Raw genomic sequence first — 144,179 nt, 5'->3', positions numbered from 1 at the left:
GGGTGGTGGAGGGGGACAGTTCGGTAGACCAGGGGACTCGTGGGTGGCAGGGAGCAAGGAAGCACGGATTCCTTCGCCTTGTCTGTGTCGGGAATGGAGCGATAGCCAGACACCTAGTCCCTTGGGTAGGAGGGGAACTCATTCCTCTGCTCCAGCGACTCCCCCACGGACACGCGTGTGAAGGAGCGCTCTCAGACCCAGCGCAGCCCCCACCCCACGCTGGGACCCCAGCCTTCCCCTACCTCGGCGAGTCCAGGACTCACGTGGGGAGCGGCGGCAGCAGAGGTCTGTCCCGGCTGAGTTTGGAGTGTGAAGAGTAGGGGGACACGGGCTAGCTGAGGTATTTGGGCTCAGGATGGAGCAAGGGGTGCTTACGGGAATTGGAGGGGATGCGGTGTCTTATCCACCCCCGGATTTCTGGGCTTCGGCTCTCACGAGTCCCTCCAGTCCGGAGGGGCCGTGGATGATATGCGTCTGGGCCGTCCCCTCCACTTGCCCCCCATCCCCCCAGGCCGCCGCCGCGTCCCCTTTAAATACCGGGGAGCCGGAGCCGGAGCCGCGGCTGGCGCTGCGGCTGCCGCAGCACCGGAGCCCACCGCAGTCTCCGCACGTCACAAGCGGTTGTCCAATCACAGCGGCGTCGGAGCACATCAAAGGGGCGGGCCGCCGGTAGGCCACGCCTCCCGGCTGCTCCACAGGCTCCCGGAGCGCGAGCGAAGGTGGGATTGGGTGCCGCCGGGAAGGGTAGGAGGGTGAAGATGTAGCGCATCCCTTCAGAGGAGCGTGGGTGGGGGGCACCCTCATTAGAGCTGCTGCTGGGCTCTACGTAAGTCCCGCCGACACACCTGGAGGTGCCAGGGCAATGGACTTTCTCCACCCCCGCCTCCAGAGCTCAGATCCCTGGGACTTGCAAAAATGCACCACCACCTCCAGCCCTCATTCTGTTCTGCGCTCCTAAGCCCGAGGGCAGGCTTCGGTTGACCCCGCCCAAGGAAAAGCAGTTCCTCTCCCGTGTGCGCAAAGCTGGGCTGGCTGGGTGCCCTCAGCCCTCCAGGCGCAGTCGCTTCGCCCCGCTACTTGGGACCCTTGCCCCGGTTACAGGTTACAGACTTTCCCGCTCTCCTATCCTGTATACACTGAGTTGGGGACCAGACTCTCTGCCCCTTTGCAAGTAGTGTTGTAAATAAAAACCCCGACTCTCTCCTCGCTTCCTGAGTCCTTTCCCAGCCACACCCGCTCCACCCTCATCCCCTCCCACCCTGGTGGTGAGGAGTAGAGATCATGTTTAGAGAGAAAAGAAATTTACTGAGAACACACTATGAACCCGGTATAGTACTAGGTCGCAGCACTTAACGTTTGAATGTTGACGGCAGGAGAAACTGAGTTCAAACCCCCGCACAGCTAACTCAAACGGGGTCACAAAGGGACTGAGTTAGCTAGGAAGAAGGTGGGCACCCCGTGCCTGGGTCTAACTTCAGTCCTCCCTAGTCTCCCTGGCTCCATTCCTAGAAGAAGAGAAGGAGCAAATGCAAAGGGCCTGAGTCATCTGGGAGCTGGTAGGGCTGGAAACCAAAGGTAGCAGGGTCAGTCAGGGAGTACCCTAATCTCTGTGCCAGGGGTTATGGGTTCATCGATGAACAGGACAAATGTGTGCCATGCTTCCATATATACAAAAGGAAACAGACGCTTTAAAGCTGCAAACCTGACCCTTGATACTCTTACCAGTAACTCCCAGTGTCCCAGCTCCTTCAACTGATTGGCTGCTTCACTTATCTCACACCCCTGTCTTCACACCTCACCTTTTTCTCTAGCTCTCCTGTTGGGGCCCTCTCCCCCTCAAGACCACGTCCACCCCATTTGCTGAAGGAGCTCAGCCTGGACATCATCTCTTGCCCTGTTGTGCATCCTGCAGCCCCTTTTATTATACTGGCCACGTGTACTAACAGAGAACATAGTAGGTGCCAGAAGTGTAAGCACACAGGGTAGAAGGGCCCCAGAGAAGGAGATCAGGCATGGCCTTCTTGACCTGAGAGGCCTTTTTTTTTTTTTTTGAGAGGCTATTTTTTCCTAAGCCATTTTGTGATCTTAGCCTGGCCACAATGATTATCATTAATAGGTCTCAGTAATTAACGAGCTTAAGGAAAGAACACAGGAAAAGCAGTCAAGAAAAAATAGTTCAGTGATAAAACAGAGTCCAAGTTCCTCCTCAAGGGATACATAGCAATCTGATACATATCTTTGAGTTCTGCAGGAACTCTGGCCGCAACCCAGGTGGAGGATGGAATGATGGTGTTGACCCTTCCGACTTCAATCAAGTAAAGCTTGAACTCTGCTGACCTTTGCCCCAACTCTATGCTGAATCTCCTCTGCTCAAGCCCCTTCATGAATATTCATATACCAGACAAACCCCTTCAAGAACGCATGTACCCTTAGCTTAAAACTTCTCCAGTTTTGCTGATCAGAGAGACACTGCTTTGGGAAAGATCTCCTTGCTTGCTCTAATTAATAAATCTTTCCTTCTTCCTCTCTTTGGCTTGGTTGTGTCTAGTGGCTCCACACCCACCAAGAGATTTCAGGTAACGTAAGTATTTTTCCATGTGTCAATTAATGGAATCGTTACCACCCTATGAAGTGGGCGCATGGCTTACTTTACTGTTGGGAAGTCAAGGCACAAAGAGTTTAGCTAGTCCAGGGCCACCCAGCTAGTGAATGGTGGCGCTGGGCCTCCAACCTAGTTGCCTTAATCATCACCCCACACTATCCCTTCTCATTTAGAGTCTGCCACCCTACTTCTCCTACAGGAGACATGAGGAGACCAAGTTCAGCTTATTTATTAATGTCCCCTAGTCTCTAGAATATCGGAGAAGGCAATGGTACCCCACTCCTGTACTCTTGCCTGGAAAATCCCGTGGACCTCTGGAGGAGCCTGGTAGGCTGCAGTCCACGGGGTTGCTAAGAGTCGGACATGACTGAGCGAGTTCACTTTCACTTTTCACTTTCATGCATTGGAGAAGGAAATGGCAACCCACTCCAGTGCTCTTGCCTGGAGAATCCCAGGGGCTGGGGAGCCTTGTGGGCTGCCATCTATGGGGTTGCACAGAGTCAGACACGACTGAAGCGGCTTAGCAGTCCCTAGAATATAGACCCTGGCACCATAGGCCTTGGATATTTGTTATTGGATGAAACAAATCCCCTGCTGTGTTCTTGTCTCAATGTTAGTGCTCCATTTGTGTTCCTTCCTTAACTCTTCACACCAGGGTCCCTTCAGATTTATTTCCACTTTACAACAGGAAATTGAGATCAAATGACTTGTCCAGGGTCACATGCTCCCAGGAGGCTCTTAATGCAATTAGCCCTTTTAATCTTGTTTCCAGATTCACCCCTGGGGCTGGGGGAGGGATGGGCAGAGAACTTACTCTGTCAAGAAAGTAGAGAGAACTCAGTACTCTCTGTAGTGAGTAGCTGGGAATACCAAAGCTCTTGAGGGCTTCCTGCAAAGTGCCTTTGTGGAATAAATGTGGAAATTGCTAGTTCTCCCTACACTAAAAATTTCAGGACACAAATCTATTTCTCTTTAAACTTTCTCCTCTCATCATGCCAATGAGACAGCAAGTTGGATGATCAGTCATGTGTCTAAAGATGGGGACAGAAGGAATGGGAATTCCTACTTGCTGCCCCACCCTATCCCTGCTCCCAGCAGGTTGAGGCCTCTGCCCAGCGTTTGGGCTGCTGAACTTCCTCCCCCACTATGGGGTTCACCTTAGAATTCAGGCTAGTCCATCTGGCAGAGAATTTGTGGGGACAGGAGTCATCTGAGGTGACAGTGACAGGAGTCCCTGATGAACTCTGACTCAGGCAGCCAGGGAGGGAGCTTTCCAGCTCGTCCTCACAAAGAGGGTGTGATTCTTGCTGCAGGCTTCCGTGGTGAGCTGGGGTGGTCAGAAGGCCAGGAATGTGGCCTCTGACTCTCTGGTCAGCTTGGTGGGCAGGAGGGCCACAGACCAGAGAGAAGAGCGGATCACCGCCGGGAGACTTGCATTTCAGACACCAGGCACCAACTGGTGCCAGGCACATAATCCCCACATCAATCCTGGCAGATGGGTTTTAGCATTTCCATCTTACAAATAAGAAAGCAGAAGCACATTAAGAAAGCACCTTGCCCAAGGACACTGTGTAGCAACCCCAATCGTGGTCAACCCCAATGTTCAGGTCAGCATTTCTCTGTCTGCAAAAGGCACAGGGCCCTTGGGGATCTGGCAACTGATGCAAGTGGGCTCAGTGGAAGAAGCCATTGGGAGTAACCCCATTCAGGCATTGCAGGTGCTCAGTATCTAAGGCATTGTGCTGGGGCTTAGGGATCAGGGCTGGATAGATTCCTTTCCAGGTGTCTCATTTCCTTCCTAGAGAACAATTGCTGACATTGATGGAGCGCACTGTGTGCCAAGCAAGTGTTCCAAAAGCCTCAGCTTTCTTCATTCTCACATCAAGCCTATGATCTATTAGTTCTCCCTATGATCTATTAGTTTTTACAGATGAGAAAAATGAGGCACAGAGTGGTATGTAATTCGTCCTATGTCAATAGAGCTAGGAAGAGGCAGAAACAGGACTTGAACCCAGGCAGTCAGCTGCCGGTCTCTATTCTTAATCAGAACATTACATGACTTGCATTAAAAGTCTCTTGGGTTTTGAGTTGCCCTTTTATAGATTCTTCCCCCATCCTTGGAAGAATCTGGTCATAACATAGATCAAGGCTGAGATCTTCAGTAAGGTCAGTAGCTGCCGGCTGACTCCTGCTCTCCAAATCACCACTACAATAAAGGATTCCTGTGTTTGTGCTTTCATTCATTCAACAAATATCTGCATCCGGTACTGGGAGATATGACATTGAATAAGACAGAGACCCTGCCATCCAGGAGTTATAAGTTACAGAGAAGACCCAGACAAGCAAATAGTTCTTTCCAAAAGGGTGTGAGAGGGAATTCCCTGGCAGTCTAGTGGTTAGGACACCGTCCTTCCACTGCAGGGGGCATGAGTTTCATTCCTGGTCAGGGAACCAAGATCCCGCAGGCCATGTGTATTATGTGGCCTGGCCAAAAATAAAGAAAAAAAAAAAAAAAGGAACGTCAGAAAGAGTGTCAGAGAACAACCAGCAGATCTGTTCTATTTGTGACTGTCAAGGCATTCTGTCTTGTCCTTCAGCAGGTAAGGCAACTGGAACTTGAGGTGCCTCCAGGAAAAAGAAGAGACTCAGAATCCAGGGCTAGGATCCCCCAGAGATGCCCCATCCTGGCCACTCTCCTTCCCTGGCCCACCCCAATTCCTATTCTTGGCTACTGCTGGCTGTCCCCTTCCCTCTCTTTTCTGCCTTCCCTGAACAGCCTGGAGATACCCTAGAACATCTCTCTACCCCTGCATCTTTCTGTGAGCGGATAGGTAGGGAGTCCTTGGAGAAAGAGAATCAAACCTGTCTTTCTTGACATCAGAGAGGCCATTTTTGACCTTAGACCATTTTGTGATCTAAGCCTGGTCACAATGCATGCTCTTAAACAGGTCTCAGTCATTGAGATTAAGGGCAGAAACAAAGGAACAAGGATAACAAGAAATAATAGCTCAGAGATAAAAGAGACCCAATTCCTTCTTAAGGAGTATACATAACAATCTGATCCATGTCTTTGAGTTCTGCAGTAACTAAGGCCTCCACCCAGGTGAAGAATGATAACTACATGCTGAGTTCAAAAGGAGTGATGGTGTTGATCTTTTCTGACCTCTATCAACTAAAGCTTGAACTGTGTCCACCTTTGCTGAATTCTATGCTGAATCTCCTCTGCTCAAGCCCCTTCCAGAATGTGCATATACTGCCCAAGCCCCTTCAAGAATATGCATTTACCATTAGCTTAAAAATTCACCGCTTTGGGAAAGGTCCCTAGTGTTCTCCTTACTGGTTGTAAATAATTAACCCTTCTTTCTCCTGCTCTTTGGCTTGGTTACGTCTTTGGCTTCTCACCAGCCAAGAGGCGAAATCAGCTTTTCAGGTAACATTTACCCTACTTCCTTCCCCAGCCCCTGTCCCTTCTCCATACAACAGGCTCACCCTGACTGAGCTGTCCTCTTTCACTTAGCAGGAAGGATGGGGAGTAAGGTGGCAGGGGCAACAGGGCAGAGCAGAACATGAGCAAACACTCTCCTATGTGGCAGACCCCTGTAGTGGGGACAAAGTAATCCCGCAGGGCCTCCTCTGGGCCACAAAGTCCATGCTGTCTGACTCAGATCCCACTTGCTGGGTATTTCCTCTCATTTCACTTCTCAGACTCTCCTGTGAAACAGCTTCAGAAACTTGAAATGTGTCACTCCCGTCTCTTCGTTTTTGCACAATGTCACATTAAAGAGAACAAAGTGATTTAGTCTCTGCTGCCTCATGTCCGTGGTTGGTTCTTGTACCCCTCTCCTCCTCACACTGGGCTTCCCTGGTGATTCAGATGGTAAAGACTCTGCCTGCAATGCAGGAGTCACGGGATCAATGTCTGGGTTGGGAAGATCCCCTGGACAAGGAAATGGCAACTCACTTCAGTATTCATGCCTGGAGAATTCCATGGACAGAGGAGCCTGGTGAACTGCACAGTCCATGGGGTCATAAAGAGTCAGACACAACTGAGCAACTAACAGACACACCTCCTCACACTGAGCCTTAGTTCAGAGCCCCTTTCCACCCCAGCCATGGTCTTTCAGTGAGTTCAGAGCTCAGCTCACATGTCACTTCTAAAACAAAATTTGTTATGCCCACGGTCCCTTGATGTCAGGACCTCCCATTCTACATCTCTACAGCACCCTGAGCTTGTCCTGGGTGATTAATATCTGCCTCCCACCAGACTGTCAGCTCCACAAGGATAGGGCCATGATGTGTTTGCTCCCGCAGTATCCCCAGAACCTGGAACAGGCCTAGGTCTACAGCAGCTGCGCAATAAATACTTGTTACCTGAAGGGCTGCCGAGTCTCCCTCTAATCTACTTGTGTGACCTGAGGCCTGGAATAGACCAAAGCAAGCTGCCTCAGTTGTGTTGCAACCTGGCCAGCTGACTGTGAATTTGCTAACAAAGCACAGGGTTGGCAGCTCAGCCTGTTTTTACACCTTCCTCTGAGCAAACTGCCCCACCCTGAAATCTCCCGGTCCCCAAGGCAAGCCTGTGCTGATGGGAGTCGGAGGCCTTGAGGGCAGATTGATAGGAACTTTTTTTTGGTTCCTTTTGCCTAAATCCAACCAGGAGATACAACCAGTCCATCCTAAAGGAAATCAGTCCAGAATATTTACTGGAGGACTGATGCTGAAGCTGAAACTGCAAAACTTTGGCCACCTGATGTGAAGAACTGACTCATTGGAAAAGACCCTGATGCTGGGAAAGATTGAAGGCAGGAGGAGAAGGGAACGACAGAGGATGAGATGGTTGGATGGCATCACTGACTTAATGGACATGAGTCTGAGTAAGCTCCGGGAGTTGTTGATGGACAGGGAAGCCTGGCATGCTGCAAATCCATAGGGTCGCAAAGAATCGGACATGACTGAGCAACTGAACTGAACTGAACTGCCTAAATCCAGGTGCACCCAAAATAAGAATTCCTCATATTTTCAGTGGGCTTTGGAGCTTTAAAACACTCTCTGGGAAATTTCTTGGTGGTCCAGTGATGATGACTTGCGTTTCCACTGCAGGGGGCATGGGTTTGATCCCTGGTTGGGGAACTAAGATCCCACAAGCCACACAGTGTGACCAAAATATAAATAATTTTTTTTAATTTAAAATAAAAACGACTCTCTGTAATTCACATTATTTTCCTGATGAGGAAAATGTGGCTGAGAGAGGTTAGGTGGCAAGTCCAAGGTCATACAGTCAGTGGGGTGGATAAGGCAAAACTTGAACCCAGATCTTTTGAAGCCAACCAGTTGTCCTGAGGCGATTATACCAAGGGGGATGATGTGCTGCTAACCAGCAAAGATTCCAAGATTCCCACCTTGGGGCAGTTCACACATTTTTTTTGTTGTTGTTCATTCATGCATTCATTCCTTTGATCAGGAGACACAAGGTTCGCATTGCCTTCAAGAAGACCACAGTCCAGTGCTAGCATTTTGAATCTGTGGTCCATCGGTGATTGGCCTGAGTATATTACCTACATTTTCTGTGTGTTTATGTACCACAGTGCATTTTTAATGTAAATTTCTCAAAAGTTTCCTGACACCATCTGCCCTGCTTTCCCCTTCCTGTAAAGGGGTTAACACCTCTGGTATTAACACACGCTACTTAGTGTAAGGGCTTCCCTCATGGTTCAGGTGTTAAAGAATCCCTTGGCAATTCGGGAGACCTGGGTTCAGTGTTGGGAAGATCCCTGGGAGAAGGGTACAGCCACCCCTCCAGTATTCTGGCCTGGAGCATTCCATGGACTGTGTAGTCTGTGGGGTCACAAAGAGTTGGACACGACTGAGCAACTTTCACTTCGTGTAAATGGACAGCAGCCCATGTACTCAGCAGTCTGTCCTGCTTGTTTGGGTGACTAAGGCTCCATCACGTGACCATCTCTGGCCCAAGAGATAAACCCGGTATCTGGACCACATGACATCCTCGGCACTGAGACCCTGGACAGCTCCGTTCAGCCACTTCTCCTGGAAGAGTAAACATATAGAAACACACATACACATCCAGTTCTTCAACTGCTCCTGACGTCAGGGAGATACTTTGGTTCCCCCCTCAACCCCACCACTGGTATTAGTAACACACAGTGCTGCCCACGATGGCTACATTTCTTGAGGACTGTGTGAGTCAGACGCTACTATGCTTAAACACGCCTCTCTTTTCATCTCCCAATAGGCCTGTGAGTTTAGGAGCCTGCCCAGGGTCACGTGGCTGGGAAGAGGTGCAATTGGATTGTAAGAGGGCATCATGAGGACAGAGTCGGGGGCTGAGGGAAGCTGAATGTGGTCCAGATCCTTCAGCAATGGGGCAGTGGTCACAGCTCTTAGCTCCTCATGAGAACGGATATCTGCTGAAATCATTCCTACCTTCATTCTTTCACTCTACAATGCTTTTGAGCATCTTCTCTGTGTTGAGGATGTGTTGGAGATTGGCAGCCAGCTTCCAAGATGGCCTCAGTGATGCTGGCTTCCTGGTGGCCACACCCAGGGATGGCTTGAGTGACCTACGGTATTGGGCAGAACCAAAGGGACGTCTCTTCCAATATAGGCTATAAGACTGTGGCTTCCCTCCTGGGAGCTCTCTCACTCTCTTGCTCTTCCTCTTTTTGTATCACTTGCTCTTGTGGTAGCAAGGCGCCAAGTCACGGGCAGTCCTATAGGGAGGCCCACAGGGCAAGGAACTGAAGTCTCTGGCCAGCAGCCAGTGCACACGGGGCCTGTCAGCAATCACACAAGTCAGTCTGAATGCAAACCCTCTGCCTTGGTCAGGCCTTGTGCTAAGTCGCTTCAGTCGTGTTCGACTCTTTGCAATTCTATGAACTGTGGCCCGCCAGGCTTCTCTGTCCACAGGATTTTCCAGGCAAGAATACTGGAGTGGGTTGCCATTTCCTTCTCCAGGGGATCTTCCCAACCCAGGGATAGAACCTGTGTCTCTTAGGCCTCCTGCATTGGCATTGGCAGGCAGGTTCTTTACCACTAGTGCCGCCTGGGAAGCCTTGAGGTGACTGCAATTTTGTGAGGGTTCCTGGTTCCCAGAAACTGTGGGAGATAATAAACACTAGTTTTAAGCTGCTAAAAATTTAGGGTCATCTGTTACATGGCCATAGAGAACTCAATAGATAGAGATGTATCTGTACATGTGTTTCTTACATTCTGTAGAAAGGAGACAGACAGTGGAAGGAAGAAAAGGAGGGAGGGAGGGAGGGAGGGAGGGAGGAAAGGAAGCTGTATGTTAGATAAGCAGCAGTGCTATGGAGTGGAGAAGGAAATGACAGCCCAATCCAGTATCCTTGCCTGGAGAATCCCACGGACAGCGGATCCTGGCGGGCTACAGTCCATGGGCTTGCAAAGAGTCAGACACAACTGAGCGACTAAGCGCAACGCAGCACAGTGCTATGGAGAAAAATAAAGGGGAAATGGGGTGGGAGTGAGGGAGGTTCATTTTTTAAATTTTTATTTTATTTTTTTTGCCCCATTGTGTGGCATGTGAAACTTCCCTGACCAGAGGTACCAGGGGTTGAACCTGTGCCCCCTGTAATGGAAGAGTGGAATCTTAACCGTTGTACTGCCAGGAAAGTCCAGGACTTTCCATTTAGTTTATTTATTTATTACTTAATTATTTTTAAAAAATTTATTTTCGGCTGCATGTGGGCTTTCTCTTGTTGTGGTGAGTAGGCTCTAGAACTCAGGCTCAGTAGTTGTAGCACATGGGATTAGCTCACCTTGGAACTAAGTTGCATATGGAATCTTCCTGGACCAGGGATTGAACTGGTATCCCCTGCATTGGCAGGTAGATTCTTAACCACTGCACCACCAGGGAACTACAAGGACATTCCTTTTAAATAGGGTGACCAGAGAAGGTCTAAGTGCGAAGGGGTCAGCTAAACAAAGACCCAGAAAAATGTGAGGGGAAGAGCATCAGGCAGAGGAAACGACAAGTGTAGAGGCCCTGAGGTGGGCTCATGTCTGGATATGGACCTACCAGAGTTCATGCTCTATTTTTCACCACTAGATTGATTATCCTTACCAGGCCTGGCTTTGGCCACTCATCATGCAGCCTCCAGGAGCAGGGAGGCGGTGTGCATAGCTGCCACCATTGTCCTTCTAAAAGGCCTGGGCCCTAGACCTTGGCTTTATGGCTGTACACCTGGAAATGGGTCTCAGGCTCTCAGGAGGTAGAAGCAGCTGCAAGGCCCATATTTCCCCAGCCTCCTAGGCTGGTGGTCTGGGACAAGTTTGAGTGAAACTTCAGGGTGAGAGAAATGATGGAAGAGATACAATTTGGATGCAGAAAGACTCCAATTTCAAAGATCCTGCAATAATTAATGGGGGTTAATATGTAGAATAATCTGACTCCGGCCTCACTGCTATAGTTGTAGGCTATTCTTTGCAGTGTCTGTCTTTGGAGCAAGCAAAGTGCAAAGTGTGCGACTGGAAGAGTGAAAGTGAAAGTTGCTCAGTGTCTGACTCTGCAATCCCATGGAATTCCAGTCCATGGAATTCTCTAGGTCAGAATATTGGAGTGGGTAGCTGTTCGCTTCTCCAGGGGAATCTTCCCAACCCAGGGATCCAACCCAGGTCTCCTGCACTGCAGGCAGATTCTTTACCAGCTGGGCCACCAGGGAAGCCCGTGATTGGAGGAATCACAGCACAAAGTGCCAAAATAAGAACCCACTCTGCCCATTTGGCCAGCACAGCCTCCCTGCCTCTTAGTAACAGAACTGTTGCTTGTAAGTGACCCATGGCCTGTGGACTCCTTCCTTTTGTCCCTTCCTCCCTCTCACCTGAAGGATGTCTCTCTTATCCCGCAGTGCATCTTCATGGTCCCTCGGGGCTCCCCTCTGGCAGGCCCAAGGCCATAGCAATTGTATTTTCCAGATCAGAACAGACAGACAGTGCAGCAAGCCTGAAGGTATACTTAGAGGACAAAGGGACAGACCACTGAAGAAGGGACTTTCTGGGAAAATGAAGGGCCCAAAGTAGCAAATACCCCTGCCCCCAAGAGACCCACTCATCTTGGAGGGCAGATGTGCCATCCCTTTACTCATCAGTGAGTTCTTTCAACAAACTTTTCTTGAACCCCTACTATACAGCAGAACTGGCCCGGGTGCTAGAAACAATCTGAGCAAGTCAGACTTCCTGCCCTGGGAGCGTTACGGCCAGCAAGGGAGAGAAACAGACCAGGGAGGGACTCTCATCTGAGTCCAAGGGGAGGACCTAGGAGGAGCGTGTACATGTGGTGATATCAGGGGAAAGTGCCATGGGAAGTGACCTCTAAGCCGAGATCAGCAATATGAGTAGGAACTAGATGAAGAGAAGAACTAGGCAGGGGAAGAGCTAGTGCAGAACTCCTGAGGTGAGAGAGGTGGTAGAAAGGGCAGACAGTCTTGAGAGTTTCATCTCTAAGACCCACCGGGCATTTTATTTTTTTGTTTGTTTGTTTACATTTGCATTTTAGAAACATCACTTCTGCTACTGTATTGACTGCTCCCCACCCACTGCCCGCCCCTTCCTGGCCCTGTGGCTGGGCATGAGCTGAGGCAGGAGCCTCTGGGGAGACTTCAGCCCAGGCTGACCCAGTCTCCCCACGGTGTTGGGGGTGTAATGACAGGCTCTCCTCTTCTCTGCACCCCACCCACCCAGCAGACCACGGGGTCAGTTCTGAGGGCCGCTATATTGGGCTCTGGTGGGTGAGGGTTCCGTCCCTCCTCTGCCCGCAAGGCCGGGTTCCCCCCCGGGATTGAGGGGTCATTTATATTTCCAGGGTGGCAGGGCCTCCTCCCCAGAGCCACGGGCGCCTGAGATAACAGGGCAGCCCAGGCGCTGTTTATGAAAAGGCAGTCTAGTGGCAGTGGGCAGGGCCTGAGGGAATGGTGACTGCTGCCACAGATAGCAACTGGGGCGGGGAAGGTTGTCTAAATTACAGCTCCCAGAATAGAGGGACCCGGAGGGAGTGGTGGGGCATCCTACCAAGAAAGCACTGGCTGCCTGCCAGGCACGTCTGGGCTCCGGGCCCTGCTGCAGGCAGAGGCGGGGTGACCACACGCCAGCCAGGCCCTGGGGGATACCATTCATCCCTAGCCAAGGCAGCGGGCAGCTCTGGGGTGGGCTGGGCAGTGGCAGGGAGGCTTCTGGGGCTTGGGAGAGAATCAGCCCGGTGTGACCTTCTCAAGGGGTGAGAGCACGAGACGAGGGAAAACCCGGGAATGGGGGTGGGGGGCACTGACATCTTGCTCGCCCCTGGAGGAGACTCCATCACACGTCTCTCTGGATATTTCACATAAGAAGTGTGAGATACTGTGAAAATAACAAGAATGACAGGCATAAAAATAGCAGCTACGTGTCGGGCATGGCTCTAAGCAATGACATACATCACTTGAGTTCACCCTCATAGCTTAAGTGATGTGGGTATTATCACCCCCATTTTACAGCCGAGAAAGCCGAGGCCCACAGAGGTCGAGTAGGTGCTAAGTAAAGCCAGTGAGTGGGAAACCTTATTTGACACCAAAGCCTGGGCTCAGTCAGGAGTCTGGTTGGAGCCTTTACCCACTGGGTTTGGGTTTTTTCTTCTTTTATGTGGATCACAGCTTCCTGCTTTGTATCAGCCTCCCAGAACTATTGTAGGAATCACATGCAGACAGCATGCTGGGCTGGAAAGATCTTCAACTCTGAAAACCTGGCCAAACTGTATGGCTTACCCACTGTAGGCCTCTCTGTTCTCATCTGTAAAATGGGGATTTCCTAGGGCCCTCTGATAATCAGATGAGAATATATATGTGGAAAAGTATTCAGAGCTTTGAAGGCAGGTTATAAAGAGAATGCCACATTTCAAATGATTATTATTGGGAAGTTGAATTGTCATAAAGGTGACAATTCCAGTTCACTAGGGGAGCTCACCCACGCACACCATCCCCAAGGAGCATCCTTCTTTTTTCTTTAAAAAATTATTTACTAATGGCTGCACACAGGCTTTCTCTAGTTGCAACTAGCAGGGCCTATTCTCTAGTTGCAGTATGTGGGCTTCTTATTACGCTAGCTTCCCTTATTAGAGCATGGGCTCCAGAGCACTGGGCTTCAGTAGCTGCTGCTCAAGGGTAGATTCTTAATCACTGGACCACCAGGGAAGTCCAAGAGTCCTTCAATATGGACTTGCCCCTTGGTTTATCCTTGGTAGCGATTTAGTTTTCCTGTAAGTGGTGGCTTAAAGCAAGGCACACTCACATCCATTTTCCATGAGGATTTGCTGCTCTGAAACTGCATTTCTTCAACTGCTTCTCCTCCAGTGCTGATTTTCAGCTGAGATGGGGGTCCCTCCCCACCCCTGAGTTCTCAGCACCAGCTGTGTTTGGGGCTGGGCTCTCCATACGGAGACCCAGACTTGGCCCCGGGTGACCCTTGTCCCCAGGCTCCTGTCGGCTTCCTGAGCCTTCTACCCTGCCCTCCCAGGTGTGTTACTTAATGTTGTGCAAGATCCTCCAGTCCAGCCCCAGGGGGAAGTGGGGCAACAAGCCCCAGAAGCTGGAACTTGCTGACTCATCCAGGAGTCAAGGGCAGGTGAAGGAGGAATAAGCAGGGACACCTGGCCACCAGCCTCACCGAGCTCCCTGCACACATGACTGCCTCCTCTCCCTTGGTCTCTGGCTCAGGGTCTTTGGTGACCTAGCTTTACCCCTGTTTCTCCCAAGCCCAGTGGTAGTCTTTCCCAAGGCCAGGTCTTCCTCCTCCCCCCAGGATCCTTGTCATTCACTGTGAGGAACTGGTTCAACTGGGCTCCTACACCTTCTGCTGAGATTTATGTCGCACTCTCAATGACCTCAGAGGGGGCAACGTTTAGTTTCGGAGAAGGCAATGGCACCCCACTCCAGTACTCTTGCTTGGAAAATCCCATGGACGGAGGAGCCTGTTAGGGCTGCCGTCTATGGGGTCGCACAGAGTTGGAAACGACTGAAGTGACTTAGCTTAGCTCAATGACTACTCCTGGTGAAACTGCCCCTGCTGCTGCTGCTGGCAGCCCACCAGGCTCCCCTGTCCCTGGGGTTCTCCAGGCAACAACACTGGAGTGGGTTGCCATTTCCTTCTCCAATGCATGGAAGTGAATAGTGAAAGTGAAGTCGCTCAGTCGTGTCTGACTCTGTGCGACCCTATAGACAGCAGCCCACCAGGCTCCTCCGTCCATGGGATTTTCCAGGCAAGAGTACTGGAGTGGGGTGCCATTGCCTTCTCCAAAACTGCCCCAGGACCTATTAATGTGAGCAGCTCTCTCCATCCTAGGGAGGATTCTATGGAGAATCCTTAAGGGGAAACCATTCACCATCATTCACCAGCTCATCCATTCAACGAATGCTTATTGCCTACTTACTGTGTCTATGGTGCTATTCTGGTCACCAGGGACACAAAACATTTTGCCCTCATGGAGCTCACATCTAATGCAAGAGGCAACTGATACCTAAGTATACAGAATGCTAGCCAGCTAGATACGCCATGGAGAACACAAAGCAGGGAAGGGTATTGAGAGTGGGGGGAAGGGTGATATTTATTCAAAGACAGCTTACCAGCTGGAAGAAACCCAGCTGGTAAGGTGTGGGGCAGGATGAGGGAGCCAGCTGTGCAGATGTTTGGGGACAAGCCTTCAGGCAGAGGGAACAAGCAGCAGGAGGCCAGAGCTTGTGAGAGAGTCCAGAGAGTCATTGCGGCGTGGTGGGGGCCGGCGGGGGGGGCGGGGCACTGGAAGAATAGAGTTGTTGTTTAAGGAGAAGCAGGTTTGAAAGATGGACATTTTGGCTGTAAAGCCCTAAACTCTAACCCAAGTCCCTCAAGCCAATTAGTTTAAATCAGCTGGGGTTAAGGGTTCACGTCCTGATTGCCGCTTCCTCGACTCTGACCGTGTCTGCAGGGAAAGTGATCTAGCTCCCCTGTCTGGCAGAGTATCCTGCTGTCTCTCCCACCTCCACCCCATGCCTCCTCCAGCTCCCCCAGATCCACAGAGGAGATGACTTACCTGCCTGCTCACCTTCCTTAAGTCCCGACCTGGCACATACCTGCTTAATGTCATCACTTCTATTTATGTCTTTTCTCTCCAGCTACATTGAAAACAATGGGAGGGCAAGAACTAGTTTTAAACAGCTTGGAATTTATTGCGCTGGACTTAACAGAGATGTCTCTATAAATATACTTGAATTGATCAAGATGTAGATGCTCAAAGGAGGCTATCTCTCATCTTGGGGACAATGGGGCTCCAAGCAGCCTTCTCTCTAAACTGCCTTCATGGGTTTGAGGGATGTGAGGAAGCCTGGTGGGGTTTACCAGACACCAGGGGTTTCCAGGGTTCTCCCACCTTGGATCTAAACATCTAAACACCAAGTTCTTGTCACCTCTAGGATGTCACCTAAGATGAGACTGTGGTCTCTCAATCCTTGGGCTCCAAGAAGGTGCTGTAGGGGTTGCAATAAGGCAGAGGAAGCTCGCTAAACACCCCCTACCCACCCCACTTCGCCAGGAGGAGGAGCTCTGCTTTTCTTTACATATATGCTTCCAGGTATGATTTCTTTTTGAAAAAAGATTTGCTTCTAATCACACACACACACTCAGAGTCTGTAAAACACTGGTGTAGCTGAAAGTGTTGGAAACTCTGGTTCTAGATCTTATATGAAGCTGACCAGGTTTGGCCACAGTCTCCTCATTTAGAAATACTAACATATGGAAATACCTTTCCAACCACAGGATGATAAATGTCAAATTCTTCAAATCAATGTTCTCCAGCTCTAATGATTGTGGCCCAAGGAGCAGACACTCTGAGATTCTGACTCAGGTGATCTATAGAGCATGTCTTGACAAACACGGCTTTGAAAAATTCCTAAATGGGTAGGAGAGATAATTAGGATTAACATATACATACTCAGTTCAGTTCAGTTCAGTCACTCAGTCGTGTCTGACTCTTTGCGACTCCATGAATCACAGCACACCAGGCCTCCCTGTCCATCACCATATCCCGGAGTTCACTCACACTCACATCCATCGAGTCGGTGATGCCATCCAGCCATCTCATCCTCTGTCGTCCCCTTCTCCTCCTGCCCCCAATCCCTTCCAGCATCAGAGTCTTTTCCAATGAGTCAACTCTTCGCATGAGGTGGCCAAAGTATTGGAGTTTCAGCTTTAGCATCAGTCCTTCCAAAGAACACCCAGGACTGATCTCCTTTAGGATGGACTGGTTGGATCTCCTTGCAGTCCAAGGGACTCTCAAGAGTCTTCTCCAACACCACAGTTCAAAAGCATCAATTCTACCGCACTCAGCTTTCTTCACAGTCCAACTCTCACATCCATACATGACCACAGGAAAAACCATAGCCCTTGACTAGACGGACCTTTGTTGGCAAAGTAATGTCTCTGCTTTTGAATGTGCTATCTAGGTTGGTCATAACTTTCCTTCCAAGGAGTAAGCGTCTTTTAATTTCATGGCTGCAGTCACCATCTGCAGTGATTTTGGAGCCCAAAAAATAAAGTCTGACACTGTTTCCACTGTTTCCCCATCTATTTCCCGGGAAGTGATGGCACCAGATGCCACGATCTTAGTTTTCTGAATGTTGAGCTTTAAGCCAGCTTTTTCACTCTCCTCTTTCACTTTCATCAAGAGGCTTTTTAGTTCCTCTTCACTTTCTGCCATAAGGGTGGTGTCATCTGCATATCTGAAGTTATTGATATTTCTCCCGGCAATCTTGATTCCAGCCTGTGCTTCTTCCAGTCCAGCGTTTCTCATGATGTACTCTGCATAGAAGTTAAATAAGCAGGGTGACAATAGACAGCCTTGATGTACTCCTTTTCCTATTTGGAACCAGTCTGTTGTTCCATGTCCAGTTCTAATTGTTGCTTCCTGACCTGCATATAGGTTTCTCAAGAGGCAGGTCAGGTGGCCTGGTATTCTCATCTCTTTCATAATTTTCCACAGTTTATTGTGATCCACACAGTCAAAGGCTTTGGCATAGTCAATAAAGCAGAAATAGATGTTTTTCTGGAACTTTCTTGCTTTCTCCATGATCCAGTGGATGTTGGCAATTTAATCTAAGGTTCCTCTGCCTTTTCTAAAACCAGCTTGAACATCAGGAAGTTCACGGTACACGTATTGCTGAAGCCTGGCTTGGAGAATTTTGAGCATTACTTTACTAGTATGTGAGACGAGTGCAATTGTGTGGTAGTTTGAGCATTCTTTGGCATTGCCTTTCTTTGGGATTGGAATGAAAACTGACCTTTTCCAGTCCTGTGGCCACTGCTGAGTTTTCCAAATTTGCTGGCATATTGAGTGCAGCACTTTCACAGCATCATCTTCCAGGATTTGAAATAGCTCAACTGGAATTCCATCACCTACACTAGCTTTGTTCATAGTGATGCTTTCTAAGGCTCACTTGACTTCACATTCCAGGATGTCTGGCTCTAGGTGAGTGATCACACCATCGTGATTATCTTGATCATGAAGATCTTTTTTGTACAGTTCTTCTGTGTATTCTTGTCACCTCTTCTTAATATCTTTTGCTTCAGTTAGGTCCATACCATTTCTGTCCTTTATCGAGCCCATCTTTGCATGAAATGTTCCCTTGGTATCTCTAATTTTCTTGAAGAGATCTCTAGTCTTTCCCATTCTGTTGTTTTCCTCTATATCTTTGCATTGATCACTGGGGAAGGCTTTCTTATCTCTCCCTGATATTCTTTGAAACTCTGCATTCAGATGCTTATATCTTTCCTTTTCTCCTTTGCTTTTCACGTCTCTTCTTTTCACAGCTATTTGTAAGGCCTCTCCAGACAGCCATTTTGCTTTCTTGCATTTCTTTTCCATGAGGATGGTCTTGATCCCTGTCTCCTGTACAGTGTCACGAACCTCCGTCCATAGATCATTAGGCACTCTATCAGATCTAGTCCCTTAAACTATTTCTCACTTCCACTGTATAATCATAAGGGATTTGATTTAGGTCATACCTGAATGGTCTAGTGGTTTTCCCTACTTTCTTCAATTTAAATCTGAATTTATTAAGTCTGTATTAATTAAGTCTGTGTGTGTGTGTGTGTGTGTGTATATATATATATATATATATATATATACACATACTACTATATGAAAAATGGGGCTTCCCTGTTGGCTCAGTGGTGAAGAATCTGCCTGGAATGCAGGAGACATGGGTTCGATCCCTGATCTAGGAAGATCTCACATCCCACAGAGCAACTAAGCTTGTGGGCCAAGATTATGGAACCTGCGCTCTCGAGCCCAGGACCCATGAACTACTGCAGCCCTGGAGTCCTAGAGCCTGTGCTCTGCAGCAAAAGAAGTCACCACAATGAGAAGTCTGTGTACAGCTAGAGAGTAGGACCCATTCCCCGAAACTAGAAAAAAGCCTGTGCAGCAATGAAGACCCAGCACAACCAAAATACATAAATAAATACAAATTTTAAAGATGTACCTTTATACGTAAAAAAAGATGTATGTAGTTTTTCATTTCCGTGTGGGCTTTTCTCTAGTTGTGGTGAGTGGGGGCTATTCTCCAGTGGCGGTGCATGGGCTTCTCATTGTGGTGGCTTCTCTTCTTGTGAAGTATGGGCTTTAGGGTGTGTGGGCTTCAGTGGTTGTGGCACATGGGCTCAGGAGTTAGCTCCCAGGCTCTAGAGCCTGGTGTATGGCCTTAGTTGCTCCAGGGCACGTGGGACCTCCATCAGGGATCAAACCCCCGTCTCCTGCATTGACAGGCAGATTCTTTTACCAATGAGCCCCCAAGGAAGCCTCCCTTTATACTTATTTATAGGCTTTTATTGAGTGCTACTATGTGCACGGGTGCTAGGGAGATAAGTATAATTATGATGTGGAGAAAAGGGAGAAAATTTAACTCTTTACATCAGAGAAAGTATGTGAATTAGAATCTTGGAATATTAGTCCTGCAAAATTTCTTAGGGGTTTATATAATCCTTCTTATATGGGTGGGAAAACTGAGGTTCATGATGGAGAAGGAGCTTACCCTAAGTACCACGAGTTAGAATGCTTATGTGGTCTTTAATCAGATTTATTAATGAGAAAATAGGAGTGGTCCTTAGCCTCCCACCCTGATGGAGTGAAGCCAGGAAAGGTGGAGACAAGAGGGGGAAAGTGGAGTCATCCTGTAAAAGGAAGCCAGGGAACATAAAGCAAGGTCCAGGACCTAGGTCCTCCCTCCCTCCCAGCTTAGATCCTTGAAGCCTGCCATCACCTCAACAGGGGATGCAGGCAGGAAACGAGGGAGATTGGCCTGTTCGATTCTGAGCCCTGCTAAGGAGGGTTTTCCAGAACTTCACTCCAGAGACTGACAATGGAGGGATAGGAATTCTTTCTTTTCTGTTAGTTGTATCTCGCAATGCGTTTTTGGCCAAGTGGCTTCGCTCCTCAGTTTTGCCATCTGTTAAAGGGAGTTATGGTCCCCACCAAGTCGCAGACGCAGATGGCAAGAGAATCAAAAGAGACCAGAGGCAAGGTTATTTGTACCCGGCTTTTCCTGAAAACAGATTCCGCCCCCCTCCCCCAGGACCTGTCCCAAAGAGGCGTCTGGAAATTCAACAGAGCCAGCCAGTCTGGGAGTTAAACAATCGGCAGCCGACGCGGGGATCTGCAGAGACAGAACTGCTATTCAGACGGCGGGGGCGGTGAGCGGGGGCCGCGCAGTGACACGTGGAGGGAGCAGTGTTGCACACGCGTCCCCTCCCGGCCCCACCCGTTGCCATGGCCGACCCCACCCCACCTCGCCGGGCGTCCCCGGCTTTTCCCGGTTCGCGGTCGCTGGAGAGCGCAGCGTGTCACGTCCAGGAAGGACGAGTTGGCCCGCGACGGGGCCGGCATCAGGCTCCGGCTGGCAGCGGCCCTTTGGCTCCGGCCACGCCTCCGGCGGCGCCACATTCTGGGTCGGGTGCGGCCGCCAGGAGAGTCGCTTCTCGGGCCGGGGTGCCCGCGCGCCTCCCAGCCACACGTGGCGCTCCTGGGGCGCCGGGCGGCAGCTCGCGGTTGCAGGGCGCACGTCCGTCACTGGCCGCTTTGTCAGCGCCGGACACTTGCTCAACTTGAGTTGGCCTCTTGGGGGCCGAAACCAAAGGGGAAGGGGCTCAAAGGACTTCCGCTGGGCCCCCCGCCTCTGCTGCCCCGGGTGGGGTTCCCGAGCAGAAGCAGTTGCTTCGCGCTTGTGTGACACTCCGCCTGCCCCAAGGGTAACACTTTGCCTGCTCAGATGGACCAATCGTAGAACTGACTGCAGGATAGCGTTGCCTGGTGGAGCACGGTGGAGAGAGCCTAAGGGCACACCTGTGTGTTTTACTGCTGGGGAAACAGAGGCCCACCCGGGCACACCTGTGTGTTTTACTGCTGGGGAAACAGAGGCCCACCCAGAGAAGGGGGTTGATTTGTTCAAGGTCAAGGTCCCAAGGTAAGTTACTACCCAGCCGGAATTGGGACCTCTGTTTTCTATGCCTAGCCCAGGGCTCTTTCTCCAACACTCTCCTACCTACATTAAATTAAATCACACCCACCCTGGGGCTAAGGACAGTCAGACTTTTTGCCAAGAGTGGCTTGGGTAAATTAGTGAAATGCTAGAAAAATGGAAGGTTTCTAATAAAAGCTGTCTCCAGGGGCCCAGAGTGTTAGAAGGTCTCACCCACTGACTCCACAAATCACCTGCACAGCCTTGCTGGATGTTTGCCACCTGGCAACAGCAGACAGTCCAACACCTCCCTCCCAACCCCCTCCCCTGCTCCGGACTCACAGACACAATAGCATTTTCTTCTCTGGCACTTGGAAGGAGTGGAGATGTCCAGAGACCTGATTTGACCTCTTACTGCCTGTTTTTTCTCTAACTTTAAAAAATCCTAGAACTGGGAAAGTGGGAGTGGGGGGGTGGGTTTGATTTTTCTCCTATCTTGTACCTCTTGATGGGGTTTTTGCATTCTACCCACGGGCAGTTCTCAAACTGTGTCCCAGAGTTATATTTAGATGTCCCTTCATTCCCAGTCTTTATGAAGGGCTAATTTAGCTATTATCCAAGCACACCATGGCAGCGTTTCAAACCGCATCAAGGAGGACCTTTTGTATGTGAGTCCCACATCAAAAGTATTGAGTAGCTCTCCCTAGGTCCCTGCCCTGCCCCCAAAGAGTTCAGAGAGGAAATGGCCAGCTGTGTCTGCTGCAGTAGATTGAAACCTTAACCTGGTCAAGATTTTCTTTGGTCAGGAAAACCCAGAGTAGAAATTGAGAGTGTCAGCTGAGCATCTGGATCACCCCTCAACATGTGTGTGGCTCAGCACATCACTCAACTCCTCTAGATTCTCCTCCTTCCATCCCCCTGGGGAAATGCTCCATCTTCTCACCTATTAAAGAAACACCATCTCATCTCACACTGTGATGACAGACCTCAAAATGCTTTCAGATGACTAACCTATGCCCACAGCGGGGGTGAGGGGAGCGGGAAGAGGCATGTCTAATCTCCAGATCTCTGTCATGCCGGTGTACATGATATATACATGTATTTTCCCAGACTGCTGCATCGGTGTCCCAGAGGTGACTTCTGGGGTTACCTCTCAGAGAGGTAACTTGTCGGAGACCAGCTGGGTTGGAGCACTTGGATCGAGCGTGCTTGCTCTGAGGGTTTAAGGATCCTGGATCTTCCACCTCTCTGTGCCTCTCAGGCATTGGGGCCCAACCTCTGAAGTGAGGTTGGGGTCATCATAGACTCTGACAATAAGGAAGCTATCTTCAAGATTACATTGGGGCAATTCCATAATTATTTATTTGTTATCGAGTACCTAGAAAGATGAGATGATCAAGACAATTCTCTTCCTTCAAAAGCTCACAGTAGGCCCATGCACAGAGGAAGTGGTGCTTGAGCTGGGTTTTGAAGGATGGACAGTTGGCCCAGAAAGGCAGGTTGTGATAGAGGCTGGAGTTAGGACCTGTTTTCTAGGCTGGCGCTCTTTATATATATGGTCACTGCTTCTGTCATCATTTAAACAAATTATTTAAAAATATTTTAATTGATTTATTTCATTATTTATTTGGCTGCACTGAGTCTTAGCTGAGGCATGCAGGATTTTCTATCTTTGTTGCAGCATATGGGATCTTCTTTTATTCGTAATTTTTATTTATTCATTTAGTTATTAGTTTGGGCGGCACTGGGTCTTCGTTGCTGCACACGGGCTTTCTCTAGTTGCAGCGAGGGGGGCCACTCTTCATTGCGGTGCATGGGCTTCTCGTTGCCCTGGCTTCTCTTGTTGTGGCTCAGAGGCGCTAGGCCTACAGGCTTCAGTGGTTGTAGTGTGCAGGCTCACTAGCTGCGGCTCGTGGGCTCTAGTTGTGGTGCATGGGCTTAATTGTCCCATGGCTGTGGAATCTTCCCAGACCAGGAACTAAGCCAGTGTGCCCTGCACTGGCAGGTAGAATCTGAACCACTGGACCACCATGAAGGTTCTTCTTTTCTTTTAGTTGCAGCATGTGGAATCTTTAGTTGCAGTATTCGAACTCTTAGTTGTGGCCTGTGGGATCTAGTTCCCAGAAGGCCTCCTGCAATGAGAGTGTGGAGTCTTAGCTATTGGGCCATCAGGGAAGTCTTTGTTTCTATCATCTTGAGATGACTTGCTAGGGAAGCTGGAGACCTCAATTCCTAGCAGCCTGAAAAGGGACACCGATGCAGTAGTCTGGGAAAGGCCCTTCTTATGTTCAGCCTTGATCCAGTATCCATCAGAAGACCAGAGGTGTCTGGGCAGTAGAGGGAGGAAATAAGAGACAGCCTCACAGATTCACTGTGCTAGGCAGCAGCAGTGGAGATTTGAAGCCTTCAAAACCTTGGCATCTCCTAGAGGGAAACCATGGTCAGGTTGTTCCATTTTTCCTAGGCAAAGAAAGGAGAGGTAGTTTCCATTTCTCTTTCCACTCATAGGCACCACAAGGATAACCTGCTGAATCTGAGCATTTGATTCTTGATTATCTGACTGTGGCTTATCCACTAGTAAAGAAGCTATTTCCTAGACCCCTGGGTCCCTGCCTTCTGGCATGGGTGTTCAAAGGATGCAAATATCTTAGCATAAGACAAACCCAACTCAGAATGGCAACATGCCTCATTAAACACATGCTTATAGAATGAATATCTAGTAAAAATGAAGTTGGAACCTGTTGCTGTTTTGGATTAGTCTCTATATTCCTTCCTCTCCTTTAAAATATGAATGAATTAGAATTTTCATATTATTTTGAAAAACTGAAATGAGAGAAATACCAAGGTAACAGAGCACGGTGCATGCAGGCCATAGCTCACAGCCATTCCTGAGCATCATCACTCACCCTGTTACTAGGCAACTGGTCCTGCTCAGTCATTGGTCAGTGCCTCAAATGGGCCCCACCCACTGGCAATCAACAGTCAAGAAATGACAGGAGATTCAGATAACAGTAGAGTGGTGGTTGTGAGGTGGAAAGTAAAGTAAGAGGCAGATCCCGGCCTTCTCCCAAGGCCCTCCTGCTCACCTGGGCCAGTGGCTGAGCTGGGGGGCCCAGAGAACAAGCTTGGGACTGTGTCCTACAGGGACACAGGGCTCTGTGTCCAGAGCCCTCACCAAGGCCACCCACTAGCCTTGGCCCAGGCCTTGAGGCAGCAGTGAACCTCTCCCCCATCCTTGTCTCTGCAACCTAATAGCAGTGGCAGTCTGCCTGGGTTGCAGTCTGTGGGACCTTGTCTCCCCGCCTTTGGGCGGCATGAGGAGCCTGAGGGCCAGTTGGGTTGGGCGCCTGCCTCCTTCAGCAATGACAACTGGGTAGGGTCTGGGGATCTGGCCCCGAGGAAGCTGCCAGCTGAGAGCTGCCTCCTCTTAACCAGGATGGGGACCTCGGAGGGTAAAAGTTATGCCTTGGGACCTGGCCCTTTCTTGTCAGCACAGAGAATAATATTCATTTGGTAGAGATTTACAGGTACTTGATTTGGTAGAGATTTACATCATTATTTGACCATGACCTGACTTCAGGAACAAAGGATCTGATACCAAGAAATTTGCAACAATTAATTACACCCCTCCCTCACTTTTTGCTTTTAAAAGGGCTATGATGAAAGCTTTCAATAACTTTGGGGTTGTTAAGGCATGAGCCACCCATCTCCTTGCATGGCCCTATAATAAACCTTTCTGTGATCCAAACTCCAACATTTTAGCATTATTTGGCCTTACTGTGCATTGGGCACACTCACCTGCATTGTTTGGTAACATCAACATGCAAGTGGAAGGATGAGAAAGGAGTGCTCCATTGTGGTTCTGGAACTGACCTTCCAAGGATCAGTTCTGCCATGAACTTGCAATGTGGCCTTGATTGGTCACTTCTCTCCAGAAGTCAGTTTCCTCACCTATAGAATGGGGGCAGATACTCCAGGGACTATGAAACATGGAGTTTAGTCCTAGAAAGCTCAGACTCCTGAAACTGAAACCTGTCTGACTTTATCCCCCATCACATGGAAATGTCTCCTGGTGACTGTCCTGCGCATCAGTCTAGAACACAAGAGTAAAAGTGGAGGGTGAGAGTCTGAGTCTGGGGCCCAGGCCTGGGTGAGCACACAGCAGGGGAGCTCAGGGCCAGGCAGAGGGGCCCATGTGACCGTAAGAGGGCTGGTCTGAAGGGAGGTAGAGGTGGAGGCAGAGGGGCTGGAGATGGTTCGGCCCCTTGCTTGTTAGGTGGCCTTGATGGATCCTGCTCTCCTGTCATTCTCACAACACGTGATTCAACTGATGGGGCAGCTCTCAGGATTCTCTAGAATGGGTCCTCGAATATGGTGGAGTTTTCAGATGCTCCACCGTTGGTCTCCTGAGCTGAAGTCCCCAGCTCTCTCCTTGACCCTTCTGTGGGGTCTGGTAACTTGGATCATAAAGAGATGGAAAAAAACAAATCCTTTGACAAGGGCTCTGTTCTTTCACTGAAGACAGCCAGTATGGTCTTCATAGGCCCAACCCAAACATGTCACATCACCCCCAAGGACATCATTCTATTCATTCTGCTTGTGGTGCAGACCTGGGCAGAAAGATGTGGCTCCCTGAGGGCGAGGAAGGTAAATAAAAGGGTCTTAATTTGGTAACTAGCTAATGTCTGAAGTTCTAACTTTATAGCTTTCCAGGGTGAGCACTATTTTGTGGTCTGAGATTGTCTGGAATATTATTTGCTAACCCAAGCCACCGTCATTTGCCTAAGCCTGCATGCATTCCTGTTCTTTAAAAGTTCTGCTGCTCCATGCCCGCATTGGGCTGGCGTTTTCCCAGTGAGTTCCCTGATTTTAACCCTCCACTGGGTTGGCCTACGGTAATGAATGTCCTTTCATGGGCCCAGCATGAGACGAAGACAAACCCAGTTGTGAAATCAGAGCATCAGTCAAGGCAGATCAGTGGCTTCCTAAACTGATTTTTACAAAGTCACAATCGGAAAGCAAGAAAAGTAATTTTCAAATGCTGAATCCTGACTGTTCTCATTTTTTGGTTCAATATTCCTGACTCCAGAGGAGCATCTCTCATTACTCTGACTGGTCAACTTCTCATTCCTCTGCTTCTGACCCCTTTCAGGGCTTGATCTGGTCACTTCACACATGAGGGGCTGTGGGGGGTCATGCATTCATCCTGCGGGGTCACCTGTCTTCACCCCAACTTCAGCACCTGCCCATTTCCTCAAGGGGGAGACTTTTCAATGAAAGTCTTCTTTGGATGAATGTGCCTGCACCCCCTCAGACTGGCCACACTCTCTGGTTACCGTTTCTATCATCCATTGATAACATTGCCAAATGCGATTTGCCACCATCTGTGATTATTAGCCTGGAGAGTTATGATCCTGAATAGTTTTCTTCTTCCTTGGTCTTGTCTTTAACATCAAATCTGTATTAATGGATACCACAGCAGGTGCTTGGGACAGGTGAGCTGTGGACTTTTGAGTTCCCTGGAAACTGGTGATTTGGGAGCCAGATGCTTTCTGTCCACTCGCATGCTTTTTTTTTTTTTTAAGTAAGCCCTCAGATAGTGATGCTGGTACAGGCCTTAAATCAGCCAGGGCTCTACCAGAGAGACAGAACCAGTAGGAGATATATCTGTGTCTACCTATGGCTTTAGAGACTTATTGCAAGGAACTGGCTTATACAATTGTGGGGCTAGCTAGACATGTCCATGATTTATTAGACAGATCAGCAGTCTAGAACTCTTAGGCAGGGGCTGATGCTGCAGTCCACAACGGAATATCTTCTTCCTTAGGGAAACCTCACTGTTGCTCTTAAGGCATGGTAGTGGTTTAGTCGCTAAGCTGTGTCTGACTCTTGTGACCCCATGGACTGTAGCCCTCTGTCCATGGGATTTCCCAGGCAAGAATACTGGAGTGGGTTGCCTTTCCTTTCTCCAGGTGACCTTTCTGAACCAGGGATCGAACCTGGGTCTCCTGCAGTGCAGGCAGATTCTTTACTGACTGAGTCATCAAGGAAGCCTTGATTAGATGCTACTGCTACTGCTACTGCTACTGCTAAGTCACTTCAGTCGTGTTTGACTCTGTGCGACCCCAGAGATGGCAGCCCACCAGGCTCCTCTGTCCATGGGATTTTCCAGGCAAGAGTACTGGAGTGGGGTGCCATTGCCTTCTCCGTGATTAGATGAGGCCCATTCAAATTATTGAAAAGACTCTCCCTAGAGTCAATAGATGTTAACTATCATAACAGCAAAACCTAGATTGAATTGGTATTTCACTGAATAAGGGTGCAATAGCCTAGTCTAGTTGATGCAGTCCCTGTTAACTTCCCTGTGGCAGGAAAGGCAAACACATAACCAGAATATGTGTTGATTCCAGTCAAGATTAATTGCTGCTGCATCCAGAGTAGAAGGGATCCAGGGTGGTCAACCTGTTATCAAACGGCTAGTTGATTTCTTTGAGGAATGGCAGTGCTGGATCTGTACCACGGCACTGGCCTCTTAGAAGTAGGTTGGTTGGCAGTAACCAGAAGAATCTTGGTGAGTGGGAGTCCATGCTAGTTGGACCAGTTACAATTTCTATTCCCTGCTCTCATGGATCTCCATTCATATACCCACTGGGTGAGCACTGGATTGATCAGTGTTAATGGTTAATGTCAACTGGCCCAACCATTCGTTCTACTTGGCATGTAGAGTGTAGACATGGTGGATGTCTGGGATAGTCCTTAATGTGTATTGTGAAGATGTTCACACTTCCCACCCATTCTCTTAGGTCCATCTGCATATCTCTTTACCATGCTTCTTTGTTCCTGATCATCCAAACTTTATTTCTCAAGCCCCTGAACAACTAGTCAGACCATTTGCGCCTATGCGTGTCTCTGGCATATTCTTACCGCAGGCTGCTCCTTTTTCCACATGCAATGGATGTTGGCATGCGTGGCCAAAGCTCTGCCCATGGAGGATTCTCCTTCATTGCTCTTCCTCAGGATGACCCAGAGAGGGTGGCAATGTAACAGTAATCTATCCCAGAGTGTGTCCAGCAAGCCAAACCCCCTGTGAACCAAGCTTTTCCTTCAGATGATCCTAGAGGGCCCTCACCCCCCACTCCGTGTATCCACCACACATAGATAACCGGAGGAGAAGCGCCCATGTGGTGGGAGACATGGGGGTTTGGGCCGAGCTTGTGTGGCTTATTGGTGTGTTTTACTTGTGCCCTCTGTCTTTGCTCAAGTTCAACCCTGAATATATTCCTTACATCTTACAGTGCTGCTCAGCCCGCTGACCTTGTGCGCTGGTGAACCTGACAGACTCGAGCTCATGATGGGAAGTTCTGGCTGCACGAACATTGATAGCTGAGCCCAGCTGTTCTGTGTATACCAGGGTTCAGTGGCATTCCAGGTAGCTGTTTTGCAAAAAATGTTTAATGACCTGATGCAAATAGATCTGCTCCAGATCCCATAAGCAAAGTGTTAGTCATTCAGTTGTGTCCAACTCTTTGCGACCTCATGGACTGTAGCCCGCCAGGCTTCTCTGTCCATGGGATTTTTCCAGGCAAGAAGACCCCATGTCTATGTAATTCTCCTATTTGGGCTTGCTATAAACGCCACATAATTTCACAGATACCTCTAGCGCCACAGTTGTATGGCCCTAAGGTGTGAAGTGGTAGGCCCGCTTGCACCATGGCCTGGACCTGCTGAAGAACTCTTTTAAACTCTGGACCCCACTCAAGTTGGCATCCTTCTGTGCCACCATTTATATGAATTGAAGCCAAGTATGGAAAGATGCCTTCAGAACCCATTGAAGCCTACCAGGCATTATACTTCTTTAAGTTGGAAGGTGCAGGATGAAACGATTTGTCCTTTATTATGGATGCCCTAGGGGGCTTCCCAAGTGGTGCTAGTGATAAAGAACCCACCTGCCAATGGAGGAGACGTAAGAGACACAGGTTTGATCCTTGGGTCAGGGAAGATCCCCTGGAGGGGGGGCATGGCAACCCACTCCAGTATCTTTGCCTGGAGAATCCCATGGACAGAGGAGCCTGATGGGCTATAGTCCATGGGGTCGCAAAGAGTCAGACACGACTGAAGCTACTTAGCATGCACGCATGAATGACCTAGATCACTGGACCCCTAAACATTTCACTGATGTGGCAGGCCCTGGAATTTTAAGGATAATTTTCTACTCTCTAGAGCACACGTGTCTTAGCAAAGCCTACAAAATACTTGCCACTTCTTGGCCCTGCAGTCTGATTAATAATGTCATCAATGTAATGTATCAATGTGATGCTTTTCAGGATGTCCAGTTGTGTCCCTTTGGACTATATTATATCAGAGGCAGGAGAGAGGACACAGATGGAGGGTAGAAGGAATAAGGCTATAAAATATACTTTTATCCATCTAAAGTGGATGTAAATTTTTTTCTGCTTCTCTTTGACCGGCATAGCCATTCACTAGGTCAATGGCCATAAACCATGTATTAACACTTGAGGCTGTATTAATTACCTTTAGGAAAGATACCAAGTCTGGCACAGCAGTTTCAATGGAGCTACCATTTGTTGAGTTTGCAGTGAAGCCTGTTTTAATCCCTGAAGCCCAGTCTGTTTTTTTGCAAAGGCCAGACTGGTGAATTTAGCGAGGATATAATGGAGATTGTCATTCCTGCCATGTTCTATTAATCATCTCTGTAACTCTTTGCAGATCAGCTACCCTGCCCCCCAAATCTGACATGGCCACTCATTATAATTGAATCCACCTTGCCTCTGATGTTTAAGTGCTACCATCTGCTTCCATTATGTAAGGATCCTAGCATCCCCATTGCTATTAGGAAGTCTAGTTCTGCACCATCAGCTCTAGTCAGCAGAGGACAGACACATGGAGCTTCTCAGCCATGGTCTCCCTCTCACCAGAGATTTCTAATTCCTCTGGTAAAAGGCATGAGCTCCAGGTCCTCCTGTGGAATACAGTTATCTGTTGAATGTTCTAGCTCTTCATTGTATGTTCCACTCAAGCATGCCTACTTCTTTGAGCCTCCCACAGCAATTTCAGCTTATCTACTTCTCTCGGTGTAGGCCGTTTTCTCTCCGCATTTCCAACAGCCATCCTAGCAGCAGTATATTAGCACCATCTCCTGTGGAATCTTTGCTAGGGTCCATTTGCAGAATGCTCCCATATCAATAAACTGTCATTTATTCAACCTTACACCACTCTATATCTCTTGATCTTGATCATAATACTGTCCTGGGTTCTGTCAGTACATGCTGGCTAGGTCCTACAACTTCTGAATATAGAGTCTAAATCAGTCAGAGTCCAATCAGGAGTCAGAAACCACATTGTAATTTGGACATGGAAACTTTAATATGTAGAATAATGAAGTATAATATGGAACAGGAATGATAAATGATTGGCTAGTAAAAAAAACAAAGAGAACTGAGAAGAGTATAAAGCAGCAAACTTTATATGTTGCTGTTGGGATGGAGCAGTCAGGAAGAGGCCAGCCCAGGGCTGAGATCCAGATCTTGTTTAGAGGATATAGTCATGACTCTCAGGATGGCAGAGAAGTCACTGTGGTGCTGAGCAAGTGGAGCAGGAAATTGGCCCTGCAAACTCACCAAATCCATCCTCCAGGCTGCCTGGCTCAGTCCACTATGAAACTGTCTGATGGGAGTGTGGGAAAGGCTGCTGGCTGCTGGGTGCTGCTGACTGTCCTGCACCAAGACTGGACATGGAAGCTGCCCATGCTGCAGAAGCTGGGAGCTGGAGAAGCTGCAGGAACCTGCCAGGAGTGGCACACGAGACCTAGGAAGGAAAGCCCCTTGCTCCTGCAAAGGTTCTCCATAGCCCTCTAGTGCTGAAGCTTAGCATCATGCCAGCTGCCAAAGAAGAAACATTTAAAGGGCTCAGATCCACTCCTACAGAGCAGGCAGTGAAGGGTATTTCCGGAACTAAGAGGCAAAAATTGACAACTGGCACAACTCTTCTCTTCCTTTGGCAAGGCCAGCATTTCCCTGGTTAGGTTATGTTGTGACTTGATCCTAGTTATTGGTCTGGTAGCCAGGAGGAGAGATGGAATAGACCCAGAGAGGTGTGCATTATAGCAAGGCAGAGGTCTCTGCATCCTTTTTAAGCAAGAGGGGGATATTAGTTTCTTCCAGGAAGGGATGAGGTGTTTCTGCAGTGCTAGAGGGTTCAGGGAGACCTGGGATTCCTCGGCCCAGATGTCCCCATTACATCTCTTCCCAACCAGACCCCTGGACTTGTCATAGTAGACAATGGATGAGAATTCATTGGATGAGAATGCAATGGATGAGAATTCAACTTCACCTGGAATTCTGCTACTCTTACATTTACAAACTGGACCTGATCATCAGCTCTTCTCCTTTCTGACTGCAGAAGATGAGGATCTGTCCTTATATGCTGCCAAGGCAGTTAGTTTTCTATTGCTGTGTAACAGAAGACTGCAAAGAGTTGCTTTAAAAAACATCCACTTAGTGTCATGCAGTTATGTGGTTTAGGCGTCTGGGCAGACTGGACTAGGTTCTGCTCAGGGTGTCAGGTCAGCTGTGCCATAGTATATAACATAAATATGGGGGTAGAATCTCATCATATTAACAGGTTCCAAGGATTAGGGCATAGAATCTTGGGAGGCCATTTTTAGAATTCTGCCTTCTATAGTCTATCCTGTGGTCCCCAAAGATTCACATTCCTCCTAAATGCAAAATATACTCAACTCCTTCCAAAGTTCCCAAGGGTCTCATCCTATTACAGCATCAATTCAAAGTCTAAAATCTCATCTAAATATCATCATCTCAAAAGTACAAAGTTTTATCATCTAAATCAGGTGCAGATGAATCTACTGAGTGTAACCCACTAAGTACAGCTCCTGGGCACAATTCTCCATCTATTGACCCATGAAACTAAAGAAATAACAGGCTCTGGTTCGAAAAGCAGGAAATGTCATCAGTCCAAAGCAGTCATTAAATCTAATCAAGCAAGCTCTTAGATTTCAAGGTTTGGAACAACTGGCTCTTGACTCTGCCGTTGGGGCTCTTGGATCCCCTATTCTTCATTTTTCATGAAAGATAGCACATGTTTTCAGCTGAGATGTTTTATCAGCCTGCTTCTTGCCAGTGAAATTTGGGGGACCCAAAAACCTTCTTTCATTTTCCACTCTCTTTCCCTGTGGGTATAAATTTCTTGAGAACCTTGTGGGCTATGCATTGATTGCACAGGGATTAACCAAACATCTAATGAGACAAAAGTCTCTCCCATACATCTTTCTGGAATAATCCCTTCTCTACATTTGGCTTCTGCTGAGAAGGCTAAGGAGCAATAACCCCTAAGCTTCCTACAGGACCCCTGGTTTGCTTGAGATCTATGACAATGACAGAGACTGAACTGTGTCCTCCCAAAACTCATCCTTGAAATCCTACCTCCCAGTACCTTAGAATGTGATTTTATCTGGAAATAGGGTTACTGCCGAGGTAATTAGTTAAGATGAGGTCAACCTGGAATAGGTGGACCCTTAATCCAATATGACTGGTATCCTTATAAAAAGGGGAAATACACACACACACACACACACACACACACACACACACACACGGAGATGCAATGAGAAGATGGAAGCAGAGATCAGGATGATGCTTCTACAAGCCATGAACTCCAGAGATTGCTAGCAACCTCCGAGAAGCTAGAGAGAGGCATAGAACAGACGGTCAGTCTTCAGAAGGAACCAACCCTGCTGATACCTCAATCTCAGAAACTGTGAGACAATACATTATTGTTATTTAAGCTACCAAGTTTGTGGTACTTCACTGCAGCACCCCAGCAATCTAGTACAACCCCTGATCTCTGGTGACTGGCTCGTGAATCTTTCTGAAGTTTCAGCAAAAAGTTTTACAGCCACATACCAGGGCTTTTCTTTAGGCCAGTTTTTGGCAGCCATTTGGCTTCCTCGGTGGCTCAGATGGTAAAGAATCTGCCTGCAATGTGGGAGACCTGGGTTCCATCCCTGGGTTGGGAAGACCCCCTGGAGAAGGGAAAAGTTACCGACTCCAGTATTCTGGCCTGGAGAATTCCATGGACTGTATAGTCCATGGGGTCCCAAAGAGTTGGACACGACTGAGCAACTTTCACTTTCACTTTCTGTATTTTACTATCTTTTGCAATCTCGATAGGCTGAGAATTTGCCAAATCATTGTCTCCATTCTCTTTCAACAATTCTTCCCTTAATTTCTTTCTCTCCTCTTGTATTTTACTATCATTAGCAAAAAGAAACCAGGCTTTGCCTAGAGAATTTTGGCTATGTATCTACATTCCTTGCTTGTAAGTTCTGTTTTCCACATAACTGCCGGACACAGTTCTGCTAAGTTTTCTGCCACTACATAACAAGAATTATCCTCTCTCCAGTTCCAATAACATATTCCTCACTTCTGTCTGTGCCCTGCCAGCATCTTGTTTATGTTTCTATTAATGATTTGTTCATGGAGATTGAGGCTTTCTCTAAGGCAGTTTAGGATCTCTAAATTTTCCTCATGTTCTTTTGACCTGCAGCATCTTGAATGTACATATTTCTACTAAGAGTGGGTTCAAGGCAATCTAGGTCTTTTCTGTCATGTCCCTCAAAATTCTCCTGGCCTCTACCCGCTGCCCAGTTCCAAAGCCATTTCTACCTTTTTAGGTATTTGTTTTGGTACCCTGCTTCCAGGTACCACATGTTTTAACCTTCTATTGCTGAATATCACAAACTGGGGTGGGGGGTGGTGCTTGAAACAACACAAGGCCCTCGGCTTTCACACTTGTCTTCAGTTGGTCATTAAGCACCCTCAGCCATTCATTATCTTACTCCAGTGCGTCAATGGCATTCTCCAGTAGCCTTCAGATTCCCGTCTTTACAGTCAGTACTTATTCCGCCTCTCAAAAGCCTGTGCCATCAACAACCGTATCCCTCAACCGCCATGCCCAGTGCATCCCCTTCTGCAGGGTCATCACTAGTGACAGTTTGAACAGTTGTCCCACCTATCACTAGTGATCGTGTCTTCATTACCAGCTGCCCAGCAAGGGGCCAAAATCCCATTTTTGACTCTGCTTCCCTGAGCCAATCCTAGTACCAACTGTATTAGGTCAGGTCCCGATAAAACTTGGAAAGTCTTCAAGGAAGAAGGACTGGACAGAGGTCAAGTTGGGCAGAGTTGAACTGTGATGCATTCACTGCAAAGACCTCAGCTGATCTCACAGGAGGTCAGGAGAGGGCAGCTCTTTAAAACTCCTGCCCCCTGAGGCAGTAAGTCTGGGTCTTTATACCTCTGCACCAACCAGTCACTGGAAGTAGGCTGCCCTTGGGGAAGGGAGGAGGTGTGACTTTGGGGGAGGTGGCTGTCTTCAGCTGAGAGCAATACTGGAGAGAGACTCAGAAGCTGAGGCACAAAGGCTTTGGAGTGACTGCGAGAATGAGTGCCTGGACCTTGAAGCGGTGGCAGTAGGGTGGCAGGGAGTGCTTCGGGGGTAGAATTTGGAAAAGCACACCACAACATCTACTGCAATTATTGTTTTCTGTATCTGCTAATAGGTAACATTTATACTTTGTATTAATTCTTTATTGTTGCACAAATTACTCCCAAACTTAAAACAACAAACATATCATTTCATCGTTTCTTGGTCATGAATCTGAGCTCAGCCTAGACAGGTGTCTCTGGCTCAGGATCACCAAGCTACTGGCCTGGGCTAAGTCAATTCCAGACTGTACTGTGCTGGACAGCCCACTTCCAAGCTCACTGATGTGGCTGTTGGCAGGCCTCAGAAGATCACTTCCAAGTTCACTCACGTGGTTGTTGGCAGGCTTCCGTTCCTGGGCAAGTCATCCATAGGCTGCCTTAAGCGTTTTCACGACACAGCAGCTGGTGATTAAAGAGGGAGAGACTACGACCAGGAGTCTTTTTTCTTTGCTCCCAAGTCTTCTTGTAACTAATCTTGGAAGTGAAGCTGCATCACTTCTGTCATATTCAATTCCTTAGAAGCAAGTTTCTGAATCCAGCCCAACTAAAGGGGAGAGGATTGCATGGGGTGGAAATATCAGGAGGTGGGGGTCATTGGGGCCGCCTGGCACAAATACTGCCTGGCAAACACTGAGCGAGCATTTTACCTGCCTGGTTTTATTTAATCCTCACAGTGAACTTAAGGGAGCTGCTATTAATATCTTCCTTTGCAGATGTGGAAATAGGCACAGAGTGGTTAGATAACTTGCCCAAAGCCATACAAGGGACTGTCAGAGGAGAGAAAAAAGAGTCCAGTTTTGCAGACACACACAAGTCTATGTGTTTCTAATTCTTATAGTCTCCATTAATAACAACTCAGGAAAGTCAAAATTGTCGCAAAGATCAAAGCTAGATTGGGGGCTACCAGCTTTAGGTACAGGGGCTGGGAGTGAGAGGTACCAATCAGAGGGGTCTAAACCCAGGCAATTCCTAACTCAGGAAGCTCAGGAAAAAGGCTGAGGACACAGGAGGCAGGCCAGAAGTCTGGGTAGAGGGGAATTTTGAACTGGTTATGTTCTTGATGAAATCAGCTATGGACATGAGGAAATCCTTCCTTCCTTTGCAAGTTTATAGTTGCTGAGTAGGGACTAGAAATAGAAGTAGCAGGGTTACAAGTGAGCTACAACTATCACTCAGTCATGCCCCCCAGAGTTCTTACATAATGGACTGTGCAAAGTTATAAGCTTTTAATTGTTAGACTTAAGTTTTAACTGTTAGACTTAAATCTTAGGGCTTTTCCAAGTTATCTTATTGCTGTATAACAAACCACCCCGAATCTTAGTGGTTTCTAACAAAAATAATTTCTAGTGATTCTCTGAGTGGGCTGGGCAGTTATTCTGCTGGCATCACCTGGGCTCTTAAGCAGGTGTTTAGTTAGTGTTAGCTGAACTGAAGGGTCTGTGATGCCCTCACCCACAGGCCTGGAATCTTGACAGGGACACCTGGGACGTCTGTCTCCAGCAGTTCCTGTCAGTCAGTGGTCTTACCTGAGTTACTTCAGTCACGTCCCAAGAAACAAAGGCGGCGGCTGCACTAGGCTCCAGAACCACAATATCACTTCCTCACGTTCTATTGCTCAAAGAAGTCATGAGACCAGCCCAGGTTCAAGGCAGTTGAGAATGGCCACTAAGCTCCTACTGGGAGCTTGGTGGAGAGAGGGGCAAGGCCAAGACTACAGAAGGGTATGGACACAGGAGGCATGGCTCATCAAGGATCACTAGTATTACCATTTACCATGGAGACCTTGACACTGCAATAAAGTAGTTCTAGCTACCTGGGTACAGGCAGCAGGTTAGAGGCCCCATAAGATAGGACCGCAGTGTGCCCAAGACTGACCTGTCTTCACTGCAGGGCACTGGAATAAGCAATGGCTAATCTGTGCCAGGAGCTTCAGAGTCTGGACCCGATCAGAAATAGAAACATGTTAAGGCTTAAGATGTTGGAAGACCCAGTTAAAATAACCAGATTCTACATGACATTGAATTCGGGCTGCTGTTGGGATAAAATAATACACATACACATAAACCCTGTTTTAGGATTCTTCAAACTGCAGGCAGAACTTAGTGGGTCTTAAAATTAATTTTGTAGTTCAAGGTCAGCATTTAAAAAATAGAAAATATCAAAGTGGATACTTTTCTTGAATTTTTAATTCACTTATACAAACAAACTCATCAATATATATATTGATGAGAAATAGCCAACTAATGAGAGAATACATTTCTTACTATGGGCCACAGCCAAAGTTTGAAAGTCACTGATTTAGTATATACTGGGGTCAGGGGCTATCTACTTTATATTCATGAAAAAAGTATGTTAACATCAGTATTTAGAGTTACAAAATGATAGAAAATAAGAATGTCAATTCTCTGATTTCGGCAGTTATGTTCCATTCTAAAAGGTTTTAAACAAAAGGAACATTGAACAAGGTTTCCTTTCTGTATGGTTAACTCCCTCAGTGGAATTCTTAATCTGAATCAAACAGGGTGCATCCTGAGCTGAAAGGCTCCTGGCAGAAAATGGTTGCTCCTCCAGTGGCTACAGTAACAGCTCATGTGTTGGAGAATTATTTACTTGCTTGTTGTCGGGTTTCCTCCACTGGAACACAGGCTCCACGAGAGCAGAGACTGTCTTGTTTACGGTGGAACCCCCAGTGGGCAGATCAGTGCCCAATACGTGTTGAGCACTCCATAAACATTTGTGGAGCAGACAAACAAGTGCATGAATGAATGGCGAAGTACCTCATCCAAGTACCACATTTATAATCATTGCTTTTCACTGAATGTGCTTTGTAAGCGCTTTCCATCTGGCTTCTTTTTCTTCAGACTGATCAGAACCCAATCATGAACCCTTTTTTCAAACACTGTTTTCTAGGACAGGTTCAGATTATTGCTCAGTAGACAGAGTAGTGTTACTGAAACCAATCAGCACTGAGCCAGGCAGCAGAGAAAAGAGAGAACTAATCACTCTAACTTTGGCCAGCAGCCGTGAAAACATGCTACTTTTCATACAGAGGTCAGCAGGATTCGTGGGCTGCCAGAGTGTTACGAAGACTGTCAACTGAGCATACGGAAGAAATGAACTGAAGGAAGACACACAGTGGATATGGCTACTTTTTTTTTTTTTACTGTGAACATTAGCATTAAATTGGTTACCGTACACATCCAAAGGCCCAGCATCTTGGAAATATCATGAAATGGCACATCTTGTACCAGAGTCTCACAAGAATAAAATAGACAATGCTACATCAAGTGGTTAAAAATACACAAAAAAGTAGTTTTAACAGTCTATAAATTTTTATACTTAAAATCATGATTGAGTTGAAATAAAAAAAAAAAGTGCATTTCAATTGCTAAAAAAATAATATTGGTACAGTTAACACAAGGGGGATAATCAGTACATTGAGGGATCTGACAGGATGCTGGAATACAGAGGACTCCGGGAAGCTGGGCACGTTTGGAGATGCGGGAGGGAAGCGTGGCTCCCCCTCACCATGGTTCCCTGGGGCCGAGCAGCTCTCCCTCCCCAGTGTCTTTCCCATCTTACGAGACCCTGTCCCATTACCTGTCACCTCCCCAACTGAAGACTCCTCTAAACTTCTTTGCAGCATGAGAGGTACCTGCCCTATATGAGTCCAACTTGACCTTCAACTGCACCCTCACAGAGGTAGGAGAGGGACACTGCCCTCTTCTGGACTTGACACAAGTACCCCAGCCACATGGCCTTAATCCTTATGACCTAGCAGGCAGAACAGGGACCAAGCAGCTTCTGTTTCGTCAAACTCCTTTGGACAAATGTTCAACATTCAACAACAAGCTCTGTAAACCTAACGCTGAACAATTCCTGGCAAGCAAACTGGATTTTTTCTTTAAGAAATGAGGAAAAGTGCAAGTGATTTCAGTACTGTCAGGGAAAACAAAAATAAAGACAAACAAGTTACCCCTGGCCCCGTTACCTAAACCGATCACAGCTTCAGTTCTCTTTTTCATCAAGTGGAGTTACAAGCAGACGCCTCTGTCTACCTATATTGCTCAGGGTCAGATTTGGCTGGGGAAGAAGGGCCAGGCAGACACCTGTTTGGAAGGCCATTTCAGGTGCAAATGCCTCCCAGTTCTACAGGCTAAATAGTTAGGGTCTGGGGTTTGCTCTTGGTTGATAACTGACCTGCTTCTTGTGAGGAAGACACCACTATAAGCACAAACAAACCTTGTGATCAGAGAGCTGATGAGGATTAGGAGCCCGAAGACAAATAACTGACACAGAGGAAACATGAGCTGAACTCTAACTGGGTGGAGTGGATGCCATAGCAGACCTCCCACAGGTCAGGATGCAGAGCTGACCCCAGTGACTTGCTCTCTGCTATAATGGACATGTGCTTGGAGCAGAGAAGGTAAGAAGCCTTTCCTCATTCCTACTCCAGTTATCCCTGCCGCTCTTCTTCTCAGAGACATGATGGCTCTATACTGGTGGTGGGATTTGGGAGGAAGAAGTAAGGAGGGTGACCTTCCTACTTTGCATTTAGCACAAGACAGATCCCTCAAGGGAAGGTTCTGGCTTTTAGTTCAGATGCCTGACCCCCAAGGACACCTGACCCACACATCAACCTTTGTTTCCATAAGGCTGAGCACTTAGTAATATGGGGAAACGTCTTAAAAACCAAGATCTGAAAACAAATATGGAGCCAAGAAAGAATATTCTGTAAGAGACTTAAAAGTGGGATGTTGCTTTAGAAGGTGAGAATAGAGAAGCTCAAGTGTTTTGTTGCTCCCTTGTGGACAAAGCCAGTACTGCTGGTGGAGCAGAAGCACGCTGCCCATGTCAAGAAAAGAGGGAAAGGCATACTCAAAACTTGCAGAAGATTGAGAATTCTTCTGAGGCTGCATACGTATGGTTGGGGATACAATTCTAGCAGGAAACACCAAAATTATGCCACCTACTTTCTTCCTTTTTCACTTTTGGAAGAAGTCTCAGGAGTTGAATGACCAAGCATAGAAAATGTATTTCCAGGTCAGGTGAGAGATTCTAAGAGAATAAAGTATTTCCCCATGAGCTTTCAAATGCAGTTAAACATAGCCTCTAGTCCTATGCAGAATGTGAGTTGGAGTCTCTGGCCTTGCAATCACACGGTCCCTTTCCACCCGTAAAAGGCAGGTAAGAAGGAAGCTGTGTTTGTCAAGGGAGCTGGATATTTAGAAACACCTGGACTCTCTGGCACATCCACTACAGAGACAGGCTCTTTGGTTGACCAAACCCAACAACACAAGTACCAGACTTCCTTCCAACTTTGGAAGGAAAACTCAGCTCCTACCCCTTCTTGCCCTGTCCCCCAAATCATTTTCAAGTAATTTGTAACATCCCTGATCTCACCAGGGAAGCTCAGATAGTGTGAAACTAGAAAGTGGAGGTGACACTTCTCCGGGGCAAAGACCCTTTGATACCTGTGCCAAATGTCTCATACAGACATGGACATGAAACAGGTCAACAGTCTGTCTCAGGGATGCGGCTTCTCAGTGTGAGCCCCCCATCACTCCCACTGCTGTACTGCCTGAGAGTCCCAGGAGAAAAGCCAGAAATACAAAGCGGTTGCTTTCAGTAGAAAGTTACCACATAAAAGAGGCAAACTTCTAGGGCAATAATGGGGACTACCAAGGCATATTAAAGTAAAAAGATTTAAAACAACAAGAAACTGTTGTTACTTATTTCTGTAGAAATCAACTTTTTGCATTTTGTAAACTAGTATTCCCATTCCAAATACCCATGGAAATCTTCAAATGTCTAGAATGTATTCATTATCAAACCTAAGCATTCTCACAATTTTGCACTATCCCATCAATAACATACTGTCACCAGATAAAAAGCAGTAAGAATTTATTAACAGCTGCCTTCTTAGACTCCCACTTCATGTGGTTATTAGTTAGTCTTGAAAACCTGAGTATTAGAACTATTAACTTTAAGGAAAGAGACATGACATTTCAAGTCAGAAAGGAAAGATTTTGACTAAGGCCAACATACTCAACTCAACAGCCTTCTTTTACTCTGATTTCCTCATTTGAAAGAACTGAATTTGTTTTCAGTTTTAGAGGAGAACTGAAAGGGAGCAAGAGACCTGTACACAGCACAAACCACAGTGCTGACCGTGAAAGGTGAGCCAATGATGAAAATGTTTTTATCAGTAAGGTGCTCATATCACATGGAGAATACAAGGAAACCTCCTTTTTATTACATCCTTCATATATTACGTATCCACAATATTTTAAAAATTAATTAGATGAGAACAAGCAGAAGAGAAACTAACTGGAAGTTTTTGAGGGATAGGATAAAAGAGGCCGATCAAAAATCAGTAAGGGACTTCTGATAAACCCAGAGAGCAATTTGAAATTAGACTAAAATAAAATTATGAGTACAACCTTGCAAAATGTTTCTAGAAGAGAGAGAGAGCACATAGAAAGAGGGTATAGCAACAGCAGCATTCACGATCCCTTACTCAGAAAGGGGAGGCATTCAGGAAGACTAAGATGAGAAAAAGATGTTTGGAAGAGATACTTAGTGACCTTTAATTTGAAAGGACCATCTGGTTTCTGGTGAAAGAAAAACACATGAGGAGTAAGATAAGGATAAAATATTTCATCATTAGAGATGTAATACATGAAGAAACAAGATATAAATAAAAGTTTAAAGTGTAATCTAAATGGGGGAACAAAACAGAAATGCATAAAAAATTCACACCCAAGGTTTCAGCGAGCTGGTAGAGACAAATCAACTGGAATATAGGTGAGTTCCAACAGTCATGGAGGATGAAATAATCAGAGGTAGGATTCAGATCAGGAAAAGAATGTTCCAGGATGCTGGCTTTTTGAAGGCACTCAAGAACAGAGTGAGAGAGACTGAAGCTGCAGCGAGAGAGATTAGAGAGATGTACACTCACTAACCTGTCATAAGAAAATTAAAAACAACTCCAGAAACATTGTGACAATACATATATTATCAAGTTATACACAGAGTTTAACAAGGTAGAAATCCACTTTGTAAGTAGTTTCTGACAACAGTATAGCTTCTACCTAGGGGATAAGGAAGAGAAGTTTGTTTTCTGGATATGCGATTCTGCAAATGATAAATGGTATATTATCTAATTCTTTAAACAAAAGTACCGAGTTACAGCTTCAAAGCTGGGACAATCAAGGAGTGTGATTTTCCTTTGAATATTGCAAAACCTATCCTCTAAGACAAAAAGATCTGATCACAAAGTCTATAAAAAGTCCAGAGAGTATAAAAGTACAGAACTATGAAAGTAGATATCTTGATGGCAACTTTTATGGCTTCCATAGAAAGTCTAGAGAGGATCTCTGGTTTGCTTTATCGAGGTAGTGTCCAGGGTTGGAAGGTCATTGTCATTTGTCACAAATGCTACAGATGACAGAAGCACGTTAGCTAGGGTGTTGCTAGTACATAATAATGCCAGTATCTCTTAATGGCTAATGACCTTTCATTCCTGAAAAGGAAAAAAAAAAAAAAAAGATCTTTTGGGAAATTTCCTATCTTGGTTCAGGCAAAGGAAAATTAAAACCCAATATTTACTTGCTCAATTGTAATAGTCTGAAGGAATCCAAGTGGGTTGATTTTTGTAATGGGACATAGTTCATAAAATGTAATTTATCCCTAAATGTAATTTATCCCTTTTTCATCAAATACTTCTCATACAGTCTGGAACAGCATCAAAATGTTCATCATGTTGGTCAGCAACATAATAATAATAAAAGTTGTCTCTTCTATACAGTAGCTCAAACAGAAGGATTTCTCTAACTTTAGTTTTTCTTTCTCTCTTTTTTTCAAACATTAAAATCCCACCCACCATTCTGTATTTCACTAACTGAAATCTTTAAGATGTGGTAAATACACACACACATACATATATATATACACACACATCTGTAATGAATTTCTATGTCTGCTTGATTTTCTTAAAATTTAAAATTTCCAGTGAAATAAAAATTAAGCTAAACAAGCATATCCATTCAACAAACATAAAAACTGAAAAAAAAAGTCAAGAAATAGAAAATCAAAAGTTTACAAGCATCTCTTCAGAGTATTTTGCCTTTAGAATACAAGGGACAATCAACCATATATAGAGAGTGTATATAGGGAACATTCTAACCACAATGAAAATTTCCTTCCAATCAATGTTGGTTTAAGAAAGATGGTATGACTATGGCAATGTCCATGCTCAGTCATTAATTTAGAACAGAAAATGTAAATGGTAGACTGTAAAAGTATATGTAACTGATCTGTAAAGGCTACTGTGAACTATGTAGGAAAGTTTTATGTGGAGACTTCCCTGCCTGCTAAAAATAGGAATCAAATCACAAATATACATGGAAAGGAAGCCACATGCTTTAAACTGTTCATCTGATTTTCTTCATTCAAATGTAAAAGTCTAACTCTGTGTAAGCCTGCCCCTCTCGATTTGAGAAAGCAGCAAGCAGCCTTTCACTAAGGCTAAGGAAGAGTTTATATTTGAATGACAAATCTACGTGAAAGAATAGAAAAATGTAAAAAGAAAATTAAAAAGCAGTATCAACTCAAGCTGGGATTTCTAAGTAAGTCTTAATTCTAGCAATGGTACAAGCCTTTGAAGACAGGAAAATTTAAGTCATGAAAAGCAGCCTCAATTTGATATCTATATGATGCTGAAATGTGGCCTTTGTTGTCTTTAAAATTTAAGTACAGAGAAGGGCTGAGAACTCAAACTCCTCCAGAGTTCTTTTTTTCATAAACAGGTAACAAATAGGTAATAATTTCTGAAGAAGTCACAGGGTGCTGTACCATAGGTGAGAGGGAACACGCCACACAACTGTTATCTTAGTAAAGGATCCCATCAAATGTTTAACCCTGAGTTCGAGTCTTAAGCATGTTAAACCTGATGCACATATATGTTTAAGGCTTCATCCTGCAGTTCTTCTATTCAGAAACATTGTTATGAATATTCTTAATGCATTTCATTAGGCATATGTAATCTGACACTGATGAGCAGCCAATATATTCTGAGCAGTTTTCCTGAAGACCACAAACCCCAAATCAGGGAAGGTATACTTAACTAGGGGAAAAATTTGAGTTTCCAGATTGTTCCATAATATATTTCACTAAGAAACTGTATTGTGTGACAATGCTCATTTTTTAAAGAAGATAATCCTTTTTTTTTTTGCTTCTATTAAGGGTGGTAGTGATTTTCTGCTTAGTATTGGTTTTCCTACGTAGCAGATGTTTTATGGCTATATTCACTTGAATGAAAAAAGAAATATGACTAACTGGATTTTCCAGTGTGTAATTTATAGTACACCTCATAAAATGGTTGATTCTGTAAGTCTCCAGTTAGAATTCAGAACTGCAGCCCAATACTGTAAATTTATTTAGAATAAAATAACCAATTAATTAAGCTCAATTTACATCTTAAAAATCATTTTAATATTGTAAGCTTGGACATGAAAAAATGGTTATGTCCACACAAAGGTGTATACCCACAAATTGTCATGGAATGCCAAGGAAATTGTGGAAGTAAAGGGAGGCAGCCACCAAAGATAGAACAGTCATAAATTAACTTTTCTTATTGGTTTGGGTACTTGAGTGGTCAAAGAATGTATACAAACATTTAAAACAGCATTCTTTAGAAGTTACATCCAAAAATAGGGAGAAAAATATGATACTGAAGATACTTTTCTGCCTCACTTCCAAATTTTCCTATGCTCACCATAGAAGATAAAGGCGATAATCAGAAAGAAAAAAATCTGGAAGTATTAAACCAAAAAGCTAGCAGAGAATACAGCATTTTAAAAATAGGGACTTAACCTCAATGGAGAGTTCCAGTTTTTCCTACCACAGAGCTAATAAGCCAGAAAAGTGCTGCAAATATTTCTGCACACTTAATGTTAAAAATAAAAATAAATAAAAGTCAGGGTTCTGAGTCACGCAAAGATTTAAAAACCCGAGGAAAGAAAAATGAAGAAATTTCAAGATTAAAAAAAACTGAGGAAGGGAGAGAGAGAGAGAGTAGACTTTGTGCTGGAACTCAGTTCACTGACATGAAAAATTACAAAACTTTTAGCTATACTGAGTCTGAATAAATGTGATCAGTTAAAAGTAATCTGTTAGCCCTTCTGCTCAGCCTTTTCTATAATGAACCCCTGACTGACCATGCTCTTTAGAAGTTGCCCAAACTCTTCCAAACCTGCCCCAAATGAGAGACTGGCTCTTCTTATCACCAAGAAGACTGCTACCAGGTAATTACTTGCAGAGGACAGGGCAGCAAAATGTCACTTTCTTCCCCTCACTACAATTTTAACTGTGTTGAACAGCTTGAAGTTGTGACTATATCCATTGATACAAGAGACATTTTAGAAGTCATAACCCATTTGTGTTCTTATCCAAATTTCTCAGCCACTATTAGCAACATCATGTTTTGATTTTAATGTACTGTTTTATCTTTCCACAACAATTCTAGAAAAACAAGCAACCTCAAAATAAGCAGAGTAGCAGGAGACTTCAATCTATCATCCCACAAAGGTTGAACCTGAACACAGTTCTGAGGGAAGTGAGACGTGGCTGAGATGAAACAGCCTCCCCAACTTCCTCCTCTTGATGGTGAACAGCTTGACTCAGATTTTCAAAACAGGCCAGCTTCAGGTGACTTCCCTGGAAAAGGCTCAACCCCCTGCAAATCATTCCATTTAACACACTAAACTGAACCAAACGGAACATGGAGGATAGAGCATGTCCGTAAGCCTAACAGACCCCCCAAGTGTTAAGCAGAGATTAAAAAACTACCAAGGACTTAGGTCAAGTTCTGAAAGCTAAACCTCATTTTTTGCAGTAACTTGGTCTGGAGACCCTCTGAGATACATCTACTTTCTGAAGCACCTTTGAGTTGTACGGATGTAAGAATAACTTTGAACTATAGAAGTTATATGCATCTTTAAGAATCACATTTTGATGATTATAAAAATTTTTTCTATTTTACAACATAGGTCCAGCTACACTGAAAAAATTACACCGCTTATTGAAATACATTTCGTTTTAGAAACAGACTACTAAAGAAGTCTATACAAAAACTCTAAAATAATTTCTGTAGTAAAATAAAGAGTGCATTAGGAGAGCTACACAAAGAAGAAATTTTCTGTCTTTCTCTATAATGCTTGATATACTGTGAAACACAGCTAGCTCAACTCTGAAGCCAGCACCAAAAGCTGAAAATAATTTGTTACGATACACAGTGATACAATTAATGCTCTGGATTAATCTCACAGCCTTCCCGATTAGTACAAAGGAAACCAGGCCTGTCCCCTCTTTGAGGAGAAGTCCAGGATATAAAAGCAAGCATACCTCATCAGCTGATATGAAATTATAAAATTCCACAAGTCTGAGTATTTGAAATTTATAAAAGTCACCAGAAAATGCAAGCAAATTGGGCTTTACTTCGGTGGTTCCCTGGTTTAGATGACAGTTCCCTCCGTGAGCTCAAGGTCTTCTTGTTCACTCCCTCGGATGTGCTGATTCACCAAGACAATGACAAAGCTCTTGGTGGAGGCTGAGAGTCTGACAGCTACAGAAATGCTCACCAACCCCCTCTCTGCAAACTCAAACAGGGGCACGTAACTCGTGGAGAACACACTTAAGGAGATGGATGTTAGTGATGCTGTGCTGCACTGTTCTTCTCTGCCAGGTGCCGCAGAAACGTGTCCTCACCCTGGCCTCTGTTATTTAAAGGCTCACTCTTAAAGAGAGCTGGAGGTGGGGGCAGGTGAGGGACGGGGGGAATGGGAAGGTGGTGTGGGTGGTGAGGGTGAGCGTGGATGTGAAGGTGTGAGAAGGGGTGGGGGATGGGCCGAGGGGGCAGAGTGCCGACAGGGTTCATACTGACGGGAGGGGCGGGGGTCGTGGGGGTGTTCACCGCAGAAGGAACTGGGGTGGCTGGGGAGGTTGTGAGTGGGATCTGGACAGCAGGCGGCACGTTCACGGGGCTGGTCACCCGGAAGCACTTCTCCTTGTGGGCCTTAAGCATGTTGGAGAAGCGGAACCGCTGGCCGCACACGTCACACGGGTAGGGCTTCTCGCCTGTGTGAGTCCTACGGTGCCTCTTCATGTTGGGGCGGCTGGTGAAGCTTTTGCCACAGATTTCACAGATAAAGGGTTTCTCTCCTGAGATGAACACAGACACAAAGACATGATTAACACACTAGGCGGTAAGTATGTGCTCCAGCTACCCCTCATATTAAATAAGGTTACCACTCCTCTCCCTTACTGCATATTATATTCGGATAGTCATGAAAGAGTCCCCCAAAGTTGGGACTTCACAAAAAACAGCAGACACAACTAAAACTTATATACAACCTACCATCGGGGCTTGGGTAAAAGATTAAAAAAAAAAAAAAGGCATCTACAAAAGTGATCTCCCACATCCTACAGGAAGAAGTGGTCGGATGGCTTTCCTGTGCTCAAGAGGACCAAGCCCACAGATGAATCTCTGCCTTTAAGCTAGGCCAGCTGATCTGTAAGCAATTTCTGGCATTCCAACACAACGCAGGACTTTGCTGAAAATGTCCCATGGAGTAAATGAGTCTCCTTATGTCTCCTCGTTGCTAAGGCTTCGCATGTGGCTTACTTTTTGGTATTTGGGGAAATACTGGACTGACTCACCCTACAACATGGATTTCACAATGCAGTGTTTCTCTGCAGGCAGTTTTCCATCACATGGGACTGTCTGCACATCTGAAGAGCACTCAGTGGTCCTGGCTCCAGTTTACTAAATGCCCCCAAGAAATTCTGACCATCAAAAATGTCCCCATACCATTTCCAAATGCCCATGGGTGTGGGGAGGATTGACAGGCAGGCTACCGTTCTTGGTGGAGAACATTTGGGATAGGGAGCCAAAAAGGAAACAAAACCCCATAATTCTAAGTGCACCTAGGGAGGAACTTGGGTTTGGGTTCTAAGGGATTAATTTTTAAGCTTTCCTTTGGACTTACTGCATAGTGGACTTACTGCTTATTCTATGCTGTTTGCCTGCCCCTCTCCCCAGGTCATAGGGGAGAAACAAAAATACGTGTCTGTGATCACTTCACCCAGAATGCTGTGGTACGGTGTGCAGTACCTGTACACATGTGCTTCAGTGACCATGTGCTTGTATTTGTCAATTCCTTCAATGCTCAGCGTATGTAGCTTCTATCTTTACTGTAGCTCCTGCTACAAGAGTTTGCTCTCACTTCAATCACTGCTCCCTTTCTTTCTAACAGATGTCCTTATTCTATTCAGTATAAATAAAAGATACTGCATATTGTTCTAATATGCAGTATTACTTACTATGTTCTAATCACTTAACATCTCATTAACCTTTGGTGATCCTGACAGCCTTATGAGGGAGGTATGTTGTTATCCCTATTTTACTGATGAGGAAATTAAGAAACTTGCTAAAGATTCTATGGCTAGCGGAGAGGCAGGATTTAAAATTCTGCAGAATGGCTCCAGACACAAAAACCACAGCACTTTATACCCCAATGCTTTGTGCATTCCTGCACACACAAAGGAATGTTATTTTCTTACTGTTTTCCTCCACTTTGAGACTTCTAACCCTTTGGCAAACACCTCTTTATCCATATTGCAGTCTTTACTTCTCTCTGCCTTTGAAAACGGAAATCTCCTGGTGCCCTCCCCTTCAATGGAAGCCAGAATTGCCCTCACTTCCTGAAGCCTGAATTGAACTGTCAGGACAGACCAGTCTTCTCCGCTGTTACCAGTACTATCTGCTGACTAGAATATTTCTTTTATCTTCCTACCTTTCATTATTCAATCACTGCCACTCTTCACTGTGATTCACATTCATCTTTCTAGATACATTCTGTACCCATTTGCTTTCCTTCTTTTTAATCCATTTCCTCCAATTAAAAACTTAAAATTCTCTGTTAAATGGAACTGATCAATTGTGATACACTTATCTAATGGAGGGTGTCATTAAAAACAATATTTTAAAAAGTATAGAAATGTAATTCTTAACATGAAAACCTATAATCTATTATCTATAGTCTATTAAATAAAACAAGCAAGTTATGAAAATGTATGTATGTGTTATCCACTTTTAATGAAAAATGCATATAGGAAAATATGGAAAAAAATACAACAAATGTTACAAGTGATTATCTTTATTTATTTATTTATTTTTTTGATTATCTTTAGATAATGGGTTTATGAGTGATTTTTATTCTTTTTTATGCCTATATGTACTTCCTGTTTTCTAAGATAAACATGATTATTTGTATAATAAAATGTTTTAAAAGCACACCTATTTGATAACCTATTAATCCCCTTGACCCTTTCCTCCTTGACTCTCCAGAGTTAACATTCTTCATTCCCAACAGCCATATGGAACCAGAGCCAAAGGACCTAATCTTTGATTATTAATCTAATACACGCAAACACTCTCCATTTCACTAATCACTTTGTTGGTTCACTATACATTTTACTGACTGAAAGTTTACTAAATATATGGACTTTCTGTTATGTGTTCAAACCTGGCTCCAAAACTGGATTGCTCTAATCGTCTCTCATTTGTAGTCTTCCAGGCTATAATGATTTGCTACAGATAGATCAAAAACTATTAGAATTGGTCTACCACAAATCCATGTATTCAAATTTAAATGAGTCCTTTTTACTACTTACTAATCTTTTATCCATTTCTTGAGGTCCTACCAAATTTTCCACATTTGCTGTTCGAGACATACACCCACAATTTCAACTAACTCTAACTCTCATTATTTATTAGGCCCAATCTTTTAACTGTGCTAATGACTGATGATAAAGTTTCCCTGAAACCTCAAGGCAAGATTACAATGAGGCTGAAACAAGGAAAAATAAAAATATAATACTTGAAATCAACCACCTGTACAATGTCCCATTTTAAGGAAATGCTAGTAAATGGGTGGCTGGAGGAGGTACTAACATCTAAGTCCATCAGGGTAACTAGAAACACATATATCAATACACCTTATGATGTGACCTGTTACATACAGATAAAGCTAACCTAATTGTAAGAAATAGTATTATAGTGAATCTGAAAAACACACAATATAAACGAAGAGAGAATCTGCAGGGAAGATTAAAGAGAGCAAGAATTTGGCTAGTTAGCTGTCTTCTGCACTGTTCAAAGGAAAAACTGATCTGGCCAATAAACATAACCACTCTAGTCTGCTTATGAGTATCCATGAGCAGCATCAGAAATCTGTATATCTATACATCTGGCCTACCATAAGATTACAGTCCTTCACGTGGATTACTGCAACAGCCATCTGACTGGTTTCAGCTTATCTATTCTTGCCCCCACCCTCCAATCAGTCCACTCTTCACACTGTGAAGCCAGAGTGAACTTTCAGACAGTTGTGTCACACTCTGCTTAAAACCATTTAAGGACTTCTGACTGTCCTCAGAATAAAGCTCAAACTTTTCTACGTGGCTTATCCTGTGATCCAATACTTGCTTATTGCTCTCAGGTATCATGTCTTATCATATTCCCTGCCTCTTCTCCTCCCCTAATTCATCAAATTCTAGCCAGTTTCATTTAGTTGTACTTACTATGCTCTCATCACCAAACCACTGTTAGGCCTTAATTGTCTATCACTATCACCCTAATCTGACAATAAGGTCTGTGAACCTAGGGACTATTTTAACCTTGTTCATTACAGTAACCCCACTGAGTAGATTCTTAACATCAATAAATAAATATTAGTTAATTCTAAGACATGCATTCCCCCCATACTGACATCTGTGAAACTGATATATACCATAACAATCGATGGCATTTCATTCTTTAATTTGCAGCATTTTCTTAGTGATATATAAACTTAGCTTTGTCATGGAACTGATGACTTCTTGAATTCAATGAAGGTTGGGACTCACCATTAAGATCATTCAATTACCTTCCTTGCCTATAATTTCCTGTCCCTGACAATCTTGTGATTATAATTTAGCAACTAATATAAATTTTATTTTAGGCAAAGTATATTCTGACCAAAGAACATAAGAGTTCTGAACCACCTATCATTCAGGCTTTTCATTGTAAATTAGCAATTTTATTAATACATCATTAAGACTATTTAGCATACACACACAAAAAGACTATTTAGCACACACACACACAAAGACTATTTAGCACAGATCAATCCCTCTGATCCTGACTGGGTACGCTGACAAATTCTGGAAGTTGAGAACAGACTCTGGGATGGTGCTTTTTGCCCTCATGATGTCCTGTGTATCCTTCCATTTTATTACTTGCTTCCTTAAATTTGTATCAGAATAACTTAAGTATGTGTTTCTGGAATCAGATTGCCTTGGACAAGTTCTTTACTCTCTAAGCCTCATCTGAAAAATGAAGATAATAATAGGTTACTGTGATAAGTTAAAAATTTGAGGAGTATTTGATCAAATTCAACAGTATTTGATACACAGTAAACATTCAATGCATTTTATTGCTACTACTACTATTATTATTACCATTACTATCACTGGACTATAAGCTTTTTAAGGGCAAAAACCAGGCCTTAATTCATTCTGTATCTCTAGGTACTTAGCACTATGCCTGGTACAAGGAGAATTAGCAATTATTCTATGTTGAACTCACCCCGTGTCCACACCATCCCAGGAAACCCTGCCTGAGGGCTGGTCGCCTCCCTAGATAAGATCTGCCTCACTTCTGTTTAACTGCAAAGAAATAGCCCAATCAATGTCAGTTCCTGCAATGGCCTTAATCCCCACCAAAACACACTCTACAAGTGGTTCCAACCAGCCGTAAAAGAGCTATATTTTTTCTTCTGTAAAAGCTAACCCTTCTTGGGTCCTCTCCAAGGTACTACTGCCATCCTTATTTAATACTGATACCAACGGAACCAGAGGCCTACAGGGGTTGCATAATTCAGGTAAGGCCACACTGCTAGTGAGTGGCAGTGCCTTCCCAGTGTGAGCATCATAAACAATATTAAAAGGCAGATGACAAACCGGGGGAAGTATTTTAATACTGCTGTTAAACAAGATCCAGGGGACATAAATATATACAAAGAGCTATGATATAAAGAGCTACCACAAACAATAAGAAAAAGCCAAACACTGCAATGAAAGGATGAATACAAATAAGGCACAAGCAATTCAGAAAAGAAAATACACTGATACCCAACAAGTGTACTGAAAGAAATGTTCCATCTTACTTAGCAATTAAGTACAAATTAACACAAAAAGAAGCCATTTTTCACCTATTAATTCAAAAATTATTTTATTTACATTGGACAGGGTTGGGAAAATGAGTGCTTTCAGGCACGGCCGCTAAGAGTGTATATGGACAGCTATTTGGCAATACATACCACCAATTCTTAAAAATACACACATACCTTTGCCCTAATAATCCCATTCCCAGGAATTTATCTAAGAAAATAATCATGGATGTGTTAGCCAGAAAGTTGTTTGTCACAGTACTATTAATACTTGTAACAGTAAAAAACTTGGAAAAACCTAAATGTCCAATGGGGGACTAGTTAAGTAAAATGGAGATAATGTCCTTAACAGGACCATGGTAAAGGTTATATTGATTAAATGAGATAATGTATGCAAAGTGCTTAAGATAATACTTGGCATATATGTGCATAATAAATAATGGCTATTATTACAACAAATTTATAAGGGCTATTATTACACAACCATTAAAATGATATTGCTGTTAATGACATAATACAGTAAAATAAAAGTAGGTTATAATAGAGCATAAAGACCCAACTTTGGTTTTATTACTATATATATATATACATATATATATATATATATATATATATAAAGTTTTTCACAGTATCTGTATATATATTAAAAAAATCACAGAATTTAAAAAATACATATGCTAAAATGTTAACAGTAGTGATCTCACTGATAAAGATTATAGAGCATTGCATTTTTCATTTTTTCTAATATACTTTCATAAGTATGTACTACTACTTTTAATGAGAAGAATAAACATTTAAGTGAATATAAGTGGCTATATTCCTTTAGAAGAAACAGGAAATGTTCAGGTTGCCTATTTGGTCAAAGAAGAATATGCTAAATATATAAAACTTTGTTTTTATTCAACAAATACATTAATCATGAAATGTACACTTCAGTTTCATACTCTGGACATTTAAGGGCCTGAAAACAGAAAGAAGGACAAAGGAGAAAGAAGAAAGAGGGAGAAACACAGGAGGAGAAGCGGGGGAGAAAGTCCAGGGAGGAAGCAGCACAGAGAGACAGGCAGGGAAGAGGTGGGCGCAGAGGCAGCGGCTCACACGGTGGACCCTTCCAGGCTTGCAGCAGACACTGACTGGGCGTCTACCATGTGCCAGGCGCTGTTTGTGAGTGTGAAGCAGCTTCTGCCATCAAAAGACTTACTTTCTCCTGAATAGTTTCCTGCTGAATTAACAAAAACTGTGCCCTAAAACTGACTCAGAACTGAGAGTCTATCCAAGAACCACCAGACTTTAAGGGGAGAATCTATTAAATACTCTGATATATACCGCTATCTGCTTAGGCTTCAAAGTTAGCATTACCTTTTGAAATGTAATTTACTTAAACTTCTCTCATGCTCTAGCTCTAGCTCTTCTCTTCTTCTAGCTTATTCCTTAAAATCTGAGGTGCTCTGCTCTGAAGGGGAAAGAAGCCCATCAGGCAGGCGTTCTTCCTTGGGCTTTAAATATAGAAATGGGAACTAGAGAGACCCAGACATGGGCAGAATTTCCTCACCGCTCGTAAGCAGGCTAAGCTAGATAATCTCTTGTGGTTCTTTCTAGCTCTGCTACTTTTCAGACTAATAAAACCTAGAATTCTGTGATTAGATTTTATTTAAAAGCTTGAAAAATGTTTCATACTGTTCAGTTTGTGCAAAACATCTAATTCCAGAGCATCAAGATGAGATGGAGATACAATGCCCCAGTGTTTACACTGGGCTGTTATTCTAACCAGCTCTCTGAAGGCTGGGTGATCAAATGCTTACAAGACAATTCTATGCTATGAAGCATATACCCCTGAAAACATAAAGCAGTTAAAACATTATTTAACCTCAGTTGATGGTTATGTTCATGAAAAGTAGTGAATTTTGGTAAATCAATTCCAATCAAACTTTAAGAATACTGAGAGAGTTTTCTGCTAAAAGCAGTCAATATCCTCCATTTTTTTAAAGACCTAGAATCCTTTCCTCAGAAAAATAACATATACACATACACAAAATAAGTTTCATACAATTTCAGGAGATCCTGTGCCCCAAATAAAGAGTCCATCACCTTGAAGGAACTCACAGTTAAAAGGCACTAACAATACTTTTTGAAATAAAATAAATTGATAAAAGCTTAATTTTTCAATATTATAAATTTGCACTGTTCAATATCAGATTTATGTAAAGCGGCATTTGCACTTAGGATGCAGGCTTGTGGTTTAGAATTTTAAGTAAACAGATTCACAGGTGATCATCAATAAGCACCTGAGACACATCTGTACCTTTCTCAAGAACTCCTTACCAGTGTGTGTTTTCATGTGCTCGTCGAAGTACTGCTTCATGTTGAAGTCCTTGCCGCACCACTGGCACATGAACTGCTTGTGCCCGATGTGGATGCTCATGTGGGAGCGGAGCTGGTACTTGTACTGAAACCTTTCGTCACAGTTCTGCATTGGACACAGTGGAGACTTCTGAATGCCAGGCAGAGCAGCTTTACTTGCACCCACCCTATATAGTCTGAGATTAGCTTTATTTTTCACACTCAAAATAGAACCTGCTTGTGTCAACTGTTTGGCTCTGTCTGCTGTATTTCCCCAGCTGAGTTATTAATAAAAGGGAACATTTCTTAAATAATTATCACTGAAGTATATCCAACTTCTCTGAATTAGTGAGAAAAGTAAAATAAGTCACCACGTGTTAGTCCCAACTTTAACCTAATCTAAGAAAGTCAACGCTGTGTTAAAAATGACTGCTCTTTACCCAGCAGTGAGCTAACAACACGCAGCGCTCAGCACATGGGTCTGATGCTTCTGTGGAAACGCAGTCTGCGCCTTGCACAATGCATGCCTCTCTTCCCCTGCTCACCACGTACACACACACAAGCCAGCCCCCACGCCTGGGCCCGGGGGCAGCCAGGCCTTACCTCGCATCTGAAGGGCTTCTCTCCAGAGTGCTGCAGGGAGTGCACCTTGAGTGACATGCTGCGTTTGAATGACTTTCCACAGGTTTCACAGGTAAATGGCATATCTTTTGTGTGTGCTGCAACACAGAATGCACTTACACTCAGAATCAGTTCACCAAAAGGCTCAAACTGGAAAAGAGATACGTTCTACTGTAAGGACATCTTAATTTACTGCACTCTAATCTGTGAGGCTGTAACAGCAAAGGTGAAAGAAGAACAATGTTGAAAAGAAAGCGCGCTTCCCTGGGTGTGGAAGACTACCATCCAGTCTGGTGATGCTTACTGAAGACATGTTGCATTCGGTTTCAACAAGTCAAAACTGATTCAAATAAGGCCATGTCTCATATGCTGCCCACTTCGAAGCATAAGACACACCAAAGAACAAGGGAAAATTATAGGTGTTAGAGAAAAGCAACTTACCAACCATATGTTTCCGTACATGAGCCATGGTATAGAATTTCTTCTCACAAATTTCACAGGAAAATTTCTTTTCTGCATATCCATGGACAATCTTGATATGTTCATGAAGGGACCAGAGTTTCTTGAACGATTTATTACAGGAAACACACTGAGCAGGATAAACAGAAATAATCTTTATTTATAGGGATTTCCAGAAAACCTCACCTGTGGACCAGCAGCTGAAATTGGCCAAGTTGAATGGGTTGCAGTATCTTAGTTCCCTCGACCAAGGACTGAACCCAGGACATAGCGTAAAAGTCCAGAGTCCTAACCACTGGACTGCCAGGGAAGTCTCATGAAGTGGGTGTGTTTTAGATTTGTGGCACAGACCAGAATCCAAACAAATGCTATTCTTTCATGAAGTCCAGATTTCAAAGCCAACATCTTTATGTTCCATTTCCTAAGATGAATTTTTTTAGAGACACTTTGGGAGTATGAAAACAATGGCAAAAAGTAAGACAAAAAGAAATACAAAGTTCCACTAATATCAAAGAATTGACTGCTTTTATCAAATTAGTATTGTACCTTTGAAAAGAACCTTCACATTTTTTTTTAAAATATGGATTACCGTAAGCAGCTGTTTCCTACACATGGGTTACTATGTAGTTAATATGTGTTTACCAGAGAATACAATCTAATTTTAAATTAACATAAAAGCAAGATAAAACAAAGCATATGTGAATGGTTATAGATCTACAGAAGAATAACAATATTTTTGTAGCTTAGCGAACATATTCAGAGTCTTCATTAATACAAACTACTTATATTTTACTATATTTTCCTAATTTTCTCTATTAAACATTTCCCTCTGGCAGAATTTAACATAACCCCTCAGCTGCTGGTATCCTCCCTTTTCCTGAGGAGCTCAGATCCAGATCTCGCGCAGGCATCTGTAGGAGACACAGGCAATCTACCTACTGCCCTCTATTATGCATCATTACTAGTCTAGGATATCATAACATGTATCAAAATAAAATACTTCTGGTTAAAAACAGTATTATGACGTTCTAGGTAACCATCAGACTCTGTAATACATAAGGGAAAAACTTGTTACTTGCTGCAAAATTTAATAAAGATCTCTGAACACACTGTCACTTCAGAAAATGAGGACCAAGAAGAGTCACAAAGATAAGCCTCTGGCTGGATACTGCTGGAGGAAAGGATAGATATAAGCCATTCATTCTGTAGAGCAGTTTTAATTTTTACTTGTTATTAGGTCATCAGGATTAGAAATGCAAAAACAGTTCATTCAGCAGAATCCACAAAACTTAAATTATAAGTTTAAATGAAATTACGGTGAGGAACAGTGAATACAGTCACACAAAAAAAGGATTTATTAAACGTTTTCTTTTCTGCATTTCTTCTTCTTGTTTAGTCGCTAAGTTGTGTCTGACTCTTTGGGACCCCATGGACTGCAGCCTGCCAGGCTCCTCTGTCCACGGGATTTCCCAGTCAAGAATACTGGAGTGGGTTGCCATTTCCTCCTCTAGAGGACCTCCCTGACCCAGGGATTGAAACCGCATCTCCTGCACTGGCAGGCACTGGCATGCCAATTTTTAACCAGCAGAGCTACCAAGAAAGCCCCTTCTGTACTTAATGAAGCAAAGTTAAAAGAAAAAAAAACCAAAAAGCAACTACACAAACATCAAGATCAAGAGACACCTTTTCAGCAACGGATCATTACAGAGCTAAGTCTGACCCCTAGGGTGCAGCACCGCATCGCACTCCCTCTGGCCTGAACTGCCGCAACCAATTGAGAACCAAGCCCGGCACCAGCAGTTACTGAGTGACAGGCGCCACGATTCAGTCTTCTTTTATTTACCAAGTATGTCAGAGGTCAAGTCACAACTGATGGATCAAAACGCAGCGAATTTCTAGCAAATGTAATTTATATATCTATTTATTTATAATTTTATTTATTTATTTTTGGCAGTGCTGGTCTTTGTTGCTGCGTGGGCTTTTCTCTAGCTGTGGAGAGTGGGGGCTGCTCTCTAGTCGCAGTCAGTGCTCAGGCTTCCCACTATGGTGGCTTCTCTTGTTGCAAAGCACGGGCTCTCGGGCACAAGGGTTTCAGCAGTTGCAGCACATGGGCTTAAGAGTTGTGACTCTGGGGCTCTAGAGCACAGGCTCAATTGTTGTGGCACACAGGATTAGCTCTGGCATGTGGGATCTTCCTGGATCAGGGATCAAACCCATGTCTCCTGCATTGGCAGGCAGATTCTCTACTACTGAGCCAGTGGGGAAGCCCCTAATTTATATTTTTTAAAAATCTCTTTAAAGTAATGATTTCAGTTGTTGATTAAAAACAAGAAATAAAAATGAAAAATAAGGAACATTCCAAATCAGGACTACTCCAATAAACACACTGAAACCAAACGGTTTCATCTTCTACAAGCAGTTCAGCTTAAGTATGGTACAAGACATTTCTATTTTACATATCTTTTAGAGACATTAATAGACTTACCTTTTATGAATGAAAATTCACATTCATAAATATGCACTTACATGTGCAAACCAACACAGCTCAACATAATATAGTTTACACAACATAATTAGCACACCTCTTAACCTATCACAATGTAGTCCTTTCAAGACACCAACCTGGTTTGAATACCGTGTTTTGTTACTTTAGTACTACACAGTAGCATTATATAAGCCTACCACCAGGTAGGCAATATTTTCAATTAGCTCAGCCTCCTTTAAAGTTTGTATATTCCCATGAGCTTAGCCTCTTGACACATTTAGTGCTGTCATCTCTCCACTGGTTTAGAAGCAAACTCACTCCTGGAGATCTTCCATTTCCACCAGTCTGAGTCATTATGGTTTTTGTCCCCAACAGCTGTACTAGAACCTGGCATCCTTTCAAACCTTAGAAAAGGACCTCTCTCTACTCCTGACTTTTACGTGGTATCTCCCACCTTGACAGCGAAGACACCAGAATGAACTATATTACATGTCTTACAAGAGTAAATCTCAGTGCCAAGTCAGTGTTGACTATACCTCCTTGTCAATCACCTATAACAGATTCCCTTTTCCAATGGACCTGGGTTCCCACTAGTCCAGCGTCAGTTAAATTTATGCTTTTGAAAGAAAATGTTAAGCCTGGTTTTGAAAATACCAAAGCAGGGGCTTAAAAAAAAAAAAAGATACATTGGTGAAAACTGTCCCTTCAGCCTCTACTGTATTTATTTTCTTGGGCAGATACCAGGTGAGTCTGAAACAGCCAGGTTCTATCCTGGAAAGTTTGCCCTCTTGGTGATAAGACCTACCTGAATATTTTTTTCACAGTCTGTTTGCTGGTGAAGGGACAGCTCACTTTCCAGGACAAACTTCTTGCCACACTTATCACAAATCTGCATGCGCCTATGAGTAACGTTCATGTGCTTCTCCAGGTACCAGCGAGTATTAAACACCCTGGGGCACTTCTCACAGGTCAGAGTCTCTTTCTCTTCACACTTAGCTTTCTGGACTGCTGCTTTGGGCTCCTTTGTGGCCCGCTTCTTACGCTTAGGTGGCTCTACACTCTTCCTACGACCTCTTGTAGCTCTGGGAGTGGGGGAAGTGGCAGCTGCGGCAACAGAGGCAGCTCTCCTCGTTCTCCTCTGTGTGACGCTGACCTTCTCCACCGTCTTCTCCTTTTTCTTCTGCCTTTCGTTCTCTCCATAGTCATTGCTGTCATCCGTGGCCTCTTCCTCACTCTCTTCCTCTTCCTCCTCACTGCTTGTCTTAAGAACAGGAGTCTCTTTGGACTGAGAAGAGACACCCTTTTCCCCTTTAGACACATTTAACGTTTGATTATTAAGGTTTACCTCCACTATGATCTGCTCCCTTTTGTAGGAGACTTCCTCCTCCTCCTCTTCCTCTTCTGTGTCATCAGAATTCTCTCGGTCTTCTTTAACACCGTGCACGTCAGACACTGCTCTTGTCTCCCTGAAATACGGCTGCTCCTCTGTTTCATGGAGATGTGGCTTGCTCATCTTGGTGTCCACTAACACAGAATAAGGACTTCCTGATTCCCTTTTGTACACTTTGGTGGACAGGTCGAGTTCTTGGTTGGCACCATGATAAAAGGAAGATGGCACTTGACCGCGGCGGCTATCTTCTTGTGCCATTCCTGCTCCGTGCACAGCACGGTTTTCAGCCAGCTCCTGACAAGAGCTGGCTGTGTGGCTCATTAGTAAGTGGCCTAATTTATTAAGCAGTTCAGACTAGAGAGAATAGGTTTAAAACAGGATAATCATTAAGACTCAAATCTTTTTCTATCCATGAAGAATCACTCAAACGGGGGGGAAAAAGGTATTCCTGGAACCTCTGTGCAATTCTTCCAGTGTGTTGCAGCACCAATGCATAAGTCAAAAGGTTTGGTATTATGGCAAGAGCAGAGCACTAGTGATTTTCCTTTTGCAGAGAGCTGCAAGTGACTTGGAGCATCCTATCTGCAAAGAAAAGCAAAGAGAAAAAAGATCAGATATCTCTTATTTCCTTCTTATAGCAGGCACTGACATCATACAACAAACATGTCTTAAATGATTAAACTCTTTATATATACAATTCTTTATCCGCTCAAATGGTTCAGTGTGGGCCATCATTTTACTGCATTACATGAATTCAACAAACATGTGTTAGAATGTAAATTCTAAGACAGCAGGAGTCATTATCTGTCCCATTCACTGAGATATCCTTAGAGCTTAGTACAGTGACTACCAGCACTTAGCTGGTATTCATTACATACTTAATGATGCTTAGTGAACATCTGTTTTTGGATAGCAGTCATTCTCCTAGACATACTGACATGGCAGAATATATGGGCCATGTCCACAAGGAGTTTACAGTCTAGATACACAGTATGTGAGGTCCATGAAACACACAAGAACCTCACGTTGGCTGGCTCTCTTTTCAACATCAGACACCACCATCCACCACAGTGAGAGCTTAAGGAACAAACGAAGTAGTGGTCTAGGCACTGTGGACCCCAAAAATAAAGCAGCTAACTGACATAACAATAGAAGAGAGAGAGAGAGAGATCCCTGGCCTTAAATAATTTATAATCTAGTTATAGATATCATTGTTTTCAGGTTTATTAGAATAATTTCAAAGTTGCTAGGTATTTTTAAGTTTGTTCTATGCATAGCTCTCTAGATTCACTCAATAACCAGATGATTTTCATGTGTCAGCTGCACAGAAGTCTAAATTCTAAGAAACAGTAGCCATAAAGCTGATATGGTTCCAGGAAAAATAAAATCATCCATTAAAAAAAAAAAAAAGATGAGAAGGGTGCATAATTTGCTTTGTGACATACTTCACATTGCTGTTTAGCCAACCACTTAACTTCTGAGTCACATAACTATTACTACAGGCAAATACCCCGTCTAATTAACAAAAGGAAGGAAACTAGTCCTTACTGAATAGCTGCTATGTGCACAGACATGGTAAAGGTGCTCATTATTTGTTATTTCTATTTAATACCCACTATGAAACTTTGCGGTTGAGTTTTAAACTTATTTTAAATCTTTCATCAAAGTAATCACTAATAAAAAAAGCATCCGCAGTTTTACAAATCAAATATACTGCAAGGCTTATAATAAAAGCAGCCATCCTCTGCCTACTCCATCCCATCTGAGTCCTTTACCTGAGACAAAAGTGTTTCTTTTAGCTGCTCCTCTTCCCTTTCCCCTTGTATTTACTTTTATATTTCTAAACAATGTGGTTGTATTTCTTTTCTTTTTCTTTTTTTTGGCTGTGCCACATGGCATGTAGAGTCTCAGATCTCCCATCAGGGGTTGAGACCGGGCCCCTGACAGTAGAAGCGTAGAGTCTTAACTATCAGACCACCAGGGAAATCCCTGTGATGATATTTCTATTTCTTGACTTTTTTCCCCCCAATTTGACACTACCACTTATCTTCCACTATAGTTTTCTTACCTTATTGCTCTCAACTCTCCTTTCATCCTCCTAATATAGCTGTGTCACTTTTTTGTAAGGTATTTATTGCTTACATTATTATGACCATAATAAGTAATTCACAACTATTTCTATCATTCCTCTGCTACTGTCTCTCTTCCATTTTCTAAACAATTATTTTAGGGAATTCGCTGGTGGTCCAGTGGTTAGGAGGCTGTGCTTTCACTGTCAAGGGCCCGGATTCAATCCCTGGTTGGGGAACTAAGATTCCACAGCCGTGTGGCATGGCCAAATAAATTAATTAATTAACTTAAAAAAATGTATTTTACTTTCATTTTAGTAAAATTTCAGAAAGGAGCAGTGATAAATGCCACCGTGCTTTACTTGACATCTGTATATATATATATATATATATATATATATATATTTCTTTGTATTTATAAAAGAGGAAATTATGCCTATGAGAGGTTAAATAATTTGTCTAAGATCACATATCTGTTAAATGACAGAAGCAATATTTGACCCCAGGCCTGACTCCAAAGCTTTATTTCTACTATAACAGATGACATTCCAAAATAATTTAAACTCAACTCTTCCTGTAACCATATTGCTTTTTAATCAGTTTTATACCTTGTATTTTAAGTAGGAAAATCACAGTAGCTTTATTTTGTATTGCCCAAACTTCTGAAATAATGTAAACTACTACAAGGACCAGTAAATAAAACGGACCCACATTAATTATCTCAAATTAAGCAAGGGAAGAGAGACAGTAAAATTCAATTAACCAGCAAAAAATAGGAACGGAACAAAATCATGAAGGAAAATAAATGAAAGGATATCCTCTATGGCAGTCAGTCATTCATGTGCTCTTCCCAAATATCCTGGTCCTCAGCCTTCTGGACGCACGACAGGCCTGCACTTTCTGCCTCTGCCCCTCCCCAGGAGTCGGGTGGGGCCGCAGGGCTACTTTCGGCCAGTACAGTCGAGTGGCAGTGACACGTGAAGAGCAATGTGAGACCCTCCAGGCCTCTCCTCCACTGTGACAGCGACCAGCAACCCTCAAAGTGACGACTGCTTGGCTGCTGTCAACCTAGGACCCTGAGTAACACAATGACCCACAGGATATGCACAATGCAGCAATCATTAGAATTCTTTTGTATTTTATTTAACTTGAGGGAGAACATGTTTTCAAAGCCACTGAGATCTTGTGTTGTATATTACTGCAGCATAACCTGGGTCTCTCCTAGCTGATACAGGTGGAATCCAGAAGTGTGGTACTGTCTCATCAAAAAACCTAAAGTATATGGTGAAGGCTAAGGAGTTAGGGAGAAGGAGGTAAGGAAAAACTTATCAGAGGCTAAAAGGATAGCAGCTCATAGTGTGCAGTGGTGAAGAGAGCTAATATGCCTTGAGAATTTATAGCTCTAGTGGGAAAATGGACCATTAAGAGATTGTGTTGGTTACTGCTGGCTGTATTTAACAAATAATTGGATGAATTCAGAAAAGAATCAGTTTCCAGCGATTTGTGGGGTCAGAAGAGTCAAGTGCTTAACCCAAAACTGAGAAGGTCTCTGAGCTACAAATGCTGATCAGAGTTCAGTCTTGAGGCAAAAATCAAATCAAAGATTTGGCCTTTACAACCACTGATAAAACTTCCCAATTGCTTAAGGTACTGCTGAATAAAACAGCTTTTCTAAAAAAAGACTAAAGAGGGGTTCTCTCATCAAAACAGCCTCTTAGTCTGTTTTGTTACTAAGCATGTTGCTTTGATGTGAATTAGTTCAAATGCTATTAGTAAATAAGGAAATGATGTCAATATAACACAGAAGTTAAGTTGGTTTATATGCATTTTTCTCTTGTTGGTAGTAACCAGGCAAAAGCTTTCCCAAATTTAAAAGAAAGCCTTAACAATATATGAAAACAATAAGAAAAAAGCTAAACATCCCACTTATGTACCTTTCTTTAATGCAAGTCGTGGCTGATTCAGTTGCTTCATGAACCTGCATTTTCCACTTTATATCTGGTGAAGCTGAGGATATATGTTTCTCCTCCTGTGTTTAAAGAGGAAAGTTTTTGACTGCTGAATCATATACCACACCACAGATCAAATTTTTACTATAATGAAATTAGTTTCTATTGTAAGTGAATGTCTTGAAGACCCCAAAGTCTCAGAGGAAGAAACAAGCATTCCGGAGACTGAGTCTGTAAAGCTTCAGCCATCTGATGCTGACTGCATATGCCAGTGGAGATTTAATATGCTATTGTTTTTAATTATTTTGTTTTTATTAGTGCACTGGCTACAGTGGTCCACAGATTTTGAGTCTGCACAATCCTATTTTTTCCTATAAGCCCTGTTTATTTTAGTGCGCAATTTTGCAGAATTCAGGAAAGCATATATGGCATTATAGCAGAAATACCTGTACTCAAAATTCAGTCAAGAAAGAAGTATGAGACCAATAAGGCAGAGCCACACAACAAATCTATGAAGTATGGTTAGAAAAATTATGGATGTGGCTAGGGCACACGGAGCTGACTGGAAACAAATAAGTAAAAAGCCAACTAAGTTTTTGAGGGTTATACTGCTAAAAGAACCACCAGCCTACACTTGGGAGGCTGTGACTATTCAAGACTTTTTCTTTTTGGCCACACCATGTGGCATGTAGAATTTCCCTGACCAGGGGATCAAACCCATGCCCTCCTCAGTGGAAGTGGAATCTTAACCACTGGACCACCAGGGAAGTACTCAAGACTTCTAAAAAATGATCTTTGGGTTCCCAAGCATCCATGGCAGGAAGTGGATTAAAAAAGCTGTTCATCCCCTTTAGGGGGAATATTCCTCATTGTCCATTTGGAATACAGCCAAGGAACATAACAGGAAAAAAGGAGGAGGCTCAAGGAGATTAAGCCAGGGAGCAAAGAAAGAGCAGACAATTGAGTTAAGGAGCAAACTCGGGATCTTGTCAAGAACACTCACCATCCCTGGAGGGGTCCCTTCAATGACTGCTCAGAGGGACTGCCGTATTTGCTGTATGTCTCCTGTCCTTCCCCTTTTCAAATGGGAGGTGTTTTTTTTTTTTTTTTATCATCCTGCCACTAGTCACCACTGTACATTGTTTGTGAGGGCAGCCAATCATTTGTCAATTTTTTCCTTAAGTCTATGGATCAAAAAGAGCAACATTTGGGCCCTATGTAGAGATGACCATGCATCATCTCCTCACAAACAGACCACCAGGATCACATCCTTGCATATCTGCTCAGAGATCCTGGACTTCAAGCTTAATGCCATGATTGGGTAGGAACTTAGGGTTTTCTACCTGGGGATGAAGTGAGTATATTTTTCCTGTGTGAGAGAGTAGATCAACTATTAATCAAATATTTTCAGCTGTCTGCCTGGCATAGGTATGATATGTTTCCTGGCCTCACCTAGTTACATGGGACCATCATGTTGTGAAATAAGCAATGTGAGTCACTTCTGAGCTAATGAGAGACCCTCTGGACTTCATCTCCCTCTTAGCATGATGACCAGTAGAGTACAAAAAGGTGGCTGGTTGTTCCATCAGCCTGGATCACTGAGTGACACAAGCAGAGCTCCCCTGCTGATCTATCATGGCCACGGAGTGAGAAAAAAAATTCCTTCATTGTTTTAGTGAACCAGACTGGGACATGGTTTGTTACTGGAACACAACAGCTAATGCAGTTTTTTATGAATATATATACATACATCAATGGTTTCAGTCTTAAGCTAAACAGAATTGCTAGGTGAAAGTTAAAAAATCAGAAAGATAATGAGATCAATTTTCTACTTAATAAGTTAGAAAATAAGACTTTTCCTTTTTTAAAAAAAATTAGACTTAAAGGGCTTTATTCTATTTTTTTGTGGGGGTGATGCTGCATGGCTTGTGGAATCGTAGCTTCCTGAGCAGGGATTGAACCTGGGCCCTGGAAGTAAAAGCACCAAATCTTAACCACTGGACACCAGGGAATACCTCTCCCCTCCTGTTTTTTTGCTTTATTCTATTTTTAACGACATACGCATATATGGGACCTTCTCTGGTGGCTGCAGTCCAAGAGATACAGGTTAGATCCCTGGGTCAGGAAGATGCCCTGGAGAAGGAAATGGCAACCCACTCCAGCTTTCTGCTCACATTTTACTTTCTTCATTTGATTTTGGCACCTTTTCCCTTGTCTGAGTTTTGATGATAATCTTCCTGTATTTTCTTTCCAGAAAACTTAAAAATATCTCTTAAGGGCACAACTGAGTAACTTTTAAAAAACCAAAACCACATTAGGGAAATTAAAACCTTCCATGTTCCATTATCCAACTCTTCATGTGTAACTGAGGATATAGTTCTATCCTTACTTATAGAGTAAGAGCTCTAACTTACCTATTACAAATCATCTTAACTTAGTTTTTAAGAAAACTAAGTGAATATATTGAGCTCTAAGAAACTAAAGACAGACAGAAGAGGCAAATGAGAAGTAACTTTCACTGATATTTAAAGCTGTTCTATAGTATTAAAACAACATAAGTCCATCAGTTCTTAAAGATAATTTTCTAAAGTGTCATTAAAATAAATTCCAAAATAAAGTCAGTCATTCTTTAGTGTTCTGTTATAATTAATGTATATAACTTGGGGGGAAATGTAGTATGTATGTCAGGGGTACACAAGCTGAGAAGCAGTCAGTCCTGGTACTCTATAAGTTGGACCAGCTATTGGCAAGAAAATACAATTTTTTTAAAAAAGTTAGAAAATATGTCAGCATATATATAGATAGTAAAGTACAGCCTCCAGAATGTGCTTTTTTCAATGCCATTTCCCCCCAAGTGGACTACAAAATAAGTTTATGCAGTCCTCAAGGGTGTTTATTTGAATTTAGTTTTAAAAGGAAAACAATTAATTTTGTTCCCTGAGAATTTTAAGTTAATTTCAACAAATTTAACTTTTTTTTTCCCTACTAAAATATGTACCTGTGCATTCCCCTTGTATGTTAAAAAGATTCTATTTGGGATGAGTCTTTTCAAGTTGAAAAGGCAATCTTGTAAGGTATATCAATCTGGTACTTCTGTTTACTCTACTTCCTTCAGAGCCGTGGCCCCTGACCTGTTTCCAAAGCTCAAACCACCCATGTGCTGCCAGACCCTGGTCCTGCCAAACGGAGAGGTTTCTAAAGCATACAACTACCTACAAGGCTCAGGCCAAAACTAAAACCATCAAGAAATGGAAAGGAAAAAGGAGGGAGAGATAAATAGGTATCAGCAAAGTTCTTTCCAAAAATAATCCATTAGGAAGAATGGATAAGATGGGTTTGTGACAGCAAGGGTCTGATGTTTTAGTCAAAGCTTTCTTGCTTTTGCTTAAGGCTATTCATTTCTTTCTTACTGGGAAAGTATGTTTGGGACACATTTATCAAATAACAATTAATCTCAAAGTCTTTGGATGGTCAAGTAATTATTTAAAACCACTAACTATATGTTTAATATGAATTTAAAAAGTAGAAATCTGAAAGTTTGGAAGATAAATTGCTTTCAGGTGCTAAAATCAGGAAAGTTCTGTGAAGGATAGTACATTTCAGGAAAACCTGAAAGGCGGGCAGGTTTCAGAATGGCAGAAATGAAGGCAGAAGTAATAATTTGTAGCATAGGGAAATAAGAATGGGCTAACAGTGAGGTACACTCCTGAACAAGAGACAGTATAAGTTGTTTAGTTTTATTAGAATACAGAGCTTGAGCAACAGAGAGATGGCAAGATAGGTGAGTTACTACCATATAGTGACAAACCTTAAACCCTGGGCTGAAGAGTTCGTAGTTAATATGGATGACAAGATAGAGCAAAGGTTTTCCAAGAAGGAACTAATATAATTAGAGTCATGTTTTAGGGGTCAAATTATATCATAACAAACAATTGTAGACCTATATTTAAGTATGTCTTATATATATATATGTGCTGTGCTTAGTTGCTCAGTTGTGTCTGACTCTTTGAGACGCCATGGACTGCAGCCTGCCAGGCTCCTCTGTCCATGGGCATTCTCCAGGCAAAAGTACTGGAGTAGGTTGCCATGGCCTCCTCCAGAGGATCTTTCCAATCCAGGGATCGAACCCAGGTCTCCCACATTGCAGGTGGATTCTTTACCATCTGAACCACCAGGGAAGCCCAAGAATACTGGAGTGGGAAGCCCTATCCCTTCTCCAGGGAAACTTCCCAACCCAGGAATCAAACCAGAGCTTCCTGCATTGTAGGAGGATTCTTTATCAGCTGAGCTAACCGGGAAGCCCAACATATACATGGTAAAACAAATATACAATTAAGCAAAATAGAATAAATTTAAAATATGTAAGTAAACTGAGGTAGAAAAAAACTAAAGTAGGAAAATAAGAAAATACCAGGAATTAGGATAAAAACAAAATGAAAACACAATTTTATTCTAAATACTATATTAATACAGACTAAAATTTACAATATCCAAATGGCAACTTTAAAGAGTTCTTTACAAGAATGCATTCTTTATCAAATAATTAACTCCCTACTTAGTGACTGAGTTTAAGACTCATGTTCACACTAAAATCTTTATATATATATTATATATATATATAAAATACAGTAGGTTCTACTTTCAGTAGGCCTAAAATAAGTGATATCTTACCATGTCCTGTTTTTTCCTTAAAAATCATCTGTGAAAGCAGCCACTATGAAAAACAGTATGGTGATTCCTCAAATTAAATTAAAAATAGAACTACCTTTGATCTAGCAATTCTACTCCTGGGTAATTATCTGAAGAAAATGCTTATGTTCATTGTAGTATTATTTGCAATAGCCAAGAAAAGGAAGCAACCCAAGGCATCGATATATGAATGGATAAAGAAGATACAGTGTGCACACACACACACACACATACACACACACACAGGAATATTACTCAGCCATGAAAAAGAATGGGCTTCCCTGGTGGCTCAGTGGTAAAGCATCTACCTGCTAATGCAGGAGATGCGAGTTCAATTCCTGGGTTGGGAAGGTGCTCTGGAGGAGGAAATAGCAACCCACTCCAGTATTCTTGCCTGGGGAATCCCATGGACAGAGAGGAGCCTGGCGGGTTACAGTTTATGGGGTCACAAAAGAGTTGGACATGACTTAGCAACTAAACAACAAGAACAATGAAAAAGAATGAGATCTCGCCATTTGCAACAGTATGGATGGATCTAGAGGATACTATGCTAAGTAAAATAAGTCAGACAGATACTATGACTTCACTTATATGTGGAATCTAAAAAACAAAACAAGTGAACAAACATAACAAAACAGAATCAGAGTCACAGATACAGAAAACAAAAAGGTGGTTACCAGAGGGGTGGAGAATGGGGGGAGAACAAACTATCCCCCCATTAAGGTGAGGAAGATTAAGAGGCACAGACTATCACTTACAAAATAAATGAATCATGAGTATACAATGTATAGTGTAGGGAGTATAGTCAATAATTATGTAATATCTTTGGTGACATATTTATAACTAGACTTATCCCGGTGAAATTCACAGAAGTACTGAATCACTATGTTGCGTACCAGGAACTAACATAATGTTTTAGATCAATTATAGGTCAAAACCAAACAAACACACTCACAGAAAATAGGATCAGATTTGTGGTTACCAGAGGCAGGGCATGGGAGGAGGGGGAACTGGATAAGGTGGTCAAAAAGCATAAACTTCCAGTTATAACTCAGTTAAGCAACATACAATATGATTAATATAATTAACACTTCCATACATTATACACGAAAGTTGCTGAGAGTAAATCCTAAGAGCTCTCATCACAAGGAATTTTTTTCTATTTCTTTCATTTTGTGCTTATGCGAGATGATGGATATTCACTAAACTTATGGTAATCATTTCATGATATATATATGTCAAGTCATTATGCTGCACACCTTAAACTTATACAGTGCTGTGTGTCAATTACATGTCTATAAAACTGGGGGGAAAAAATTCTTTAGAAATCTTTCAGTATACAGTTGGCGCCCCCTATCTAGGGGTTCCACATCCACAGACTCAACCAACCTCACATTAAAAATATATATATTTGAAGGCGAGGGTGGGATGATTTGAGAAATAGCGCTGAAACATGTTTGTTACCATATGTGAAATAGATCACCAGTCCAGGTTCGATGCATGAGACAGGGCGCTCAGGGCCTGTGCACTGGGATGACCCTGAGGGATGGGATGGGGAGGGAGCTGGGATGGGGGTTCAGGATCGGGGACACATGTACAGCCATGGCTGATTCATGTCAGTGTATGGCAAAAACCACTACAATATTGTAATCAGCCTCCAATTAAAATAAATTAATTAAAAAAATTTTTTTAATTGCAGAAAGTTCCAAAAAGCAAAACTTGAACTTGCAGCACCCAAGCAACTATTACACAGCATTTACACTGTATACCTAGTACAAGTAATATAAGTACTTAGAGATACCTACAGGAGGATGTGCACAGGCTATATAAATACTATATACCATTACATACAAGGAAGCATCCTTGGATGTTGGTATCATGGGAGTTCTGGAATCAATCCCTCATGGATACTGAAGGATGACTTTACCTTGTGGTATACACCAGAGGTCTGAACTACTTAAGATGATAAACTGCTACATAATTTTAATTAGTAAGAATCATTTAGACCCCTCTCTCCTTGCTCTTTTATATAAAACAAAGCCATATTATTATGGTAAAGAATGCATGATCAAACAGCCTTAATGATGGGACTGATAACCAGGGTTCATTTTTAACCTAAATTTTGGTATTGTCAACCCTTAAATTTTACTAATCTATGTCTCAATCTGCTAATCTGGAAGATGGGAGTTAAGAAAACAAACTGCAAAACTTGATAAATTCTATTCTCTGATCTATGAAACATATACGGTAGTCGAGATAATTATACACATTTACATACTTTACATATTATATAAAGCACATTTATCATACATTTGTTAAACATTAACTAAGTGCCTACTTTCTAAAAGTGCTCACAAAATTGATCTGGGTTACACAAGAAAAGCTACCAACACCAACACTTTACAACAAACTTAAAGGCAACTTTACAACAAACAAAACCTCAAATGATATATATCACTGAACCATACTTTAGATAAACGTCCTAAAGTGTTCTCACATGCCTATATTGTATATAGTTGAAAAATGTAACTAATTTTAAGGCTGTCTTATTTTAAAAAATTTAATATGTCAAATAATTATTTTTAAGCAGTCCATTTAATCCATCAACTGTTAAAGATGAAATTGAGAAATGTCTGTCACCTTCAATTTTAAACAAACCTTCTGTAAAAATAAAATTTCACTGTGGTTTCTTACATATGCATTTAAATGAGACTGTCACTGTGTTCCTTGGTAATATGCAAGTGAAGCTAGTGGAAGAGGACAGGGGAGAGGTACTCTTCCTAGGTACTACCTGATTACCTTCAAGCATCAACAGTCTCCACATTTCCATATAAGACAATAAAAACTAAAGTGCATTACTCATTACACTGTCAGCTTAAGCAACCTTCAGTTCAGTTCAATTCAGTCGCTCAGTTGTGTCCGACTCTTTCCGACCCCATGAATCAAAGCACGCCAGGCCTCCCTGTCCATCACCAACTCCCAGAGTTCACTCAGACTCACATCCATCGAGTCAGTGATGCCATCCAGCCATCTCATCCTCTGTCGTCCCCTTCTCCTCCTGCCCCCAATCCCCCACAACATCAGAGTCTTTTCCAATGAGTCAACTCTTCGCATGAGGTGGCCAAAGTATTGGAGTTTCAGCTTCAGCATCATTCCTTCCAAAGAACACCCAAGGCTGATCTCCTTTAGAATGGACTGGTTGGGTCTCCTTGCAGTCCAAGGGACCCTCAAGAGTCTTCTCCAACACCACAGTTCAAAAGCATCAATTCTTCGGTACTCAGCTTTCTTCACAGTCCAACTCTCACATCCATACATGACCTTAACTTTCACCAATAACTCTCTGCTGCTACTGCTAAGGCGCTTCAGTTGTGTCCAACTCTGTGCAACCCCAAAGACGGCAGCCCACCAGGCTCCCCGGTCCTTGGAATTCTCCAGGTAAGAACACTGGAGTGGGTTGCCATTTCTTCTCTAATGCATGAAAGTAAAAAGTGAAAGTGAAGTTGCTCAGTCGTGTCCGACTCTTAGCGACCCCATGGACTGAAGAAGCCTACCAGGCTCCTCCATTTATGGGATTTTCCAGGCAAGAGTACTGGAGTGAGGTGCCATTGCCTTCTCTGAATTCTCAGTCTAGCTTTGACCAAAGATTGTTTTATGGAACAGTTATTGCATTTAATGTACTAGCCTATTTTCAAAATTGCTATCAATGTGAGTATCTTGGTCATTATTAGTTGATATCCTGCCTATGAGAATGAGAAAAATTAAGACTTGAAAGGCCTTGCGCATCTTACATTTCTTAAACTCCTAAAGGTAACACGTTAAGTTAGAACCGAGACCTAATTAGCAGGTACAGATGTTCATACATGGCTACCTATATGGAAGCCATCATTAGAGGCCTATATGTATGTTGATTAGAGCACTGTGAACTTGAATTAAAAGCTCATTTAGAAAACGAAAATCAGGAAATTCTCTCATTACATTCATCCGTGATACTTTACAAAAATAAAAACTGCAGTATTCAGATGCATGACCAACACCAGGAAATTATAGAATTCATATATTTGACCTGCATACATGCCTGCTCAGTCATTCAGTCACGCCCTACTTTTTGTGGCCCCACAGACTGTAGCCCACCAAGCTTCTCTGTCCATGGGATTTTCTCAGCAAGAATACTAGAGAGGTTACCATTTCCTCCTCCAGGGGATCTTCCTGACCTAGGGCTCGAACCTGAGTCTCCTGCACTGGTAGGTGGATTCTTTACACTGAGCCACCTTGGGGTGGCATATCTGACCTACCAAAAGACAAAGGACTGTTTATGTTTTCTCATTGTTGTTGCTGTTCAGTTGCTCAGCATGTTGGATTCTTTGTGACCCCATGGACTGCAGCACAGCAGGCTTCCCTATCGTTCACTATCTCCTGCTCAAATTTGTGTCCATTGAGTCACTGATGCCAATCAACCATCTCACTCTCCTGCCCTCAATCTTTCCCAACATCAGGGTCTTTTCCAATGAGTCAGCTCTTCGCATCAGATGGCCAAAGTTTTGGTGTTTAGCATCAGTCCTTTCAATAAATATTCAGGGTTGATTTCCTTTAGGATTGACTGGTTCGACCTTCTTGCAGTCCAAGGGACTCTCAAGAGTCTTCTCTGGCACCACAGTTTGAAGGCATCAATTCTTCGGCGCTCAGCCTTCTTTATGGTCCAAGTTTCACATCCATACATGACTACTGAGAAAAACCACAGCTTTGACTATATGGATCTTTGTCAGTAAAGTGATATCTCTGCTTTTTAATATGCTGTCTAGGTTGGTCATAGCTTTTCTTCCAAGGATCAAGTGGTTTTTAATTTCATGGCTGCAGTCACCGTTCCCCAGTGACTTTGGAGCCCAAGAAAATAACATCTGTCACTGTTTTCATTGTTTCCCCATCTATTTGCCATGAAGTGATGGGACTGGATGCCATGATCTTCATTTTTTGAATGTTGAGTTTTAAGCCAGCCTTTTCACTCTTCTCTTTCAAGAGGCCCTTTAGTTCTTCTTCCCTTTCTGCCATAAGGGTGGTGTCATCTGCATATCTGAGGTTACTGATATTTCTCCTGGCAATATTGATTCTAGCTTGTGATTCATCCAGCCCGGCATTTTGCATGATGTATAAGTTAAATAAGCAGGGTGACAATATACAGCCTTGATGTACTCCTTTCCTAATTTTGAACCAGTCTGTTGTTCTATGTCCAGTTCTAACTGTTGCTTCTTGATCTGCATGTAGGTTTCTTAGGAGGCAGGTAAGGTGGTCTGGTATTCCCATCTCTTTAGGAATTTTGCACAGTTTACTGTGATCCACACAATCATAGGCTTTAGTGTAGTCAATAAAGCAGAAGTAGATGTTTTTCTTGGAATTATCTTGCTTTCTCTATGATCTAACAGATGTTGGCAATTTGGTATCTGGTTCCTCTTGCCTTTTCTAAATCCAGCTTGTACATCTGGAAGTTCTCAGTTCACATACTGCTGAAGCCTAGCTTGAAAGATTTTGAGCATTACCTTGCTAGCATGTGAAATAAGTGCAATTGTATGGAAGTCTGAACATTTTTTGGCATTGCCCTTTGGGACTGGAATGAAAACAATTAAATAAATGAAATGAAATGGGCTATCTGGACACGAATACTTCAAAGATGGTCCAAAAGAAAAGATGAAATTAGGTATTCTATATAAAAATGACATTATTGATTTACTGGATAGGTCATAAGTGATGAACTGGACTCTTAACAGGAGTGATGCAATGAGACTGAGTGGAAAATTTAAAACCACCCACAGTACTAAGGTCACAGGATTTAAACTGGCACTATTTTGGGCTCTTCCATACCACTGGGCAGGTTACTTTACCTTTCAAACCCTCAGATTTCTCCTCTACATACTTAAGGGCATCGCTTCCACCAGTGACACTTACTGTTTGCACTATTCTTTCTTTCCATTCTCTTGCCTATTTCACCTGGTCACCTACTGCTGCACAGTAACCCTAATCTCTTCAACATGAAAGGCTATCATGCTGCACAGTAATCCTAATCTCTTCAACATGAAGGGCTATCATTTATACTCCCCTTGCCACTCTCATGAGGCCCCTTCCATGTGTGCATGCAGCATTGTTTTTGAAAGTTGTGTTTAGGAATTTGTATTTAGGTCATACTTTAAAAAATTTTTTTGTACTAACCAAATATCAAAACATAGCCTACCTTAATTTTTCGGTTAGGCTCTCCAGCTTTTACCATAATTTCCATTTGACTTTCTGAACACTAAAATTAGTTTCTTAATCTCAGGATAGGGATGCCTGAGTTAAGGGTATATATTACCTACAGTCTTGAAGGAAGTATGAGACTAAATGGGACTGGCTCATAGCCTGAACCACAGTATAGGTAACTTATTCCAAAATCAACACTGGGTCCACCACACATTCTCAGAGTAGAGATATGACCATGCTTAACACCGTTCCTTGGACGATTCAATCCTCAGCCTTGATCAGAAGGCATTTACGACAACATGCCAAATAGGATGTAGAAGAAATCTATGAAGCCTCAGATACCTGCCATATCCTTTGCTACCTTATTTTTAATGGTCCTTAAAAAAAATAAGTTGTAGGTTGAGTGAAACAAAACCAAGTAGCAATGCCACAACTGTGTCAAAAAGGTAGAGACATGTGGTAGCAAACTGAACCAATGGCTCTTCCTTCTCTTTTGGGAAGTACAGCTGAATATAGAGAATTGGTTGATACTGGGATGTGGGTTGTAACCCAAACCACACTGAGTTATGGTTAAAGAATTGTCACGAGACATCCAGTGAGTCACAGTCTTGGAAGTGGCAGGACTCTACCAAAACTGCTGCTACTCAAACATAGGGTTTATTTGTGAATGCCCAGATATCCTTTCTTCCTCTAAGGAGAGAAATGTTTAACTTTTTTTTTCTGATTATTAAAGGCAAAGTTTACAGGTCAAATGGGTTTATACACTAAGTGTTTTCTGTCCAGTTATAGAACTCTACTCTTCATTCACATCTGTCATCTACACACAAAGTACCAAGAGTCTAATATAAGGAGAAGATATTTATTTATTCCTTCAAATAATTACTGTATTGACCCCAACCTTCATAGGCTTAAATTTGTTCGGAGAGCAAGAACAAAAAACAAGTCACAATTGTCCAATAAAACAAATGGTATTTTTTAAAGGCACCACATACTATTTAAAAGGGCAAGAAAGATGGAGAATGTGCAGCTTTGGGAGTCCCCATGAAGAGCATGAGATCTGAGCAAGGTCCTGGAGGATGGAGGGATCTCGAGAAGCAGAAAGGAAATGAAAACACAGGCTGAGGAGAGTAAGGCTGTCATCATGAAGAAGCACAGTATACTCAGGTCCAGCCAAAGAGATCTTACCAGGGGTTATAAGCTTATAAATGTGATTAGCGCAGGGACAGAAAATGGAAGGGTTTGACTACAGGGCTGAGAGATATGGGCATTACTAAAAGTGGCAGAGAGCCAAAAAAAAAAAAGGGAAAATCAACAGGATTTTCTCATCAGATGTGAAGGATAAACAAAGAAAAGTAATGGACTTCCCTAGTGGTACAGTTCAGTTCAGTTCAGTTCAGTGGCTCAGTCGTGTCCGACTCTTTGCGACCCCATGAATCGCAGCACGCCAGGCCTCCCCGTCATTCACCAACTCCCGGAGTTCACTCAGACTCACGTCCATCGAGTCAGTGATGCCATCCAGCCATCTCATCCTCTGTCGTCCCTTCTCCTCCTGCCCCCAATCCCTCCCAGCATCTGAGTTTTTTCCAATGAGTCAAGTCTCTGCATGAGGTGGCCAAAGTATTGGAGTTTCAGCTTTAGCATCATTCCTTCCAAAGAAATCCCAGGGCTGATCTCCTTCACAATGGACTGGTTGGATCTCCTAGTGGTACAGTGGATAAGAATTCGCTGCCAATGCAGGAGGCGTAGGTTCAATCCCTGGTCTGGAAAGGTTCCACGTGCTGCAGAGCAGCTAAGCCCGTGTGCCACAGCTACTGAGCATGTACCCTAGAGCCCACACCACAAGTACTGAAACCCATGCACCTAGAGCCTGTGGTCCACAACAAGAGAATTCACCACAACTAGGAGCTCGCACACCACGATGCAGAGTAGCTGCCGCTCACGGCAACTACAGAAAGCCTGAGTGCAGCAATGTAGACCCAGTGCCACCAAAAAAGGAAAGAAAGAAAAGCATCAAAGATGACTTAAGACAATTTGAATTTTCGTATCTAAGGCATCCTAATTTATACGGTCATGTTTGACATGCAAACTAACCATGCAAGCAAAGACATCAAGTAATCAATTGGATAGAAGATCAGGGGTGAAGTCAGGACTGGAGTTACATATTTTGGAGACAGCAGCATACAGAAAGAATTTAAATTTAAGGACTGGGAAGACAGGATAGATAGAGAAAAGAAAGCTTTAGGGCACTCTAAGAGCAGAGGAGAAAAAGCCAACAAGGAAGAGTGAAAAAATTAACACTGAGGTAAAATGAAAATGCTAAACTGCAACACACAGAAGCCAAGAGATTAAAGAGAATTTTTTTCCCCCCAAGAAAAAAGAACTGGTCAGCTGTATCAAATACTGTTGAAAACACTGAGTAAGACGGAGACCTGATGTGAAGCACAGGCCCATTGGAAAAGACCCTGATGCTGGGAAAGAGTGAAGGCAGAAGGAGAAGGGGACGACAGAGGATGAGATGGTTGGATGCCATCACCAACTCAATGGATTAAGTTTGAGTAAGCTCTGCGAGTCGGTGATGGACAGGGAAGCCTGGCATGCTGCAGTCCATGGGTCGTAAAGAGTCGGACACAACTGAGTGACTGCACTGAACTGAAGACAGAGAAAAGTGACCGCCGAATTTAGTGGCTGAATAATTCCTTAATGTGAAGGGCCCTTTGTCCTTCCACAGCCTCCTTCTCCCTGGAAAAACAGGGGTGTTGAGTTAATTAGTACAATACGTCCCCTACATATGAGTGAGTTCCATTTTGAGAACATATTTGGAAATCTAATATGCTTTTAAGTCCAACAAAGTTAGCCTAGGTACCCAACTAACATAATCAGCTATGTAGTACTATACTGTTATAGGTTTATAATACTTTTCACACTAATAATACATAAAAAAACAAACATAAAAAAATAAAGAAAGAAGTTTAAATCCTACAGTACAGCACAGTAGTACCAGCTACATCACTGCTGCTTTTACGTTTGCTTCAGGACATCCTGGGCTTGAAATGTAGTACGGTATATTTCAAGCCTACACACAGTACTCTACAGTAAAGCACACAAAAGCACAACCACTTGTAAAGAATGCACGCACATGACAAGGTACGGCCACATGCATACCAGACATGTGAACCAGCTTACGTGACTGGACATGCGAAACGTTTGCTCTTGGGAAGTCTGCAACTTGAAGGTGCGTATGTGCAGGACTTACTGTGTAATGCTTGAGGGCTCAGGCTTGGGCTGAGTTCTAGAGCTTCCACTCCTAGCTGTGGGGCCTACTCAACTAACCAGCCCCGCCTGAGAGGAGGAGGGAATGGCAGCTAAGCAGTGGAAACAGAAACAGGACTCCAAAAAGACACAAAGTTTGATTTGGTTTTCAAGGATGGGAGAGATTTGAGTGCGTTTAACTGCTGATGGGAAGGGACACCTTTTACCACAAAGAACCGACTACAAGAAAAGATTTTAGAATTTCATCATAGTAGGTTAATTTAATAAGCTTTAAAAAATTATATACAGAAGAAAAACTATGATAAAGTCACAAACTTAATCTCCACCTCATTTCAGAACATGTCAACCTCCCAAAAAAAAAAAAAAAAAAAACCATCTATCTACCACAATAAGTAGTAACAGTAAATAATGAAAAGCAGAAAAGTACCTAATCTTCTCTTGGTTATACTAAAACAGTAATTCCAATATTAAAACACTGGGTACTAAATCATAAAAGTTCAGATATTTTAAAAGCTAAGGAAATCTATAACACAGCTACCTAAAACCTTGGGAAATACGCTCCTGAAACACTTTCAGTCTTTAATAAACAGTCTCAAATCTTAAGTATTTTTTCCCTGTGGTCTTATTGAAGAAATATGCTATCTAGAGATAAGCTTTCTATAAACTTGTGTACAACAACCACATAAAAAATACTAAAACATTTTAATGTTCCCTTCAGAAACTTCTAAAATTTAAAACCACTCCAAATTAAAATACGACCACTTCAAAGAAAAAGGGATAATTTCAAAGTTAAGACCAAAACAGCTTTTGATACAAACCACCGCATGTTGCAGAAGCAGTAACCTAGTTTCACTTTGAGTGTAGTGTTTGTTGCCCTCAAGGGAGCTGCAACTTTCAAGAAAAAAATTTTTTTTCACTAAATGCCATATAACAGGTAAAGCAGTGGAGAAAAAAAAAGTCAAACACATCTCAATAGTTCAGTTTAAGGAAAGAAAAGCACACTCCTTACTAACACATACATATACAAACATGCATACATACACATGTATCATACTGACAAACTTACGCTAGTTATTGGTGACTAAACACTAAAATTTTAACTCAAGGCCAACCCATAAAACATGTGGCAATTTAACAATGTGTTTGTGAGGAGCAAAAATCCCTCAGCATCACACAAAATTATTCTCCACTATTTGCTCTGTGGTTCAATAATTGGTCAGGGGTAACCTGAGCAGAGAAAGCTGATGGAAGATGTCCAAATATACAAAGGTTTTTCCACACAGAATTTTTAATTACTTTTCCCCAAACACGGTTCTCTATATTGAGCTGAGAATGACTGTGCATACTTCAGTAAGACAAAAAACCCAAACATCCATATTTCTGAGCGAACAACCTGTTCCAAGGCACCATCTCCCTATAAGCCCCAGAGAGGTTACTTTGAGGGTATAAAATAAATTAACTAGTAACAATACACACTTTAAACACTTATATTTTAAATGCACTGGAATGTCTAGAAAATGAGCTTATGAACAGCAAAGGCACTGAGCCCAAGAGGAAATGAACAGACAGGCTCCTGGCTTGCAGACAAATGAGTGGGTAGAGGAAACGTTTATGTGGAGATGATTTTTACATGATGCTTTCCTTAATCTAAAGAAAACCACAGCTCTTCACAATATATGTGCTATAAATAGATGTAACCAGTCAAAAACCTGAATATTTATTTGCCTACTTTTTTCCTTTTAAATAACTTGTCATAACCCAAATCCAATGAGTGATCAAGATAAGCAAGCCAATATGACCAAGCAGGTTGCCCAGTCAAAGCCTCATGGACATGTGACCAAGACAAATTCTCTTTCACCTAAACACTGAAGAAAATATTTTAAATAGTAATGTGGATTTTTAATGTAATATCTTTAAATATACTTCCCTCACCAAAATCAAAGTGTTTTCACACTGGTTCACATCAACGCAAAATTTCTATCAACCATTTTTGGCAATACTTGAGAGTTTTAATCACATAACTCTTGCTCAAGTAACTGCTTTCTTCTTCCCCAGCTCCTCCCTCCCCCAACAAAAACCCCACATAAATCTAAGAATTACAAAGTTCCTGTCAAATGCGTGTAAGTCTCCTTTATAAAGAGAGGAAATTAAGGTCCATTGGCTAAATGGTGAGTGAGAGGGATTCTGAGAGTTAAGAATTAGTTGAGTATATAACTGCTATGCTCTTCTCTTCCTTAAACTAAAATCCAATCAAAGGATGTTGTTATTCTTTAGTTGCTAGTCATGTCTGACTCTTTTGTGACCTGCCAGGCTCCTCTGTCCATGAGATTTCCCAGACAAGAATACTAGAGTGGGCTGCCATTTCTTCTCCAGGGAATCTTCCCCACCCAGGGATTGAACCGGCATCTCTTGCTGAGTCTCCTGAACTGTAGGCAGATTTTCTACCGTTGAGCCACTGGAGAAGCCCATAATCAAAGGATAGATGACTTTTGGCAGGGTGGGGAGCGGAGGTGAGAGTTGCTGGTAAAGAGGAAATGTACATATTCTAATATTTTTACAATGAACATGTATTATTTCTATAATAAACAGAACAACAGATCCTAAACTTAAAAATTAAATGAATACATCAAATCTATTCAGGTTCAACATATAAGATCCCTTAGACGCAAGTGTTGATGAAAGCTGGAAGAAAGTGCAAACATAATTTAACAAAGCATAAAAAGCACTTAAATCTACACCAAGCCTCAAAATACCAGCAGATTTTCAGTAACACTCAACAAGTATTTACTGAGCACCTACCACACGTGAGTTACCACAGATATAACTACTAACATGCTAATATGATCCCTGGTCTCTGGAAGCTTACAATATTGCCAATTAGTTTATAAACAGGGTGGTGGTATAGTCCTGATTTATACCTGTTTCTCCCGGAGTAATTATTAATAATGCCCCTCTCACATTTCTCCCAGTCTGGACAATAAATTACATGGTTACACATTTATGCAAAAAAACAAACATACTATTGTTCCTGCATGGCAACAGGTTTGTAAAATGTGTATCATTTCCAGGTTTTATCTTTTTAAAGTCATTCTATGAATTTTTATTACATATTAAATTTAAAATAATTTAAAAAAATTATTTTAGACCTTCATCTCATTCTGATATATACCTATCATACAATAAAATCAAAATTTGCTTCAATCAAGTAAGAGAAAATCGAAATCTGATTTTACCACATCAAAATGTATGCAAAATAAATAAACCAAATGAATAAAAAATAAAAACTTTAAAGACTATAAGCCACTTGAGATCAGGTAGTTCTTTTTGAAATACTACTTCAGCATTCTAGCCTATGTCTAGCTCAGTACTGAGAACATACTGAGGTTCAGATATTTCCCACTAAAAGGAAATAGGACAGGAAACATCTAAGTCTGAAACATCTTGTAATAATGGAAAGCAAAGAAGCTATCAGAGACTACCAAGGTGGTGTCAAAAGACTCAGAAGCCAGCCTGATAAGCTCCTAATGGATAAAAACAGGACAACTGGGTATCAACAAGGATGAGGAACAGAGCGCATTCAAACACATCAAATATGCTTAAATCCACTGGTCACCTGTAGGGGATGACAAAATAATAAGCTCATGCTTCTGAAAACTGGTTAGTGAAGGACAAGAATCAAGCATTGAACTTGCCATTCCTACCAGATCTGTACTTCAAGGAAATTAAATATTTGTTGATGGGAAATTTCTTTCTATAGAAGTATTATAATTGAAGAAGAAATTATTTTTGTATCATTTTGCATCCCGTAATGAATTAATATAGACAAAGATCCTCAGTGGCTGGTAACAGTACCAAAGAAGAAACAACCAACACCGTGCATCTCCTGGCAGCATTATACACCACCGCCTGTTAGTCCTGCCCCACACCCACAAGAAAAACTGAACCTTAATCGGATCGAGTCCGTAGATCTAAAAACCAATTTACAGGAAATAAAAAGGGACCAAGGAACATGTTAAATGGTGTCACATGGATACAATCAGCACAATCCAGACTACGGAAGATTATCCAATAAATGACATGCATTCCTCAACAAAAATTCCAAGGAAAAGGAAAAAGAAAGGAAGGAGAACCTATATATTTTATTTAATAGACATATTAACAAAGCTAGTAGAGGTGATGGCATTCCAGTTGAGCTATTTCAAATCCTGAAAAATGATGCTGTGAAAGTGCTGCACTCAATATGCCAGCAAATTTGGAAAACTCAGCAGTGGCCACAGGACTGGAAAAGGTCAGTTTTCATTCCAATCCCAAAGAAAGGCAATGCCAAAGAATGCTGAAACTACTGCACAATTGCACTCATCTCACACACTATTAAAGTAATGCTCAAAATTCTCCAAGCCAGGCTTCAGCAGTACATGACCCGTGAACTTCTAGATATTCAAGCTGGTTTTAGAAAAGGCAGAGGAACCAGAGATCAAACTACCAACATCTGCTGGATCATGCAAAAAGCAAGAGAGTTCCAGTAAAACATCTATTTCTGCTTTATTGACTATGCCAAAGCCTTTGACTGTGTGGACACAATAAACTGTGGAAAATTCTGAAAGAGATGGGAATACCAGACTACCTGACCTGCTTCTTGAGAAACCTATATGCAAGTCAGGAAGCAACAGTTAGAACTGGACATGGAACAACAGACTGGTTCCAAACAGGGAAAGGAGTACATCAAGGTTGTATACTGTCACTCTGCTTATTTCACTTTTATGCACAGTACATCATGAGAAACGCTGGACTGGAAGAAGCACAAGCTGGAATCAAGATTGCCGGGAGAAATATCAATAACCTCAGATATGCAGATGACACCACCCTTATGGCAGAAAGTGAAGAGGAACTAAAAAGCCTCTTGATGAAAGTGAAAGAGGAGAGTGAAAAAGTTGGCTTAAAGCTCAACTTTCAGAAAACGAAGGTCATGGCATCCAGTCCCACCACTTCATGGGAAATAGATGGAGAAACAGTGGAAACAGTATCAGACTTTATTTTTTGGGGCTCCAAAATCACTGCAGATGGTGACTGCAGCCATGAAATTAAAAGACGCTTACTCCTTGGAAGGAAAGTTATGGCCAACCTAGATAGCATATTCAAAAGCAGAGACATTACTTTGCCAACAAAGGTTCGTCTAGTCAAGGTTGTGGTTTTCCCAGTGGTCATGTATGGATGTGAGAGTTGGACTGTGAAGAAAGCTGAATGCTGAAGAATTGATGCTTTTGAAGTGTGGTGTTGGAGAAGACTCTTGAGGGTCCCTTGGACTGCAAGGAGATCCAACCAGTCCATTCTGAAGGAGATCAGCCCTGGGATTTCTTTGGAAGGAATGATGCTAAAGCTGAAACTCCACCTCATGCGAAGAGTTGACTCATTGGAAAAGACTCTGATGCTGGGAAGGATTGGGGGCAGGAGGGAAGGGGACGACAGAGGATCAGATAGCTGGATGGCATCACTTACTCGAAGGACGTGAGTCTGAGTGAACTCTGGGAGTTGGTGATGGACAGGGAGGCCTGGCGTGCTGCGATTCATGGGATCGCAAAGAGTCAGACACGACTGAGTGACTGAACTGAACTGAAACTAAGGAATTACAGAGGTAAAATATAGTTTTAAAATCCCCCATATTATGACATTTTCTTTTCCATAACTTAAATTTCACATCTCTAAAAACTATAATATAAAATGTACCAAACATGGTATATGTTTGATATAATAAAACTTTAATCCCAAATATGCTAACAGAGAATAATAAAAAAAGTTAAATATGTTTGAATAAAACAATTTGCCTAGTAAGATCATCACTCAGTCAAGACTGGTTAAACAGTAGACACTACTGTATCCTATACACTAAGTCAACTTTTAATTTGTCAATGAAAGGACAATAAAACTGAACTACAAACTTCTATCTTCATGTGGAACTCACTATGTAGCTCTGGCTATAGGTAAGGTTTTAGGTCTATATTGTTTACATGCTTAGCCAATGTTTTAGGAAGAACTAGCATTAAAGCTGCTTTACATGTGTTCTCTAGCTGATGGACTACACAATACATTCTGTCACCTTCATATACACAGGTCCAACTAAGAAGCCATCAGCCAAACAAAGTACGTGTATGTTTATAAAGAGAGGCCTATGGGTGAGCAGAAGACCATTTTAGACGATTTTCTCAATCTGCTGCACTATGAGGCCACCAGGATTCTCATCTTCAGTCAGGGCTGTGGTGCTGCTATCGCCATAAGCACAGTATGTGCTCAGTTGCTCAGTCATGTCCAACTCTTGTGAGTCCATGAACTGTGTAGCCTACTAGCCGCCTCTGTCCATGGAATTTTCCAGTTAAGAATACTGGAGTGAGTTCCCATTTCCTTCTCCAGGGGATCTTCCTGACCCAGGGATCAAACTCACATCTCTTGAGTCTCCTCTGGATTCTTTACCACGGTGCCACCTAGGAAGCCCAAGCAAGAATACTGAAGTGGGCTGCCATTCCCTTCTGCAAGAGATCTTCCTGACCCAGATATTGAAACCAGGTTTCCTGCATTGCAGGTGGATTCTTTACTGTTTGAGCCACCAGGAAAGCCTGTAAATAAAATGGCCTACACCACTTCACCATATAAAAATCAGATGCAAGTACAAGCCATAGCAATGGTTCTCCACTGTTAAATGAAAAACTACCTTCTTCCTTCCCTAGTTTGCTTCCTCTGTCTTGAGTCGGTTCTAAGCTGCATTTTATGGTTTCTGGAACAAGGAGACTACATAATTTTCCTCAGTTCTAGGATGTTATTGTTTTTAAGTTCTTATTTTATGGTCAATTTTGTGGAAGATCCAAACGAAGCAGCTGTAGTTTCTGACTTAGGATCCAAACCTCAGGTTCATTCTGGGCTGTTCCTTCTACCTTACCCCAACACCTAATGAACCAACAAGTCCTGTTTTTAAAAACTGACATATCCTCCCTATTCCAATTGCTAACATAACCTCTGAGTTCAGGCCCTAATCATCTCATACACACATTACAATAGTCTTTCTGCCTCCCTCTTTTAAACCACCTTACACAGAGATTTTCTAAACTACATTTTCCTAAAGAATTTGGATCATGTCATTCCCTAGCTACAAAACGATTATTGGCTTCCAGAGCCTTGGAATAAAGTTCAATACCTTAGCAAAGCATTCCAAAGCTCTCCTCCATCTGACCCAACTGACTTTTTCAGACTTGGATCCCCAAATCCTTCTCTCCCACTTAATGTCATCATGCTATTTGTAAAGTGCACCCTGACTTTTTCCACTTCTAAACCTTTGGTTATGTCATTCTTTGCTTCTACCTAGGACCACCACCACTCCACCCCCACGGCCTATATGACTATAAAATTCTAGGCACATTGCAGACCTAGCTCAAAAGTACCTATCTCCTTCATGAAGCTTTTGCTGACTACCACTTTTGTTTCCAAGAATGCTTAGGAAGATTTTTATTTACTTTTAAAAGGACATGTAAGCGAATGGAACACTCAACAGTTTTGTTTAAGCTGGGAGGAAAGTGATTTTTAAAAATCCATACCCATGTGATGTTGCCAATTTCTTCTGCCTCTTCCATAATGTAAACTTTCAATAAGTCATTTAAATATAGTGAGTTTGGATGCCACAGTTTGCCGCAGGAGGGATTCTCTGCATTAGCAAGTGAAGAGTGAAAGATAGCCAAGTAAGTACCCCCTCTATAATGGTTCAGTTCAGTGCAGTCACTCAGTCATGTCTGACTCTTTGTGACCTGATGGACTGCAGCATGCCAGGCTTCCCTGTCCATCACCAACTCCTGGAACTGGCTCAAACTCATGTGCATAGAGTTGGTGATGTCATCCAACCATCTCATCCTCTGTTGTCCCCTTCTCCTCCTGCCTTCAATCTTTCCCAGCATTAGGGTCTTTTCCAATGAGTCAGTTCTTTGCATCAGGTGGCCAAAGTATTGGAGCTTCAGCTTCAGCATCAGTTCTTCCAATGAATATTCAGGGTTGATTTCCTTTAGGATTGACTGGTTTGATCTCCTTGCATTTCAAGGGACTCTCAAGAGTCTTCTCCAACCACAGCTCAAAAGCATCAATTCAGTGCTCAGCTTTCTTTATGGTCCAACTCTCACATCCATACATGACCACTGGAAAAACCACAGCTTTGACTATATGGACCTTGGTCAGCAAAGTAATGTCTCTGCTTTTTAATATGTTGTCTAGGTTGGTCATAGCTTTTCTTCCAAGAAGCAAGTGGCTTTTAATTTGATGACTGCAGTCACGGTTCCCCAGTGACTTTGGATCCCAAGAAAATAATGTCTGTCACTGTTTCCACTGTTTCCCCATCTATTTGCCATGAAATGATGGGACGAGATGCCATGATCTTCATTTTTTGAATGTTGAGTTTTAAGCCAGCTTTTTCACTCTCCTCTCATTTTCATCAAGAGGCTCTTTAGTTGTTCTTCTCTTTCTGCCATAAGGGTGGTATCATCTGCATATCTGAGCTTATCGATATTTCTCCTGGCAATCCTGATTCCAGCTTGTGCTTCATCCAGTCCAGCATTTCTCATGATGTACTCTGCACATAAGTTAAATAAGCAGGATGACACTATACAGACTTGATGTACTCCTTTCCCAATGTGGAACCAGTCCATTGTTCTACGTTCGGTTCTAACTGTTGCTTCTTGACCTGCATACAGATTTCTCAGGAGGCAGGTAAGGTGGTCTGGTATTCCCATCTCTTTAAGAATTTTCCAGTTTGTTGTGATTTACATAGTTAAAGGCTTTAGAGTAGTCAATGAAGCAGATGTTTTTCTGGAATTCCCTTGCTTTTTCTATGATCCAACAGATGTTGGCAATTTGATCTCTGATTCCTCTGCCTTTTCTAAATCCAGCTTGAACATCTGGAAGTTCACATACTGTTGAAGCCTAGCTTGGAGAATTTTGAGCATTACTTTTCTAGCATGTGAAATGAGTGCATTTGTGTGGTAGTCTGAACATTCTTTAGCATTGCCTTTTTTGGGGATTGGAAATGAAAACTGACCTATAATGGTATTCTGCTGCAAAACCAGCACCATTTTCTCTTTCAAGAACTGCTTAATATTTATATTCTCTCAGAGCCAGACAGTGCAACCATCCAGCACAAGATAATTTCTTAGTAAAACAAAAGGTAGCTATGTGCTCCTGGAGATAGAGACTTATAACTGGACTGAAAAGGGTATCACTGTGCAAGAACTATACTTACTCATATTATAAATTATGCTTCTGCATGGACACAAGAAGGGTAGGGGAAAAAGACCTCCAAACCTACCCTAATATGGCCTTGGGCAGACATCTGTGAACATCAAAAGATAACTTTCAAAGATAATAACGTCAAAGATACTTTAAACTTATCTAGACAAATATAGAGATCCAGATACATTATACACGGTACAAATGTACAATGTATGACTAAAATTAATCTATGAAAAGATATTCAAGCTTATTTAAGCACAGAGTTTAAAAGCTTGATTTAGGATGTTTCCAAATAGAAAAAGAATATTAGTTGAAAAACTAGTGAAATCTGAACTAAATCTGGAGTTAAGCTGATAGTAATGTACCAGCGCTGGTTTCTTAGTGTATGTAAGACTTTAATAATAACAGAACTAGATGAAGAGAAACATACTCAATATTTTGTAATAATGTATAAGGGAAAATAATCTGGAAAAAAAGATAAATATCTGAATCACTTTGCTGTATATCTGAAACACAACACTGTAAATCAATTATACTTCAACAAAAATAAAGTTAAATTAAAATTTTTAAAAAAGAATTAATATATGAGAAAAGTATCTCAAAATCCTATTTGTTGTTGTTGTTCAGTTACTACGTTGTCTGACTCTTTGCAACCCCATGGACCGTAGCACTCCAGGTTCCCCTGCTGTCCTTCACTGTCTCCTGGAGATAGCTCAAATTCATGTCCAAAACCCTACACAAATGTTATAATTATTACTATGCTTTGTGTTTATATGATTTTCAACTTTATTCATAAGATATAATCATCTGGAATATTTTCATATTCTACCTTTATCATAACTTAACGTGAACAAACTGTCAACACAATGAAGTAATTTTCAAATGCTAATTTTCATAGTTTGCCAAATATACAATAAAAATATACCAACTTTAATGTTCTTACCATTTTATTTTACCTGTTCTAACAACTATAAGAGAACAATGAATTTAGCTAAAAATAATTACAGATTCATTTCTCTAATATAAAGTACTTAACTTCTAAAATCTATGTAGAATACGTAATAAGCTCAGAAATACTGATATATAATTGCTTTTTAAGTAATAATTTGTTTTCAGTTTGGTTCAGAGTAATGTGAAAGACTAAATTATATTATTTTAATGGCTGTTAGGTAAAACTCTCAGTATCAGGTTAGGAAATGGAAACACGGCCATAGAAAAAAACAAAAATAAACCTTTAAAAGTACTGGACCTTAAACTCTACCATTATTCCATAAACCACAAGAAGACTATAAAGTTATTGAACATTATCAATAGCATTTATAATATTTCTATAGAGTTAGTTGTACTGTGTTACTGTAACATTTTTAAGTGTATATTTTAACCAAAGGCTTTCTTTTTATAACCAAGAAACAAATGCATATACAGTCATCTTAAGAAAAAAGAGAGGACTAGATGAGGTGATATACACATACTTGTTTTAGTCTACAAACAATAAATGCTGGAGAGGGTGTGGAGAAAAGGGAGCCCTCTTACACTGTTGGTGGGAATGCAAAGCAGTGCAGCCACTATGGAGAACAGTGTGGAGATTCCTTAAAAAACTGGAAACAGAGCTGCCATACGACCCAGCAATCCCACTGCTGGGCATACACACCAAGGAAACCAGAACTGAAAGAGACACGTGTACCCCAGTGCTCATCACAGCACTGTTTACCAGAGCCAGGACATGGAAGCAACCTAGATGTCCATCAGCAGACGAATGGATAAGAAAGCTGTGGTACATACACACAATGGAATATTACTCAGCTATTAAAAAGAATGCATTTGAATCAGTTCTAATAAGGTGGATGAAACTGGAGCCTATTATACAGAGCAAAGTAAGTCAGAAAGAAAAACATCAATATAGTATATTAACACATACATATGGAATTTAGAAAGATGGTAATGATGACCCTATATGCGAGACAGCAAAAGAGACACAGATGTAAAGAACAGACTTTTGGATTCTGTGGGAGAAGGCAAGGGTGGGATGATTTGAGAGAAGAGCATTGAAATATGTATATTATCATATGTGAAACAGATTGCCAGTCCAGGTCCGATGCATGAGACAGGGTGCTTAGGGCTGGTACACTGGGATGACCCTGAGGGATGGGATGGGGAGGGAGGTGGGAGGGGGGTTCAGGATGGGGGACACATGTACACCCATGGCTGATTCATGTGAATGCATGGCAAAAACCACCACAATATTGTAAAGTAATTAGCCTCCAATTAGAATAAATTAAAAAAGAAAAAAAAGTACCCGTTTTGCATCTTTTCTGTGAATCTAAAATTATTCCAAAATTTAATTTTTTTTTAATTTTAAAAAAGAGAACTTACAGGGGTAGTACAAATCGAGATATAACCACATCAATGAAAAGATTTTCTTTGAATTAAAAAAACAAACTGCTTTATTAGTTTTTCTCAAAAGTGAGGGCTTTTTAAATTTTTTTTCCCATGCCACGTGGCTTGCAGGACTTCAGCGCCCCTACCAGGGACTGAACTGTGGCCTTCAGCAGTGGAAGTGCAGAGTCCTAACCACTGGATCACTAGGGAATTCCTTAAAAAACTGCTTTAACTTTGATGTTTTTCAACAGTTTCAGGTTTACTTGGTAAAGACTATCAATTACCAAATGGACTGAGTTTTTTCAGCAGGATCCACCTACAAACATGTATAGATATGTTTTATGGCTTAAATCCCAAACTGGCTAATGCCAAGATAACCTGACTTCTGACATCAGCTGGTTTGGCCAATACAGACCAGAATGCTATGTGACTATGGAATAACCTTCATTAGAGCAACTCAGCACTATTTTCCTCAGTGTGAAGTGTGCATATTTTTGGACCCAGCTTATCGAGAATTCCTCATTAGTAGATAATAACACAAGTACAAAAAGATATGTATACAAGGGTATTCATTTTATAGCACTACTTAATATAACAAAAACTTGAAACATAAATAGTGATACACACAGATCCTGGCATACTACACAGTCATTCGAATGATGATGTAGGTTTATACTAATTGACAGAGAAATATGTCCACATGAGAAAAAATAAGAGTAAAGTACATGTGGGAGTGGAATCACGCAATCCCACTACATAAAACTATGCCCACACAACTATGCATATGTATGCTCATACTGAGAGATACCTAGGATAGGGGCAAAGATGAAGGAGATACTTTGTTCCTTCATATTTTTCTGTAATCCTTAAATAATTTTGGATAAGCTTGTATAATTCTTTAGAAAAATAATAAACTATTCTTCATAACATTATAGAAGCAATTCGTTTCACGCTCAAGTAAGACACTAAGTACCCAAATACGTAATTTTTAAAAAATGACCCCTTTTCATGACTGAAAATGGTAAAATATTTGTTACTAAACTTACTGTAAACAACAGCCTTTCTAGAAAGCTGAGAAATAGTTCTATTATGAAAACATCCAACATTAGCCAAAGACTCTTGGTTGTCAATGTTAACTGCAACATTAGCTATATAATTTTAGCTTATAGACATGACAGACACGTCTCAGTATTATTTCTGCTTTATTGACTGTGCCAAAGCCTTTGACTGTGTGGATCACAATAAACTGTGGAAAATTATGAAAGAGAGGGGAATACCAGATCACCTGACCTGCCTCTTGAGAAACCTATATGCAGGTCAGGAAGCAACAGTTAGATCTGGACATGGAACAACAGACTGGTTCCAAATAGGAAAAGGAGTACATCAAGGCTGTATATTGTCACCCTGCTTATTTAACTTCTATGCACAGTACATCATGAGAAACGCTGGGCTGGAAGAAGCACAAGCTGGAATCAAGACTGCCGGGAGAAATCTCAATAACCTCAGATATGCAGATGACACCACCCTTATGGCAGAAAGTGAAGAGGAACTAAAAAGCCTCTTGAGGAAAGTGAAAGAGGAGAGTGAAAAAGTTGGCTTAAAGCTCAACATTCAGAAAACGAAGATCACGGCATCTGGTCCCATCACTTCATGGGAAATAGATGGGGAAACAGTGGAAACAGTGTCAGACTTTATTTTTTGGGGCTCCAAAATCACTACAGATGGTGACTGCAGCCATGAAATTAAAAGACGCTTACTCCTTGGAAGGAAAGTTATGAGCAACCTAGATAGCATATTCAAAAGCAGAGACATTACTCTGCCAACAAAGGTCTGTCTAGTCAAGGCTATGGTTTTTCCAGTGGTCATGTATGGATGTGAGAGTTGGACTGTGAAGAAAGCTGAGCACCCGTGAAGAATTGATGCTTTTGAACTATGGTGTTGGAGAAGACTCTTTAGAGTCCCTTGGACTGCAAGGAGATCAGCCCTGGGATTTCTTTGGAAGGAATGATGCTAAAGCTGAAACTCCAATACTTTGGCCACCTCATGCGAAGAGTTGACTCATTGGAAAAGACTCTGATGCTGGGAGGGGTCGGGAGCAGGAGGAAAAGGGGATGACAGAGGATGAGATGGCTGGATGGCATCACCGACTCGATGGACATGAGTTTGAGTGAACTCCAGGAGATGGTGATGGACAGGGAGGCTTGGAACGCTGCGATTCACGGGGTCGCAAGAGTCGAACATGACTGAGCGACTGAACTGAACTGAGAGCTAAATTACAGTTATAAATATCAAGTTATTTCACATAGATTCTACTTACAAATAGACACGTATTGTTTATAGTGTTTATACCTTAGCTTAGATCCGTCAATAGATTTTTTTTGCACGAGCAACACAGATCTGTCCTGTTGCCAAGGATTTATGCTTCCACACCAATGAACCGGGGAGCTGCAAAAGAACTTACAACATATTCAGTATTCTCTATTATATGAGAGATGAAGAAAAATGAAGCTTTAAAATGTTAAATGGTTCCTGTAAGGTCAACAGCTAGTTGATGGCACAGCTTGGTCTATTACCCAGATTCTGGTCCTAAGGGTCAAAATGAATTATTTCTACATACTCATTAGGACTCAGGCTTCCTTGGTAGCTCAGATAGTAAAAAAAATCTGCCTGAAATGCAGAACCGGGTTCAATCACTGGGTTGGAAAGATCCCCTGGAGAAGGGAATGGATATCCACTCCAGTATCCTTGCCTGGAGAATTCCCTGGACAGAGGAGCCTGGTGGGCTGTAGACCATGGTTTACCAAGAGTTGGACATGACTGAGTGACTAACACTTTCACACACACGCCCATTAGGACAGTGAAGATAAAAATACAATTTCAAGGGTCAGCAAAGACGTAGACCAAACAAGACTTCACACGTTTCTGGTGGAGATACAAAAGGGCACACTCGCTCTGGAAAACAGTTTGGCGGTTTGTTACAAAGTTAAACACACACACCTATCATCAAGCAGTCCCACTCCTAGGTATTTACTCTAGAGAAATGGGAATTTATATTCACCCCAAACTAGAAACAATCCAAATGCCCTTTAAGAATGAATAAACAATCTGTGGTGTACCCACACAATGGGATATTACTTGGTGATAAAAAGGAACAAACTGTTGATAACCAAAAAACTTGGATGAATCTCATAAGCATCATGCTAAAGTGGAGGAAGACAGTCTCAAAAGGCTACATACTGACTGATCCTATTTACGTAGCACTTTCCAAAAGAGGACACTATAGAGACGGACAACAGATCAATGGTTGCCAGAGTGGAGGGTGGGGGAGAGTACCAGTGCAAAGGGATTACAGGAAAGAGTCTTGAGGGACGGACTTGTTCTATATCCTGACGTGGTGGTGGTCACATGAATCTATACAGGTACTGATACAAAGAACTGTACACATGCCAAAACATCAATTTTGCTGTACATTATTTTAAAAATAAAACAGGGACTCCCCTGGTGGTCCACTGGTTAGGACTTCAGGCTTCCACTGTAGGGGGCACAGATTTGATCCCTGGTCGGGGAACTAGGATCCTGCACACTACACGGCATGGCCAAAATATCTCTTTTTAAATAACAATTTAACAAAATTACTTACATAGTCTCTGGCTTCTAAAAGCCAGAAATATTTATGGGTTTTTAAATTTAATTTTAAAACTAATTTTTCAATTACCAAAATAAAATCATTTGATGGGTCTTTTCCTACAAAATCTCAACACTAAGAAAAGAACACATTCACTTTGGCAAGTTACATAACCTCACTTTGTCTTAATTTCCCTGTTGAAAAATGGGGATAATAATACCTACCTCAAAGGGTTATATGAGGATTAAATGGTAGCTAAATAAAGAAAAATACAGACAAAGTCACAGTATACATAACTTTGGGTATGGAAATGAAAGACAACTCCAGCCAAGTAACTTTTAAGTTTTGTCCTTCCATTGAACCAGGTTCTGATGATTGCTTTTCTGACAGAGATATCTCTGAAAGGTAGTCCAAGCCCAGAGTCTGATTTTCACACAGAGGTAAAAATTCACTATTGAGTCCTTGATGTATTTTTATCCTGTAACCATTTTACACAAGTAAATTGATATTTAAACCACATTTTGTGTTAAAGGTTATGCTGTATATATTTATTACATTTGTATACGTTTATATGTATTTGTATATATTTCTTAGTCCACTCAATTCTACCTAACAATGAATAAACAGGTAGCCAGTGTTTGACTGTACGTGTGTGTGTATTAAGCAAGAGTAAGTGTCCCATCTTTTAGAAGAACATAGTTTAAATGTTAGGCAAAATGAGAATCCAATTTTAACCTTTCCAGAGTTTCATCTTTAAGAATTAATTCTCTTTATGCAATAACTGGGCTTCCGTGGTGAGACTGAGCAGTAAAGAATCCTCCTGCCAATGCAGGAGATGCAGGTTCAATCCTTGAGTCAGGAAGATCCCCTGCAGAAGGAAATGGCAACCCGCTCCAGTATTCTTGCTGGGGAAATCTCACAGACAGAGGAGCCTGTCTGTGCGTTATAGTCCATGAGGTCTCAAAAGAGTCAGACACAACTTAGCGACTAAACAACAATAATGCAATAACTAGGTCATAAATATGATGATTTCCTTCATGCCACGTTTCTTAACACTTCAAACTCATACCATTAAGCACAGCTTTTCATTTTATCACTACCCCCATCCCCATTTACTCCAGTAAGCATTTGTTTAGCATCAACTTCAAGAAAATACTTTTTGTTAAGTTCTATTTAGGGCAGTGATTTTCAAACTGTCTGTCCCAACCCAAGTTTTACAAATGAAACAGTGTAAAACAACAGCCTGTCTCCCAGATGGTAAGGCTAAGTACTGTTTCTGGAGCTTTGTTTCAATTGTAGGTGGTGGAACACATGTGAGGGAATACACGTGGGCATGCATATACTGCTTCTCTCTGTGGATCATGGTCCAAAAAGTTTGAGAAACAGTGTTACAGAGAATTAAATAAACACCAGTTCTAGATTTAGAAGAGTCCAACCCTGCAACAGCTAGCTCCTGTGGAATGTCTTTAGGACTCTCTGTACCACCTGACCTTAGAGACACAAGACATCTTTAAAGAAAAAAAATCTAACTTTCCATTTGAGGTGATGAAAAGGTTGAGGAGTTTCTGAAAGGCAGAAAAAACTACCTTTTGGATGCAGTTTTAATTCCTGACGAGTTGGAATGGATGCGTAAGTGTCTACGTTGTTTACCACAATCTGACAGGAGGAAACTAGCCATTTGAAATCATATAATTTTTAAATTAGAAAAATTATTTAGTATACATATGCAAGGATCAAAAAATTTAAGTACAGAAGAGAATATAGTGAATACAGCAGCATTACTCATGACAGCTACACCAGAAACAATCCAAATGTCCATTAATGATAGAAAGTGACAGTGAAGTCACTCAGTCGTGTCTGACTCTTTGCAACCCCATGGACTGTAGCGTACCAGGCTCCTCCATCCATGGGATTTTCCAGGCAAGAATACTGGAGTGGGTTGCCATTTCCTTCTCCAATTAATGGTAGAATGGAGAAATAAATTATAATGTATGTATACAATGAATATTATATGAGAATAAATGAAGCATTATTACATACAATATGAATGAATCTTATAAGCCATACTCAAAAGAGTACATATTGTATTACACTTAAATATGGCTTAGAGATTTTTCACAATATATAGCTTCTTCATTCTTTTTTGTAGCCATATAAAATTTACTCAATTGCATGAATATACATTAACTTATTTATCCAATTCTTACTGTAAGGATTTAGGATTTTCCTAAACACTTACTGAGTTAATTTAAATGACTTTGTATGCCTAGTGTGTATGCCTGGTATGCTGAAGAAAACGGAAGAGCTCAGGATGCTTCAGGCAAGGTTAAGTTCAAACTCTTGTTCAGTCACTCATTCATGTCTGACTCTTTGCGACCCCATGGACTGCAGCACACCAGGCTTCCCTGTCATTCGCCATCTCCTGGAGTTTCCCCAAACTCAAGTCCATTGAGTTGGTGATGCCAATCAATCATCTCATCTTCTGTTGTCCCCTTCTCTGCCTACCTTCAATCTTTCCCATCATTAGGGTCTTTTCCAATGGGTTGGCTCTTTGAATCAGAGGCCAAAATACTGGAGCATCAGCTTCAGCAACAGTCCTTCCAATGAATATTCAGGGTTGATTTCCTTTAGGATTGACTGGTTTGGTCTCCTTGCTGTCCAAGGGACTCTCAAAAGTCTTCTCCAACACCACAGTTCGAAGGCATAAATTCTTTGGCATTCAGCCTTCTTAGGGTTCACCTCTCACATTCATACATAACTACTGGAAAAACCATAGCTTTGACTATACAGATCTTTAGAGGCACAGTAAATGCTGTCTACGTTTGTCATTGTTTTTCTTCCAAGGAGCAAGAAGCTTTTAATTTTATGGCTACAGTCACTATCTGCAGTGATTTTGGAGCCCAGAAAATAAAGTCTGTCACTGTTTCCATTGCTTCCCCATCTATTTGCCATGAAGTGATAGGACCAGATGCCATGATCTTAATTTTTTGAATGTTGAGTTTTAAGCTAGCTTTTTCACTCTCCTCTTTCACCTTCATCAAGAGGCTCTTTAATCTCTTTAATTCCTCTTCTCTTTCTGCCATAAAGGTGCCGTCATCTGCATATCTGAGCTTATTGATATTTCTCCCCTCAACCTGATTCCAGCTTATGATTCATTCAGCCAGGCATTTCACATGGTCTGTGAGCCATGAACTTCCAGATGTTCAAGCTGGTTTTAGAAAAGGCAGAGGAACCATATATCAAATTGTCAACATCTGCTGGATCATGGAAAAAGCAAGAGAGTTCCAGAAAAACATCTATTTCTGCTTTATTGACTATGCCAAAGCCTTTGACTGTGTAGATCACAATAAACTGTGGAAAATTCTTCAAGAGATGGGAATACCAGACCACCTGACCTGCCTCTAGAGAAACCTATATGCAGGTCAGGAAGCAACAGTTAGATCTGGACATGGAACAACAGACTGGTTCCAAACAGGAAAAGGAGTACGTCAAGGCTATATATTGTCAATCTGCTTGTTTAACTTATATGCAGAGTACATCATGAGAAACGCTGGGCTGGAAGAAGCACAAGCTGGAATCAAGATTGCTGGGAGAAATATCAATAACCTCAGATATGCAGATGACACCACCCTTATGGCAGAAAGTGAAGAGGAACTAAAAAGCCTCTTGAGAAAAGTGAAAGAGGAGAGTGAAAAAGTTGGCTTAAAGCTCAACTTTCAGAAAACGAAGATCATGGCATCTGGTCCCATCACTTAATGGGAAATAGATGGGGAAACAGTGGAAACAGTATCAGACTTTATTTTTGGGGGTTCCAAAATCACTACAGATGGTGACTGCAGCCATGAAATTAAAAGACGTTTACTCCTTGGAAGGAAAGTTATGAGCAACCTAGATAGCACATTCAAAAGCAGAGACATTACTTTGCCAACAAAGGTCTGTCTAGTCAAGGCGATGGTTTTTCCAGTGGTCATGTATGGATGTGAGAGTTGGACTGTGAAGAAAGCTGAGCACCGAAGAATTGATGCTTTTGAACTGTGGTGTTGGAGAAGACTCTTGAGAGTCCCTTGGACTGCAAGGAGATCCAACCAGTCCATCCTAAAGGAGATCAGTCCTGGGTGTTCACTGGAAGGACTGATGCTAAAGCTGAAATTCCAGTACTTTGGCCACCTCATGCGAAGAGTTGACTCATTGGAAAAGACTCTGATGCTGGGGGGGATTGGGAGCAGGAGGAGAAGGGGATGACAGAGGATGAGATGGCTGGATGGCATCACCAACTCGATGGACATGAGTTTGGGTGAACTCTGGGAGTTGGTGATGGACAGGGAGGCCTGGCATGCTGCAGTTCATGGGGTTGCAAAGAGTCGGACACAACTGAGTGACTGAACTGACTGACTGAACTGACTCTGCATATAAGTTAAATAAGCAGGTTGGTAATATACCCTGACATACTCCTTTCCCAATTTTGAATCTATCTGTTTTTCCATGTCTGGTTCTAACTGTTGCTTCTTGACCTGCATATAGGTTTCTCAGGAGGCAGAAAGGTGGTCTTGTATTCCCATTTCTTTAAGAATTTTCCAGTTTGTTGTGATCTACACAGTCAAACGCTTTAGTGTAGTCAAGGAAGCAGAAGTAAGATGTTTTTCTGGAATTCTCTTGCTTTTTCTATGATCCAATGGATGTTGGCAATTTGATCTCTGATTCTTCTGCCTTTTCTAAATCCAGCCTGTACATCTGGAATTTCTTGGTTCACAAACTGCTGAAGTCTAGCTTAAAGGATTTTGAGCATTATTTTTCTAGCATGTGAAATGAGTGCAATTCTGTGGTAGTTTGAACATTCTTTGCCCTTGCTCTTCTTTGGGACTGGAATGAAAACTGACCTTTTCCAGTCCTGTGGCCACTGCTGAGTTTTCCAAATTTGCTGGCATATTGAGTGCAGCACTTTAAGAGCATCATCTTTGAGGATTTGAAATAATTCAGCTGGAGTTCCATCACCTCCACTATCTTTGTAGTGATGCTGCCAAAGGCCCACTTGACTTCACACTCCAGGATATCTGGCTCTAGGTGAGTGATCACACCATTGTGGTTATCCAGGTCATTAAGATCTTTTTTGTTCAAACTTCAGCTCTTAGTATATTAATATAGGAAAAGTCCGTGGTCAGCTGGGACATAGTTTTAAGAGGAACCAGGGGAAAAAAACAGATTTATGTACAAAACTGAAGTCACAAATGCTCTCCTTGCCTCCCCCTCAAGAAACAAAACAGTACTTTACTGTATTATTTTTTACATTTCAATATTCATAGGCCACTGATATTATTCTAGATATATTAAAATGATATATTCAAAAGGGTAAAAACAATTTATAAGGGCCTAGTTATAAATCTCATTTTATAGCTCACACAGTATAATTAAGAAGTTATATGCTGGGACTTCCCCGGTAGTCCAGTGGTTAACAATTCGCCTGCCAATGCAGGGGACACAAGTTTAATCCCTGGTCCAGGAAGATCCCACATGTTGTGGAGCAACTAAGCCTGTGTGTCACTACTGGAGCCCCTGCGCCTACAGCCTTTGCTCCCCAAGAGAAATCACCACAATGAGAATCCCACGCACCACAACTCTAGGGCAGTCCCTGCTCCACGCAACTAGAGAAAGCCCATGAGCAGCAACCAAGACCCAGTGGAGCGAAAAATACACAAAAAATGTTTAAAAGATTATTTAAAAAAAGAAGTTATATTCCATTGAATCCCCCAAACTGAATCTAAATCACAAAGCTGAAAAGTATAAATGTGTTGAAGATTATATTCTACATTAGCACTGAAGTCAAAAGGAATCACCCACACTGCCTATCTTGGTGAAATCCAGGTAGAGTCACAATTCTCTGATACCATGGTCTTTACATCCATGGTAAAGACCAAAAATCATGCTCAGGAGCCATTCTTTGCATTATTTCCATTCTTATTCTCTTCCAGTAATCCCTTCTCACCACACACTGACTGGCCTATCAAGAAACTGACAAAAGCAACAAGCCATCTACTGAGCCATTTGACTCCAGTAAACTAGACAGAAAAAAAAAAAAAAAAAATACACCACTTCCAAAAAAAAGTTTACTTGGCAAAATGTATTATAGTTGAGAAAAAACTATGTTAACTCAATCATCTAAACCTTGTTTAGTCAGTGGGCTCACATAGCATAAATGCTGCTGTTATACATTCTGGCCAAGACTAAGTTTTTTTCAAGTGTTCTGCGAAGTCTAAGGTGAGGCTAAGACCATTACTTGCCAACTCTTCTTTATCAGCAATCCAATACTAGTGACTGATTCCACTCATGGGCAAGCCCCTAGGTGGCTCAATAATAAAAGAAAATAAGGCTTAGCAGATTCCCTTGAGCTATTTCCTAATGCATTACTGATGTGCCTACCTTATCTGAAAGTCTCTAGCTAACTCTTGGGTTATGGACTTATCACAGTGATATTCTGCAAAAATGACAGAATAATTTAATTCTATAGAACTCAAGAAACCCTATTTTTAAAGTTCTGTGTATTGAATAAAACTGTATATGTGCCCTGAATCTACTTTTCAAAGTAATCAGACTCTTAAAGTATGTTTATGTATGTGAAGTCGCTCAGTCATGTCCGACTCTTTGAGACCCCATGGACTGTAGCCTACCAGGCTCCTCCATCCGTCCATGGGATTTTCCAGGCAAGAGTACTAGAGTGGGTTGCCATTAAAAAAAAATAATGTATTTTACCATAAACTTTCCTTTTTGACTAAAAACAATGCTGGGAACTATATACACAACCTAAAGTTATAGGTCTAAAGTGGAGAGCTGATCAAATTTGACAGGTAAGGGACCTTACTTTTCTTTCCTTCACCCATCAAAGCAAAAATGCCTTAGGCACTCAAAGTTATAGCCCTAATAATAGTTTATGATCAAAACCTCAGAAGAGCAATGAGAATTTTTTAAGAAAAAAATGTTCATAAGTGTTTTCAAATATTGAAGATAATGCTATATAAACAAACAGATTAACTAAAATAAGCATTAGATGTCTTCACTGATTCCACCAAGCACTTTATGACTTGCATTAACCATGAAAATTTACACAAGGCTTTGCACGTGATTCAGCTCTGGACACAGAACTCATTGAGCTACATTAGTGTCCTAAAACACCCCTTTCACCACGTAAGCTCTGAAAAGGCTTAAAACAAGCACAGCCTGTGGGTAACACTGTTGAATTTGGAGCTAAGTTTTATTGTCTCCACCAAGTTCAGCCAGCCATAGAGCAACAAATCAAAGTTCCAACAAGCACAGTGCACCTGCAAGACTTAGGTATGCACCAAGTTAAATATTTGCAATTTTTTCATCTCAAATCAGCACAAATTAAAGTATGCAGATCGCAGCACCAGACTTCTAAATCCTGTAAGCCAAAATGATCTGCAGTTTCACTCCATCACTCCTGTCCTACCATTGAGTCCTTAATGTGTATATGTGCCTGTGTTCCAGAAGTTCATATATATTATCTCTAATATCATAACAAACCCCATTGTTCCGATGAGGAAACTGAGGCTATAGCGAGGTCAAGGTGATTAGTCCAATGCTGTAAAGGCAGTGGAGCTTTATTCGAACCTAGTTCTGCCTGGCTCCAAAGAACCATCTTCCTGATCCTCCCTCAGCTAAAGTCACTAACTCCAACACCAACTCACTTTTACTAAAATAAATTCTGCTTATCAAAATCATTTTATCAAAATGCTGTCTGAAATGATGACAATAGATGAGAAAAACATCATACCTAAAACGGTAGCATAAGACTCAGGAATTCCTGGCGAGGAAATGCAGTCACCTCCTTTAGTTCCAAAGGCTATGATTCAAAATACGAGAGAGTCCAGTTGAGTTCTTTTTTGCTTTTGGTTGTCTCTCAACTGACTTTTTAGAACAAGGGAAATGAAACTCAAGAGTATATTCACATTTTGGTGAAATTTTCCAAAACTCTTGAGAAAAGGGTGACTTGTTTTTAAACAGTTCACTTTTACAAGTTTGCTTCTTCGAAAGGCTTCAGACATTCAAAAACAAAATCACATCAGCAGCATTACTAATCAACTTTTTTCTACAGACTTGAAAAGTATTTTCTTACCACACTACAAGATTACTTCCCATACTGAGAGCAGAAATGGAAACAGCTCTGGGTGTCACGCATCAGATCTTGAGGCCACAGTTGCAGAAAGTAGGTGCTGTTTCCCTTGAGTAGAAGCTGCTGATCTGAAACCTCCTAAGGGAAGGGTGTCTGAAGAAGAGCGTTGAAAAAACTACAGCAAGCTGTTTGTGTTAATGAGAGTGAGTAGCCGGCACCACTACTCCATGTTTCACTGCTATGCAATTGTTTTCCAGCTTCCAAGCTCTGAATTTGGCAGAGAGAATGCTGTTCTCACAGCCATATGAGTTATATGATCAGCTGCTTTGTGGTGTGTGGGTGTTTACCTAGGTAAGTGACTGGTTAGAAGAGGTTCTGTGATGTTAAATCAAGGAAGCACACTGTCCCCTGAGATTTTAATGATTTGTCATATACTACACTGAGAAAGAAAAGCAACATATTTGCAATTTTGAAATTCCTTGGGCTTAGGATAGGCAAATAATTTCTGACAGTAAAACTTTAGGCACAACATGAAAGAAAACATAACCTGCAATATAAGCCACCTCAATCACGTTTATTAGATAATAAAAATGCAATATTTGCAATCTCAGCATGCTTTCAAATTTCATAGGATATACTGCGTAATTATTAGAATAAATGCTATTCTTCAGGTGAATGAAACAGATTTTATGCAAGATTCCAAGGCTCCTTTGCCATCCAAAATGCAGTTAATACCATAAATTCCTTAGCCTCTCAGAAACTCCAAAATATCAAAAATATGAACGTCCTAAAGGATTTTGTAAGCGAAAAATATTATCAGAATTACAAGCTCCTGGAGCGCTGGGGACCTGTTTCTTTTATCTCACCGCCCATCATAACACTATCACACACTGTCTCCTGACTGAGATATGGTCAAAAGGCAAAAACTGAGGGCAGGGTGATTTAAACAAGAATAGCTGATATTTATCCCCTGCTTATTGTAGAATTGTGCAACATTCATACCTAATTCTAGATTTTAAACACAGAGACTGAATTATTTCCTTATTATAATTAAAATCCTTCCATTAAAACGAAATTTAAAAATGGATGATTCTGCTGGTAACATCACTCTGAAAAAAAGACATGAAATCACACTTAATAAAGTTGAAAAATCTTCACAGAGCAGGTACTCTACCAGGGGAAAGATAAGGCCTTCTTTTAAGAGATCAGATCAACCTCAAACAACACAAATTGATTCCAGATAGGCATTATAAAACAGACCACTGATTCTGCTGTTGAAATCTGCTATACTTAGAAGATAGTGCCAGGCACATTTAGACACATTTAAACAAGTTATCCTGACTCCAGTTTTAACTTTTTCTGAAATTCTCACATACATTTCTTTACTGCAAGACAGGGAAATGATACCTTACAAATACCTAACTCACTGTAATCAAAGAGCAAAACATGAGGATACATATTTCATCTAGTTTGTTGCTTACTGCTCCGGACCAAAGTAATGCCAATCCTCAAGAAAGAAAGCAAAACACAAAACTCAAAGTCCTTTCAATACAGATTTTAACCTCAGGGCCCAGGACCAGGCTCAAGATGACTGTAATTGCATACAAAATTATGAGTGTCTATTTCCCCTGCAAGAGGGTCCTAAAGGCTTCCATGAATCCAAAGAGAGGTTAGGAACCACTAAAATAGACATTTTCAGAATCCCGAAAACGCAGCAGTGTACATTTTCAACAAAATTATACTAAAGGCAGTATCTATCTGAATATATGTGCACAGTCCTGATACAAACATCCCAGATGCCTGCCAGCCCTGTCACGGTACAGCTCACCACTCTCAAATCAGCCCTACATGGGAACACAACCAGCATTCAGTGCACACACTCTCACACGCCAACCACAGCAGCTCTTCATTCCCTAAGCACACACATGTCAACAAAGCATGTGCTATTTGCCATTCCCAGAACAATACGGACCAGGCCATCTCTGGGAAAGAAAAAAAAAAAAAAATTCGTCCCCAAATATTACCCTATGTATTTACTATGCCTTGACCACAGATGTTAAACATTACAACAGAAAAAACGAATTTTTAAAAAAAATGAAATTCCCACACACCATACGTAATTAACTGGGGGAAAAAACTCCATCACTCAGGTATTACTGGGGATCCACGGGAGATGTAATGTATATAGGGGAAACGCTGGAAAGATGATACTTGAACACAGAGGCAACCTGAGGACAATCAAAGACAAGACTCACACAGCAATATCCTGAGAGCATGGTTGTGGAAAGCACCCTTCTCCAGAGGCAAAAGCACATTCCTTTGATTGGCACAAGCCATTCCTGACAATGGATCCGCGATGACAGGGACTGTTCAGCAATCAGGAAGTGTGTGTGTGTGTGTATGTGTGTGTGTGTGCACGCGCGGGCGCGTGTTGTGGGGGAGGGATGTGCTAGATGGGATCAAAGACTGGCCCTCTTCAAGAAGAGCAGACGGGATCTTAAATCGTGAAGACAGTGTTCCAGGGTGAAGCAGGGGTATTTTTCATTTCTGGCGGAGACATTCCTCGACAATGAACATGTTCTGTGCAGATGTAACGGGGGTGTCACTACCTTTAGTGGCTCCCATCTAAGAATCTTAAGCAGAGCCTGATTGGAGGGGAGGCTGTGGTGGGGGTGGAGAAAGGTCTGCATTACCCTCTGGGTGAGTATTGGGCGGGTGTACACTTAGATGCATTTTTATCTCAGGCGGCACAATACTCCCGGGGGTTGGTGGTTTGGGCGCAGCCGCAGGGCAGGGGAGGCAGTGGGTGCAAGCCACCAGCTGCTGGGCAGGAGAATGCTCGAAGGAGGACCGCTGCAAACCTCCCCTCGGCCCGCTACCCCGTGCAACCCCAGCTTCCCCTCGGGCCTTCGGGCGAGCGCATTCTGCAAAACTGGAGCCCAGCCCGGGTCCGAGAAAGAGGGGGCGAAGGAACAGAAGCCGGCGCCTCCAACCAGGCTCCGGGCCAGAAGAGCTCAACGCCCGGGGCCTCCCCTCCGGATGGGGGCTGCTCCGGCCTAGTGCACGCAGCTGCCTCGGCGAAGGGTTAACCCGGCGCCCAGAGCCCCTGTCGGCTCGGAGGGCGGCGGAGAGGAAGGGCTGCTGCCAGGGGCGCAGCCGCGACTGTGGCGTGTACGTGGGGGGCAGGGGCTCCTACTCACCCGGGCCGGCCGCCTCCGCCTCCGCCGCCCCGACCGCCGCCTCGGCGGTCCATCCCTGCGGCGGGGGGCCTGTAGCCGCGGCGCTCGAGTAACAACCGCCGGCCGGGCCGGCCCCTCCCCCCTGCCCAACGTCTGTCCTCAGGGCCGCTCCGCAGACCCGGCCTCGGCCGCCGCCGCCGCCGCCGCCGCAGCGCTACGTGGCCGCCGCTCCGACGTCTCGCGACTCCCTTCCGAGCGCGCGAGGGCGAGCGGGGCTGGCGGGGCGGGCGGTGCGCGGGGAGGGAGGCAGGGGAGGGGGGGGTGTGCGTGTGTGGTTGTGTGTGCAGAGAGGGGGGCAGGGAGAGAGGGAGGGCGAGCAGCGGCGAGAGCGCGCGCGCGCCCGCGGCCCCTTCCCTTGCCGGCCCCCCCCCGCCCGCCCAACAGGGAGCCCGACACCTCCCTCCGCCCGCCCCCCTGGCATCCCGGCCGCTGGGCGCGGCGGCGCGCATGCGCAGCCCTCGGGGCCGGCCCTGGCGCACCTTTTCTCCCCGCTGCCACATTGTGAGCGCTTCGCCTCCCACACAACCGCCGACTCCCGCTCCACCCCCGCCTCCCCTACTCCGCCCACTGCCGAGCGCCCAGGTAAAGGCGTGGAGTGCGCGTGCGCACCGCTCCCCTTGGGTCTGGGGGCGTGGCTGCTGAAAGGAAGCCAAAATGTAGAGTCGGAGGGAGCTTTGGGCTGGAGAGTGGGAGCGTTCCACGAAGTAGAGAGCGGGTTAAGATTAGGGAAAGTGAAGTTCAGAAAGGGGGCCAAAGTAGAAAAGTAGGTCCAAGCGAGATTTAGTAGAAGTCAAGGAGGTTTTTTGGTTTATAAGGTAAATAAACAAAAAACAACTTGACTCTGGCCCCCTTGTTACTGAAGGGCTGTGTGGGTGACAGAAGACAGAAATAAAAAAGACGGAATGTAAGCAGTAGTGGGTTATTTGTCTGATGAATGAGACAGCTAATAAAAACGAGAAATTTAGAGATCGCCCAGACTTGTCAGAAAAACAAATTTAGAACCCTGCTTGTTCTGCGGCCAGAAATAGGGAAGGGGATTTTGTGTGTGTGTGTGTGTGTGTGTGTGTGTGTGTGTGTGCAGGCGCGTGTGCGCTATTGTGCTTGAGATATGGAGCTGCCGAAAGAAAGGAAGCCTCCGTTTAAGCATTACAGCATCATGACTAATTAGCTATTAATCATTAATATAATTAATGGTACTATTAGCTAACAAGGTAGCATTTATCCAAGTTCATCGCCAAGAGAAGCTGTCCATAATTGAAAGCGCTTGGAGTACAGGGAGGAGAAATGAACCAGGCAAAGTAAAGGCCTCCAGTGGAGTAGAACCAAGTCATGACCTTTCCCACCATAAACCAAAGTTCTCTGATGTTTTCCAAATTTTATCTTAATTGGAATTCTTTATTATTCTTACACTACACTTAATAAATGTTCTTGCACTAAATCTGAGCTTTCAACATTTTTAATACGTATGCAGCTACTTCTCCAAAAATTGCACCCCCAAAAATTCCTGTGGGGAATAAAATGACCTGAGTCTGGGAAAAGGGAAGAGATTGAAACTTTATAAATTAAAGGGTTCCAGGGCTGACTCTATCCTTGGCTACTTCTCAAAACAGATGCTTCGTTTTTATTACACTTGGACTCCAGGGATCATAATTTAGCAACTTTGGGTCAAGTTCTTCAATAGTGAATGTCTTCAGTGGATAAACACTAAAAATAATGTCATATTGAAGCAGGTGAGAGAAAATCTTCAAGAAAAACAGGAGGAAACAAGCATAAGTAGTAAAAGGAAAAACCTAGATTCGATGTGAGAAAAACCTTGGCATCCATGGAGGCTAGTGAGCCTAGAATATCTCACTGAGATGTCTAACTTTGCCTTCTTGGACATTTGTTCCATCCCTTCTCCCACTCTGCCTCTTGGAAGAGGGGTATGCAGAGTGAGGGCTGAAGAACCAAGTCTCTAGGAGTTTCTACCCATGGGCCAAACCTCTGAAGGGCTCCTAGTCTTTGGAATAGTAGTAGTATCATCTTCCACTTGAAGAGTGCTTTACGGTTTTTGCAGACAGGTTATATCCATTATCAGATTTTCCAACAACCCCATGATGCAAACAGAACAGGTATTATTCCCAATGAAGGCAATTCAAGCCAAGGTGTGTCTACTGGCTCAGCCTAAATCACCCAGCCCAGTCAACAATGGAGGCAGGGCAGGACTCAGTCTTCTGACTCCCAACATGCTGTCCTCTCAAAGGGCTTCTTGGAAAAATGGCTGCATTTTCCTGTGGAGTGAAAACAAGTAGCCTCACCATGTGAGGGATAATAGTTCTAATATTCAGTTTTACATATCTCCTTTATTTCATGTTTTTTTCCTCTTCGCTCTCTCCAGGCACTTGGGACTTGACCAGTGTATTTGAAGTGTTGGTGACAGGTACTTTGGAAGGCCTTGGGCCTGGCATGGTGATCCTAGTTCCTCTGCTCCCCCTTAACTCTTCCCCCTTGAGAACCTACCAGAAGAAGTGCTGTCATCATTTGGCTAGTTTCAGTGCCTCCCTTCTTCTGCTTGGCAGTCATTACAGGCAATATTTAGCACCCACATCTGGCCTTACTGGAAAATGAGACTTCTGTCATCCTGGTTTCCTGGTCCTGGATAATTCTTCACCATCTCATTAAGGCCATCAGCCAAAACCAGCAAAACTCCCTTACCCCCACCCTCTTATTGGCCATGCCATGTAGCTCGTGGAATCTTGGTTCCCCAGGGATTGAACCTGGGCCATGGCAGTGAGAGCCCAGAACCCTAACCATTGAGCCACCAGGGAACTCCCACCATTTTTTTTTAATTTAAAAATTTTAGTAAAAAGTTCTGTATATTTTGACAGCTCTGAAAATCTTACAGATTTAATTTAAACAGCAGCAGAGCTATCTGGTTCCTATAAGGTGAGCTGGACAGCCTAGTACAAGCTCCCGATTCACTGCATTTCTTTGCTCCCCAAGTTTCCAGGGATGCAGCCCTAGTCGATACTAGTTCTTTCCACGTGGAGGGGCAGTGGCTGTGGCTCCCTGCCTACCCATTGACTAATGTTACCCCATGTATTGCACCAGACTTGGGGCCAGAGTTCTGTTCGGGGTTTCCTAGGCCCTCATACTTGTAGTGCTGTGACCTTTGTTCAATCACTCCACCTTTGAGGTTTTGTAAGAAGAGGGGATTATATGGCTTTTAGAGCCTTTCAGATGTAATACCTAGGATTCTCCTTTAGAAAGTTGACTGTGTTCCTTAATACCTTGTAATTCCATTCCTTTCCTAAGAGTTACTATCTAATTTCTCATCTCGAAGCCCTTGCTATAAGAAACTGCCCCTTTTACAGAATGGATAAAGTTGCCCTGGACTTCCCTTTGGTAGCCACTTTTTTCTCAAGTGATAATGTTTAGAGACAACCCAGAAAGCTGGACTTTTGGCTTGTCTGCCAGGCGGCTTGTGTGTGTGCACTTGTGTGTATGTGGTCCACGGGCGCTTTCATTCTATACCGTCTCAACTTGCACCACCCCCACTAAAATTCCAATGAAAAGTTAAAACAAATGCCAGAATGCACTAAAAGGTCAGGTATGTGAGTGGAGCTCTTTTGCTTTGGGGACAAAGATGAGGGAGGCTCTTGAGGCTCTTGGCCACTTTGATCTCAGCTGATTTAGCTGCCGCATGGCCTGGGACCATCATCTGGTTCAGAACTCCATATAGCTGTGGTCTCTATACATCAGCTTCTCCAACTGAAACATCTCAGAGTTTAGGTCATAATTACTCTGGTGTCCTTATCATCAAAATGCATTTTATAATTTTTTATTTTTAGTTCTACCAGTTTATTGCTATCAACCCATCTCCCTCCACCCTCATGCACGCATGCTCAGTCATGTAACCCCATGAACTGCAGCCTGTCAGGCTCCTCTGTCCATGGACTTTTCCAGGCAAGAATACTGGAGTGGGCTGCCATTTCTTTCTCCATATAATTTTTTTTAAAAAACGCACTCTATGTGACAACTTCTACAGATCTTTCTTTTACAATATTTCACTTAATTCTTCCTTCAACACTGGAAGGTAGGAAGGGCAGAAAATGTTTGTTTCTGCTAATTTTTTAAAAACAATATATTAAAAACAAGGTTCAGATTTTAAGGGTAACATGACCAGAATGAAATCCTGGGTCTCTAGGGTCCAAGTCCAGGACTTGTCTGTAATACTCTACTGCAGCCCTTTGCTGGACACCATACAAAGCAAATGGAACACATGTGGTCTCTGCTCTCTGGAAGTTTGGACTCAAATGGCCAGCCACGATTCTGGCAAAGATAAACGGACAAAAAGATTCACAGGTGACTCACGTATGCCAATAAAGAAATGAGTTAAATAGATAAGGAAAGCCATGTTTACGTGGCCTACTAATGTGTTTGTTTGTTTGCTTTTTTAATTCCAGTTGGGTAGAAAGGACAATGTTAATGAGGCTGAGGTTTTAAACCAATCCCATATGTCTACTTGCTTTGCACGTGGAGAACTGTAGATGTACTGCATGCTCTTACCCCTTTCTGTCTTTAGCATTCTCTGAACTTTCCTGAAATATCTACCAAGTGTCTGTCATGCAAGGTGGGAATCAAGGACCATTAAGAAATTATCTCTACCCTCAAGCAACATCTGTGACTGTTTTCCTAATTCAAACCACTGTGAAAGCATTAGTTAAGCCTGTGTCTACCATCTCTATGGATGGAAGGACAGATTAATTTAGTCCCCATCCTGTTGTGTGAGGGCCTCAGATTCATCTTTATCCAGGCAAGATGGCCAATTAGGACAGTAGAGAGGCGGGCTTTGGAATTTGAGAGACATTGTTACTACCCTAGAGAAACCACCTGAGCTTCCTGACTATTTAAGCAAAGGCCAAGAGGAACCCTGGGGTTAGGGAGCATGGGTGGCCCAGGGCAGGCACCCACAGCAAGAGAACATCTTCCATTCCTAAGTGGATTGCTGCAGCTCGATTCTTCCCCTGGGGGTTCGGCCTCAAGGTCCATGTACAGCTGAGTGATCTAAGGCAGTTAGACTCGAACTGTGTTTGAGTTGTTTAAGAGGCTCACAGCTTCTTTAGGCAGCAGACTTAATTGTTGTGTGTAATTGATGTGACATGTGCCCCAGAGGCATGCACTGAGGTCCAAATGAAGAGATGATTTTTCAAAAATTGGAAGTAATTAATTAAAGAAGGCAGCTGCACGGGGCTGTGAGTTAGTGCCAAACTCCGTAACCCTAAACCAAACCCACCCAACCGGCCTTGCCACCTGAGGAACAATCCTGAAGGTCTCACGAAGGTGGGATGCGAGACCTGGGATGCAGTGGAGGACATGGGGAATGCAAGGGTGAAGGACAGGGCTCAGGGGACCCCCTCTTAGCTTTCGTGATCCTCAAAAGCCTTGGCTCTGGAGAGCAGTTTGGGAGTCAAAAGAAATGTGTTGGGAGTGCTAGAAAACTGCAGAAAAGGGGAGACAAGGTCAAGAGAGGTGTGTGAGATTCCACGGGGGAGAGGTGGCAAAGGGGATGCGGGTCTCTGGAGCTGGGAGCAGTGGGAGCTGGAGTGTTTGCGGGACTGAAGAACGATGGAGTCCCTCAGACAGGGCCTGGGAAGATCTGCCAGGTTGCTAGGACCCTGAAGACGGAGCTCCAAGGAGGTGGAGCCTGGATGTGGGGGCGGGAACATAGTGCCTGGGGCCTCTCGCTTCAGAAGAGGTATTCATTAAACCCCTGACCTGAGGTCACTAACAGAGCTGTGGCAGCTTTTCACAGGAGTTGGGTTAAGAACAACAATAACAAAAATAATAACAACAATTAACGATAATGAGACCTTATCTGCAGCAAGTTGTTCCTAGAGCTTTGTAGGCATTAAGTCATTAATTCCCCTGGCCCCTCAGGGTCACTTTTTCTAGAAGTAATGGAGGTGCTAGAGAACACAGTTAATCCTGTGTGGTTAGGCCTCCTGCCTTCAGCTAGGTGGGTCAGTTCACATCCAGAGGGGGTAAAATCCCTTCCTGTTTCACAAACTGTTATAATCGTTTGCATTTACTTAGAGTTTCTGAAATGATGCTGAAATGGGGCTGAGTACAGAAATGTAGAAACCAGCCATCACAACATGTCTAAATAACTTGGATGTGAAAACTCAAGTCCTACCTAACAGCACCAGGCTGAACAATATGCTGCAGTGGACAGTGGCTGCAGATGACCAGGGAGTGACCTGGAAGTGATCATCTGCTTGAAGCCCTAATTGGCGGCAGGGCTGAGCCTCAGCCTGCAAACACGTTGGAAGATTTCAGGTGTTTACCCCCCACTCCCCGCCACAGACCGAAGTTTAGAGGGCTCAAGTTGAATAAAAAAGGAGGGTCATTCTAGATTGGAGGAGTTACATGGAATGGAGCCTGAGAGCCAAACCTTGAGCAAACCTAGTGCCAAGAGTGACTAGGCTTGCAGATTTCAGCTGTTCTTTTGTTTATGTGTTTCATATAACAGTGACTGCAAATTATACACACCCAATCCAGAGACAGACTTTCACTTACATCCCATAGATGGTGAGAGTCATCATCATTATCCTAGTCCAGATCAAAGGCAGCCATGTAGACAAAATAATCTCAATATACTTAAGCAGAATGGGTGTCCTGGTCATCCTTGGGTCCTGGAGCAGCAGCGATGATCCTCCCCATTAATGTGGAGGGCAGACGCGATACAGAGCAGGAACTGAGCTTTTCTGAATCTCAGAGTTGGGCAGAAGAAGAAATTGTATCACAGCTATCACCATTCATATCAGAGAAATAGAGGGACCAGACCTCACTATTTGGACCCTTGCCATCCCTCTGGAAACAGTCTTCCCTCCTTTCCCTGTGTTAGTACAGAGAATGTCTACCCGCAGAAGGTGCGAGAACTTTCAGGGCTTGAATACCAATCTCACTTGTAGATTACATCAAAGAACATAAAGTATTATATGATGAATTTAGGGAACAGAGTATTCTGGTTAATCAAATAATCTGGTTTTTAAAGTATTACTAAACATAAGGCAATGACAACCCACTCCAGTACTCTTGCCTGGAAAATCCCATGGGTGGAGGAGCTTGGTAGGCTGCAGTCCATGGAGTTGCCAAGAGTCAGACACAACTGAGGAACTTCACTTCACTTTAAACATATAGTAACATTTGAGACATACTAAAATCATTCATTGTTTATCTGAAAATTCAGGTTTAACTGGGTGTCCTGTATTTTATCCATTTGCAGGTAAACTTCTAGGTAATCCAAAACTGCTCCTTTAGAGTTCTGTAGAGAAAAATAACGGAGAAGGCAATGGCACCCAGCTCCAGCACTCTTGCCTGGAAAATCCCATGGACGGAGGAGCCTGATGGGCTGCAGTCCATGAGGTCGCTAAGAGTCAGACATGACTGAGCGACTTCACTTTCACTTTTCAGTCTCATGCATTGGAGAAGGAAATGGCAACCCACTCCAATGTTCTTGCCTGGAGAATCCCAGGGATGGGGGAGCCTTGGTGGGAGGCCGTCTACGGGGTCCCACAGAGTGGACACTACTGAAGTGACTTAGCAGCAGCAGAAGCAGAGAAAAAAAGACAACAGAAAGAAGAGATTTGCTTTGATAGCTTCAGGTTCATTGGTACCAGAAAATAGGGACAGAGAAGATAGGGAAGAAGAGGCCCCAAACCAGTTGTCCATCAACTCAGAAGCACACTCATGGTCACACTGGGTATGTGGCTGAGATGTTGCCAGGTCTTTCACTGGCCCTGTGTCAAAGCAAACACTTGTTCCAGGGATCTCAGGGAAGAGCTTAAGACAAAGCATCACCTACTGCAGCCATGAAATTAAAAGACGCTTACTCCTTGGAAGGGAAGTTATGACCAACCTAGATAGCATATTCAAAAGCAGAGACATTACTTTGCCAACAAAGGTCCGTCTAGTCAAGGCTATGGTTTTTCCTGTGGTCATGTATGGATGTCAGAGTCTGACTGTGAAGAAGGCTGAGCGCCAAAGAATTAATGCTTTTGAACTGTGGTATTGGAGAAGACTCTTGAGAGTCCCTTGGACTGCAAGGAGATCCAACCAGTCCATTCTGAAGGAGATCAGCCCTGGGATTTCTTTGGAAGGAATGATGCTAAAGCTGAAACTCCAATACTTTGGCCACCTCATGTGAAGAGCTGACTCATTGGAAAAGACTGATGCTGGGGGCCGTTGGGGGCAGGAGGAGAAGGGGATGACAGAGGATGAGATGGCTGCATGGCATCACTGACTCGATGGACATGTAAGTCTGGGTGGACGAGTGAGTCTGGGTGAACTCCGGGAGTTTGTGATGGACAGGGAGGCCTGGCGTGCTGTGATTCATGGGGTCTCAAAGAGTCGGACACGGCTGAGCGACTGAACTGAACTGAACACTCTACTATTATCCAACACAGACAGAACCCCACCTAAGGATAGGAACAGATTGGTGCAAATTCTTTCTCTCATTTCATTTTGCCAGCAGAAAGGAAGAAGGTGAGAGCTCCGCTGAGCAACGTGGTGCCATTCAGAGGGCCTGCATAATTCCTCCATGCCATAGAATCCCCTGCCGCTTGGAGACCTCCTTCCTATCGTGTTGATGGTCCTGTGGAAATGGGTCCCCTAGAAGCTACGTTCTGCTCTGCATGGCGTTGACTGCAGTCTTTTTCCTGGCCAGATTGCTGTTCTTAGCATGTACTGAGCACCAAGATGTCCCCAGCTTGAGTCCTTTCCACTCTCCTAAGTGTTGCACCTCTGTTAGTCTGCAGTATCCTTCCAACTGTCTTTTGAGGTAGATATTCTCATTTCACAGATGAGGAAACAGAGAGAAGTGAAGTAGGAAGTGATAGAAGGTCACATAAGTCTTACATGATGGAGTCAGGATTGGATCCAGGAGGTCAGACTCCTACAGCTGCTCTTTGAACCACGATGCTGTACTACCCAATACTCCAATTGCCCCCTGCTCAGAATTCTGGCACGGCTCCTGTGATAAGCCGAATAATAGCCTTCTAAATATGTCCACATCCTAAACCCGGAAGCTGTGAATATATTACCTTATGTTGGGGAAAGGGATTTTGCAGATGGGATTAAGTTAAGGATCTTGAAATGCGGACCTTAACCTGGATAATCCAGTGAAAGAAAGAAAGAAAGTGAAGTCACCCAGTTGTGTCTGACTCTGTGACCCCATGGGATTTCCCAGGCAAGAATACTCGAGTGGGTTGCCATTTCCTTCTCCAGGGGATCTTCCCGACCCAGGGGTTGAACCTGGGCTCCCACATTGCAGGTAGACTCATTACCGTCTGCCAGGGAAGCCCCATTATCCAGTGGCTCCAATCTAATCACAAAGATCCTTAGAAGAGAGAGGCAAGAACATTAGGGTCAGAGGAGAAGTGACCAGGAAGCGGAGGTCAGAATGGTGTGATTGCTAGCTTTGAAGATGGGAGAGGGACAGGTGCCAAGGAATGTCGGCAGCTTCTAGAAACTGGAATAAGCAAAGAGCTGACTCTCTCCTGGAGCCCCCAGAAGAAACACAGTCTGCTGACACCTTGACTTTGGCCCAGTGAAGCTCTTGACCTCCAGAACTGTTAGATAATAAATCTGTGTGGTTTTATGCTACCAAGTTTGTGGCAATTTGTTACAGCAGCAGTAGGAAACTAATTCAGCTTCCATGGCTTAAAGGGAAATCTGAACTGCTTTGCAGGACATTCAGGGGCCTCGTGTTATCTTCCCCTCGTCTAACTGCCTGGCTAGCTTATGCCCACCCCACCCCTGTGCCACCCTCACCATTCTTTACAGATTGAATTGCTTCACGATCCTCAACAGCCATACCCTTTCTTATGTCAGTGCCTTTGCCTGGAACACCCTTTCCTCACTTGTTTGTCTGGCAAACTCCTCATCCTTTATGTCTCAGCTATTATAAAACAATACCTCCTCTGTGAGGCTTATCCTACTTCCCCCAAAGGAACGTGGGACTCCTTTCCTGTATCTCATGCCTCTGCTGTTTTTCATGTTCACTCCCGTTAAAGCAGATTGTAAGAACCTGTCTGTTCCTTTCCTGGGTTATGAGTTGTTTGAGGGCAAGGACCTCTCTTTTCAGCTCTGATCTCCTTTAGCACCTAGCATGGTCCCCAGCACATCAAAGAAAGGTCCCCAGAGAACAGAACTCTTATCCTGACCTGTGATGCAGGCCCTCTAACCCCATTTCACCATCAGTAACAAGCGTTCCAGGACATCATCCCTTCCCTTCCCTGTTGAGAAATAATGACAAAGAAAATCAGACATGGAAGTGTTTCAAGTTTTTTTTGTTTTGTTTTGTTTTTTAATAGCACTAATCAAAGTTTTGTGATATTCCAGCTGTACCTACGGTAGAAAATGCTTCCTGTCCAAGTCTCAATTTTTTCAGCTGAGAAATGGATCAGAGACGAGCTGTACAGAGACAGGAGCTGTGGCCCCTTTGCATCCTATTGTATTCCCCGCATCTCCCCTGCTCTTGACTCGGGTGAATCCTCTGATGTTGGTTGGTAAAGGTCCCGAGGGAGGTTTGTCCACATTCTTCGGATTCATCACTTCTCTCTAATGTGCACGCCAGTGTTGGGTCTCTTAAGCGAAGGTTTCCCCACATCAAGTTCTATGTAACTGAGTTCCAGAACACTGAGTCAGATGAGCCTTCCAAGCCTCCAGACTCACCCGAGGGCTCTCCCACAGACACATCAGATATGGGGCTTCTCTCCAGTAGGAATTCTCTGATGTATAAAATGGTTGACAACTCCACCCAAAGGAAGGCTTATTCACTTTTATTATTTTTATTTTCCTGTGTGAATTCTCTGATGTTTAATGAGAAGTAAAGGGCAAGTGGAGGTCTCAATAAAGGCCTATTAGATACCCAGCTCTGGGCTGAGGGACTCTAAAATGTAAGGAATGGCCCCTGCCCTCTAAACGTTTTCAACCTAGTTGGAGAAAGAAGACTTGTACACAAAACAGCTGGGGAGCATCAGACACTGTGTAGTCATACCAAGCGATTCAGAGAAAGGAGTGGACAGCCGGAGATTGATTAGATGGGAAAGGTGTGTGAAAGAGGTTAGCCTTTAGCTTGACCTGGAAAGATGGTAGAATTGAGGCTGGAAGAGAGGAAGAAGGTGTTTCCATTGAAAGAGAAACAAAAGGAAGGATGGAAATAAAGAAGCAGGGGGAGACAGGAAAGATGGAGGGAAAGAAACTTTCTAGTGTAGGGATTTGCCTGTTGGTTTAGGAAACCCCCAGCGACTTAGGGCAGTGGCCTTTGAAAGTTTTCTTCTGATGCTTTTCTTGTTTTAGCGCTCACGCCACTTTCACTTCTGCCAGGAGCATCTAAAAAGGAACACTCGACTGCTGCCTTGCTGCCTTGCGCAGGCCAGCCCCACCCCACCCACCACCTCCACAACATTCTTAGGCCCACTCCAGTTCCACAACCAGATGATAGAGGCCCCAAATGGGGAGAGACCCCCACCCACAAGAAGGCCCCGGGGAAGCACCCAGCAGGCTTACATTCAAGAATATGGGAGCTCTCTGCCCCCACCCTCTTATCCCACCATCACGTCCTCTAAAAAAGTTTCTGCACAGGATCCTGACCCTTACAGAGAATGAGGGTCGTCAGCTTTGAAACCCTTTTATTTTTGTCAGTTTTATAGATGTTTTCTGAAAACATTAGGAGTAGGGGATACTTCATAACTTTTCCTTATTTTCCCCATTCCACAGAGAGCAGTGGACAAGCAAGTCGAGTGGAATATGTAGTGTCTCGTCTTGGTTAGATTGTTGGAGGACTTTTCTGCAAATTATAGTGGTTAAGCACTGACTCAACATCCAACAACTGCATAAGAGCTTCTTAGAGCCTTCGTTCATGGACAAGTTTCAAAATGAAACAGCGTCACCACCTCTCATGGGCGATGTAGTCAGAGAACAGAAGAGAGTGAATTTCACCTTTAACAAAGTGGCTGCTTTCTGGAGAAGTGGCAGGATCTGGTATTTCCCAGCACGGTAAAATTGGGAAGTGCCTTTTGCAGCCCTTCTCACTTTCATGGTTTGTTTGGACATGGAATTCTTAAGCTCTTAATTCCGTCCCTGCTTCCTGTGTCACTTCCCTAGGAGACTGAATTCAAGGAGGGCGGGACCTCCTCCCCAGGGGCGGGGGGAGAACAGAATGGGGACTGATGCCTTTGGGCTCTTACCATGTAGACATCCTGTTGGCACATTCTCCACTCCTCCCCAGCAAAGCATGCTCTGCTCTGTGAAGAATCCAGGCAGGAAGTAAAAGAGATCTGTGCAGCCACAGTGGAAATGCCCGGCCTCTCAGGAACCCCAGATGGCCATCCAGTCGGATCACACATCCCATTCTGTTTTCATTATTAGTGTCCGTCCTGTCTGTTCATGGGCTCCCCCAGGACAGGAGGCATATCTGCCCTAGTCACCATCAGAGCCATCTTAATACGTCACAGTGCCTGGTACAGAGTGGCTGTTAGTAAATATTTGTTGAATAAATCAACTATGAATGTGGAAGTGGTTCTCTTAAAGAGCTCTTTGCTCTTTCTCAGCTACTGAGTTACAAGACGAGTGTGCTGGTGGTGAGAAGGGACACCTTTGGGTTATAATAAAAGGAGTTAGAAATGTGTGGGAGGGCTCCTAAGTGTTCCAGTTGTATCTACTAAGCAACAGGGAACCTCTGCGACTTCTTTAGGTCACCAACAGGAGATGGCGAGCCGGTGGGGGCTGTGTTATTGTTGTTGTTCAGTCGCCCAGTCGTGCCTGACTCTTTGCAGCCCCATGGACTGTAGCACGCCAAGCCTCCCTGTCCCTTACCATCTCCTGAAGTTTACCCAAGTTCATGTCCATTGCATCAGTGATGCCATCCAGCCATCTCATCCTCTGACACCCTCTTCTTCTTCTGCCCTCAATCTTGCCCAACCGTAGGTGACCCCTGGGAGTGGGGACTTTGCAGGCTGTATTTGATCTGGAAGAGGGTAGGATCACCTGAAGAACAAGTACATCTTCTTGAAGAAGTCTAATCACAGTTGCAAGCTACAGAGATGACTTTTGTGACTGAAGGGTGACTATTTTAGCTAGGTAAGTGTCAAGAAAGTGGTAGGAATTCCAGTGAGCCTTGCTCCTAAGTGAACTCAGAGCTGGCGGTGGGAACAGAAGCAAGCAAGTGCAGTCATGGTCAAAAATGGTCAAAGAGGAAGATGCCTCGGGACTCAGCCCAGGATCCTGGTATTGCACTACATGGAGTAGGGGGCACGAAACCAAGTAGGAAGATTTGTCTTTATTCTGAAGGCAGAGGCCATGTCTTAAGAATCAAAGCCACGGCTCAGAGCAGAGCACCTGACGTATCATAGCTGCTTAACACATGCTTGGTAGTGAATGAATCGGGCTTCCTAGGTGGCTCAAGTGGTAAAGAATCTGCATGCCAACCCACAGGAGACGCGGGTTCAACCCCCAGGTCGGGGAGGTCCCCTGAAGAAGGGCATGGCAACCCATACCAGTATCCTTGCTTGGAGAATCCCTTGGACAGAGAAGCCCCGCAAAGAGGCAGACGAGACCGAGCACGCAATGAATGATTGGGTAGTTGGCTGGCTCTGGGACTTGCTGAGAACGCGAGAGCTTGTGGAGGCCTCCGCAGCTGTGTCTACTATCCTCTCTCTTCATCCTTCTCGGCCTGCCCTCCGTGGTCCCACCTCTGCATTAAGCCAGAAGACGTTCCCAAAGCTCACTGCTCTCTCGGTGGACAGCACCAGCTGGGTCTCAGGCTCAGCTGATCAGGCCATTCCCTCCCTTCTCCTGGGGGTTCCCACTGCCAATAAGATCCCTCTCAGCCCCCCACCCAGCCATCAGATTGGTGTTCACATCTTCTGCTCTTCGATCTCCTCTGGGCAGGCAGGGACATGCCACTGCTAGAAGCCTGGCCTTAGCGAACGCGTGTGTGCATGCACACACGCCCCCCTCCCTGTCTCAGGGCCTCGTCTGGCCCTCCGCCCCTGGCCTGGCCCGTCTTTATGAGACTCGGGCTCTTCCTCTCCAGGTGCTGAATGTAGTGTCTGATTCGAGAGAACAGGGCATTTCGCAGGTCTGCATCTGTGGCCTTGGCCTCCCTCAGGGGCTTGGGTTGATCCACCCATAAGGAGGGACCTTCCAGAGAGACGCCAAACCAGGAGTCTGACCTCATGACGCCCGCAGCACCTGGCAGGGAGGGTACCAGCTCTGCTGTCCTGGCCCAGACCCAGTTCTCTCTTCTAGCATCCACACCTTCACCTTCCCTGGCTCCCCTCCAGGCCGACAGGACCTGCCCCGTCTGGGGAAGGATAAGCCTGGTCTGGTGAGCAGGGCCAGGATAGTGAGGACCCCCAGGATCTTGGTCAAATCATTCCCTGGCTCCGTGCCTCAGTTTCCCCCCTGAGAAAGTCGGCTCCTGGTTCCAGGGTTAGGAAGTTAATTCCCTGGTCTCACTGGGGAAGAAACCCGAACTAGTGTTGTGTTTCCTTGCAGCCAAGACCTGCCCGCCCCGCCCTGCCCCAGGAGGCTTTGCTAGTTAGTGACGCCTTGCTAGTTGGTGACTCCCGGCCAGCAAGGCAGGGTCCTGCAGGATGAAAGCTCAGAGAAGCCAGAGCAGGAATAATAATGATAATCATCAGCTGTGGCGTCTCAACCACCCGGGAATGCGAGGCCCACGCCCTGTGCTCCCCACACCCCGAGACACTCCGAGGGCTCCTCTCCATTTTATTGCAGTGATCCCACACTCAGCCATTCCCAGCCCAACCTATTTGGGTTCCCAACGACTGCAGTCCAGCTACCTGCTCACTCAAGCCCCATGGGAAGAGTGAGCTCGACAAGACCCATTTGTCGAAGGTAGGACGCCCGGCTCCTTGGAGACTCAGGCTCCTGGGTTTCCCAGAGAAGCATCTGGCCATCCCTGGCCTGAAGCACTTTCCCACAGACCCATTTCTGTCGGGTTAGCGTCAGGTCTAGGAGCTTTGCCTGTGTCAATATAAATCTGCATTCAAGTCCTGGCTGGGCCACAGATTAACTCACCATAGGACCCTGGGTGACTTTTGTTTTGATTTCGACATTTTGTGTCTACTACCTCACCTGCCCCTTGCTCACTGCAGATAAACTCTGAATCTTGTAGTCCAGCATGTGGCTGTTGAATCTGGTTTTAAATCACTTTTCCAACCCCACTGTTCATTCTCTAGATGCCAGCCGAAAGTGGCTCCTCACTGCTGGCCATGCATATCCCATGCCTTCCCATTCCAGAACTTTTGTCCTTCTTTGTGAATGTCATTTGCTCTGTTTCTACCTTGTCAGACCTTCCTAGCCTTTGAGGTCCAAGCCAGGGTCATCACCTCCGTGACTCCCCACCCACCTTAGAACGCTTGTTCCTCTTTGTCTGAGCCTCAAGCCCCTGGGTCTGGCCTGTACCATGGTATGTGCAGATCTCAGGTCGCTCACTGAATCATCAGTGCGCTGGAGTCTCCATCTCTGGGTCCTCCTGGTGCCTCGTATAGCACCCTGCATATACAGCACATGCTCGATGAGTGTGTTGGGCATAAATTGTGGGAAATAATCATCCCCATCCTATTAATTTCCCCACACAAACGTGCTTTGAAAAAGTAAAAGTAGTTATTTTAACATAAAATTGTATGCATGTGTGTTCTCCCCAGTTTCCTCGGGGGCAGTGGGATGCAGGTACTCAAGTGGCAGGGGACGGCATTAGCTCCCTGGCGTTGGGCCACTAGGTGGAAGGCTTTCCTCAGCCAGTCTGGTCCAGTCTGGTCTTGGATTCCGGCTCAAAGGAGATGAGCGCTTCCTTCCTCAGAGAATAGCAGTCCCATCCCTTTGGGGCTTCTAAACCGTAGCAGCCTCCATGCCCCATGGGACTCACACCAGCAGGACCCCTAGATGCAAGTGTTGTAAAGAGATGAGTGGTTGGATGTGTTTAGAACCCTCTCAGCTGGATCCTTATGAGAACACCTTGGAGCAGCGTTCACTGCTGCTGCCTGTTTAGTGTTGCGAATAGTATTAACAGTAACGTAACTTCGGCAACGCCTTGTATTTACTTAATGCTTTTCTCTAGGGAGCTCAACTAATCTTTCCCTCATCTCCAGAAGGAAGAGAAGGACCAAGACAATGAAAAAGTGAACCATTGGGGCCACACTTTGAGTACAAGCATCCTTTGTTCTAAGAGGTAAATGCAATACGTAGCATTGCAGATGTGTGGAACTGGTAAAGTAGGAAACCTGTTCATGTCCTGGGACCTGGAACTTATGACTTAAGAATTTCCCCCCAAATCAAAGCCTGTGTGAGATGACAGCTCTCACACTGAGAAGGTGCATCTCATCAGTAATAAAGTCTGAGAATGCACGCTTGACAAAAGTTCAGTCACTGACAAATCACACACATGACCCACTATCATTCTATTTCAACACACAAAATACACTTGGGTGAGGTCTGTTTTTCACAATGGTAGGAAGTGTAATTCACATTTCAAACAGTGACCTTGATAATGACAAATTATAAAGCAAGTTCGCTGGCCGTCATTGTGTTAGACCTGATCAGCTTGTCCCTGTGTTACCTTCCCGATGGGGCTGACCAGGAGCTCCTGTGAGGAGCACCCGTACTGCTGCTTTCTGTTGTGCTAGCGCTTGCTGAGTTACAGACATCTTTACCCTGCAGCTCCCTTGCGGGAATTATTTTAATTCCCATGTCCACTTTGTGAAGTTGATTTAGTTCAAGGTGGATAATATAATCCACAACATCATTTAACCAGGCAATGGAAACTGTGATATTAATACTCTGTGGTTTTCTAGCCTCTTGATGAAAGTGAAAGAGGAGAGTGAAAAAGTTGGCTTAAAGCTCAACATTCAGAAAACTAAGATCATGGCATCTGGTCCCATCACTTCATGGCGAATAGATGGGGAAACAGTGGAGACAGTGTCAGACTTTATTTCTGGGGGCTCCAAAATCACTGCAGATGGTGACTGCAGCCATGAAATTAAAAGACGCTTACTCCTTGGAAGGAAAGTTATGACCAACCTAGATAGCATATTCAAAAGCAGAGACATTACTTTGCCAACAAAGGTCTGTCTAGTCAAGGCTATGGTTTTTCCAGTGGTCATGTATGGATGTGAGAGTTGGACTGTGAAGAAAGCTGAGCGCTGAAGAATTGATGCTTTTGAACTGTGGTGTTGGAGAAGACTCTTGAGAGTCCCTTGGACTGCAAGGAGATCCAAGCAGTCCATTCTGAAGGAGATCAGTCCTGGGTGTTCATTGGAAGGACTGATGTTGAAGCTGAAGCTCCAATACTTTGGTCACCTCATGCGAAGAGCTGACTCATTGGAAAAGACTCTGATGCTGGAAGGGATTGGGGGCAGGAGAAGGGGACGACAGAGGATGAGATGGCTGGATGGCATCACCAACTCGATGGACATGAGTTTGAGTGAACTCCAGGAGTTGGTGATGGACAGGGAGACCTGGAGTGCTGCGATTCATGGGTCACAAAGAGTTGGACACGACTGAGCAATTGAACTGAACTGAACTGAGCTATGAGCTAAGGATTCGGGGAGCCCTGTCAGCCCCTCTTTTGTCACCCCCTCTGGTATTAGCTCTTCTGGTGTCAACCCCTCTGGTGTCAGCCCGCTGGTGTCATCCCCTCTGGTACCAGCCCCTCTGATATCAGCCCCTCCGGTATCAGCTCCTCTGGTATCACCCCTCTGGTGTCAGGTCCTCTGGTGTCAGACCCTCTAGTATCAGCCCCTCTGGTGTCAGCCCGCTGGTGTCAGTCCCTCCGGTATCAGCCCCTCTGGTATGGGCTCCTCTGGTATCAGCCCCTCTGGTGTAAACCCCTCTGGTATCACCCGTCTGGTGTAGACCCCCCTGGTGTCAGCCCTCTGGTATCAGCCCCTCTGTGTCAACCCCTCTGGTATCATCCCCTCTGGTGTCAACCCCTCTGATATCAGCCCGTCTGGTATTAGCTCCTCTGGTATCACCCCTCTGGTGTAGACCCCTCTGGTATCAGCGCCTCTGGTATAAACCCCTCTGGTATCAGCCCTCTGGTGTAAACCCCTCTGGTATCAGCCCCTCTGTTATCAGCCCCTCTGGTGTCAGCTCCTCTGGTATCACCCCTCTGGTGTAGACCCCTCTGGTATCAGCCCCTCTGGTATCAGCTTCTCTGGTGTCAACCCCTCTGGTGTAGATCCCTCTGGTATCAGCCTTCTGGTATCAGCCTCTCTGGTGTCAACCCCTCTGGTGTCAGCCCCTCTGGTGTCAACCCCTCTGGTGTCAGTCCCTCTGACATGCCTCCATGCCTCTCCCAGCAGCCCCCTGGTGTCTACCATGGCCTCTGGCTTCATGTCCCAACTTGCTTGATTCAGTCTAAAGCGAGTCTTCTGCAACTGCACCTCATTTCCATCACTGAACTACCATTTCTTCCATCTCCAAGCCCCTCCTGGCTATCTCAGGCACCTCACGCTCACCCTTTTCTTTTCCTTTTTAAAAAAATTTTAGTTATTTATTTTTGGCTGCCCTCGGTCTTTATTGCTTCAGGCGGACACTTTCTACTTGTAGCTTGTGGGCTCAGTAGTTGCGGCACACAGTCTTAGCTGCTCCACAGTTTGTGGCATCTGCACAGACTAGGAATTGAACCTGTGTCCTCTGCATTGGCAGGAAGATTCTTAGTCACTGGACCACCAGGGAAGGCTCACTCTTTCTCTCTCTCTTTCTTTTTTTTGACCGTCCCATGGAGCTTTCAGGATCTTAGTTCCCAGACCAAGGATTGAACCTGGGGCCTCTGCAGTGAAAGCGCTGAGTCCTAACCCTTGGGCTGCCAGGCAATTCCCTGAAGCTCACCCTTCCTAAACCTCCTCTGTCAAGCCTACTGTGTTAACTTTCTTCCCCATCTCTGATAAGGACACCACTAAACACTCAGACTAGAAACTACACGGGCATTTCTTCTCTTTCCTCCTTGCCATCCTTCCAAACTAGTCCACTTTCTTTTGTTTTCTTGAGCAGTATTTTTAGTATTATTTTAATTGTATAGTTGCTGTACAATATTATATTGGGTTGGCCCAAAAGTTTGTTCAGGTCTTTCCATAACATATTACCTAGTATGTTGCTGTTTAATTAGTTAATCATGTCTGACTCTCTGCGACTCCATGGACTGTAGCACGCCAGGATTCCCTGTCCTTTACCATCTCCTGGAGCTTGCTCAAATTCACATCCGCTGAGTCGATGATGATCCAACCATCTCATCCTCTGTCGTCCCCTTCTCCTCCTGCCTTCAATCTTTCCCAGCATCAAGGTCTTTTCTAATGAGTCAGCTCTACATCAGGTGGCCAAAGTATTGGAGCTTCAGCTTCAACATCAGTCCTTCCAATGAATATTTAGGATTGATTTCCTTTAGGATTGACTGGTTTGACCTCCTTGTATGTTATAGGTGTACAATATAGTGAGTTGCAGTTTCTAAAGGCTATACTCCATTCATAGTTATTATAAAATATTGGCTGTATTCCCCATGCTGTATTATTTTTTTATTTTCCAATTTTTTTACATTTATTATTTTATATTGGAATATAGTTGATTTACAATGTGTTAGTTTCAGGTGTACAGCAATGTGATTCAGTTATATATATGCATATATCCATTCTTTTCCATATTCTTTTCCCATATATTACAGAGTATTGAATAGAGTTCCCTGTGCTCTACAGTAGGTCCTTGTTGTTTCTCTATTTTGTGTATAGTAGTGTGTATGTGTTAATCCCAAACTCCTAATTTATCCCTCCCTGCATTAGTCCACTTTGTAAGGGTCCTCCTTTTGGTGTCTCTGGCCCTTACCATTGCTGGGCCAATAAACCAATTGGCCTCCCTGCCACTGTTCTGGTCCCTCTAATTTCCCCTCCACATTTCTGCCAGAGAATTCTTTCAAATACATGAGTCTGATTTGGGTCTCTCCCTTCCTAGCCTCTGCACATGCCTCAGACTTAAAGGATGAAGTTCTACCTCTCAGCAAAGGATTGTATGGCTGGGCCCCGCTGACCCTTCTAAGCTGGTCAGTCCCAGCTACTCTCTCTGCTCCCGACCCCCAGGCATTCACCCAGGAGCCACAGCTTGAATACCATGCTCCCTTCTCAGCCTGCTAACTTACTCTACTTGACCTCTAAGACCAGTATACCCGGCACCTTCCAAACACTGAAAGCAGGGAAGTTACTCCATCTTCATGCACTCTAGCACTTGGTACGAAATGCTTTTGTTTAATGCTGAAATGTGATTGGCTCTCTGTATCCTCTTGGTTCCTGAATGCTTAGGCAACATCTATCTTAGTTCTATCCCCTCCTTCCTCCTCTTCCTGCCTAGCCTGGGGTGGTGCAGGCTCTCTGCAAAGCACTGTCCCCTGGACATGGGGCATTGGGAACTCCTTCCCACCCATCACCCGCACTGTCTCCTACTGCAGGCCCCAGTGGCTAATGCTGAAAAGCAATACTTGGTACCAGGTACTGTTCTAGAAGCCTTGGGGAAACTAGCTCACTTAATCCTCCCCCCAACACCATGAGGTTGTCCTTTTTGGCATCTCCATTTACCGACAAGGAAGCTGAAGCACAGAAAAGTTATTTGTCAGTCACACATGGTGGGGCTAGTAGGCGGTTGAGTCAGGAGTCAGACTCAGGATCCCGGGTACAGGGGCTGATGGTCACCTCTGGTCAGTGCCGTGCCACCTCACTCAGCCCTCTCACTCTTCTCCCTTCCCTCCAGAAGAGTGGGTGCTGTTCCCAAGGCCAGTTGAACCCCCTTCCACCCTGTCCAGGGGAGAGACTGAGGGTCTGGTGGCTCAGCTGGCTCTCTCCCCCCAGAGGAAAGGACAGACACAACAGTCTCCCGCTGGTCACCCCTGCCCCACTGTCCCTGGGGGCACTGATTTCCTGGGCCAAGGCTCTTTGCAGGGGATTAGAGCCCTGGTCTCAGTGGATCCAAATCATTTCTCTGGGAATGTCTGCCTGAACCCTGCCCACGGGCCCCTTGGGCACCTGGGGGGCTTTCCCTACCTCTTTTACCTGATCAACTTCTGGCATTACTAACATCTCATTCTCCTTCTCTGGGGCTTTTTTTTCTATTCTGCCTTGCTTCCCCACACTTCCTTCCTGTTCTTCTTTCTCTTTACAAGAAGACTGGGTATTTTTAACCTGAGGTTTCCACTCACCTCTTACTGTCCGGTTGGGACTAGGTGGGGCTGCTGGCATGGTTTGCCAACCATGGGGGTTACAGTCTGTGGCCTCCCTGCTGAGCCCAGCTTCAGCCCTCACCCTTAGCCATCTCCCTAAGCTCTCCCTTTTCCACTTATAGAGGAAACACCCTAAATGGGCTGTTCACTGAAGCTTTGGAAATTGTGCAGGTAAGGTAGGGAGCTGACTCCCCCCACCTCCTGCAATGCTGGGAGGCTGCTGTGGAACCAGGTGAGGATCACTCACATTGGAGCCTCACCAGGCCTCCAAGTTCAGCTCTCGGTCCACCTGTGTGACCCTCATTAGGAAGCGTCGGGGGCTGCTGGTCCCTGGTCTGTGTTGTCTGCGCATTTTCGCATTTGCATTTTCGGAGAGGCGGCTCTGACCCCCTCTCTCCCCTCCCATGCTGTCCGCCGCCGACGTCTCTGCCTCCTGGCAACGCTTCCTGCTTCACCTTCCCCCCCATCGCTCTGTCCTCACCAGCCTCCAACCAACCCCCTGCTCAGGCTTCCCAGCCCTGCCAGTGCTTAAAAGAGAAACTTTTATTTGAAAACCAAACAACTGCAAAGGGAAGATAACTGGGCTTTCAGAGTTTCCCAGTTATTGTTTATTTTTAAGTTTGGTTTCTGCTTTCTTAAATAAGAGAATAGTGGCAACTAAATGAGTTGATAGCTGAGATTCTCTTTTAAGCAACTGACGGTGACTCACTGCAGGCTGCTGGGCCCACGGCTAATGTTCTCTAAATAATTGATAGGCGTAAGGACCGCCCCGGGCAGCGCAGTATCCCACTGCGCCCTCTGAGTCACCACGAAGGATTAAAAGTATATTCAGCATTGTTTTTATGTTGTGCGTGTGTGCGTGCTGAGTCGCTTTTAGTTGTGTCCAACTCTTTGCAACACTATAGACTGTAGCCCGGCAGGCTCTTCTGTCTATGGCATTCTCCAGGCCAGAATACTGGAGTGGGTTGCCATGCCCTCCTCCAGGGGCCCTTCCTGACCCAGGGATCAAATCTGCGTCTCTTTATGTCTCCTGCATTGGCAGGAGGATTTTCTTTTTTTACCACTAGCACCACTTGGGAAGCCTGTTTTTATGTTGACTGTGCTTTAAAAAGTTGAATTCCTTAAAAAACAGGCACTCCAGCTCCCCTCCCCCCGTATAACCTATATAGTAACTGGCTGACTACTGGTTGGAAATAGGCTTTTGGGCCTTGTAAACCTGACAGAGTGCAGCCCTCATCCCTGGCCTCGGCCCCAACCACCTCTCTGCTTCACATTCTCTTAACTGACCCACCACTCCCGCTGGTCAGCTGCCCCACGGTCTGCTCCAAAGCAGCGATGCCTTCAGGCTCCACCACGAGCTGGGACTACAACCCTGTCCTGCCTCCCCTGCTCCCTGGCACCCCTTTTGGAGTTGGTCAGTCATTCAGTCTATAGACACTTATTGGGCATCCCCCATGAGCAGAGTGCCATGCTGGGTAGGCGCTGGGAAGAGACAGAAGAGGTTGGTGCCGCCTTCAAGGGGAAAGCTCTGCCACCACAAACACCCAGAGAGCTGCTTACTGCAAGTTCACAAGAACTCTGTCTCACAATCAAAGAAGAAGGGGGCGTCAAACGGGGAAGGCTTTATCAGAAAAGTCTTCTTGAAAGGGAGAGGCTGGAGTCTAACTTTGGTTCTCAGTAGGGCCGTCCCAGCTGGGCGAGTAGATGCACAGGGCTGCGGAGCTCATCTGGGAGTGGAACCAAAATTCCCCACCATCTCTGCCCAGCAGCTGCCTTGTGAATCCTGGGCTGCCCCTTCCCCCCTGGGCCAACTGGGTGATAAGGACGGGGGACCAGCCCCAGCAAGGAGGAAGTGGCCTGGCTTCCTGTTTGTTTGTAAATCTCAGAGCAGCACCATGGAGCCATGAACCTCAGCAAGCAGAGCAACCCCAGCCTGAGCCAAGAGCTCTGGGGAGCTCGCCAACCAATCCAGCAAGCCCTCAGCCAGCTGGGACTCAAGAGCAGGGACCTGTCCAGGGCAGCCGTGCTTGGATGGCCAGCCTGGTAGCAGCCATGCCAGCTTGGCAGGGACAGGAGGTGGAGTAATGACTTCTCCAAAGAAGTTAGAGTCACACACTCACAAAATGAAGCTTCTGGGCAGCTCAAAGGGCTCAAGTAATACCATCCCCCCACCCCAAAGATTATTTCCTAGGACCCTGGGCACATCTCTTTTGCCCTAGGGGGAAACCTTGTGCAGAAATCATTGGACCCTTTGAAAAATGGAGATGTGTGCATTGTGGTTTTGTTTGCAACACCAAAATACATGAAAAACCACCACCAAGTCATAAAAAAGCCAATTGGTGGCAACAAAATATGATAGATTCAGGGGAAATGCTGCAGCCATTCAAAAGAATGGGGTGGATTTGTTTGTGCTACTGCGGTGAGATGTCCAAGATAAGTTCAGTAAATGAAAGCAGTCAGATACGGAAGAGCATGATCCCTTTTCTGTAAATAACCACAGAGGACATGTTCATATAGGCTTAGAGATGGATGTGCTCCTGAATGCTTGACTTTTTGTTTTCTGAAAGGAAATTTAAGTGACCTAACAGTGATTATTTTGGGAAAAGCAACCGTGGGAGAAAAGTGGTGGAAAGGTATTCACTGTTCACTATTTATTTTCCTGTGCTTTTTTCATTTTTAAGTGATATATATACGATATTAAATATAATATTTAAAAAACACTACCATAGGCACTGGGATTGTGGTTTACTCTGTTTAATTCTTTGTACTTCTCTGTATCATTTACAATAAAAAATATTAGGCTTCCCTGGTAGCCCAGTGGTTAGGACTCTGTGATTCCACTACGGGGCACCTGCTGTTTGACCCCTGATGGGGGAAGATCCCACATTCTGTGTAGCCAAAAAAATAAACAAATGAAATTAAAATATCAAAGCAATAAGTATTATTTTTAAGCCAATTTAAGGAGTCAGGCAGCGTGCATTTGCAAGATTAAACAGGGTAGAGCTAGGATCACATATTCTTCAGAAAAATTGACCAGAGGAGATGGGGAGAATGCTTTGCTTTAAGATCTGTACACATTGGTAAGAGTGGAGCCAATTCAATGTTCCACTTTATGGATTCCTATGGCAAATGTTTGAACTGTCTCTGTTTTCCTTTTAACCATTCCATTTCCCTGTTTCTCCTCCCATTTCATGCCCTCATCATTTAACTTTTGACCTGAACCAAACAATAAGAAACAGAAATCTGAAGGGAGAAGAAGATACACAATATGACTTCAATACACACAACCCGATCACCTGTCATTTGACTTAAGTTGTACTCACTTCTTTACAAAAGATCTGTGTTTGACTCATCTTCTGGTCCCCCGAAGCATCTAGCCCAGGACTGCACCCAGTAGGCACTCAGTAATCATCGTTGGATGAGTAAATGGACCAGCTTGTGCATATGACACTTATCCTTTTCAGGTCTATTCATTCACAGAGCATCCACGCAGTGGAAGTCCAAACTACCCCTAAGACTATCAGATTTGATTTTGCTTTTCCTCATGAGTGTTTGGGGAGTTGGAAGGAAACTCTTGGGGTCTCAGAAGGAGAATGTGATGTCTCCTCTGTGTCTCACTAATTCATTAAAAACTGGTTAATTCCCCCAAACTGACCTCAGGCTGCCAAAGCCTGAGTATCCAACACAGTAAGAGCCTGTCTGGTTTTAGAAAGAGTTAAAGCTGAACGAGTGGCGATCTCCCACCTGGCAAAGAGAGGGGTAGCACCAGTTTGGCTGGTGGTTTGGGCAGAACATTTGGTATATTTACAGTCACAGATGCCCAGGGGGTTCTATATCAGGAAGTTGACTGCAGAGGGTCACCTCTATCTATTTACTTACCCTCTAGTTAAGGGTAATGTTAGCTGGTGCTAACATCCTCCTGGTCCTTTCCCTGGGCTCTTTTTCTGAACATCTTGTACTTGTCAACACAGCCTGGCACCTGCAGCAGCAGGCAGGTTGCTGCCACCTGGTGGAGAAGAGAGGCCACAGCCTTGCCAGGCTGGGCCTTAAACAGACTGAGAGATGAAAGTGAGTGATGTTGCTCAGTCCGACTCTTTGCGACCCCATGGACACCAGGCTCCTCCGTCCATTGGATTTTCTAGGCAAGAGTACTGGAGTGGGTTGCCATTTCAAACAGCTTCCACAGGACAGTGGATTTCAAAATTTTGTAGCCATGGATCTCTTCCTTTAAGACCACTAAGTGACTGAGGCCTTCCTGTAAGACTGCTGAACTCAACACTGCTGTGGCTGTAGCAGGGGAAGGAGGGACTCGGAGCCCCAGGGAACACGTTCCACACTCCCCTGAGCTCAGTGGGCAAACAGCTGTTTACTCACTCATTGCAAGGATGGGAAAATGGAGACTTGGAGATATAACGAGATTTGTGCAAATCCTTTGTATGAAACACATTTTGGAATATGTGCAGCCAACTTGTACCCCCAATCTCAAAAAAGGAAGGTCTGAATGCAGCTTTCTGAGTGCTAGATCAAGCCTCCTACCTCAAGACATCTGGGCTCTGGGGAGGAGGAGCCTGGAACTCAACTCCTCCAACATCTTCTTGTTTAAATCAATCCAGGGGCAGACCCATGATGGTCCCTATGCCCTCTCTTCAATAACTGGCCTTGAATCAGGGGCCTGTAGATGCCCAAAAAAGTTTTTTGATATCTGATGTTAGGGAGAGGCAGGCAGCACCTTCGAATACAAATGGGGATAGGAACGAGGAGATTTGGGGCATCTCCTGTGTGCTGAGCCCTGTGCTGAGCATTTTCACATCTGTCATCTCACTTATTCTTCAATAACCCTGCAATGTGGATATTTGTGTCCTTAGTTTTAATGAGACAAAAAGGATGGTTAAAGTTGTTGAGTAATTTACCCAAGGTCTCCCATACTAGCAAGTGGCAGAGTCAGAATCCCAACACGAATCTTTCTGATTCTAGAACCCATATTCTTTTACAAACTTAGCTGTCTTCTGGGGTGAGAAACCTGGGACTTCCAGGCCAGCTCAGAGTTTCAGTGTCAGCAAGGCTGAATATAGTGCCCTGGCATGAGGGCCTTAGAAGGCGTAAGTGCTGTCTCTGCCTCCTAAGTGCTGTGGTCTAGCTGGGGATGGGAGTGCGGCCACAAAGGGAAAGAGGACCCCACACGCACTTGCACACCCATGAGTGCCAGGGATTTATAGGACAGGGGCTCCTCGGTATAGAATCCTGGAAGCTGAGAGATGGGATGGAAACAGTACTAAATGGAGGGTGGACGCCAGATTCCACCCTTGGCCTTACCACCTGCATCCTGTGGGATGCTGGGCAAGTCTCCTCCCCTCCTCCCCCAAATGAAGGGTTGTTCCTGAGGCCCTGAAAACCTTCTGCTCAATTCTGTGCTGTTGTGACTGCAGTGGAAATTCCCGAAGGAGGTAAGTGAGCTGGAGGGTTGTGGACGTGGGAGAGGGAAATAGCATTTCCCACTGAGAGGCCGGCGGAGGCAAGTAAGATAAAGAAGCCATTAGCCAGAGACGGCAAGCTCCTCTGCTCTTGAATGTTTGGTGGAGAACAGGGTTGGCACAATCTACAGTGAGGAACATCTGTGGGTTCTTTTGGGGTCTCTGATTGTCCAGGATAGACACCATCTTAACCAAGAGACTCTCCCACCCAGCGGCTAAATGTCCCAGAGGCCGCATCTCTGAAGTCATTGCTGCACCAGGCTCCCTTCCTTGGCTGTGGCCTCGCCTGGCTTGGAAAGGACAGTCCAGCAGCAAACCCTCCTGGAGGGTAGACAAATGGAAAAGAAGTGGTTTTACCCCAGGCCTGGAGATCCTCAGACCCCTCGGTGACTATGAGGTCACCTAATTCCCATCTGTCTCCTTCCCCATTCCCATTCTGCCTATTCCAGAACCACGTGCAGCCACGGAGACGCTGGTGTTGCAAGTCTGTGTGCTAGGGCCTCCGTGTTACTTTGCTTCCCAGTTCACTGTAGCCTCGGACACAGTCGAGGACTCGGGTGACAATCACATTGTATCTGACATAAAGCCCTCAGGCCTGAGACTTCCAAATTTCAGGCTTCACCCCATCTTTAAGGCTATTTAATCTCCTTAAGTCAGAGGTCAGCAAACATTTCCTATAAAGGGACAGACAGTAAATACTTCAGGCTTTGCAGGCCATATAATCTCGGTTATAAGTATTCAAGTCTGCTGCTCTAGTGCAAACGTGCATAGTTATTTCCCAATGAAACTCTACTTATGAACACTGAAGCTTGATTTTCATATCTTTTTCGTGTTTCACAAAATAGTATTCTTTTGATTTTTTCCAACCATTGAAAACCAGTGAAAACCACTGTTAGCTCAGGAGCTGTACAAAAACAAGCAGTGGGCTGCATGTGGCCTGCATGCCAGACTTTGCCAGCCCCTGACCCAAATGTTTGCAGCTCATTCAGGCAAATTTAGATGGTCCAAGCCTGTCATCAATAAAAGGCTTTTCTGACTAATCCAGGTGGTTTGTCTGATCTTCCCTGGATGACAACAGCTTCCAGTTCCTTCAAAGTAGCCTTGCCCTGTTAGCTGTACTCTCTCTTCCAAAGTAGCTTGATTGGAGGACGCTGGAAATATACCCTCCTCCTCCTCCACACAGCGTCCTGGGCAAAATCGTCCTCTTTCAAATCTAAACTAGCTTCCCCAGGCCGGTACATTTCCATTCTCTCTTCCCGCCATGTGCGTCTGGGCCTTGCCAAAGCATCCCAGCCTCTACCGGCTGGGACAGGCCTCTTCACTCCTTTTTTTGTTCAATCCTCAACCCCTCTGTTGCCAGAGTTCCAGAGCTAAAGTCTTTTGAATAAAAAGAGACCTTCTGTGTAAAGAAAGGTGGGAAGAGGTCAGCCACAGGCAAATTCCTGGAGAAGAAGGATTTTAAATTGGGCTTGAGACAAAAAGGGACCGGGATTGAAAGAGGGAGGTGAGAGAAAAGAGGTGCTCCAGAGAGAAGCAACGGAGGGCAGAGGAGAGCAAGAGCAGAGTCCGCACACGCAGGCCGCAGGAAGTGAGAGGGTGGTGGGACCTTTGTGCGTGGGTCCGTCTGCAGGACTGTGAGCCCTGCTTCAGAGCAGCCTGAGGCAACCTAGGGAAAAACCCTCACCTCACCTCTAACTTCAGTCCTGTATGTCTATTCTTCATCTCATCTGACTGACATTCAGGAACTCCCACCAAGAGCCAGGAATGTTTAACTTGGGGGGAAAAGGTCACGGGGGTTGGGGGAAAGAAGAGGAAGGGGAAATGTTGACTCACATAAGGGGCCTGCCCTCCTTAAACGCACACGCACCTGCAGCCCAAATGAGCACGAGCGCCTCCCGGGACTGTGGATCGGGTAAGTTTTGTGTGTGTTAGAGAAAGAAGCTGAGCTAGCACTCAGAGGATGTGAAGGAGGAAACAGAACAGGCTCCATCTTGAAAGCAGGATTCCATCTTGGGCCGGACTCTGGGCTTGGAGCTATATGCCCAGCATCTATGGAAACGACATACCAACTGGAAAACCAGACCCCCCCGGATGGAAGAGCCCCAGGGTTTGTACCTAGACTCTCCATAGCCTGAAAGAATACCCTAATTATCTGTGTAACCGAATAGAATCATAAATTATCTTGTGCTTATTGGGGTATGACCATAGGCCTATTAATAATTGTCCACTGTTAACTACCTAGGCTTAAGGCATATGAATCACGGGTTAACTTTGATTGTATCTTTCTTTTCCTTTGTTCAGGCCAGTTTCAGGGAATCTGGGGAGGTGGGTTTGGGCATGTACACTTAGGGTATATAAGGTTTTCACAAAAAGTGGTCAGGGTCCTTGGCTAAGAGGAGACTGCCTTGAGCCCGCCGGTATAATAAACTGCACTCCACTATCTGCATTGTCCTTTGGAGTGAGTTTGTTTCCCAAACACGTGGCTACAACAGATGGGGGACATCTGGACTTGTGAAATGTGGGGGAAGGGCTGACTGGAGGAAGTGACGCTGTGAGCAGAGGGGTGCAGTGAAAGTGGGGGGTATGCAGACAGGAGCAAGGAACTCAGTTTGGTGTGTTTTCAAAGAGGGGTTTCACTGGCATTACAGTTGGGACTTTTGTCGTGTGAGTCTGTCCCATACGAGGTAGGCCTCATAGTGTCCCCGCCACCTCCACTCGCCACCACCTAAAGCTAGTAGCAGCTGCCCCTCTCCACTTGCAATTTCAAACAGCACTCCCCATCCCACGGGAGCCACTAGGTGGGCATGCGACAGTAAGCAGTCAAGTATGTTGGACTAGAAAGGCAGCAAGGGCCTTGAATGCCAGAACAAGGTATTTGCACTTTATTAACCAAGGGAGGCTTCCCTCGTAGCTCTTCTGGTAAAAGAATCCACCTGCAATGCAGGAGATCTGGTTTGATTCCTGGGTCAGGAAGATCCACTGGAGAAGGGATAGGCTACCCACTCCAGTATTCTTGGGCTTCCCTTGTGGCTCAGCTGGTAAAGAATCTGCCTGCAATGTGGGAGACCTAGGTTCGATCCCTGGGTTGGGAAGATCCCCTGGAGAAGGGAAAGGCTACCCATTTCAGTATTCTGGCCTAGAGAATTCCATGGACTGTGTAGTCCATGGGTTGCAAAGAGTCGGACACGACTGAGCAACTTTCACTTCACTTCAATCAAGGGAGGAGTAGCTGCTGAAGGTTTTTCAGGAGAAAGGGGACGAGACCTACTTAGAAAAATGAAGTTTGTTGACATATACTCATTACTGCACATAAAATAGAAAACTGATGAGAACCTACAGTATAGCACAGGGAACTCTATTCAATGCTCTGTGGTGACCAAAACGGGAAGGAAATCCAAAAAAGAAAGGACATATATATATATATATATGTATGCATGCTAAGTCATTTCAGTCATGTTCGACTGTTTGTGACCGTATGGACTGTAGCCCACCAGGTTCCTCTGTCCATAGGATTCTCCAAGCAAGAATACTGGAGTGGGTTGCCAGGCCCTCCTCCAGGGATCTTCCCAACCCAGGGATTGAACCCCTGTCTCATTATGTCTCCTGCCTTGCAGGAGGGTTCTTGACCACTAGCGCCACCTGGGATGTGCACACATAGAGCTGATTCATTTTGCTATACAGCAGAAACGACTACAACACTGTAAAGCGACTACACTCCAATAAAAATTAGTAACGAGAAATGAAGCTTGGAACAGTGTGCAGGATGAACAGGAGGCCCAGGAAAGGCAGGGACATCAATTACAGCTTCCTGTGACTGTCTCACCCAGGTTATTTTCAGTCACGACGGGCTGCTTTGCCCACAGTATTAGCAGATGGCAAAGGTCCAGGGAGGGCCTAAACACTCTTCCCTGCTGATGGCTGGACCACTGGCTCATTAGAAGAGCATTTGCTACACCAGGCTTGGACAATCTTCTATTGTCTCTCTTTCAAATTGACCCACCTGGGGATGGGAGGCGCAGCACAGCTCCTCCCACTTTGGTCTACACCAGCAGAACTTGTATAAAATGCAGCAACCTTTGAGGGTCTTCTTTCCTGGTTCCCCCAGTTCAGGGCCCAAACAAGGGAACTATTCAGCCTGACCAAAGGAGACAGGGATGAAGACACTCCCTGCTTGGCCCCCTCCCTGGACAGGACAGGACAAGGCTTTTGATCCAAGGCCAAGAGAATCCCGAGCTGATAAAAGCCCATTGTGGCAGTGTCTGGAGAAACCCGGAGGCCTTCAGGGGATGCTGGGGCTAAGCAGTCAGTTAACAGCCCTTGAACATTTGTGAAAAGAATTACTTGGCGGAAGTCAAGGCAGAATGAGGCCCCGGGTTACCACTGGCACCGTCCATGGCAGGGAGGCTACAGACAAAATCAGCAGGAACTGGCCTGCCTGCTGCTGAAGGGCTGACCTGGAGGCAAAAAGAACCCAGAAGCTGGGGAGGGCTCCCCTCACACACCTGGGTGGGAAATCCAATCTCCTGCCAAATGCAAGAAACAAGCTGCTCTTTTAAAAAGGGCCTGGGGAAGAGAGGCGCCTCCTGCACCGCCCCCCCCTGCCCAAGGGTGTCGGAGCAATAAACAGCAGGAAAGGAGGAAGGCCGCTGAGTGGAAGCAGGTCTGGAACCTATTTAGCAGTCAAGCTCTTTCTGCTCCAGTCTTCCACGTGTTTTGAGTTCAGGCACCTCACCACTTGCAGGCCTCGCTACTCTTACAGCAAAAAAACACAAGTAGGAAGAGTTATTCCGAGATAACTGATGCCAGGGAGGTGGTGAGGTGATGGGCTGAACGAGGCTCGCTCAGCATCAGAATGAAGTTTTGGTGGGAAGTTCAGCTGAGGGTCACGGGCCCATCACACTCCTGTCTGCACGCTCACAGTGGTGGGAAGGGATGTGATCCCCACGGAGGGGCCCTGGAAGGGGAGCGGGGTGTAGTGCCGGGAGAACTCAGTCCCCAGCCCACCCCGAATCGGTGCATCTGTCCCCTTTCCCAGCTGACAGCTGGCCCTATCACTCCGGGAGAGGAAATGCAGAATCCAGGTCACAGACCAGCCTGCAGAGTCCTCTTAAGAGGCCGCTCTCCTTGGCCAGGTGGTGAGCCTGGGATTAAACCGAGAGCAGAGGTTAAAGCACAGTCAGTGTGGGTGCTGACTGCACTGTTGTTCCCGTTCTGTTCCCGAAAGGATGAGGTGGGTGACCAGCACAGCTCGTTTCTCAATCCTGTCCCCTCTCCCCCTGCCCTTCAAAGACCAAGGCCTTTCCACAGCAGAGTAAAGCAGAATAAGCAATACAGTCCCATGCCAGGCAAGGCACCTGAAGCCACCTACTGTGTCAGTCCAACCAGAGCGCACCGAGGGCTTGGCACACTGTATTTTATGTCAACCCCTCTTTCGGTGAATGCGCCTGCAACTCCCAACTCAAAGATAACAAAGGAAGTTAACAAGGCTCCATCCAACCTCACCTCCTGAGTACCCATGTCATGATAACCCTCACTTGACACCACTGATGAATTTCAGGCTGGAGATGGATCTGGCACACGGCAACCATTTTCTGAAACCAAAGCATTTCCTGCTCTGCTGGAGAGTCTGTCCTCTCTGGTGATACAAATGTGCACACAGACTGCGGGAATGTTCTGTCCTGAGCCCATGGCTCCCACAAACAAACAAACAAAACAAACCCACACAACTGAGCTGGAAGGTCTGGGTGTTATTTATTGATAATAGTTTACACACATTTGTCTTCCCATGGTCATTTCCTTCAAGGCATAGGCACAGAGCCCTCTAGAAGGGCAGTCTCTGAACCAGGGAGCCAGAACACTGGATGCACACGTCTTTGGCAGGCCCGTACAGCTCTGGCCGGATGCAATCCTTCAAGCTGGAAATCCGCCGGGTATTTGAGACACGAAGGTGGGAGGCAGAGAGGAAGGCCACAGGACTCTCATCTCGGGCCAGGCCTGCTCTCTCTATTCAAATCCATTCCAGGACTCTGGGGCGGGGGGAGAGCAAATCAAATCAGGCCCACCCACCTTCACGGAGGCAGATTCTTCAATCCGTGCCATTTGTACACACCTGCTTCTGCTGGTCCCTCAGTTAAAGAGCATCAGCTTTATGTTAAGAGATGGATCACTTCCTCTGACCCACCCCAGCACCTCTCTTCAGCTGGGTCTGTGCAGAAACCATTGGAGAAACCCGAGGCCTGTGTTCACCATTCATCTGCGTGTGCCATCTTCCTCAAATCCTGAATGAAGGGTTGGTTGGAGGCTACAAGTTTACTCAGGCCTCCCACTGACTCCCAGCTCATTACACACAAGGCCCGGCCTTTCTTCTGCCAATTGTCAGTGCCTGGGCAGGAGTGCCAGCCAGCCCCAAAGACAGGAGCCAAGCTGTCTGTGTAGGCACTTAGCAATTTTGGGTAGGAAGGTAAATTAAAAAAAAGGGGGATGGAAATGAGAAGAATCAAAGAGCTTCATCTGATTGAGTAAATAAGAGATCTGAAGTGATTTTACTTTTATTTCCTTCACTTTAAGCCAATCATGAAGTTTCACAGTGATTTCTGGGGCAGGAGAAGGAAGGTGGTGCTGAGCAACTTTGGGGCTGTGGTCCAGCTGGCCCAGGAGGTGTGGGCCTCACTGGGGCAGCTGGAGGAGCACCGACTGCCCGGCGGGCAGGTAGGTGATGTTCCGTGAGCGCGACAGCTGGTACGCGATGTCTTCCGCGGCCTCCAGCTTGCGCAGCTCGATCAGGCCGTCGCCTGCAGTGGCGAGCGAGTTGGCAATTAACTCCGCCGCCTTGGAGTCGCCCTCTGCGGAGATGATGGCTGCCTTCTTCTGCTGCTCAGCCTGCAAGGGTGGAGGCAGAGACCAAGATGACACTCTGGGGCGTGGATGGCGGGTTACAGCCTCAACAGCCCTGTGTTAGGCACCCTCTCTGGGTCCTGAAATGAGCTCTGGGATTTCACCGCTCCCTTCAAAAGGGCTCAACAAACACTGTTCACTCAATCCTCCTTGCCCCCATCATGCCCACTGCTCACTACTATAGAGACACATTTCTGTTGGCTGTATAGACAGCTGTCTTATTTCAAAGTCCTCAATAACATTAACAGCAACTGAGGCCAGACACCTACTCTGAGCCTGGAGGATCCCAGGCCAAGGAAAGCAAGAGAGAAAGGAAGGTAGACTCAACCTTCATCTTTCCCTCCAGGCCCAAGTCAAAGTGACTTTCATCAAAACCAGTGCCGCCAAGTAGGAGCAGCAGGCACAGGATGCTCCTTGGACTGTGGGCTGAAGGGGTTCCCAACCAGGAACTTGGGCAGACAGTACAAGACCTCCTGGCTCTCCCAGCTCGTATCAACAGGAAGACGTCTATCTACAATGCATGACCTGCAGAAGGGTGGGAGGAGAGCGCGGTGCAGGGCCTCCCTGAGGTTAACACACAGCTGCTCAACTGAGGCTCTGGGGCTGTTCACTCAACAAATGTTTACGGATACCTAGTATCTACCTTAGGCATGGTTTTGATATGTTCTAGATGCTGGAGAGAGGAAGAAAAAAGAAAAAACAACTCCACCCGCTTGGAGTCTATAATCTCTAAAGTTAAACGTCTACCCATATATCTTTCTTTGTTTGATTCTAAGGACTAAGGCATCTTGATTAGGAATAAAAATCCAAGTGTGTTAATGGTGGGGAGAAGGAGATACATGAAATAAATACACCTTCGCAAAGACTGAAAGACCAGGCCCTGTGCAAATCCACTGCACGCCAGCACACTGACACATCTGGATGGATTTAGTGCTTGAAAACAATCCAGCGACAATAGTGTATCTGGTGCAACGTTTGATCCTTTAGGCTGTCAGCTTTCACTGTGTGACCAAGGCTAAAAACAACTTCTCAGTGAAGCTGAAAATATTCCAGAAGAAACATTTTTATTTGTGGGAGAGTTTTGATCTTAGGGACGTGGAAAAGAAATTACTCTTCAATGATTTAGGAACATAACCTCACATATCTCTGACTAGACCCTCAAGACTCTGGAACCAATTGCAGGAGTACAGTCTTTTCAATCCCCTTCCGATGATCCCGGAAGAAGAGATGACAGATGATGAATTTCCAGGCCACCCAGCAAACGGGGCGGCTGAGCACAGGAGAAAGGGGAGAGAGGCTCCTGCCATCTGGTTGAGCACTCACCTTTTCCACCACAAATCTGGCCCTCTCTGCTTCCTGCTGAGCCACCTGTTTGGCTTCCACCGCTTCTGTGAACTCCTTCCCAAAGGTCAGATGCGTCTAAGGGGAGAGAGTGAGAGCAAGATGAGGCATTGTAATTGCTTTGACAGGGCTGCTGCAGAGCCCCCATGGTGGCTGGAGGAAGAGGCCAGGAATGGCTCTAACAGCTGGAGATAACATGAGGCCAGAACACCCTTCCACCTCCACATCCGTGTCCAAACTGAGTTCACAGCCCAGAATCCTCAGCTGCCCCAAGTGCTCCTGTTCATCACTGTCCTCAGGTAGGAAACAGCCATGGGGACCAGAAGGTGTGTGCTCAAGTGACCACCTCCCCAGGGGAGGAGAACGGTGGCTTCCAGGACCCCCAGCACTGACAAGTACTCTTCCAAGGCCCTTTGATGCCTGCTCAAAGCCCCCAGAGAGACCAGATGGAAAACTGAGCCCCTGAGAGTGAGAACCACACAGCTGGTTCTCAGGGATTCAAGAGTGTGAGCTCTCCGCTTATAGATTAACCAGTCCACTGCTTTCTCACAGCATCTCCATCACAAAACAGGAAGAAGAGGAGTGAGACTTCCAAATCATGATTTTGCAAATCACAGTATTCCTTATGAGCAAGTCCTTCTGGTAAAGGGTTTAAAAGAAAGAGAAAGCAGGTAAAGATTATTGCTTAGGGTGAAGGTTTAAAATTCTGATTATGCATAGGTCTTCCCTAGTAACATAAGTGACCAAGTGCAAATAATGGGAACAGAGCTCAGCACTCCTAAAGCCGAATTTATTTATCTAACTTTTTATTAAACGGGAAGAATAAAGGGGAGAAGAGTATGAGTTTTGCTATCAAATTCTACTTGTTTCATTCCACCCCCACACTCCCAATCTCTGCTTTAAAAAAAAATAAGCAGCTCAAACCCTCTTCTGGAGAGTAAATTGCAGTCCATTGTCTTTTCAGGACTTTCAACACTCCTAACTCTTATACTGCAGCTGTTCTACCTTGCTTGCTCCATTACTGGACTCCTGTTCAAAGTTTGGGGAAGAAAATATGATCCTGAGCACTGCAAATGAAGTGCGCAATTAAGGAATAAAATTTCTTTCCAGAAGGGCCAGCTGAAGGCAGCAAACTCCCCATGAAACCTAATTTTCTCCTCACACCTCTTAGACACCATTTCTTGTGGTCAACCTGCATTTCCCCAGAATGGACTATGTGGTTAAAATTTAGCAAAATGCCAAGGTTCTCCTTAGGTTTTTACTTACTATGTTCTCATGGCCAAGGTGTTTAGATTAACACTAAGCGGGAGGGCCTGAGAAACTGCCCCGGTCTCAGGGCCAAGTGGCTGCAGCTGGCGTCTTGCCAGTAGAGGGAACCCAAATGCCTCCATGGAGGCAGTGCCCTGGGGTGAGCCATGGGTGTGCACAGGGTGCTGTTTAAACAGCTGCACAGATGCCAAGTGGGAAACGGTGCCTTTCCCCAGCGACGCGCAGAACGGAACAGGAAACGCTCTACCTCACTACCCGAGCAAATCACTCCAAATGATTTTTCCCAGAGAATCAGAAACACGACCCCTTTCCCTCACCCTCCCTGATCTGAAATGCTATCCTGCCTGTATTGCTTTCTGTCTGCACTGCGGCATTCAATGTCGTATAAATACACAGACCACACAGTCTCAAGAGGGTAACTCATGCCTCAGAGATGCCCCCATACCAGGCTTTGGGGGACAGAACCATTCATTTACACTCTATCACCTTTCACAGGGAGTTCTCAGAGATCACGTCACTGTACTTCAAACCCTAAGTGTTAGGAAAGTCCCAGGGGTCAGGCTGGGAGGTCCGTGCCTGGGAGAAAAGACTATGCCAGCTGCTCCCCAGTCTCTAACAGATAGTTTCTGCGCCAAACGAAGTAAACGTGACAATACTTCTGGGAGCCACGAGGAACACTCAGCCTGGGGAAGGGAAAAAACCTAGTGGCTAGGGACCACCTGGGCAGGACCGAAAATCAAATAGAAACGCCTGTGGCACAGGGCTGGGAAAAGAATCCTCATCTGAAAATAAACCCAAGGAGACTGTCTCACAGCACTAAGAAGGTTCATTGTTTTCCAGTCTTCATCAAGGAAAGTGCAAGGTAGGACCTCACAGTATCTACCCAGAAACGGAGCCAGGCACCCCCACCCCCACCCCTCAGGCTCCCCAAGACCCTTACCAAGGATACGTCATCCAGGATGAGCCCAAAGGTCGCTGCTCGCTCTGTGAGGTCATCGCTCACCTGTCTGGAGACCAGCTCTCTCTGGGTGATCAGTTCTCCAGCATCAAAGCGAGCCTGGTTCCAAGGGAAGGCAGAGGAGCCAGTCATGATTGCGAAGAAGCAGAATCCCAACCAGTCATCACCAAGCTCTTCCTGACACCGAGTGTGCTCTTAGGGGCAGGGCCCGAGGACAAGGCCCTGCTCACTCACCACCACGGACTTGAGGATCTCTGTAGTGATGGATGGCAGCACGCGCTCGTCGTAGTCCTCGCCGATGCTGGTGAAGATGCGAGGAAGCTGACTAGCAACCGGCCGGAAGAGGATGCGCAGTGTGATGTTGACATTCTGTAAATCTGAGGGCAGGGCACAGATGCTGGAGTTAAAAATACAGATCACATGGCCTCCTATGACCTCCCCTATGCCAAATGTACTACAGTTTATAAGTAAAGTGGCTGATTAACAAACCCTTCAAGGTGAGGTGCACAGGTTCATGGTTTCTTTGGTAGAGAACCCAGCAGAGCACCAGCGCTAATAACTTCTCAAAGGATTCTGGTGATGACAGCTTTTCTGTGTCCTGAATGCCCTCTGACATGAGCAAATTCAGATTATAGGTCTAGTAGGTGCCATGGAATCTCTGGAATAACGAATATTTTAAGCAAAGAGATAAGCCAATGCCAAGAATTCTAGGATAAGGCCTCTCCAAGGCCAGGTCAATGTGGCTCAAGGCACGAGTATGCCTCAGAGAGATGACTGTGAGCCCAGTGGACTAAGAGTCCAGGGCCTGGCTGTGCCTTAACTCTAATGTTTACTTATTACACAGCCTTAGGCTCTCTCAGCTTATTTCCTCATCTGTAAGAACAGGGATGATATCATCTGCCTTCTGGGCACGTTGGGGGAAACTGAAGGAGGAGACAGATATAAAGGCATTCTGTCAAATATGCAACAGAGGTGAGGGGTTATCAGACTCATTGAGAGGCCGCTTCTCATTACTGGTCAAAGGACCCAGGAAATTACAACTTCCCCTGACAATCCAGTTGTGCTTGGGGCTGAGGCACTGCTTGCAGTCATCAACAATATGGATCAAGTGCCCACGAGATGAGTTCTGAACCAGGCACCAGAGCGGGAAATGGTTACACACGCGCTCGTTAAGGCCTTTAAGTTAAATTATTTAAATTATATGTAGAGTACATCATGAGAAATGCTGGACTGGAAGAAGCACAAGCTGGAATCAAGATTGCTGGGAGAAATATCAATAACCTCAGATATGCAGATGACACCACCTTTATGGCAGAAAGTGAAGAGGAACTAAAAAGCCTCTTGAGGAAAGTGAAAGAGGAGAGTGAAAAAGTTGGCTTAAAGCTCAACATTCAGAAAACGAAGAACATGGCATCTGGTCCCATCACTTCATGGGAAAAGATGGGGAAACAGTGGAAACAGTGTCAGACTTTCTTTTTTGGGCTCCAAAATCACTACAGATGGTGACTGCAGCCATGAAATTAAAAGACGGTTACTCCTTAGAAGGAAAGTTATGACCAACCTAGATAGCATATTGAAAAACAGAGACATTACTTTGCCAACAAAGGTCCGTCTAGTCAAGGCTATGGCTTTTCCAGTAGTCATGTATGGATGTGAGAGTTGGACTGTGAAGAAAGCTGAGCGTTGAAGAATTGATGCTTTTGAACTGTGGTGTTGGAGAAGACTCTTGAGAGTCCTTTGGACTGCAAGGAGATCCAACCAGTCCGTTCTAAAGGAGATCAGCCCTGGGATTTCTTTGGAAGGAATGATGCTAAAGCTGAAACTCCAGTACTTTGGCCACGTCATGCTAAGAGTTGACTCATTGGAAAAGACCCTGATGCTGGGAGGAATTGGGGGCAGGAGGCAAAGGGGACGACAGAGGATGAGATGGCTGGATGGCATCACCGACTCAATGGACATGAGTTTGAGTGAACTCCGGGAGATGGTGATGGACAGGGAGGCCTGGCGTGCTGCAATTCATGGGGTCGCAAAGAGTCGGACACGACTGAGCGACTGAACTGAAGACGTTTCTTAATGAACCCCACCCCACTGTTGATTTCCTCTGATGTAGTAGGCAGGCCAGACCCTTTATAGGAGGCTCGGCCTCTCCCTCATTGGAGAAACAGGACAGTTTAGACAATACCGTGTCCCCTCCCCTGTCCAACTCACTTCTCACTCTCAAGCACCAGCACAGAGGCCCGTTCCGCACAGCTCCCCTCTGCTCCCCTACATGCTGCATTCACCACACCCCACTCCTAACGCCTGTCCACGTCTGTCTCCCTTGCCAGACTGAGCTCCTAAAGGCTCCCGCTTTACTCATCGCTGAACTACCCCTCCCTCTCACCCAGCACAAAGCCTGACACTACTACAGAAAGCAAACATTCTCCGAGGACCAGCAATATCCACACGATCCTCTCCTCCCGCACAGAAAGGTCACAGCCGAGCCAGCGTCTGCCGCTCCATTTACTGCCGTGCACCTCTGTGTGTACGATGGGGAGGGAAGAACCGTGACAGCAATTCATTTCGGGTTCCAACCAGGGAGTCGGTGGCATGTCAGACACCAGGTTGCTCTCAGGGATGTGGGCCTTGGCCCAGGAGGTAACAGTGTGAGAGCAGCACTGCTGGAAACACAGGCCTGGAAGCAAGGGCAAGCCAGCTGTGAAGGCAACACAACGGGTGGATCAGTGTACAGTCACCTGGGGAACAAGAACTGGTGGGGAGGGTCAACCGAGAGAGAGCAAAGGCACGTTCAGATTTCTTTAAAACTGGATCGCAAAAAAAAAAAAAAACAAAAAAACTGGATCGCTATGCGACTACTGAAATATATCCGTTCATTTCTCTAAATTCATACAGTTGTGTGTGTATCTTGAATATATAGGCACACCTCATTTATTTGTGCTTCGCATACACCGTATTTCCTACAAATGGAAGGTCCGGGG

The 144,179-nt window shown here is 44.3% G+C and overlaps 3 protein-coding genes and 2 long non-coding RNA genes across 13 annotated transcripts in view; 2 read left to right on the top strand and 3 right to left on the bottom strand.

The window, feature by feature from the left end:
- The window catches only part of PHOSPHO1 (phosphoethanolamine/phosphocholine phosphatase 1), a 6,731-nt gene extending 6,211 nt beyond the window's left edge, over positions 1 to 520 (bottom strand). Inside the window, exon 1 of one of the 5 annotated variants that reach the window (XM_019981797.2) lies at positions 376 to 520. The gene's annotated coding sequence lies outside the window, so the exon portion shown is untranslated. Of the gene's footprint in view, positions 1 to 242 lie in introns of all 5 variants that reach the window. The other 4 variants (XM_019981795.2, XM_019981796.2, XM_019981798.2 and 1 more) reach the window with 4 other exon arrangements.
- Positions 521 to 579: 59 nt separating this feature from the next.
- LOC109574072 (uncharacterized) lies at positions 580 to 2,528 on the top strand. The gene is made up of 2 exons (XR_011562046.1): positions 580 to 719; positions 2,252 to 2,528. It is a non-coding gene; the product is annotated as an uncharacterized lncRNA (long non-coding RNA).
- Positions 2,529 to 37,753: 35,225 nt separating this feature from the next.
- On the bottom strand, positions 37,754 to 104,234 carry ZNF652 (zinc finger protein 652). Of its 4 annotated transcripts, XM_070773306.1 has the most exons (7): positions 103,965 to 104,234; positions 63,185 to 63,279; positions 58,597 to 59,763; positions 55,289 to 55,436; positions 54,830 to 54,945; positions 54,209 to 54,353; positions 37,754 to 46,835 (listed from the first exon to the last, which is right to left on the bottom strand). In XM_070773306.1, the coding sequence occupies exons 3-7, from the start codon at positions 59,500 to 59,502 to the stop codon at positions 46,324 to 46,326; spliced, it is 1,827 nt and encodes a 608-aa protein (XP_070629407.1). In that variant the 5' UTR covers positions 59,503 to 59,763; positions 63,185 to 63,279; positions 103,965 to 104,234; the 3' UTR covers positions 37,754 to 46,323. The 4 variants fall into 4 exon arrangements, with proteins under 4 accessions (XP_070629407.1, XP_019836944.2, XP_019836947.2 ...); XM_019981385.2 differs by lacking the exon at positions 63,185 to 63,279; XM_019981388.2 differs by lacking the exons at positions 63,185 to 63,279; positions 103,965 to 104,234 and adding an exon at positions 91,367 to 103,932.
- Positions 104,235 to 104,447: 213 nt separating this feature from the next.
- LOC139177562 (uncharacterized) lies at positions 104,448 to 116,564 on the top strand. Its single transcript, XR_011562045.1, has 2 exons — positions 104,448 to 104,585; positions 115,767 to 116,564. It is a non-coding gene; the product is annotated as an uncharacterized lncRNA (long non-coding RNA).
- A 20,707-nt stretch (positions 116,565 to 137,271) lies between these two features.
- Positions 137,272 to 144,179, bottom strand: part of PHB1 (prohibitin 1) — a 10,669-nt gene continuing 3,761 nt past the window's right edge. For both annotated transcript variants that reach the window (XM_019981951.2, XM_019981952.2), the window contains 4 exons: positions 141,436 to 141,578; positions 141,184 to 141,300; positions 138,957 to 139,052; positions 137,272 to 137,618 (listed from right to left, as the gene is read on the bottom strand). In XM_019981951.2, the coding sequence (XP_019837510.2) occupies positions 137,406 to 137,618; positions 138,957 to 139,052; positions 141,184 to 141,300; positions 141,436 to 141,578 (569 nt within the window). In that variant the 3' untranslated portion in view covers positions 137,272 to 137,405. The remainder of the gene's footprint in view (positions 137,619 to 138,956; positions 139,053 to 141,183; positions 141,301 to 141,435; positions 141,579 to 144,179) is intronic.

The sequence above is a fragment of the Bos indicus genome, chromosome 19 (genome assembly GCF_029378745.1).
Source record: "Bos indicus isolate NIAB-ARS_2022 breed Sahiwal x Tharparkar chromosome 19, NIAB-ARS_B.indTharparkar_mat_pri_1.0, whole genome shotgun sequence".
Classification (NCBI taxonomy): Eukaryota; Metazoa; Chordata; class Mammalia; order Artiodactyla; family Bovidae; genus Bos; species Bos indicus.
Note: the sequence above shows the minus strand (reverse complement) of the source record. Positions and strands in the feature narration are given on the sequence as shown.

Coding starts and splice junctions, on each gene's coding strand:
- ZNF652 (XM_070773306.1), bottom strand. CDS start 59,502: ATGAGCCACACAGCCAGCTCTTGTCAGGAGCTGGCTGAAAACCGTGCT. Junction 54,946..55,288: donor TGTACGGAAACATATGGTTG/GTAAGTTGCTTT, acceptor TCTGTGTTGCAG/CACACACAAAAGATATGCCA. Junction 46,836..54,208: donor GCACATGAAAACACACACTG/GTAAGGAGTTCT, acceptor TGTTCATCTCAG/GAGAGAAACCCTTTATCTGT.